The 144,179-nt window shown below is 46.6% G+C and overlaps 1 protein-coding gene across 1 annotated transcript; it reads right to left on the bottom strand.

The window, feature by feature from the left end:
* Positions 1-38,670: 38,670 nt before the first annotated feature.
* SPDYC (speedy/RINGO cell cycle regulator family member C) lies at positions 38,671-109,615 on the bottom strand (the record flags this gene model as incomplete). The annotated part of the gene is made up of 6 exons (XM_082269572.1): positions 38,671-39,092; positions 59,968-60,259; positions 65,039-65,210; positions 99,798-99,883; positions 101,041-101,099; positions 109,411-109,615. 6 exons carry the CDS (start codon positions 109,613-109,615, stop codon positions 39,031-39,033), a joined length of 876 nt encoding a protein of 291 aa, XP_082125698.1. The 3' UTR covers positions 38,671-39,030.
* Positions 109,616-144,179: the final 34,564 nt, after the last annotated feature.

The following is a 144,179-nucleotide window of genomic DNA, read 5'->3' on the forward strand; positions in this document are numbered from 1 at the left end:
AAGCATCAGGAGACAAATCTGAGAAGGTAGTTCTGCCTTCAAATACAGATTACTGTAAGGGTCCTTTCACACGGCCGCTCCGCTGCTTTCCGTGTGTCCGCAAATCATCCTATTTTTTTGCGGATGATTTGCGGACATCAATGTAAGTGAATGGCACTGCGGATGTCAGCGGAATACCATCCGCTGACATCCGATTTTCCTCCTTTCAGTTCTGTTCCGTTTTTTGGAACGGAACAGAACCCCATTTTTCCATCCGTGTAAAAAACGGAAAGGAAGGAAAATCGGATGTCAGCGGTGTCATCCGCAGTGCCATATACTTACATTAGGTCCGCATATCATCCGCAAACGGATGGGATGATATGCGGGCACACGGAGTGGATGACAGAAATGTCATCCGCTCCGTGGAAAAAAAAAGTCCCGCAGCGGACCTTTCACACGGAGCGGCCGTGTGAAAGGAGCCTTAAAAATGTTAGATTCAAAAATACTTTTTTACAAAAGAAAAATAACAAACATGTTAAAAAGTTAATTATTATAAAGAAATGACCTTTAACAACTCTTAATCACTGGCATGTTCGATAAATTACCACATGAAAAAATGCCGTAGTTACTAGGGCTGAAACAACTAATCGATTAATCGATTATAATCGTCAACTAATCGATTATGAAAATAGTTGTCAACTATTTTCGTAATCAATTAATCGTCAGCCGATTAGTTGTCCTTCATACAGAATGCATTATTTGTTTACATATCAGAAAATACAGTGCAACACACATACAGCTCAGTAAACCATCCATACATGTCAGTAGATGACAGAGAACTTGTGAATGTGTGAGGAGCAATGTCTCATGGGAAATGTAGTCCTGGGCAAGAGAAAGAACCAAGTGATTCTAAAGGCAAAGGTTTTTTAACCTTGCTATAGGGACACTCTGTACAGTACTATACTTTGCTGCTTCCTATAGGGGCACTTTGAAGGCAGAAGGGGCTGGAAGTGCCATGGGGGGGGGGGGGGGGCAGAAGAGGAGAATCAGTGCTGCTCTGTGAAAAATCATTACACAGACAGGATAAGTATGACAAGATTGTTGTTAAAAAGAAAAGAATCCAACGTTTACAATCACTGTAAGGGCTCTGTGCTGGGAAGATCAGCATCTGAACCCAGAGAAGGTGGAGGCCGATAGACTAGAGGTGATATAAGGCATTACAATTACATTTAAAGTAAAAGTTTATTAGTATTGTGCATTATATTTAAAATTATTATATCCATGAAAAAAAAAAAGAAAAAAGTCTCAGCTTTTAGTACTACTTTAATATATAAATGTTATTTTCCCCCCTCCACCCTTCATATGCCTTCATGTCTGACTCCCAGTTAAAATATCCTGCATATCCGACTTCTGGGCATATTTTTTTTTATATACATACACATGAAAAAAAAAAAGCATGCTGCTGCTACTAAAGGTCTTCTGCTTCCCATACATGTATTGGATTTTTGGACAAAAATATTTGCATCTATATTTGTTCAAAAATGATTTGTATATTTGTTGAATGGACGAGTGTTGTTTGAAAATTCCACTTGCTTTTAACAATAAATTTTAAAATGAATAAAACTTCTGAGCAAAAACCACATACACTATTTGAAGATTTGTTTGATCGAGAAGTTTTCTATTCTGCTCCTTCAAATTTTCCTGTCACTGTGGTTGACACCGGACACCAATATACACTAATGGTTAGAAAAATCGGATGAATGTTTTTAAAAATGTTCTAAAAAAAATTTAGTTTGTGTATTACCAGCATAAGTGACAGCAGACACAGGGAGCTTGTATCAAACTACCTGCCTATTAATAAGGGATTCTATCATGATTATATACAAATCCGGTCTGAAAATTTGCAAAACAGTGTTTTAGGTCTTTTAAAAATATTGATCTCGGAGTCTGATATGTACCACATTTAAACCTCTAATAATACATATATCTGTCTCAGAGTGGATTAAATATCCAACTATATAGCTGGATAGTTATATTTACCACTACATATAGATATTCAAGAATATTAACTAAATTATACACTTTTTTTTTTTTTAGGTTTTTATCCGATTAGTCGATTAATCGAAGCAATAATCGGCCAACTAATCGATTATGAAAATAATCGTTAGTTGCAGCCCTAGTAGTTACCGAACAATCGAAAAAATACCGCATTCATTATTTAATGTCAATATCTTAGTGAATTGAACTTTTTCAACTGATTTATCGCATTCATTATTTTACCGCATTTTTTTGCCGTTATTTAACTTAGTGAATTAATCCCATGGTCAAAAAAGTCTTGTACACATGATCAGATTTTGGGGACGAGTTTTCCTCTGTTTTTTGTTACATGCTAGTCTCATATTGGAAGTGAAGAGGTTACTTTCATACCAAAATTCTCGTAAGACAGAATTCAACTTCAGAAGTGATGTCATGTGTTGAATTGTTTTGTATGTATTCTTTCGTTTCCGAGCATGCGTAGTCTTCCTCTAATGATTTTTTCGAAGGAAAACTGTACTAACTAAAGGAAAATCGGACGTTTTGTTCACGTACAATAAAAAATCTTATAGCCTGCACATTCTTTTGTAATACTAAAACTTGTAATCAGCTGTCGAAAGCACTATGCTAACAATCCAAAAATCGGCAGATCGTTTGTCGGACGCACAACGCACTTTAAGCCCAAGACACACTAATAGCAGCAGGTTGAACGGAAAAAAAAAAACCTGACCGCTCAGATCGGAGCCACTGTACTAGCAATCTGATGTTAGTACAGCATTTTCCCCTGCTGAGCTATTGTGTTCTGACAGAAGCAGGCTGCTGTACACACGGGCCGAATGACAGCCCGACCTTGACATTAAAGTGGTTAGTACCCTTGATAAAAAATACTTTGTGTACCCACTGCTTACATCACAGGTGTCAAACTGGCGGCCCACCAGCTGTTGCGGAACTAAAAGTCCCATGAGGCATTGCAAGGCTGACAGTTACAACCACGACTGCCACAGGCAGAGGCATGATTAGACTTGTAGTTCTGCAACAGCTGGAGGGCCGCCACCAGTTTGTCACCCCTGGCTTACAAGAATGTAAACTGCACTGTAAGTATATTTTGTAAAAAATAACACTTGCCTCTGCTGTGTTGTCCAGCTTGGAACTGCAGGTCATGCGTTCACTGTCAGCTCCACAGCGATCTCGCTTTCCCAGCCGGCAGAACGCAATGATTGCTGCTAAACAGGGCTGGTGCAAGGATTTTTGTCTACATAGGCGAAAGTGCATTTTAGCGCTCCCCATCCTGGCACCCTAAGGCCGGTGCCTGAGCAGCCTTCTGCTGGCCCTGTACGTATGTGCATATATGTATGTGTATACGTATCTGCATGTGTATGCATGGGTACATGTTTGTGTGAATGTGTGTGTGTATATACTATATACATGTACAGCGAGTGTGTGTGTGTGTGTGTGTAACTTATAAAAAAATAAAATAAGATTGCACACACAAAGCATAGCTGTGCTATTGTAATGATGGTCATAGATTCTTTCATTTTATTATCCAGTTGGTGTGTGATTCATTTAGAATGATCGAATTAGCATACAATTGAACAGACAAAACTTCCCTTCGGATCAATCTAGATCAAATCTGGATAAAACTGAAAAAAAAAAATCTGTAGAACGTATCTAAACATTTCAAAATGATACATGATGGCAATATGAGCTCCTTTTCCATTTGCGGAGCACAGAAAATCAAATGGACAATACATGGAGGCGATATACGCATAAAACTTCTTGAACAGAAAGTATGGTGGATCTATTTCCCTGGGGACACGGATCCCCGAAGGAATGAATGAATGATGGGATGTTAATCTATTTTTGAAGTGACATAACCCATGCTTCATGGTGTATGGGTGGTTTTCTGCATTCCTAGTCTCCAATATTATAATTCTTAGCGGTCTTTGAAAAAATTATTATGATATGACATTCTCTATATTCATCTGTTCTTTTTCTTGTAACATTATTTTATATAGAATGTTCTTTTGATTGATGTACTTTAATGCTACATTTTTTTGTTCTTATCCTCACATGGCATGGTTCCTTATTGCACTGCCTTCTATTACCAGTTCTGATTTACATGTTTTTGATTCGTCTGTAATTTTTGCATCTTTTCTATCTTTATTTTTTCCATGTGGTTGTTTAGTGTACAAAAACGTTATTTTGTATAAAGCATTTAAAATTGTTTTTTTTTTATTCAGTTTCTAATTAGCCTGCCTTTGGTATTTTTGTATAAATTGTTTAATTGAGCAACCACACCAATCAATTATGCTAATTTGCTCTTGGGTGGAGTTTGTATGGCTATAAATGTTTTACCATGTCAGCTTTAAATGTGCTACGACTAAGGCTCTTCCTGAAATGCGTCAGTTTTTTGTTTTATTTTCAATCTTGTGTAGTCAGTAAATACGCATATTGGTTACACTGTTGGTGGCTCTATCTTTCTGCATATGCTGGATCCAACCGAGTTGACCAGCTAGAATGGAAACTTATCAAATGTGTTGTATTGATAGGCAGCACTGAGGTACTTTGTTTGTTAATCCAAGTTTTGATCAATCAGATGATGAGATTGTATGGCTGATACAGAGATGCGATCGATAACTTACATTCATATCCTCCGACTATGGATGGGAATCCTCTTCCCTGTCATCCACCCATACAGATGGAATGGGTCGCTGACTATAGATGGATTATGGATGGATGGAGATTGATCAGAGAAGCCATTGATCATTGATGGAAGTGTGTATGGACACCATTACACAATGCCATGGAGGGGGTGCTGTGCTCACACACTAGATGACAGGAGATGGTCCCCAGCTGTCACACCCTAATCGCTGGACTCCTTGGACTAGAGTTGCCCCCTCATCCCTTTAAAACAGAACACAAATTATTTACCCAGGTTCTGAGGCTAATTTAACGTAGAGAAGGCTCCAAGTGAGTTTAATTACCACCTTAATCAGCCACAGAACCTGTGTAATTAATATGTGTTCTGTTTTAAAGGGATGAGGTGGCAACCCTACCTTGGGCTGCCGTCACCTACCACCAGCACCCTAAGCAGCTTCTGCACTGCTAGGTGAAACCATAACATATGTGGGGACGGGGCTTCCCCTGCCAGTCAACCTGGCAGCCCACAGCTCATTGGTCCATGGACCAAACTGTGAGCTGACTTTCTGCCGATGGCCACGCAAACCTGTTACTGCTCCAGCATGCCTACCTATGGAATGTGCAGAAGTAAGAGCATCTTCCGTGGGCAATTTGTGCGCTAATTTCAGCATAGTCCTCATAGAGGATCTGTGCACAGAGGACGGGCTGACCTTGCTCGCTTCCCTTGTCATCCCTGGCTATAAGGGGCCAGTGAAATTATGTTTCTCTGCACAGGTCAAGGTTTATTTTTTTAATTCAGGTACCCTAAGGTGGCTGCCTGAGCTGCCTTATGGTCGTTATGGCCTCACTGCTGGTGGCTATAGCCTCTGGCAGTAATCGCATGTAAAAAAGATTTTGATCCATTTATGGCCAGCTTTAGACACCACCCCAACAAGCCTGTTGCTAGTTGTACAAGAGCAACTGGTTGAGGGTGTCTGCTGTTATCATAAAAATGAGCAACATTGATCGGTTTGGTCAGTATCAATTATTCTCTGTAATTTGGTACCGTTAGTCATGTTCTTCTGATAGATGTAATTTGGGTAAATATTTATGAGAACACAATTAAGACTTTAAATTGGGCAGCATTTCTATGAAGATACGCAGACAGTAGCTGAATGTACCCTCTTCTGATGTAATAGTCTCCTTTGTTCAAGTTACAGTGCACCTGCTGCAAAGTAATGCACATGACTACTAATGAATACACTAGTGATGACAGATCAGAGGGGGGGGGGGAATTGATTCCAATGTAACCAGAAAATGGTCTAAAATAAGTTCACGCAGTAATGTTCAACTACACCGCAACAAGCAAAATGAAGAAGAAAGGATGCAGTGAGATTGATTTACTAAAAGAATAAAGAAAAATCTATTTTCTTGAATAACGGCAAGTTGTGTTGTTTTTGAACAGGATTCCCTTTAAATACCAATCAAGTGTAGGGCAATTTACAAAATGGATTTTGCCTTACACATGATTTGTTTATTGACCACCAGGGACGTAACTATAGGGGTCACAATTGCGACCCAGCCCCATGCTGCAAGGGGCTCATCCGGCTCCCCTGTCACATTTGTCTACACCTGGATAGGAGGGGCGGCATAAAGAAGAAACAATCCTACTCCTGTAGCCGCTGAAAGCCCTGTAAGAGGAAAATGTAGGAGATTGTTTCTTCTATATGCTGCCCCGCTGGTCCTCCCATCCAGCCTGGTGCTAGCTGTATCCACGCTGATATGACAGGCAAGGAGTCATCTTTACCTAGGACCGCCAGCTCCGCCTCCCAGCTCTTCTTCCTGACTCCTGCACCGGCTTTTTACCTCAAGGCTGTTCCTGCCACCAGGCATGGTTGGAGAAATGCTCCCTGCCCTGAAGCCGCTCCTGGTAAGTCACAAATATATACTCTGCCCCAGCAGATCCTGGAGTGTAAAATACACAGTGCACTGCCTAACGAGTATAGAGTGTCCAGGTGTCCTACTGACTGACTGACACTCTGCCCTTTCCCCCCATACTGCCTCCTCCGGTTACTCTGCCCCCACATACTGCCCTCTGCTGTCACTCTGCCCCCCATACTTCCCCCCAACTGTTCACATTGCCCCCTCCCGTCACACTGCCCCCCACCCATTACACTGCCATCCTCCTGCCACTCTGCACCCCCTCTCATCACACTGTCCCCTTCACATCACACTGTCACCCTCCTGTCACTCTGCACCCAGCCCCATCACACTGCAACCCCTCCCATCACACTGTAACTCCTCCCATCACACTGCCACCCTCCCATCACTATCTGGCCAGTAAGTCTGTTATTTTTCAACAGAACAAGCGGTCCTGCAGATGTAGCAGGTAGATGAATATGACAAACTCTCTCCCACTGTCAGGGGTGCTTACAATGATTAGGCTTTTTTTAACCTTTATCCCAAAAGGAGAAAACAACTGTTTGCTGTACCTCATTATAAGGTGTTAGCTGAAGTTTGGCTTCAGTTTGTTAGTGTATTTAAACCCGCTACTACATTTACCACCCCCCCAGCTGAAGGTGCCCCCTGTGCTCCTTCATCCAGAGTGAGGTGTGTTTCAATGTGTGGGGGGTTTGGAGGGGGGATAGTGGTGGGGAAAGGGAAGCGGCAACATTCACCTTTGCCTGTGTTGACAAAAAATCCATGCACTGGCCCTGTATCCTCTTTTCTGGCTGAGGGAAGAAGGTTCTCGTCCAACATTTTACAATACATGGCCCCATCCATTGGCCTCTCCATGCGCAAAGTCGGCCTGTACCTTTAGCAGAGAAACAGCCCCAAAGCAAAATGTTTCCACTTCTGTGTCAACATTCAGTCAGAATTTTTCTTCCTCCAAACACGACGAGTCTCCCTCCTCAAGAAGGCACATCTACAGTCAAGCCAATAAACATCTAAATGATTCAGAGCAGGATTGAGAGAAAGTGCTGTGGTCAATTGAGACCAAAGATGAGCATTTTGGCATTAACTCGACTTGCTTTTTTTTTTGAGGAAGAAAAATGCATTACTATTACACTAAGAACACCATTCCTACAGTCAAACACGGAGGTAGAAACGTGATGCTCTGGGGCTGTTTCTCTGCTAAAGGTACAAATCTACTTTGCCGCATTGAGGGGCCATGTATTGTAAAATCTTGGATGAGAACCTTCTTACCTCACCCAGAACAATAAAGATGGGTAGTGGATGGGTCTTCCAGCATGACAATGACCCAAAACATACCACCAAGGCAACAAAGGAGTGACTCAAGAAGAAGCAAATTAAAGGTCATGAAGTGGCCTAGTCAGCCTCCAGACCCTAATCCTATAGAACATTCATGGAGGTAGCTGAAACTTCGAGTTGCCAAGAGGCAGCAAAGAAACCTTAAGGATTTAGAGAAGATCTGTAAAGAAGAGTGGACCAAAATCCCCCCTGAGATGTGTGCAAACCTGGTCACCAAATACAAGAAACATCTTACCTCTGTGCTTGCCAACAAGGGTTTCGCCACCAAGTACTAAGTCATGTTTTGCTTGGGGATCAAATGCTTATTCTACTCACTGAACTGCAACTTAGTTTATAGCATTTGTTTTAGGTGTTTTTTCTGGATTTTTGGTTGATATACTATCTCTGTCTTTTAAAGTGGATCTAAACCTATTCTGTAGACTTGTACCTACAGGTAAGCCTATAATAACACTTACATGTGATGTCACCAGCGCATGGGCTCTGAAAGGATGGTATACCCGTGTCATCCCTTCAGAGCTCCGTGCCACGGTCCCTGACTCCCATACGCATGCACAGGAGTGACGTCATTGCAGCGCTGCCAATCAGACGGCCGGAGGACGCAAATCTGTAATGGAAGACTGGGTGAAGATTGAAGCGTCTGTCAGAGCTCACAGGATGACAGTGCAGGGTTTAGTTCTAAGGAAAGTATTTCATACTAGCACAATATGCCTTTACTTTTCAGGGTTTAAAAAAAATAAAATAAAATTGGCGCGGTTTACTTCTGCTTTAAAATATGCCTATGATAAAAATGATACACCCTTAATCTCTTTGTAAGTGGGCAAACTTACAAAATCTGCAGGGGATCAAATAATTATTTTCCCCACTGTAAAACACCAGAGGTCTATTTAGACCCCTGATATCTCAACAAAGCCCTCCAATGGGGCTCCTAAAATATTTTAAAAAATAATACAATTGTAAAGTAAAATAAAATGGTAAAAAAAATAAACAAAATAACAAAAATTAAAAATTACTGACCCCATCCTCTGTCCTACTGACCCCGTTCACTTCCCTACTGACCATGTCCACTGCCCTACTGACCCCATCCTCTGCTTACTGTCTGACACTATTCACAGTCCACACTGACACCACTGGCACAATTACTAGGAGTGCAAAGATCGCACTTACTTATGGCAGGGCCCAAGACTGCAGGAAGGGGGTCCGCTGCAAAACATGTGAATGTCATCTGCTGAGGGACCATAAAGGGTCCTGGAATCAGTGGGAAGGGCTCTGGGCTCAGATGGTAGAGGCCAAACCAGAGATCGGAGGGCCCATTATGGTTTCTTGCACCAAGACCCAGAAAGCTCTAATCATACCACAACCACCAGTTGTCCACAGTTTAATTTATTTGTTGATGTTTTTTTATTTTTATTTTAGTTAATCATTTGTAATGTCTACAGAAGACAACCCCATTGTTCTTTCATTATTTCAATACAGAGTTCCATCAGGCTGGAAATGGAGCATGGTAGATGGCATTGTAGTGAAGCAAACCCCCTTTTATCTTGCACCATCCTAAGGGACCCTAGTTCATACACAAATTTGCTTTACCAAATTTGAAACACATGAATCAAGGAATTAGTCTAGTCCTGGACCCATATGTTTTATAGTCCTGGACCCAAGCTGCACCCCCACCAAGGAATGAGGGCCAGACAGCTCACCCTCCCCTATTAGGAGCAATCGCCTGACTGGAAGCGGGAAAGAGCCACAGAAACTTCATCAGAACTGCCACAGCTAAAGTACACAACTCCTAAAACAAAGGAGCCCCACAGATCTCTAGACTTTCACCACTCCCTACAGGGGGCACTGTCAGCAGATCTTAGTGGATGCTTCCTGGCAAGCTGGAATGGAAGAGCACAGATGCTGAACCCTCACACCTCAGCAGGGAGGGTTACCAGCTGAGATCATATATCTTATATAACTTTAGCTTTATTCCATCTCAAAGCCCAACTCTGATGGGGAGATTGAAGGCCAGCATTAGGTGACAGTCAGGCTTAAAGAGTTAAAATAAAAAACAGTCTGTGATAATGGACAAGACAGCTAGCAAGAAACAAACCTATGCTAATTCCCCAAAAAAATCCAAAACCAAATTAAACACCAAAATAAACCATATATATAATACAAACATGTGAATAGTATCATAAACATAAAAGTCCCAATATTGCATTAAGTTTTTGATATTGTTCACATGATTGTATTATATGTGGTAATATATGGTGAAGCATGGCACTGAATGATAATAATTGATGTTAACACTGATATATAAGAGTGTTTTTACAATGCACATCCTAAAGCCCAACAGAACTTACAGTTTAAATCAGCTTAAAGTGGTTGTTAACCCACTCTGATAAATTCATATATTCCTGTGCGTTTCCTAATGATAGATGCTCCTGTCTCTGTGTTTTCTAAAAAAACAAAATGCCGGCTATACCTGATTTCAGAACGCCACTCAGCGCTCACATGACTGGCCGCCTCTCTCCACTCCCCGTCTGACAGCTGCAGCAGGGAGGGGACGTAAGTCGGGACGAGAGGAGGAGAGCGCCAGTTGGTCACGGCGCTCTGAAATCAGGTATAGCCGGCATTTTATTTATAAAACACAGAGACAGGAGCACCTATCAATAAGAAACACACAGGATTATATAAGATATTAAAAGGAATTTCAGCAGCGGGAGGGGCGGTCACTTGACACAGGACAGACAGCCAGGGAGGGAGGGGGGAGAGGAAGACAGGAGAGCTGTGGATGACGGAGGCACGTAAATTAACCATGGTGTCAGGGCTCAGCAGCTGTGATAAACCGTGGTCAGTTTACAATGGGAGGGCAGAACCAGGCAGGGTCAGCCAAGTTTTTTAGCTGATGCAATTCCACAACACAAGCACTGCGCTGTTATTCATGCTTTAAAAGGAACAGGATCTTTTTTTTTTTTTTTTTTTTAAGGGTAACAGACACTTTAATATATATTTCAGTTGCATCATAACTGGAGGAGATTCAGTCTGGCTTTTTTTTTTTTTTTTTTTGAGAAAGCAGCCACAGTCAGTAGAGAAGGCTGCCCCCTGCCTGCATGCTATAGAGAGGGACTCTTGCTTCCTGTGTCATCTCTGAAATCCGCTAACTGCACATTCTCAGCAACTTGAAGCTCTAGCTCAGAAGGGGGTGTGTAGAACCTCTGCACAGAGCTCTGCTATGGCTGTGGATGCTTCCTGAGGAAAATTAATAGCAAGACTTTACATTCCAGCTGCATGAAACAAAGATGTGCGTTCAGCTGATGTCAGTTAGGTAAGACAGACGTGTTACTGTAAAAACAAAGAATGAAGACAAAGTTAGTCACATAATGGATCAATCCGTTGAAAATAATCACAGCTTTATTGAAATATAGTAAGTTACAATAACAAAAACAATGACGTCCACCTAAATAATATTCAAAAATAGACAATGTGTTTGGGCTAAAAGTTAGCTGATTTGGAGCATATTCCATGTAAAATGTTAGTTTTCCTCCATTGCAGGTTTGAACTGTTAGGATGCTGCTGCGTAGCTATTGATGTTTGCAGGTTAGCATGTTGGTATGCCTCTATAAACTTGCAAGGGGAGCACTACGTGAGTATATATATATATATGCCTTGCGAAAGTATTCGGCCCCCTTGAACTTTGCGACCTTCTGCCACATTTCAGGCTTCAAACAAAGATATAAAACTGTAATTTTTTGTGAAGAACCAACAACAAGTGGGACACAATCATGAAGTGGTACTAAATTTATTGGATATTTCAAACTTTTTTAACAAATAAAAAACTGAAAAATGGGGCGTGCAAAATTATTCAGCCCCCTTAAGTTAATACTTTGTAGCGCCACCTTTTGCTGCGATTACAGCTGTAAGTCGCTTGGGGTATGTCTCTATCAGTTTTGCATATCGAGAGACTGAAATTTTTGCCCATTCCTCCTCGCAAAACAGCTCAAGCTCAGTGAGGTTGGATGGAGAGCGTTTGTGATCAGCAGTTTTCAGTTCTTTCCACAGATTCTCCATTGGATTCAGGTCTGGATTTTGACTTGGCCATTCTAACACCTGGATATGTTTATTTGTGAACCATTCCATTGTAGATTTTGCTTTATGTTTTGGATCATTGTCTTGCTGGAAGACAAATCTCCGTCCCAGTCTCAGGTCTTTTGCAGACTCCCATCAGGTTTTCTTCCAGAATGGTCCTGTATTTGGCTCCATCCATCTTCCCATCAATTTTAACCATCTTCCCTGTCCCTGCTGAAGAAAAGCAGGCCCAAACCATGATGCTGCCACCACCATGTTTGACAGTGGGGATGGTGTGTTCAGGGTGATGAGCTGTGTTGCTTTTACGCCAAACATAACGTTTTGCATTGTTGCCAAAAAGTGTGTCTCCCAGGTGGCTTGTGGCAAACTTTAAACTACACTTTTTATGGATATCTTTAAGAAATGGCTTTCTTCTTGTCACTCTTCCATAAAGGCCAGATTTGTGCAGTATACGACTGATTGTTGTCCTATGGACAGAGTCTCCCACCTCAGCTGTAGATCTCTGCTGTTCATCCAGAGTGATCATGGGCCTCTAGGCTGCATCTCTGATCAGTCTTCTCCTTGTAGGAGCTGAAAGTTTAGAGGGACGGCCAGGTCTTCGTAGATTTTCAGTGGTCTGATACTCCTTCCACTTCAATATTAAATCGCTTGCACAGGGCTCCTTGGGATGTTTAAAGCTTGGGAAATCTTTTTGTATCCAAATCCGGCTTTAAACTTCTCCACAACAGTATCTCGGACCTGCCTGGTGTGTTCCTTGTTCTTCATGATGCTCTCTGCGCTTTAAATGGACCTCTGAGACTATCACAGTGCAGGTGCATTTATACGGAGACTTGATTACACACAGGTGGATTTTATTTATCATCATTAGTCATTTAGGTCAACATTGGATCATTCAGAGATCCTCACTGAACTTCTGGAGAGAGTTTGCTGCACTGAAAGTAAAGGGGCTGAATAATTTTGCACGCCCAATTTTTCAGTTTTTTTATTTGTTAAAGTTTGAAATATCCATTAAATTTCGTTCCACTTCATGATTGTGTCCCACTTGTTGATTCTTCACAAAAAATTACAGTTTTATATCTTTATGTTTGAAGCCTGAAATGTGGCAAAAGGTCGCAAAGTTCAAGGGGGCCGAATACTTTCTCAAGGCACTGTATTAATACTCCCCGGAGAAAACATTTAAAATACATCCCATCTCCATATCACATCCTCAGGTTGGTCATGGTCAGCGAAAAAAGGAGGCAATTGCAGCTAGAATACCATTATCTGGTGGAAAAAGTTTTAGCCAGAAGGCTTTCAAACGCCACGGGGCCCAACGTAAAGCCAACTGTGGTCTCACCGTGAGCCAGACCACCAATGGGGAGTGATCCGAGATTCCTCTCAAATCGTATTCTGCCCTCTCCACCAGAGGGAGGGCTTCCCTCATACACACACAGAGATCAATTTGAGACAAAGAAGAGTGCGTCTTAGAGAAACAAGAGAACTGGACCAGGTCAGGATGTTTCAGGCGCCAGACCTCCGACCAGCCCATCTCCACCAAAAAGCGGGAAAGAGCCGTGCCCCGAGAGGCAACCAGGGAGGGGAGGGGGGGGGGGTCTATCTCTGGCAGGGTCCAGGATCCCATTAAAGTCCCCAATGATAATTAGGGATACCCCTATTTTATCCAGTGTAAAGTGCAATAGTTCACGAAGAACCGCAGAGGAAAACGGAGGAGGAACATACACCACCGCCAGTATACACGTAACCTGAAATAATACACAGTGTAAAAATATAAATCTACCCTCCGAGTCCACCTGCACCCCCAATTCCTTAAAGGCAAGAGACCTGTGGACCAGGACACTGACCCCCCTGGAATATGAGGAATGGGTGGAATGATATCCCCAGCCCACCCAAGAATACCGTAGGCACCCCACAGAGTCCTCCAGGAGGTGGGTCTCCTGTAGACCTATAATGGCAGGGTGGTATTTGTGTAGTTGTTTAGCAATCATGGCCCTCTTCAGTGGACAACCCAGGCCTCGGACATTCCAGGAGACTACCGGTACTCCAGCCATGGTAACCGAGGTGGAATATAGAAAGAGACAGTCAGAGGCCCCGACCTGCAAGTCCCAGGGCGGATGTGTTGCACTTCAGTGGCAAAGGTAGGTCTTGGAACAGCTCTAGAGTGACAATCCGGGGAAACCGGTGTGGCATGAGTCTTCTCAAAAACAAAGGTGGTAACAGAAAAACCATGTCCCAGTAGGGCAAGGCACAACGGTGCCTCGACAAAAACACAGAGATGAACGGACGACCAAGTCCAGTCAAACGTGGCAACAGTCAAACCGTCCAGTATAGGTCGTCCATTCTGGAACGCACAACCGTGCATCAAAACTACAGTGATCCAGATAAAAAGTTGAAAGAAAACCATTGAATCTCCTGGGTCAAAATGCTGTATGGGGCACCGACCGCCTGCATTTGCATAAATAATGCGCTTTCCTCCCCGTTCAATTTGCACAGAGGTACGAAACCGGGGTGTCCGCTGTCTCCCCTCTTGTTTGCCCTGGCAGTGGAGCCCCATGCACCAGCCATTAGAGCAGATCCTGGGATCCGGGGTTTTCGGAGGAGTTCAGGGGAAGACCAGATTGCCTTATATGCGGATGACGCCCTGCTTTTCCTGGTTTGATGGCATTGATTTGTAGGTTCGGATCCTTCTCAGGCTTCCAAATAAGCTGGGATAAATCAATGCTGTTGCCCTTAGATCCCCTAACGCTCCATTGCCCCAAGAGGCTTTGCAGATTAATCACTTTAGCCCCGGAGGATTTGGCTGCTCAATGACCAGGCCCTATTTTGCGATTCGGCACTGCGTGATTTTAATAGACAATTGCGCTGTCATGCGATGTTGTACCCAAACGAAATTGACGTCCTTTTTTTCCCCACAAACAGAGCTTTCTTTTGGTGGCACCTGTGCGATTTTTTTTTGCGCTATAAACAAAAAAAGAGCAACAATTTAAAAAAAAATATTTTTCACATTTTTTTAATATGAAATTCTCAAAAAAAAAAAAAGTAAAAATCTAAATTTAACATTTTGGGCCAATTTGTTTTCTGCTACATATTTCTGGTAAAAAAAAAAAAAAAAAATCGCAATAAGGGTATTTTCATTGGTTTGCGCAAAATGTATTGCTTTTATTAACTACGGGAAAGATTTATGTAATTTTTATAGTTTTTTTTTTACTAGAAATGGCGGCGATCTGCGATTTTTTTTGCGGGACTGCGACAATGCGACGGACAGATCGGACCCCTGACATTTTAGACACTTTTGGGGGGGACCAGTAACATTACTACAGTAATCAGTGCTAAAAATATGCACGGTTACTGTAAAAATGACACTGGCAGGGAAGGGATTAACTGTGCTGCTGATCAAGGGATTAAATGTGTCCCTAGGGGCGTGATTCTTACTGTCAAGGGGCATGGCTAGTGAACTAACCACAGAGACATGCGATCCTATATAGCAGGATCGCATAGCCTCTGTGATCACTTCAGGGAGAATGACAAGACGGCTGTGCTCTGCTGCGGGAGATCGAGAGTGGCCAGCCATCGGAGCTGCTGGTCACATGCACTGGCTCCCCAGGGAACGAGCAGGGGCGGGAGCGCACCGCCAGCAGCGCGCTTGCCCCCTACAGTCTCCTGAGCGAGCGACGTAGGGCTACGTCGCTTTGCCCAGCAGCGGCAGAGTGCCGCAGTAAATGTACAGTGAGCGGGGTTAAAGTGGTTAAGATAGTGGATAAATTCAGATATCTTGGAATAATTATACATCCTAATTTAACCAATTGCGTTAAGCTTAATGTGTCCCCGTTACTGCGTAAATTTAAAGAAAAGATGGCTAGCTGGGTTAAACTGCCCCTGTCTGTCGTAGGAAGATGTAACTTAATCAAGATGATATGGTGTCCTCAGTTGTTGCATGCGCTGCATAATGCCCCTACTTGGATCCCTATCCACGTTTTTAAACAATTGAACACTGCGTTCCGCTCTTTAATTTGGAAATAGACCCCACGCATTAAACTGGAAACACTACAGGAGGCTAAGGACTCTGGGGGTTTGGCGGTTCCAAACCCTTACTATTACTATTTGGCATCTCAGTTGCAACATCTTACGGGTAGGCTTACCAGGGATGACTCGGATCCCATTAGATCCATTATTACCACTTTTCTCTCCAATAGTGAACTCCTGGAATCTTTAGAGGCAGGTGAAATGAGAAGTCTTCTACAATACCCTACGTTGATTTTGCTAGACAAAATTTGGTGCAGATCCAAACAGCATTTTCACTATGGGGGGGTATGCTCAATACTCCCGTATTGCAAATAACTATAATTTCCCTGAACTGGCTACACTAAAGAACTTCGTGGCATGGGACAATTATGGGGTGCGATTTATATCGCAGCTGTACCAGGGCCGTACCCTTAAAGACTTTCAAACGCTCAGAGCAGAGTTTTGACTGCAACACCCTTTTCTTCCAGTACTTGTAGCTGCATGCTCTCACTTCTTAAGCTCAGGAAGCCTCCTGGGGACTGCATGATCTGGTTCTTCTTACTGCCCTGAAATCCCACCAAATTCAGTGATTAAGAAGGGACAGATTTCCTCTATATACACCTCTTTTATGGCCCAGATTTCTAGAGCTATGTCCTTTCCATGTAGAGATAGATGGTCAGGCATAGACTATGTTCACTGCTGGCCTTCTCCAATCTTTTTAGCTTAAATAATACTTTCCGATACAGAAACTGGGGTACTCCCTAGCATTGTAAGACTTCGGAAGCCCACCTGCAAATTTTCCACTCCTGCTTTGTAGATGAGCAAGAGTGTACAAAGGTGGTTCTCTGCTCAAAAGAGAATCAGGCTTACCTCCTTTAGGGCTGCATTATTTTTGCATTGGCATTTTCCAACTGTATTCTTAGGTGCCCACAGAAATTGTAGAGCCTGCTTCAGCCTGCCATGCTGGTAGCAGTCTTCACCACACCCCTCCCAAGGAGCAAACATTTCCCAGAATCTAGGGCGGAGTTTAAAATCCACCATACCAGGGAGATATTTACCTGGCTGGATGTAGTGGGTGCTGCTGAGAGTGGAACTGAATGAAGGAAGCCACTTTGAAGCCCAGAACCCTCCATGGAGAAGAGTCAGGAATGCCTGGTTGATCTGATCCTCTGGGACAGTTGAACCTGTAGAGACGCAATCTTTTCCTGCAGAAAGAAAATCCTGGACAGGGCTGGACTAGAATCACTAGATTCACTCTACTTCTGTGTGCAATAATGCCCCATACACACGTGCAGATTATCTGAAGACTTTTGTCTGCAGACTTACCAAAACCATATAATATGAGGTCAAACCTAAACACTTTCAATTTGTAAGCAATCCGGCAGGCCCTTGCACTACATAGAAAAGGTAAATCTGAAGACAAAAGTCTTCAGATAATCTGCACGTGTGTATGGGGCATAAGTCTCAACGTGGTGTTAAACTCCTATCTCAACATCTTACTACAGGTGAATAAGGTGCTCCTTACTGCCCTCTTTTTTTTAAGCTGATCATCCCTGCGTGGCTCTGTTCTCACCTAAGTAGACTGACTGACTTACAGGCATAATTTATTTGAAAGTTTGAGCATTTTACAGCTTCAGTCATTTTTGTTTATCCAATAGAAAGCACTAGAGGGAGGGAAGAAATTAAGGATGGACAGCTGCTGTCAGCAGAAAGTGTGCCAAAATGCTCAGAAAATGCTGAAGGCACGTGTTTTCAGGCGTTTATCAAATGCAAACAAAATAATAAAAAAGACGCTCATGTACTTATTTTGAGCAACAGGCATTTTGCTTCAGGCGACAGAATGCTCATATGGGAATAGGGGACCATTGAAATAAATGGGATTTGGATTGTTGAGCATTTTAAAACAACAAGCTTCAAGCTGATGATCGCTCAGGTGTGAATGGGAACTAAAAGTTTGAAGGTGCTGAATTGTCCTATGAACACTGGAAGATAAGACGGTGACTAAAGCCTCGTACACACGCAACGAATTTCCGCCGACCGGTCGTCCGTCTCCGGTTGTCCAGAGTGGTGTCTGGTGGTTGGAATGTGCTCTAGACTGCACACGAATTTTCCCGCATGACAGAATTCTACTTCAGAAGTGATGTCATGTGTTGGATTGCTTTGTATGTGTTTTCATCTCTGAGCATGCCTAGTCTTGCTCATAAGATTTTTCCCCGTCGAAATCTGTTAATGAGACGAAAATCGGACGTGTTTTGATGGTCGACAAAAATTTTATAGCCTGCACACCGACTTTTCGGCCGAAAAAATCCTGGAGTCGGTTGTCGGAAGCATCATACTAACAAGCCGAAAATCAGCAGATCGGTCGTCGGACGAAAATTCCCGGCCAAATTTCCACTCGTGTGTACGGGCCTTTAGGAGTCTTTCAACAGCAGGTTGTCTAGGTATCCCATGCCATGGAGCCTTGAGATCTTACCTAGGCCAAAAGCAGAGCAAGCATCTTTGTGAAGATGTGAAAGAGAACCCAGAGGGGTGACACATTGAAATCATTAGGAATTCCACAGCAAAGTGTAAAAAGCCTATACCAGTTTGTTCTGTAGCATTTTAAAGCTACTATAAAATATGTTCAAACTGCATCTTACCACATTCTTCCTATGTGGAAAGCATTTTAGGGTGGAAAATATGGGAAGGTGAAGAGGGCTTTGGTAAAAGGTTAGAGGGTTTTAGGGTGCGAGGCTTGCAAGAAAAAGGATAGACTCACCTTTGACTTGTGAGAAGGTAATAGCCTTAAGTTCTTTGTGTAGGGAATATGTGCTTTCCACCAATACACTTTAAATAATTATACATTTATGAAGTGATTGATAGAACCCCTATTCACCATGGAAAGACATGCATAAAAAAAGAGGTCTTCGGGAAGCAGGCTTAGGAGACCGAGGACCGAGTCTTTATCTTCTTCCCACCCATGCAGTAGTGAAAAGATGACTACAGCCAAGGCTTCTATTTCTAGGAGGGAGTCCATACATATCCTTCCATAATTAAATCTCCGCAGCTCTTTACCATGTGATCAGTTGTATCCAAGCACATGTAAACAATCTTGCACGTTCACTGCAGTACTTTCCTCCCACACTGTCTGAGTGAGGAGAGGAAAGGAAAGCCAGTAACCAACAAAATGGGTCAGCAGTTTGTTTACACTGGTAATCAGGGCACTTATTAGTGCCGACTTATCAACGCACATCAATGAAGCATAAAACTGGATTCTTGGCTTAAATCCTTTTCTCTGAAGGTCATTGACATAAGAAAAAAAATGGAGCTGCGTGACTATTGGGTTATGCTGCCCCCTACAGTAGTAGGACACTAGGCAGGAGAAAAAGATTTTTGTAAGATCTTACCGTAAAATATTTTTCTCTGATGTCGATCAACAGACACAGCCTCATCTTCATGAGCTGAGTGGGTTATGCTGCCGCTTGCAGGAGTAGTCTAGGCTAATGTTAGTACAACGTTTAACTTACACTCGCCCATGGGGCTGTCCCTGCAGGCATAACCCCCCCCCCCCCCCACCACATCAGTTTAGTTGCAAGCAGTGAAGCCAAAAGAACCATCCAATCAGAGGGGCAGGTGCTGCGTCTGTTGATGAACTTTAGAGAAAAAGATTTTACAGTAAGATGTTACAAAAATCTTATTTTATCTATCATCCATCGACAGACACAGCCTCATCTTCATGAGCTGAGTAGGACGTCCCAAAGCAGTACAGACATGAGGGGTGGGGAAAACACAACCCGACAGTAACGTCAACTCCAAGAGGCTAAACCTGCAACATGGACCTCAACCAAACAGGAGCTCACCCGGGAAAAATACCCCTAACAAAAAAAAAAACATTCTTCTGAAACCACAGCCTGCAAAACCTTGTGGCCAAAAAAGAGGCATCTGAAGAAGCCAACAAATCCATCTTGTAAAATTTGGTGAAGGTGTGCACAGACGACCAAGTCGCTGACTTACAAACTTGTATAACAGAGACCTGGTGGCAAAAAGCCCAAGAGACACTCAGCTCTATAGTAGAATGCGCCTTCACAGGGAAAGGAGGAACCTGACCCTTGAGTGAATAAGCCTGATCAACCACCTGCCTGGTCCATCTCAAAATGGTAGCAGCGGATGCAGCCAAACCTTTGCGAGGATCATCCGGAAGAACAAAGAGTCCAACTTCCTGAAGGACTCAGTAACCATCAGGAAAAAACCTTAACACCCGAACCACATTCAGAGAGTGCAAGGCAACTTCTTTGGGATATTTAGGCTGAGGACATAAGGCAGGCAACACAATGCCTTCATTCAGGTGAATATCCAACACCACCTTAGGAAGAAAAAGACAGATTAGGCCAGAGGACCACTTTATCCCTGTGGACGACCAAATAAGGCGAACGACTGGACAGCGCCACCAACTCAGGGACTCTACGAGCAGAAGTGATAGCCACTAGCAACCTGTGACAAAGAAAGCAGGCTTTTGAAGAACAGACCAAACCGAATTAAGATCCCCTGGCAGTAACGGGGATATCCAGAGGAGGCAGATGACACACCCCCTGAATGTAAGTGCAAATCAAACTATTATTAGTAGCCAACAGACGCTGAAGGTAAATAGCCAAGGCCAACTCCTGGCTCTTGATAGTGCCCACTGCCAAGCGCTGCTCAACCCCTTTATTTACAAAAAGCCCAAAACCCTAGCTATAGAGAACAAGGATGCAGTTGCAGCGATTCACACCATGAAATAGGATTTCCACATACAATGACAGATCTTCCTGGATGTTGACTTCCTGGCCTTCAAAAGGGTAGGAATAACCAAAATCAGAGAGACCCTCAACACCTTGCTTAACAGCCAAGCCGTTAAGGCCAGCGTCCGTAAAGCAGGATGGAAGATCTATCCCTGAGGTACGTCTTCCCGCAGAGGAAGACACCATGGAGGATTCACAATCATTTTTACCAGTTCTGCGTACCAAGACCACCAAGGCCAGCCTGCTGCCACCAGAACTACTGGAATGCCTTCCTTCGCCACCCTGCGAAGAAACCTCTGCAGGAGAACGAGCAGAGGAAAAGCCTATATCAGGCGATACAGACTCCAAGGAGCCAATAGAGCATCTGTGGCGTCAGCCAGAGGATACCGAGACCTGGCCAAAAACATCTGAACTTTCCTTTTGAGGCGAGACGCAAACAGGTCTACCTCCAGAGTCCCCCACCGGGCACTCAGAAGATGAAACCCTTCCGGAAGCAGGGACCACTCCCCCTGATCCAACACATGACGACTCGGGTAATCCACCTGCCAATACTCCACACCCAGGGTGTGGACTGCGTATGTCAGAAATTGTGTTCCACCCACACTAGAATCTGACACCTCCTTGGCCGCCAGGGCACTTCTTGTGCCCCCTTGATGATTGATGCAAGCCACGGCCGTAGCATTGTCTGACTGGACCCGAACCGGAGAGCCGCAGACTCATCCAGGGAAGCAGGCATAGCTTGATCGCTCTCAGCTCCAGAATATTGCTCGGCAAAGAAGATCTTCCATCGCCCAAGTCCCCTGGGCACAGAACCCCAGCCTAACAGGCTGGCGTCCGCTGTGACCACCATCCAAAACACCGGCAGGAAGGACTTGCCTTGGCACAGGACAGGTGACTGGAGCCACCAAGGGAGCCGACTTTGTGAGATGGCTCAACCAAATCTTCTGGTCCAGAGACCAAGGATCTCTGTTCCATTTTGACAGAATCTTTTTACAACTAACTCATATAAGCCTGAGCAAACAGGACCGTTTGAAGGTTGAGACCACCAGACCCAGGGCCCTCATGCAAGCCCGCAAGGAGGACTGATCAGCCTCCATCAGCAACCGGACCGCCCTTTGCAACTTCTGAAGTATGTCCAACGGAAGGAAAACTCTCGCCAGAGCAGTCGATCAGCCCCAGATAAGTGACCCGCCTGGATGGTGTCAGTGCAGATTTAGTGACATTGATCGTCCAACCAAATTCTTGAAGGGTCTGACTGGTGATAGAAACATTGTCCAGCAGATCTGAGTGGGGAGACTGCTCGCAACAGGAGATTATCCAGCTATCCCAACAATGGAGATACCCCACCGACGTAACAAGGCCAGCACAGGGGCTAGGACCCTGGTGGAAAATTCTGGGAGTCAAGGCAAGACCAAAGGGTAACACCATGAATTGAAAGTGCCCCTCTGCCAGCGCAAAACAGAGAAATCGCTGATGTCCCTCCAATATGGGAACGTGGATAAACGCATCTTTGAGAGCGATGGAAGCCAGAAAATCCCCCCCGATTCAGAGATGCCACCACCGACTGAATGGACTCCATTCGAAACTTCTGCACCCGCACAAAGTGGCTTAGAGCCTTGAGGTCCAGGGTTAGACGCACTTTGCCCTCCTTTCTGCGCACAGTGAACAGGTTTAACTAGAAACCTTGAGAGCTTTTCTGCAGCGGTACCTTCACAATCACCCCTTGAACCAGGAGGAGATCTCGCACAGCCTCCCTGAGAACCTTCAAAACGCTCTAGAGAAAGGTGAAGATTCAACTGAAAGAACCTGTCCCCTGGACAGGACCAGAATTCGATCTTGTACCCGGAGCAAACCAGTTTGCGAACCCAATCGTCCTGAGTGAAGGAAGTCCAGGGTTCCTGAAGAAGTGCAGACATCCCCCTCACCCCTGAGAAGGGTGAGGGCGCCCCTTTATGTTGAAGAGGACTTGTCTGCAGCACCGGACTGACCGGCCTTGGGCTTGCCCCAGGGCTTCTTCGTTCCTCCAGAAGTTCTAGTACGGGAAGAGTCTAAAGGCCCGTACACACACACACAATACAATAATCAGAAGTAAAATTCTGTCCGACGAACGACCTGCCGAGTTTTGGATTGAAAGTATAGTGCTTTCGACAGCCGATTACAGATTTTTGGACGACAAAACTGGATGTGCAGGCTATAAAAATGTTATCATACGTCAAAACAACGTCCGATTTTTGTTTAATTAATACAGTTTTCGTCCAAAATATAAATCGTAATAGCAAGACTACGCATGCTCAGAAACGAAAGAACAAAACAATTCAACACCTGACATTACTTCTGAAGTTGAATTCTGTTGTACGGGAATTTTCGTATGAAAGTAATCTCTTCGTTTTTTTGTTGCATGCTAGTCTCATAATCAAAAGTGGACGAAAGATCGTTCGATAATCTGTTATCGCGCATACAAGGCTTTGCCCTCAGTGGATTGAGGAAGAAGAGTACTCTTCCCCCGCCAGTCAGGCCGTTGATTAACTCATCCAATGAGTCGCCAAACAACCAGTCCCCCAGAAAGGGAAGATCAGATGGGATTTGCGAGTGCCAAATGACACCTGCGTCTGACGCTGCAGAATCATACGCCATTTTTAGAGTTTCCCACACTGACACTAAGTGCCTCCACCAGCTAACTTTCCCACGTGGCTGCAAATGACGACACCCTCAGGGTGACCTGCATTTGTGGCAGCCATAGCTACCTCAGAATCGGAGGATACAGGAGAGGCAGGTGAGGGCATAGCGCGCTTTTTACTAGTGGTATTTATTTATTTTTTTTAAAAAACAAATCCACTGGCAAACCCCCTGAATTAAAGTGCGACTCACGGCATGCATCGCTAAAGGGCGTTGGAAAAAAACACAGCCAGAGCTGACACTTGACAGCGGTTAGCTTTGGGCATTATCAAGGCAAAACACCTTTTTGAAGAAAAGTCAAAACCCTAGTCTTCGAGAACAAGCGAGGGTGCGCCTTCAATGATTCACACCATGAAATGTACAATTTCCACGTACGATGATAGGGCCAGGAAGTCTACTTCCAGGAAGACCTCAGTTATGTAGGAATCAGAAAGACAGCTATCCTTCAATACCTGGCTTTTAACAGCCACCCTGCTAACGCCAGCAATTGTAAAGCAGGATGGAAGATTGGTCCTTGAGACCGCAGATCTTCCCTGAGAGGAAGTCTCCAAGGTGCATCAGTGACCAACCTAGGAGGTCTGCATACCAAGACCGGCGAGGCCAGTCTGGGGGCCACCAGAATGCCTGGAACCCTTCCACTTCTACCGAGCGAAGAAGCCTTGGCAGACGTTTTAGTGGAGGGAATGCATAAATCAGCCGATACTTACTCCAAGGAGCCACCAGTGCGTCTGTGGCATCGGCCGGATTTCAAGACCTGGCTACAAACCTCTGAACCTTCTTGAGTCAAGAAGCAAACAGGTTGGCGTCAGGTGTCCCCAACCAGACACACAGGAGATGAAACACCTCTGGGGTGTAGGGACCACTCCCCCTGATAACTCAGATAATCCGCCTGTCAGTTCTCCACACGTGGGATGTGCACAGCAGAGGGCTGGAACAAAAACTTTTTTGCCCAATCCAAGATCTCAGCCACCTCCCAGGCCGCCAAGACACACTTGGTGCCCCCTTGATTGATGTAAGCCACAGCCGTGGCATTGTCTGATTGAATCCGGACCAGACAGACAATCTTGCAGACGATTTGTCCAGTGGCTCAGGCAAAGCTTTAGCGGTCTGAGCTCCAAAACATTTATCGGAAGTTTGGACACTTCTACTGTCCATGACCCCTGGGCGCAGAACTTCCCCAGCCTGACAGGCTGGCATCCGTGATTACCACCGTCTAATACAAGGGAAGGAAGGACTTGGCCAGGCGTAGTGCTAACGAGTGAAGCCACCATAGTAGAGCAGTCTGTGTTGTGACTCAACCAAATCAGTGTCCTAGGACTTTGGATCTTTGTTCCATTTGACGTGAATCTCCCTTTGTAAGGGTCTCGTGTGGAACTGAGCAAACGGAACTGCCTCAAAAAGGTTAACACCATCAGACCCAAAAGGCCCTCCTGCAAGTCCGCAGAGGGGACAGATTTTAGCCAACAGCAATCGGATTGCCCCATGCAAGCAGGGAAGATTTTTTTAAATTGATGTTCCAACCAAACTTTTGCAGAGTTTGTACAGTGATCGTCAAGTCGCCCAACAGGGCCGAATAAGAGTCCACTCAATAAGTGATCGCCCAAGTAACCCAGTACCGAAAACCCCATTGGCGCAGTAATGCCAACACCAGAGCCAGCACCTTGGTAAAAACCCTGGGGGCGGAGGCGAGACCAAAGGGTAACACCACAAATGGATAATGCTCCTCCTACAGCGAAGCAAAGAAAACGCTGGTGACTAGCGTAGACAGGGATGTGTAGATATGCATCCTTGATATCTATAGAGGCCAAAAAATCCCTTTGGTGTAGGGACACTACTATTGTTCGAATGGACTCCATTAGAAACTTCTGTACACGCACAAAGCGGTTCAGAGCCTTGAGGTCCAGAATTGGACTTACTTTGCCTTCCTTTCTGGGCACAGTAAACCGGTTTGAATACATTTCCTGAAAACGTTCCTAAGAGAGAACCCTCACAATCACCGCTAGCTTCTGCGTGCCAAAAAATACGGGCCCGTCTATTACGCGGTGCCTTACCCTTAGCGGATTCCAACAAAGACCCAATTAGGCAGTCCCCCCTAAAGGGGAGATCTGTAGAGCCTTTTTAGAAGCCTGATCTGCAGACCAGCGTTTTAGCCACACCATGTGTGGTAAAAATTATTGCATTTAGAGCAATGCCACTGACGTGACAATTTTGTTACAGTAGGCGGGAAAAGGGAGTACCTTCGCCGCCTTTAGGGGATCTGCGGGCTCCGAGGGAACCGGTGCTCCCCCCCATTAAAATTTTCTGTACCGATACAATCAGTGCATCCACCAGCGCCCTTGCATGTGCAGTTAAAAAATGAATCATCCTCACCGCAGCACACCCGAAGTGCATGAACGCAGACCCAATAGAGAGGCTATATGCCAAGCTCACCCTGAGAGCATAACAAGCAGGGGAGGTCATTGACCACAGTCCTGCAAGGAGATGCCGGCTAAAGATCATAAATGACATGAGAACATAGCCCCCCTATAAAGGGGTAGAGGGGGCCAGCTGTGATGCAGACGCACAGGCAGAGTGTCCCCACGGCACCCCCCTGTTCGAGAGGGAGCACGAGGCAGTCCATATGTCTGCCCCCTGGGGGGGGGATGAATAGTGCGGATGCCCATCTGAGCTGCTGCCCGGGATGATAGAGCAGCAAACTGCCTGGTCAGCAGCATAGTCAGCCAGCCTCGAGTAGTCCCCAAAGCCACAGCCTAAAATTGGGGCCCGATCTGGGTCGCAGGTCTGCCGTCAGCTCTATCAGCAGTTCAGACAGCCTGGTCAGGCACTCCGACAGACAGACAGACAGCCAGCCATGAGTTTTCGGCCCAAAAAGGACACTTTTTGAAGTACCGACAGTACCAAATTGATATCCTACAGGAGGTACCAGGGATCGCACTGGAGGAGACAGATTGCGAACTGCACAAAAGGGTGAACCAAGAACGTCGCAACCAACGGCCTTTGGAAAAATATGGCCAAAAGGAGAGATCTGGCCCTTGATGGCGCCCAGAGCCAAAACGTTGATCTACACCTAGTTGTAGAACTCCAACAGGCTAGACACAAAAGGAATAGGGAGAAACCCCCAGGACTCACACCAAGTAATGTACACCTTTCCAAACTCAGTTAAAAGCTAGGAAATCTAAAGTAGGAATCACCCACTCCCAACAGCACCTTTCAATAGCCAGGCCGTTAGTTACTGGCTTGGAGAAAGATCTTCCCCAACGCAGGATGAAAGATTGGCTCTTAAGAGGAAGACCGGCGAGGAGCCACCAGAATGACCAAAAATCCCTTCTACTTCAATTTCAGTTGAAGTAAACTGCAGTTTCGACAGAAGTAGTATTGGAGGAAAGGCATAAATCAGACAATACTGACCCCCAAGGGGCCACCAGTGTGTCTACAGTGTTGGCCAGAGGATCCTGAGAACTAGACGCGAACTCTGCACTTTCCTGCTTAGACGAGAGGCCAACAGGTCCACATTGGGGGTCCCCCAACAAAGGCACAACTGATGAAACCCTGATGAACACCTCCGGATGAAGAGACCATTCTCCCAGATCCAACATCTGCTGACTGAGATAGTCCACTTGCCAATTCTCTACCCCCGGAATTTGCATAGCGGAGAGGGCCGGAACATAGTTCTGCCCACCTCAAGATACAAGCTACTTCCCGGGCCGCTAGGGCACTCCTTGTGCTCCCTTGATGTTTGACATATGCCACAGCCGCCACTGGGCGTCCCTGCAGACAACCCCTCCACTGAGAGACAGTCCAATCACCAGGATGTTGAACTGCAGACTGGACTCCTCTCGAGTCCAAACACCTTTGACTGACTACACTCCCAAAACACCTCCCCACCCAGACAGACTGGCATCCGTGGTGACCACAGTGTAATAGAGGGGGAAGAAAGGATTTTCCCAGGGGAAGCACCGGAGCCACCATAGAAGAGACCCCCTCCTACCCCAACTCAACAGGATCAGATTGTCCAATGACTGCAGATCGTTCCATTTGGCCAGAATCTCTTTTTGCAGACGTCTGGTATGGAACTGAGCAAACTGAACAGTCTCAAATAAAAAGGTGAAAACCATCAGGCCCAGCACTTGCATGCAAGTCCTGAGCCACGCCCGACAGTTGGACAACAGGAGCCGAATCACATCCTGTAGCTTCAGAAGTTTTGCCTGTTGGAAGAAACACCCGGGCCGACTCTGAGGCCAGCGTCCGACCCAAGTAGTCCAGCTTGGTGGACGGAGTCAAAGCAAATTTCTGAAAATTCAGTGTCCATCCGGAATGGCTAAAGAGTTTGCACAGTGATGTCCAAGATATCGCTAGAACCCAAAAAGATCCAGATGGAGGAAAGCTACCAACGTGAGTATAGACTCCTTTGAAATTTCTGAACTCGCACAAAAGCGGTTCAGTGCCTTGAGGTCCAAGATCTGACGAACCTTGCCTTCCGTTCTGGGAACTGTAAAAAGATTTGAATAAAAAAACCTTGAAAATGTTCAGACTCTGGAACAGACATAATGAGTCCTTGTGCGAACAGGTTCTGCACTGCCCCATATAGCCCTATAGCCAACCGTGAGACAGGCGCAAGTTGAAAGGAAAGAACCTGTTGGAGGCATGGATCAAAACTCAATCTTGTAACCGAACCATCTCGTGGACCCATTTGTCCTGAATGAGCAAGGTCCACGGTTCCGGAAAAAGGCGAAGACATCCCCTCACCCCAGATGCGGGTGAGGGCGCCCTTTAGGCTGGGAAAGGCTCGGCTGCAGAACCGGTGGTGCCCGCCTTTGACTTCTCATTGCAGGGTCTCTTAGAGCCTCCCACAAAGTTATGAGTGGATCTTGAACCCCTTTCCTGCGATCCAGACAGACGAAAGGGCCGCTTGTGAGCCGAGGGGGAAAAAAAAAAAAAAAAAAAAAAAGACCACGTTTACGACGAGGTTCTTTACTCCTAGCAACCCGCGTAAGTAATGTACTTACCGTAAGGCCCTTGATCTCTTCCATAGAAGCACCGAACAAATGGTCACCTACAAAAGGTAGATCAGTCAGTACCTTTTTAGAAGCCTGGTCGGCCGATCAGTACTTCAAATCATGCAGCAAATATTCACCGCCTTCACAGATACCCTGCCAGTCAAGGGGGCTGCATAAAAAGGATGCATCACAAATGTACTGCAACCCCTGAATCAACAGCTCAGGAGGGTGTTGACCACCTTCCAGATCCTGGCGTAAAAGTTTTGCCCATCCTGTCAAAGTCTGGGATACCAAGGTGATAGCAAACACCGGCTGCAACACAACCTGCCACATTGAAAAAAGGTACTGAACCAAAGCATCCGCTCTCTTGTCCACAGGATCCTTAAAGGATGGAGAATCCCCCACCGGCAAGAGTGTGGCCTTATTTAACCTGGAAACCTGAGAGTCCAACGATGGAACCATACGTTTCTTCAGGAGACTCTCCTCAAAAAGGACATCTCCTAGCGAAACACTTAGGTATTCCAACCATGTGTTTCAGGGAACCCCCATGGACTAGTGACAATCTCGTCAAAATAGGCAGGAAAGGGAAACCCCTTTGTCACCTTGGAAGATTTGCAGATGCCAAACAGCACCGGCATCGCCAATTCAGCATTAGCGGAGTCCTCCAACTTTAAGGTTTCCCGCACTGACAATTAATGCCTCCACCAGTGCTTTTTCACACGCAGCTGCGAAAGAGGAAGATGGCAACACTGCACAGGACCCCACTAGACACCAGGGAAGAAGGCATCAGCCAGGAGGGGACCCCCCGCTGCCCCAAGGTACAGGCACCCCCAATAGGGGGGCCAATACAGACACCCACCACTCTCCAGCCCAACACCAGAAAAGCCCCCTACCTAAAAATAGCCCCCTTTTGGGAGAGCATGGCTGTAAGAGGGGAGGGACAGGTGAGGGCAAGGAGGACAAAAAGAGGGGGCCTACCAACCCCAGGGAGGGCCCACGTCCACCCCAGCAATCCCAAAAGAAAGGGGGGGGGGGACACTACTCACCACACTATCAGGCAGGTGCTACTCCCAGCAGTCCACCGCACCATCTTGGAATGAGGGTGCTGCGGCCCGATGTACGCTGCGACTGATTGGGACGGCTGTCATGACCAGAGCTATGCGACCTCACGAGGCATTTCCCTCACTGGCCAGCCCCCGTCCAGTAGGGCTATGTCACGGCCAACCTAGTGCAGAGCTAATATTTGCCATCACCTTAAGCATTGTGCTGGGTTCTCTGTCTAGAGACCAAACACTATTTAAGCACAGGAGCTGAGGGGGAAAAAAAAAAAGTGCCCATCCCCACCATTGACAAGTGAGGAGATCCCTTGTATGGGACTCCTGAAATGTAAGTCATATGAGAGTGTATTTGTAGGTCTGGCAAATAAGCTGCTATAAACCATTCGCTGACAGTGAATGTCCTATGTGTCTCAAGGAGTAGCTAGCGCAGCGCAGACATGCGCCTTGCATTCTTGGCCAAAGGCATTGGCAACTACGTCAACCAAGCAGCAATGCGTTTGCGTTTGTAAAGCCCACCAAAATCTAAAAGATTAAATGTTACCTTCCACCAATGTCCGGCATTTAAAAGGAGGATTATACAAGTGAAAAGACAACACATAAAAAAAACAACAGGTCACAACAGCGAGACCCTGGCTTACCTCATCTATGCTTTAGGTTTCTGAAGAAGACCAAACTTCACCCATCACTGTGGGAATATCCCAAAAGCGGTCTTCAAGGTATGGTTACCACAGCCTCAACTTTTATAGCATCCTGAAGCAAATAACTCATTGCACTATGTGCCAAAGTGAGCGCTGAGCACAGAATCCAGTGTCCAATGCAAGTATTACAAGCCAGCTTGGGTGATGTATATTTTAATAACTGTACCCAAAACCTGCATCAAGGCAATCAATCTGGAAACTGCTTGTGGGTCAATGCGATTAGCAGTTTATCTTGATAGGTGGTGTCAGTTAAAGCATATGGGGGGGGGGGGGGGGATGTTTTATACAATGCTTCTCCATTTTCCAGAGAAGAAAACAAATCAACTAAAGCACATTAGTAGAAAACTGGAGTCCCATGGTGGGTAGGTTTATATGAAGGGGCATTCCTAGCAAATCTTGTCCGTGTCCAGCCACCTAAAAAGGTAGCAATAACTTAATAGTAGCACTATACCCTATGTATAGTGTATATCAGTGGCGGCTGGTGCTCAATTTTTTTTTGGGGGGGGGGGGGGGCGCGCAAACAGAAAAATGTAATAGGCCTTGCGGCAAAAAAAAACGCTGTAAAAAAATTGCTTGGCTTTGAGGTCACAAAAGTGTGAAAGGGGCCTTCAGTAATTAAGGTATAGCATGCCCCCTTCAATGCAGAGATGCCAGCGTGCCCCCTTCAATGTAGAGATGCCAGCGTGCCTCCTTTCAATGCAGAGATCATCATACCCCCCTTTCAATGCAGAGATGACAGCGTGCCCTCTTACAATGCAGAGATGCCAGCATGCCCCCTTTCAATGCAGAGTGACCAGCGTAAGCGTGTCCCCCGCACGAGACCAGTGCACTTACCTCAGGCTGTTTTTATCCTATGAATATATTTTTGATGTGTGCAATTGTCAGACATCCCTGGAATCAATAATTCCGGGCTGTGAAGATAGAAGTGTTTGGGGGGGATCTGGTGAGTGACGCAGTGTCTTTATATAGAGCCAGGCTCCTCAGCTGCTGCACACACAGTCCGATCTTCCTGAGGATCTCCAGCAGTCAGCACCGACAGGGCGGATCTGTACACACCGGGAGGGAGAACTCACCGGGGGTTGGGATTGAAGGAGAGCGGCGGCGGCTCGCGGCTTCTCTTCAGTTCCCCGGCATCTCTAGTCCTCCCCCGGCTCCCGCCTCCTCCCTAAGCCAATGGCACGGGGTTTGCCTTTTGGCCAATCAGGAAGCACGTATCAGACCCGCTTCCTGATTGGCCAGGAGGAGGATCCGTGTGACAATAGCGAATTCTCATTCGCTATTGTTACACAATGGGTGAGCACAGGGGACACTGCTCTACGCCCCAGGTCCACCTTTTGCTGCAGCCTATTAGAGCATCTGGCTCCAAATTAGGTGATGCAAAAAAAAAAAAAAAGCCCCATTGGACTCCATGCGTCCCGCACACCGCCTGTAGATTAGGGGGCCGGACGCATGGATAGGAGAGGAGGCGCCCCTGTGGCCCCAGCACACCGGCCGCCACTGGTGTATATATATCAAAAAAGGATGAAAGAAAAGGCCACATTTCCAAACATGAAACAGTGCAGATAATCTCTACAAAGACCAACTTGTAAAATATATTTACCTTCAATTAAAGTGGCTAAAGTAAACAGTCCATATAGAGTGCAAATAGTCCACATGCAAGCCAATAGATCGTGACCAATCTATGACTAATTAAATTGAAGTGGGAACCACAAAATCATTATTTTGGGTCATTTGTGTTCCAGAGTGAACTGGCAATCTCTGCACTTCCAAGTGTATTCCACACTTTACATGTGCCACTTGGACCATTTACTTTTGGGCACATGGAATATCTTTCACAAATGAGCCTGTGTATCAATCTTTATTAAGTTACAAAATTTTGTTTTCTTTCATCTAGGATGTATTTACTATACAATGTTAGGGTATAGAACTACTCTAAATTGACTTAATTTGGCATCAAAAAGTTTTAAGTTTTGGTACCTTTACCCAGTCATTTATTTTGACCCCAGCAGAGATTTTTGTTTAGAATACCCAAAAAAGGTAGCAGCATAAAACCCATGGTCTAACTACAGATCCTGTGACCGGCACTGTACAATTAAGATGTTCTGTTCCTAGCAAATAGGATCCAAACAACAACAAAAAAAAGCTGCATCTTTTACAAAAGTAATTTGTACACCAAAAAAAAAAAAAACACGATTAGGGATTTAATTTCACTCGTGTGAAATTTTTTTGAGTACCAGCACATTTTAACCCTACATTCACAACTATGCGTTTAGTGCATTTTGTAGTCTGCAGGAATGTACTACAGTCCATTTGAGACCGTTTCCTATGGTACACATTCATATCTGCTTTTTCAGCCGATGCAATTTTGCAAAGGGTCAAGGACATCCTCCCAGATTGCATTTTGCGTGTAATAAACGTCAATGGACCCTCCCCAAAAATGCAAGCAGGGCTCTAAATTTTAAGTCCTTAGCTACAAGCCAGGCCTTAACGGCTATGAATTGGGGGGGGGGGGGGGGAGAAAAAAAACCCTCAAAAAAATAAAGTGTACACAATTGCGACAAGTCATTGTAATTGAATGTATTTAAAAATGACATTTGCTTTTTAATCTGCAGCCGCCGTAATTTAAAAAATAAATGAATAAAATGCATTGCAATATGGCTACCTGGAGTTGTTCTGTACACCGAATGTACAGAGTACAGCTCAGAAAGATAATTTACTGCTTGTGTGATTGGCTCACTGGATTGTTCGCAGAAGCCTGCCTAAGGCCCCTTCACACTTGTGCGACCTAGAAGTCCAAAAATTTTGCAGTGATTTTGACTGGACTTGAAGCAATGCCTGTGTAATCTTGAGGTCCAACACCCTGCGCAGAGGTGATAGCCACCAAAAAGACCAACTTCTGAGACAGCACAAGCAGGGGAATCTCCTGAATACCCTCAAAAAAGGAGGCTCCTGGAGGACTGAGCACCAAAACTGAGGTCCCAAGGCAGTAACAGATTGCACTGGAGGAGCCAAGTGCAGAAACCCCTGAGGAAAAATACTCACCAGGGAGGGTGGCCAAGGGCCCTTGAAAGAAGCCTGGTAAGGCCGAGACCTGGCCCTTGGTAGTACTCAAGACCAGTGTCTGCTCAACCCCCTCGTTGAAGGAAGGTCAAAATCCAAGCCACCGAAAGAGCAAGAATGAACCCCAAGAGACTCAACACGCAATGTACGTCTTCCACATACCACAGTAGATCTTTCTAGAAGTAGATTTCCTAGCTTAACAGCATTGGATAGAAGTTTGAGTTGGTGATTCCATCAGCACCTGCCATTCAACAGCCAAGCCAGCACCTGTAAAGCAGGATGGAAGATTGGTCCTTGGGACAGCAGATCCTTCCTAAAGGGGACGTTTCAAGGAACGCCGGTGACCAGCCACACCAGAACGGCACACCAAGCCTGGGGGGGGGGGGGGGGGGGGGCAGTAAAATGACCAGAATCCCTTCTGCCTTAATACTGGCTAGAAGTCTTGGCAGGAGCTTGAGAGAGAGAGGGGGGCATAAATCAGGTAATACTGACACCATGGGGCCACAAGCACATCTGTGGCATGCGTCAGGAGGATCCAGTGACTGAGCCACAAACCTCCGCACCTTTCTGAGCCGGGGCGCCAACAGATCCACCTTGGGTATGCTACACCGGATGCAGAGGCCACTCCCCCTGGTCCAACACCCGCCGACTGAAATAGTCAGCCTGCCAGTTTTCCACCCCGGGAATGTGTACAGGGGAGAGGGCTGGAATGAACAGTTCTGCCCACCTTAGAAAGCCAGCTACCTCCACAGCCACCAGGACACTTCTTGTGACCCCTGGTGATTGACATAAGCCACGGCCATGGCATTATCTGATTGAATGCGCACTGAACATCCCTGAAGTTTATCCGTCCAATGGTCCAGGCACAGTCTGATTGCTTGGAGTTTCAATGCATTAATCTGTAGAGTCCAGTTCCTAAGCAGAATTTTTGCCTCTTTAGCCAGACAGGCTGGCATCTGTTAACCACTGTGCAATACAAGGGTAGGAAGGATTTTCCCAGCTGAAGCCACCATATCATAGACCCTCTCATTCCCTGGATCGGATTGTTCAGAGACTGCGGATTCTTGTCCCATTTGGCAAGAATCTCCCTTTGCAGGGACCTCGTATGGAACTAAGCAAACTGAAGCTCCTCAAAAGGTAGACACCATCAGGCCCAGAACCCGCACGCAAGTCCAGAGGAGACCAATTGCAGCCTGCAGTATCTGGACTCAGAGTGCTCCTTCCCCCTGGAAAAACTCCAGAGTCCGACCCAGATAGTCCAGCTTTGTGGACAGAACCAGAGCAGAGTTCTGAAAATTCAGAATCAAACTTAACTCCCTCAGTACAGTGATTTCAAGGTTTTCCACCAGAGCAGTAGGAGACTTTGCACGCAGGAGGAGGTCGTCCAAGTAGACATATACCATGATCCCCCATTGGCGTAACAAAGCTAGCACCAGGTCTAACACTTGTGAAGACCCGAGGAGCAGAGACGAGACCAAACTAACACCACAAACCAATAATGCACCTCTCCCAGGGCAAAGCGGAGGAAGCACTGGTGATTGGCACATATTGGAATGTGAAGGTAAGCATCCTTGATGTCGATCGGCAAGAAATTCCCCCCTGATGCAGGGATGCCACCACTGTGCAAATTGACTCTATTCTGAACTTCTGCACCCGCACAAAGTGCCTGAGGTCCAGGATTGGACGCACCTTTCTTCCTTCCTGGGAACTGTTAACAGGTTTGAGTAAAAACTCAAAAACAGTCTGATGTCAGAATCAGGACAATCACCCCTTAAAGTAACAGATCTTGTACAACCCCGGGTACAGGCACGAGTTGGAAGGAGAGAACCTCGCGGGGGGTAAGAGCAAAATTCAAATCTTGTAGCTAGACTTCAGGGACCCACTTGTCTTGAACCAGGGAAGTCCACAGGTCCAGATGGGGGAGAGAAGAAAGGTACTCTTTCCTCCACCCCCCCCCCCCGTTAGACTCTTGATGTCATCCAGGGTAGCTCCAAACAGGCGATCTCCTTGAAATGGAAGATCAGTGAAGGCCTTTTTAGAAGTCCAGTTCACAAACCAGCATTTGAGCCAAAAAAGAAAAAAAAAAAACACACAGAAGGACCACTGCTGAAACAGAGCCTAGCGACTAGGGGAGCCCGATCGAAAGAGGCATCACAGACAAGCTGCCGCCCCTGGACCACTTGGTTTGCTTTGTTCAATTTGGAGACTGGAGGGTCCACCACCGATGGAACAGTCCACTTTAAGGACGGACTCTTCATGGGGGTACCACATTGCAAATCGCCTAGGGACCACAAGGGTACGTTTTGGCTGTTTACTCTTTAGCGTCAATTCTGTTAAAAAAAAAAAGGCATCTGGATGGCTTGGGAGTGCTAAAGGGAACTGACAGACATCACAGCTTTAGCTGCGCCCTCCCATTTTTAAGGTCTCACGCAGATACAAAAATCGGTGCTGCCCCCAGCGTCTTTTCTTGCGAGGTTGCAGAAGCGGAGGAATCATCCTCATTAACTTAGAACTCAAGGCACGTGGTCGCAGACCCAGCAGAGTGAGCCACATCCGCAGCAGCCAAATCAGACTGCTAGCCAGTCACCCAAAAACCACTTGCACAAAAAGGACTCCAGGACCATCGATGGATGGTTGGGACCCGGAGGGCCTCACAGACAGGGGATCAGGTGGGAAAATGTGCTTCAAAGACTTCATGAGTAGTTCCCCCAAAAAAAAATAGCGTTAAAAAAAAGCAACCGAATGGCAGCACCACTTGGTTGCCAGTAAAAGCACCTAATCAATTCTCAGCAGAGAGGCAGATGACCCCCACCAGACTCACCAGCCAGCAGAAACAGGCACCAGGATAATCTGCATTGCACATGCGGCAATCAGGAAGGACTCCACTGTCATGGCCACCGCTATTTTCAATGGCAAACCACCGTAAAATGGCCACCAGACTACACAAGCATGGCCACTTTGCATTGAGCACACAGGCTACAGCAAAATGGTGGCCCCGCGTGGCACCACGAGGGATCCCTAGGCCTCAGAAAACAGGACAGGCAGGAAGGGTGGCATCAGTGAAGGCGAGGAGGCAATATGGCCAACCAGACTGATGAGGGGGTGCCTAACGGGAGAGAGGGGAAACCAGGGGTCAGGCCACCCCATGGAGAGCCCCAAAGCCCTCCAGGGAGATGGGGGGGGGGGGGGGGGGGGGGAGTTACTCAACATACCAGGAACCAGGCAGACACTGCTACTTGACACCGCCACCTCTCCATCGAAATTGGGGGCGGTCGGCCAGGAGGAACGCTGCAAATCGGGCCAAGACCTGGCCGCATGCGACCTCACGAGGCGTTTAACTCACAGGCCAGCCCCCATCCAGTAAGGCCATGTCACAGTCGACCTGATGCAGAGATGAGGTCCGCGCACGCTTGCCAGACTGGGGTGACCACCGGATCTAGATTTACCAGCCAGTCGCCCAGTCCAGCAGTTGATTGTAGCTCTCAAGGGGGGAAAAAAAAATTGCAACATTTATTCGTATTGAATGTAAAAATATATACATATAGGGTCAAAATTGTATATGTATCTATATGGGGATAAATTGGTGCTGCTACCATAGGTGGAGATGTGAAAAAATATCAAAAGTGGTAGATGTGACACTCGCACTAGCTGGGGATTGTAGACATCTTTTATACATACATATACACCTTGACCTTTTTGACATGCATATACACATTCAAACATTCATTATTCCCGCATTATGTATACGCCTTACTCAGGCATTGTCCATTAGGGTTGGCTGGCCCTTGGCCGTCTCCCCTGGGAGCTGCATTGCATAGCGAGCACCCTCCCCCCCCTTTCCTCTCTGGCACGGGGGATTGGGTGGGCGGCGCCACGCCAGGCGTCTGCGTGTGACGTCATTCCTTGGCGCCACCATGCCGACGCTCTGTTTTCCAATCCTAGTGTATTTAGGCAGCCGGCCTTACGGTCTGCCTACAGAGTTTACCGTTCTGCGGTAACCTCACCATGCACCAGCGTGACGTTGGGACCACAGTGCGGGACAGGTTCGGCACACACGGGACACATGTGGTCGCTATTTGGGTTTCATTCCGGTATGTTACTTCTGGCTCTCCTTTCTTGACCACCTTCTCTCCATTGCCCCAGCCATCTCTACATTTCTTTCTGCACACTATTATACTCCCCACTTGGGCTCTTCCATATAGTGGAGGATTTCCTTGGTCTCACACTTGATATCTTGGGTATCCATTTATATTTTTTCCACACCCTTGTTTCCGTTCGGTGTCACATCTACCACTTGATATTTTTTCACATCCCCACCTATGGTAACAGCACCAATTTATCCCCATATAGAATTTTGACCCTATATATGTATTTTACAATATATATCTTTGACAGATTCTGGATGCTTTGCTGCCATACAATACAAGCTCCACAACCATGCACTCCAGCCCACATTCGCCCATATGTGTGGTGTGTTTTTGACCTCTCTGCCTGCCCTCAGCTCCCGTGGGAGACTATCCAAGCCATGCCTTACTCCCAACGCCTGCCAATATTCATAAAGCAACGCAAATTCTGGGGATTAGAGGATTATGCCTCCTTTTCCCCATCGCTCCAGTTTCATGAATCCTCATTTGCCATTTTACACATTTCTTTCAAAACAGACTACTCCTGATGAAGTGGTATAGATAATCCATGATACACATCGAGTTCAATGATGTTACAATTACAACTAATACTCCAATACTGTTGATAATTGCAGTTTATTAATGTTTACTATTAGACTGAATTGATGGAATTGTGGAAATCTGCTATTGGTTTTTATGAATACTGGAAAGGGGATTATTTGTTTTCCTACTCTACTGATGCAGTATATCATGCTATGTTTTTATCTGTATGTATTGAATAAATGTGGTATTTCTATTTTCCCTCAAGCCTAGTTGTGTCTTTCATTCAAAGTCCCAAACTCCTTTTTTATGCCTATTGAACCGGGATGGAGACACATGACATATCCCATCGTGTGGTCTCACTCAAAGTCCCAAACTTCCCACCTACATACATGTCAGCAAAAAAAAACTGACAGGTGTTCTCCACTTTCCAAAACTGTCATTTGTTAACTTAAGTCTTACTAAAACTAACCTGCTGCATTGCAGCTAACCACATTCTCAGCTAGGATTGTCAGGCAAGAAATGAGAAAAACAATAAAAAAAAACAGTACAGTGAAACAAGGAGCCATGCAAAAAAATGTTTGGGTTTATATACATTTTTAATTGTACATTTAAAGCCAGATGTATCATTTCAGACCACTATAAACAGCAACAAGATTGAGAATAAGACGTTAAACATTTATTTAAAAGTTGACATACATGAACAGCATACAAACTACTGCAAAACCTCTCCACAACCTCTGTGGCAATCACAGGTTTATGATTGCAGTTACTGCCAATGCAGGAATCTCTAGCATCACATCTATAGACTTCAATTTTTTTTGTACTTAAAGTGCAGGTTGTAAAAAGTGCAATACTTCAGACTTGGGACTCAATAGTGATTATGGAACATTTTGCAATGCCTTTTAGTAACTGATTCAAGAAATAATACACCTGGTGATCATTTGTGACCAACCCACAGAACTTACCACTTTTACAAACTAATGCAGACAGACATTCTAAAGCTTAATAATTTAGATAAATATTCAAAGGCCAAGCCCCAATTAGGGCCCCAGTTCTACACAAGGCAATGAAGGATCCAGGATAAGTGCTTTAAGTTGCTTGCATACTGGCTTTGGAAAAGTATATAATCGGGCGTTCACATAGCACTAGAGGCACCATTCCAGAGTTGTCCCTCCAGGTTCCAGTCCTACTAGTGGTTCTTGAAACACTGCAAAAAGAATATAGTTACCAATAACAAATTTGTTTAGGACAGTAAACACTAAAAAATATTTACGGCCCACAGTGCAAGCCAATGCTAGCTTATTTGCGCTTCTCCCTAATTGTTGACACCATAGAAAGGCTGTACTTTCCCTATACTGCAAAACATCAATGGATGCCTAATACTTCAAGTTTTAGGGTACAGGCAATACCCCCTTGCTCCACTATTAAGGTCTGAGCGATGTCACACAGGGGCCATGAGGATCTCACTAACCTTAAATTCCTTGTGCAGAATTGGGTTTAAGGCAGATAATGGAAGTTCTGTCTTCTTATAGTGCCCCATATGAAGAAAATTGGATTGGTCTTAACGCAAAATCCTTTTCTCTGATGTTCATTGACTGAAAGCTCCAGAATCTTCTTGACCATTGGGTTATGCTGCCCCCTAGAGGAGTAGGACACTAGGCAGGAAAAAGCTTTACCACACCCATGGGGCAGTTTCAGGGGGTATACTCCACTTCCTGCTATAGCCATTCAGTTTTGTTACAAGCAGTGTCAGAAGAAAAATAATCCTCTTGACCATGTCAAACATGAGGGGTGGGCAAAAAAACAGCAGAAAAAAAAAATAAAAAATTCCCAAAGACTAAACCTAGCCAACCAGGTAACATGGAGCTCAACCAGGAACAACTGGTGATCCCCTGAAAACAAAACCTCAAAAGGGGACCAGTTCCTCTCAAGCAGCGGCCTGCAAAACTGCAGCCAAAAGCAGCATCTTCAGATACCAACACATCTTTGTAAAATTGTGAAAGTGTGCACAGATGACCAAGAGGCCACCTTGCAACCCTGCATCACTGACAAAAGCAGAAGGCCCAGGAGGCACTAAGCGCTCGCGTAGAATGCGCCTCAAAAAAAGGGAAAGGAAGAACCTGACCCTTGATTGAATAGGCCTGCACTACCGTCTGATCTGGAAATGGTCGCGGCAGACGCAGCCAATTGCGAGGTTCATCCGTAAAGAAAGCGTGATTTCCTAAACTACTGTTGCTGCCAGGTACACCCCTGATCGCCCAAAACACATCCAGAGAATGCAAGGCAATCTCCTTAGGAGGCTTAGGACACAGGGAAGGCAACAATGTCTTCATTCAGACAGAAACCAGAGACAACCTTAGGAAGAACTGAGAAGGGCAAAGCACCACTCTGAACCACCAATAAGGTGGACAAGACAAAGCTGCCAGCTCAGACACCCTGCGCGCGAAAGTAAATTGCCACCAAGAAGGCTACCTTCTTGGACAATCTAAGCAGAGGAATCTCGTGACTATTTTCAAAAGGCGGTTTCTGAAAAACCGACAGTACCAAATTGAGGTCCCACTGAGGCAACAGACTGCACCGGCGGAGCCAAGTGGCGAACCCCAGAACAAAGGTGCAAACCAAAGGAATGTGCAGCCGAAGGACGTAAAATAAAACAAAAAAAAAAAAAAAATCGCCAAGGCCAAGACCTGGCCCTTGATACCCAAGGCCATGTGCTGTTCCACACCTTTGGAGGAACGCCAAAATTTGAGCCACCGAAAACAGGGAGAAACCCCCAGAGTCACACTACGCAATATCAGACTTCTAGACGCAATGGTAAATCTTTCTACAGGTAGACCTTCTAGCCTTCAATAGCGTGGGAATCACAGAGTCAGACAACCCCCCTAGCCTTCAGCACCTGGCTTTTAACAGCCAAGCCGAATGCCAGGACTAAAGCAGGATGGAAGATCGGCCCTTAGGCCAACAGGTCTTCCTTGAGAGGGAGTTGCCAAGGGACATCGGCAACCAGCCATACTAGGTCGACGTACCAAGACCGGCAAGGCTAGTCTGGGCTACAAGGATGACTGGAATTTCTTCAGCCTCGATTCTTCGCAGACATCTTGGCAGTTTGAGAGAGGGAAAGGCGTATACAAGACGGCACTGCCACAAAGGAGCCACCAGTGTGTCTGACATCAGCTAGAGGATCCCAAAACATTGCCACGAATCTCTGCATCTTCCTTTTGAGACGAGAGGCCAACGGGGGGGGGGGGGGGGGTTCCTCACTGGAGACAGCTGATGAAATACCTCCAGGTGAAGTTACCATTCTCCTTGGTCCAAGGCCTGTTGACTGAGGTAATCCGCCTGCCAATTTTCCACCCCTGGAATATGCACAGCAGAGAGCTGGAACAAAATGTCCCACCCACCTCAGAATGGTCGGCTACTTCCCGAGCTGCTAGGACACTTTGTGCCCCCTTGATTGACATATGCCATGGTTTGATTGAATCCGTACCAGACACCCCTGAAGATGAACTGTCCAATGGGCCAGACAGTCTGATTGCCCAAAGTTCCAGTACGTTGATCGGTAGCCTGTGCCCTAAGTTCCAGTACGTTGATCGGTAGCCAAACCCTGGGCACAGTATGTGTCCAAAACACCTCCCCACCTGCACAGGCTGGCATTCGTGGTGATCACCGTCCAGGGGAAGGAACGATTTTCCCCTGTCGAAAAGATGGAGCGAAGCCACCAAATCAGGGACACCTGGTACCCCAGCTCAACAGGATCAGATTATCCAGAGACTGGAAAGGAGGGTTTTTGGTGCCTCAGATCAAGGTGTGGGACTTTCAAAGGCCAACACATAGAATAATATCTTGATTTATAATAAAATAGGATTTATTTGTATAAACATACAAGGTAGGTGAATATACCTTTGTTGGGTCACAACAGGTATAATGCATAAAGTGTATGGGTTACAGACCCATGGGTAAAGGTGAAGGAGAGTATGAAAGAAGTGACAGTGATAGGGTGACAATATCTCTCTAATGGTCCAAGCTTCTTGTACGGCGTTGGATCTTTTTAGGGAGAATATTCAAGTTTCCTACGCGTTTCGGCAATGAGCCTTTGTCAAGGAAATTATGTCAGCCATCTCTGTGGATATATTTAGCAATATGAGCATTTGTTATGTTGGACCAGTTGGAAACATTTGTTTCAAGATGGTCACATAACCTGGTACGTACTTGAAAGATAGGAATATTTTGTGCCTGGGCCCGCTTCTGTTCCTCAGTTCCCCAAAGGAATCAATTGGACGTTGCTACTGGGATATATAAATGAATATATAATATATATGATATATAATGTTTATACATATACAAGTAATGTTCAGTAAGTACTTACTGGACATATATTGTCTTTAGGCCAGGGGGGAGAAAACGGTATTGTACCGTCTCGTATCTGGTCAGATCTGTGTGTAAAAGAAAAATGCTAAGGTTTAGGTTTGAAATAGTGAGTTTTATTCCACTGGATCCTTGTTTGTGCACTTACTTTTGAAAATATATAGTAATGTACAATTCCAGTATCCTCCACTAGGGGGATCTGGTCCGGCTGGTCCTATAAGTAGTATGCAGTTCCAGAGGCCTCCTCTAGGGGGTGCTGGTCCGGCTGATCCTGTTCATACTGGCAATGGATGGACAGGGAGAGCTTGATTATACTTATCCAAATAAGGGAATACCATCAATGCATGTGTTTGCATTGTGGTATACTCACTGTTTAAATCGATGTCCAAGAGTTGGGAAAAACCGGAAACGATCATCTGTTACGCAACTGCGCTGGTACTGCGCATGCGCAAGGGGTATATAAAGGCCGAGAATCAGAACAGGGCGCCACTTCCCTCAAGCTGAGGGACCGTGAGGATGCCTGGACCTTGGCAACCTGGATTCTATTTTTCCCCAACCCGTCTTGATCTTGAATCAGAAATCCACGGGGAAAAAAAAAAAAAAAAAAACAAAAACACAAAGCTGTCCCCCCACTCCAGATGTGTAAAGGCGCCCCCTCAGGCAGAAGGACTTGTTTGCAGGTTTGGAAGGACCTGCTCTTGGCTTACCAGGCCCTCTTGGAACCTCCTGAGACAATCTGAACAGATTTGGATCCTTTTTCTTGAGGCCCTGAGAAACAAAGAAAAAAACACGACCACTCCTGCGACGATTCCTTGCCCCTAGCAGCCTGTGGGAGGAGAGTACTCTTCCCTCCTGTGACTCCCTTAATGATTTATTCCAGGGAAGACGAAGACCAAAACAGGGAAGACGATCAGAGAGAAAAGGAAGTCCAGGAGTCAGCACTAGGAGGTCCACTGCCACAGTCACTGCCCAGAAGGCTCCAAAAACATGAGCACCGTGGCAAAAAAAATGGCCTTTGAATTTGATATTTCAAAAATCTGATCACCTGGGAAGGAACAAGGTTTGACTTCTGTTTAGGAGCCAGCCCAGACTTTCCAGGTGGCTGTCCTCTTTAGATCCCTCCACAAAAGCTTTTGTGCTGGCAAACAGGAGATCATCCAGATATGGCACGACTGACACACCCTCCAACCCGAGGGGTGCCAAAGCTTCTGCCATAATAGTTTGTGAAGATCCTTGGGGAAGAAGATAGCCCGAACGGCAGGTCTCTGAATTGGTGGTGCGAAATCCCCCCCCCCCCTTTCTCTGATCGCCAACCTCAAAAAACATTTGTGATGTTGGTTCTATGGGGACATGTAGGCAAGCATCCTTCAGGTCTATAGAAGCACTCTGCTGACAGAAGCCTCCTCACTGAAAAAAAAAAAAAAAAATTGTATCCATTCGGAACTTCTTGTACTGAATGGATCTGTTTAAAATCTTTAGATTCAAAAATCAAATAAAATAATTTTCCCTAGATTCAAAATCAAATACAATTTTCCCTAAGGTTTCCTGACTAGGAATGCATGCGAATAGAACCCCAGTCCTAACTGGGGAACAGGAATGAGAACCTCCTGCTGCCAAAGCGAGTGTAGAAGGGCAGTCATTGACAGAGATTTCTCCTGATCTATGGAAACCTGCGTAACATAAAAAGACTTATCAAGATTTCTGAGAATTCCAGTCCGTAGCCTTGTGAGATCACCTGAAGGACAACCCGACTGGACGTCACCGTTTTCCACTGTGGAAAAAAAAAAAGCCTGAAATCTTCCTCCCATGGTTGGAAAACAGTCATTGGGTCGAGTGGATTGTGAGGTTGAAACAAAACCCCGGTTCTACCTCAGACCTCCATGGTGTCTTGTATCCTGCTTCTTTAGCATCCTGGGCCTGGTGAAAAGGACAAAAATTGTTTAACCTGTGGCATTACCTTTAGCAGGAAAGGCCTTTCTCCGCCGTCCTGTCTAAAAAGGGCCTCAAGATCAGGGCCAAATACCAGACCCCCTTCAAAAAGACCACACAGCTTCACCTTGGAGGCTGAATCCCTTAACCAAGTCTTGACCCACAAAGCTCTACGTGCTGAGTTTACACTAAGGCTGAAGATCTTGCGGACAACCTTAGATTCTGCAGATGCATCTGCCATGTATCCAACAGCTTTATGCAGATCTTTAGGAGGGTGGTCACTGCCTCGATACGCCCCTTCAATTGCTCCAGCCAATAGTCCATATTCCTGGCTACCATTGAAGCCATTGCCAGTTTAAGGTTAGAGTAGAGTCCCAGGCTCTTTAGAGGAAGTAAACCCATTTTTTTTCTTCCCCTGCAAAGTAAATGCATAATGCGCTAGTAAGCATCGCATACTAGCACATGCTGCGACACTTACCTGCAAACTAAGCCCGCGTTGTCCCTGCTGCCGGTCGCATCCATCTTCCTTCTGGGTCTGCGGACTCTGGCTGCATTACTAGCCGGAGCCGCGTGACTCCAAATCCGTATTACGAGAAACCTGGGAGAAAGCCGCATCGAGTTTGGGTCGCTTGTTCCAAACCTGGGCACTCTCCTCAAAAGGAAATCTGTTCAGTCGAAAAAAAAAAAAAGGGCCCTCTGGATCCTTCCATTCCCTTTACAGCATCTGAAAGTACCCTGTGAACCGAGAACACAATGCTTAACTTCACCCATACTCCGATCCATCTTATACGATAACTGCGCCTTATCCTCCTTGATGTATAGGGTAGTATAGATGGTTTTCAAAAGGTTGTCCACCTCCAGGGACAGTCCAATGCAAGGAAGACCCACTCTCTCCTCTCCCTCTGATCCCGGGGGAAACACTTCTCTCCCCGCCGGAAAGGACATCGTCTGCCATCCGGAACAAGTGAGAAGCCCAGGACGCAAAACAGCGCCTGCCGCAGCCCATGCCCCCCAGCCCTTGCCAGGCTAGAAGGAGAAGAGACACCGGAACAACTTGGCTGGTCCTAACAAAACAGCATACAGGTATGCCCCTTACTTTTCCCCACCTAGAGAGAGCGTGCGAGAGTGTAGCATACCCCTGCAGCACTTCCACCATGGCGGAGGAAACACTACAAACTAAGGCCATGGTGGAAGGGGCTGGACTTTAAAGTGGTGACTGCAGTGTTACCTGGGAAATTAGGTGGAGCTACGCTCTCCAGGTGCTGTCCTGAAAGACAATTTGGGAAAAATATGTTCCGTTCTGGAGGTGTGTCAGTCAATGAACGAAAGGGAAAACCCATTCTCCAGGTCACACAACAAAAGGAGACAAAAAAGGTTTTGTTCAAGGTGATGCATACAAGCAGCACCTTTTCTATAAAGTGTAGTCACTCCTGCTACCATAACCACTTGTGAACCAAGATCTCTCTAGGTACATCCTGCAAGACAAGTGTCTTGGGAGAACATCTGTGGAAACCATCAATGCGGTGGGATTGTTTGGATGCCACTGTACACCAACCATGGTCTGGGATTTACAATGTCCCTGATCAACAATGCTTGCTTTGGGGGTGGTAAGGGAGCCAATTAAGGGTTTTGTTTTTCCATTACATCTAGCCACTGCACACACTGCAAATCCATCCTACAGGGAACTTCCAACCGGGGACTTCTCTGCATCCTGCCTAGCCTATAGTCAGCCGAGTGGGAGCTCTACCATCCTTAGTGGACGTCATACAAGTCCTCCTAGTTGCATGTGCCCTGGTGGCGGCGCTGTAGTACAATCGGTCACTTGCTGTGTCTACAGCAGATGACAGATCACTGTACTGGGGCCAGTCCTGATGGAAATTACATGGCATTTGTACACAATGAATGGCTTTTATTACCATTTATTGCGTACTAGCTTGGTGATCCAATTGGTCAGTGATCACACACAAACAGGGTGAATCACAGCTCTCACAATAGTACATACTGAACAGGACTCTGATTCCTACTGCAATAACCCCATTCCCACCCTATAGCCGAAAGACTGCCACAGCACTGGTTTACTTTGCCGGGAGGGCGTACATGGCCGTCCTGTGATCGCGCTGCCCACGCTCTGATCACCGAGTTCTTCGGACTCAGCTGATCACAGATCAGGGTAAAGGGCCAATCCGTAGCCCTTTACCACATGATCAGCTGTGATCAATGACCACTATTCACAGATGTAAACACAAGCTGGTAATCTGCTTTTCTTTCCTGACAGCATGAGAGGAAAGAAGATAACCATCTTGTGTTAAAAGGAAAATTGCAGTGCAGTCCCAACAGTGGAGACAAATGACCCGTTTCCAAAAATGTTATACCTTAAAAAGTGTTTTCTTCATTTGTTTAGTAAAAAAATAATGTCCCAGAGGTGATTAAATACCACCAAAAGAAAGTTCCATTTGTGTGTGTGGGGGGAACACAACATTTCATATGCGTGCAGTGTTGCATGCGCAAAAGGGACAGCACAGAAAGCTAAAATTTGGCCTGGGTAGAAAGGGGGTAAAAGTGCATTGCAGGCAAGTGGTTTAACTTTATTGTAATTGTACTGTCTGCCCTTAGGTTTTAAAGCACTGAGTAAACTATTGGCGCTATATAAATCCTGAATGGGTATGACTGGATGCTATTCAATAAATTATGGCTTACAAACGGTGATCACTGGTAAAAGCAAAAAAATAAAGTTTCCGAAATGGCTACAAATATTACAACTTTAAAAAGCCTACTATGCCTCAATACCTTGGACCGTCTTTTTGGATAAAGGGCAATTTGGGGGTATTTGGACAGTGAAAAAAAAAAAAAAAAAAAAAAAAAAAAAAAAAGCTATCCCATCTGAAAAAACGGAGTTTTGTAAAATCTTACCTGTAAAATACCTCTGAATCCTCCGACAGTCGCCGCCTCCTCCAAGTCATCACTGTTGGGTATGGTCTTCCTGGGGTATGGGGGCAGTCCCATCTGGTCAATACCCCCCTGCATCACCACTCCCAACTCAGTTTGGTAGCATAGCAGTAGGTAATAAGAACCCCAAAAGAGGGGCGGGGGCGGCGACTGTCGGAGGACTCAAAGGAATTTTACAGGTAAGATTTTACAAAAATTTGTTTTCTCTTACGTCCTCCGACAGTCACCGCCTCCTCCAAGTCACTGTTGGGATGTCCAAAGCAGTATAGACATGAGGGGTGGGAGACGCAACCGTAGAAAAGGCAACGCAGTACCCACATCAGAGAAAGGAATCTTACATGCAACGTAAGAGAACCAACTGGGCAACAGGAAAAAAAAAAAAAAAAAAAAAAAAAAAAAAAAAACACTGCTCAACAGGAGCAACAGCCCAGGAAAGCAAATGCCAACAGCCAGGGACCCAGAAAAAAAAAATTCAAGGGTCCATCATGGCACTGCCGCACTGAGAACTTTTCGGCCAAAAGAAGCATCAGCTGATGCCAGAATGTCTACTTTGTAGAACTTGGAAAAAGTGTGCACCGACGACCAAGTCGCTGCCTTGCACACCTGAGCCACCGAGGCCCGATGCCAATAGGTCCAGGATGCACTCAAAGACCTGGTAGAGTGCGCCTTAACAGGGAAGGGCGGAACCCGTTCCTTCAAGACGTAAGCCTGCTCAATGGTCTGTCTGATCCATTTGGCAATAGTTGCTGCGGACGCAGCCATACCCTTCCGAGATCCCTCAGGAAGGACAAACAGGGAATCAGTCTTCCGAAAGGATTCCGTAGACAGGTAAACCCTGATCGCCCTGACGACATCCAAGGAATGCAAGGCAATCTCCTTTGGATGCTTAGGCTTCGTACAAAGCGAAGGCAGGACAATGTCCTCATTAAGGTGAAAGTCAGAGATCACCTTGGGAAGGAAGGATGAGGGTGGTCGCAAAACCACCTTGTCCCTGTGAATCATCAAGTAAGGGGAGCGGCAAGACAATGCCGCCAGCTCCGACACTGCGAGCCGAAGTGATGGCCACCAGAAAGGCAAATCTCCCTAAAGTTTTCAAAGGGAGCACGCTGTAACGCGGGCAGAACCAAGTTCAAGTCCCATGGAGGTAAAGGCTCCTTCCTGGGAGGAGCCAAATGTCGCACACCTTGAATGAAGGTGCGCACCAAGGAATGAGACGCCACAGGGCGTTGGAAAAGGACAGCCAGTGCAGACACCCAGGCCCTTTATCGTGGCCAGCGCCAGGCGCTGATCCACTCCAGACTGGAGGAAAGCCAAGATTTGACAGCAAGAACGAGGGGAGAACCCCCTGGACTCACACCAGGCAAAATGGGCTTTCCAGGTACGGTAATAGATCTTACCAGAGGAGGATTTCCTAGCCTTGATTAGGGTAGGGATAACCTCAGGGGATAGACCCTTGTCCTTTAAGACATGGGTCTCAACAGCCAGGCCGTTAAAGCCAGCGACTGTAAAGCAGGATGGAAGATCGGACCTTGAGACAGGAGATCTTCCCGCAGACGCCACTGCCAGGTGAACAACGTCGGCGTACCAGGACCGCCGAGGCCAGTCCGGCGCCACCAGAATCACCATGTCCGGTTCCGAGACCAATCTGCGAAGGAACCGGGACAGTAACTGAATCGGAGGAAAGGCGTACATCAGACGATACTGATGCCAAAGGGCCACCAACGCATCCGAGGCGTCCGCCAACGGATCGCGCGTTCTTGCCACGAACCTTTCCACCTTTCGATTTAGCAGGGATGCGAACAGATCCACGTCTGGGGATCCCCACCTCGCACACAGCATCTGAAAGACTTCCGGGTGTAGGGACCATTCCCCCTGGTCCAGGGTCTGGCGGCTCAGATAGTCGGCCTGCCAATTTTCCACACCCGGAATGTAAACTGCTGAGATCGCCAGGACATGAGTCTCGGCCCAAGACAGAATGTCGGTCAACTCCCGGGCCGCTCGAGCACTCCTGGTGCCCCCCTGGTGGTTGATGTAAGCCACCGCGGTAGCATTGTCCGTCTGTACGCGAAGAGGCAGGCGAAGAGGCAGGCCCCGAAGACGGTCCGACCACTGGAAGAGACAGTTTTATCGCTCGCAATTCCAGCACATTTATCGGAAGGGAGGACTCCTCCTCCGACCAAGTGCCCTGGGCAGACAGGTTGCCCAGGACTCCACCCCAGCCTGACAGGCTGGCGTCCGTGGTAACCACTGTCCACACCAACAGACGGAAGGACTTGCCTTCCACCACCGACGGGGACTGGATCCACCACAGAAGAGCCAATCTGGTCTGGCGACTCAAGGAGACCTCCAGATCCAAAGACTGAGGTAGTCTGTCCCACCTGGCCAGGATCTCCGTCTGGAGAGCCCGCGTGTGGAACTGGGCAAAGGGAATCGCCTCGAAGGCCGACACCATCAACCCCAGGCCCCGCATGCAGGTCCTGAGTGACGAGGACGGATTGTCCCTGAGGGACCCGAGTTCGTCCCGCAAAGTCCGGAGCTTGTCCTCCGGCAAGAACACCTTTGCCTGAGCAGAGTCCAGAACCATCCCCAGATAGGGAAGGCGAAGCGATGGAGACGCCGATTTTTGAACGTTGATGGTCCATCCGAACTCCTGGAGCATCTGTACTGTGATGGACAGATCACGCTCAAGGTCCTGGCTGGCACGTGATCTCAGAAGCAGATCGTCCAGGTATCCCAGGACCGCAATGCCCTGGGCCCGCAGCAGGCCCAGAACCGGCGCCAACACCTTGGTAAACACCCTTGGTGTCGAAGCGAGACCGAAAGGTAACGCCACAAACTGGTAGTGGTCCTCTGCGATAGCAAACCGAAGGTACCGCTGATGACCCTCGAAAATGGGGATGTGCAGGTACGCATCCTTCAGATCTATCGAAGCCAGGAATTCTCCTGGACTCAAGGAGGCCACAACCGAACGGAGAGACTCCATTCAAAACTTCCGAACACGCACTAAGTGGTTCAGCGCTTTCAGGTCCAGAATAGGACGCACTTTGCCCTCCTTCCTGGGCACAGTGAACAGATTCGAATAAAACCCCCGAAACCTGTCCCGATGAGGCACCGGGAAAATCACTCCCTGAGAAAGCAGGTCCTGCACCGCTTGATGCAAGTCCTGCAGACGCCCCGGAAGCAGATGAGATTGGAGGGAAAGAATCTGTCCGCCGGCCGGGAAAGGAATTCGATCTTGTAACCTGATCGAGCGATTTCCTGAACCCACCTGTCCGATATCCAGAGCAGCCAAGGTTGGAGGAAACCGTGCAAACGTCCCCCCACCCCTGAAACGGGTGAGGGCGCCCCTTCAGGCAGAGGCGGATTGTCCCACCGAGCCGGCATTACTGGCCTGCTTACCCGCCCAGGGCTTCTTCTGGTTGCCCTGAGCCTTGAAGGGCTCGCCCTTGGATTGGTTCCGAAAGGACCCCTGATTGGATCTAGGCGCAGAACCCCGCTTGCCTCGGAAAGACTTGTTCTTCGGGTTCTGGGGCAGCATAGTGCTCTTGCCCCCCGTGTCGCCTTTCACCAGGGTGTCCAACGCCTAGCCAAAAAGGCGAGAGCCAGCATAGGGGAAATCAGCAACAGTTTTCCTCGAGGACTGGTTGGCCGACCAGCTCTTCAGCCATATCAGTCGCCGGTTAAGTACCGCGACACTAGAGAGGCGAGCCACCAAGGGGGCCTCATTCAAGGCTGCATCACACAAGTACATGACTCCTTGGTGGCTCTGATCCACCATTTCCAGCCGGGCAGGCAGCACGTCAGACACAAGATTGCTCCTAAGCATCTTAGTCCAATCAGCCACCGCCTGAGCCACCAGAACGGACGTGAAAACTGGTTTGAGCAACGAACCCCCCACCGTATAGGAATGGCGAGCAAGAGACTAACCGCCGGTCCATGGGATCCCGGAAAACCGGGGTATCCTCAGTAGGAACCAAGGTAGCCTTGTTCCAACACGGCCACAGTGTGATCCACCTGTGGAGGCACACACCATCGTGATTCCGTAGCCGGCGCAAAAGGATAAAGCAATTTGAACCGACTAGGTACCAGGAATGGACGTTTCAACATGCGCCACATTTCATTAACAGTGTAATGGAATTCCGCTGGACAGGGAAAAACCTGCGCAGACTTGTGGGTCCTGTGCGTCCCAAATGAGGACACAACACCCGGAGGACAGGAATCATCCTCTAAATGCAAGGTTTCTTTAACAGAAACAATTAACTCATCCATGGTCGCCCGTTCTTCAGGTGACCCTGGGGAGGATGTGTCAACACCCATTTCAGCCTCGGGGGGTCTAAGGATGAGCGGGACCCTGAAAAGGGCACGCTCGCAGCAGCCATATCCCCATCTGAATCAGAAGAGAGACAACCTGGGCCTCTCTCGCAGCCCGTTCAGACATCAGCATTTCCATTTTTGCCACCAAAGTCGCTACTACAGCAGCCAGATCGGGTCGCAGCGGAGCCACAGGAGAACTGGGGCCCCCCACTAAAGCTGGAGGAAACTTGCTTTCCTGAGAATCCATGGCTCAAGTTATCAGAACTACAGTGCAAAAACGGTGTACTGTCCTTTAAGAGCGATGCGGTGTGCGCAGCCCACCGCTACTGCTACAGTGATGAAAGACCCCCAAAGGAGAAAAGAAACTGAGCCAGAAGCGATATACAGAGGGAAATTGAGAATGATAACCTGCAGAGCCCGCAGAGCGTTGCTACCAGTGTCCTTGCCGCTGATGGAAAGGAAGTGCTGCTGGAGAGGGCTGGACTATATGCCAGACCCCGGGAAAATGGCTGCCCCATAGGAATGCATTGGAGGCTACGCCAAAATGGCCGCCGACATGCGGCTGGACCGATCGTTCCACCGCCCACAAAATGGCGGCGGATGGCGCCAAAATGACATGCTTGATCGCCCCAGAGGAGCTATACATGTGTGCCCACAGTAAAGATGGCGGACCGCGCGAAAATGCAGCGCTGCGGTCGCCGCACAAACGTCTGCACCCCCAACATGCACCCAAGGTGACACAGGGACAGGGACCCCCAAGGCAACATACAGATCTGCACAAGCGAACCCCACAGGGATCGCACAGGGAGTCGCACAGGGAGTCACACAGGCACAGACACGGGGAACACACAGCAACCCAGACTGCCACCCCAAACAGAGGCCCCACACAGAAAAGTACTTACCTGTACCAGATGGCGTGGGGAGCCTCCATGCATGGAAAACCTGTCCTCATCTGACGGAGTGCCGTGAGCCAGGGACATGACGCTGCAGCACCGCAGACGAGTCCTGTGAGGTAGCCACCTCACGGCTGCATCCCTGTAGCGAACAGGGATGGGTCGTTCGTAATGCCAGGGCGAACCATAACTGAACGCTCGATGGCGGGCTGGGGGTCCATCTGACCCTTCTGCTCTGGAGAACCAGGGCGGCCAGTCCGAATCCCAGCACCACATGATCCATCTTCATCCGAAGAGAAGATTAACACTAGAAGCTGACAAAATAAACAGCTAGTAAAGTAAAAGAAAAAAAAAAAAAAAAAAGACATTTTCAAAGAAAATCAAATAAAAAATTAGGAAGGCTGAGACTGAACCCCCAGGACAAGGGAAGCCTGACTATTCCTGACGCTAGGCAGATTAAAACTGAGTTGGGAGTGGTGATGTAGGGGGGTATTGACCAGATGGGACAGCCCCCATGGGTGTGTATATGCTAATGCCTTTTGTCTTTGGACTAAGTCTATATGCCTAGCTATTCCTACGGATAGGAAGACAATACCCAACAGTGATGACTTAGAGGAGGTGGCGACTGTCGGAGGACGTAAGAGAAAAACTGATTTCAGTGCATCATTGCATGACTGAGTAACTGTCAAACTATCACAGCACTGAAAACATGACAGCTAGCAGATGTAACATTCAATTCCTAAAGTTAAAGTCTCCTGGTTTCCTAAAAGGTCTCCTAACACCCACAGCACATACTTTGTATATCTCCCCTACTCCCTGCTGTACATTCATTAACTGCAACTGAAGGATAGTTATCCTTATCCCCTTGTTCCCCCCAATGTCTGTTAATATCCCCCCTCTCAGCTAGTTTTCCACCATGCTTACTGTTTTGTGCAACATTCATTTTTTATATTTGTTTTAGCAGAGTTTTATGAATGGAAAGTGGCGTTTTCTAGGTGGATAACTGCCATTCTTTGTATTGGAAAGAACTGGAGTTCTAGAGTGACAAAATTCACACTTGGCATCTGCAGTAAGACTAGTAGCTTTAAAATTGGCACAGGTCTAACATGTGGAAAGTTTACTACCTCTTTAAGTTTCCTTCCATTTAGAAAGGGAAAATAGTGGTATTAAGGTTCGGCAGAAAAAACAAAAACAAAAAACACCACACACAATTCTGGCTAGGAGTCACATTTTTGCTTAAAATAAAGATCAATTTTCGGCATAACATCTTTCACATTATACAAAAAAAAAATATATATATATATAGCGCCAACTTACAGTTTATTATTTTTCTATTCACTGAAGTGTCCGCAGATACCAACTCATCCACTTCATAAAAGCTTAGTGCACACTTTTTACAAAGTTTTTCAGACAGAACAGGTGGCTGCCTTGCAAACCTGTGTGTCACCGATGACAAAGTCCAGGAGGCACTGGGCACCCCAAGAGTGCGCCTAGACAGGTAAAGGAGGAACCTGACCCTTGATGGAATAGGTCAGAACTACCATCTGTCTGATCCATCTGGAGATGGTCGCACAAGACTCTGTAGCTGCCAGGTACACCCCAATTGCCCAGACCACATACAAGCAATTTCCTTCTGATGTTTAGGCCTGGGACACAGGGAAGGCAACACAATCTTCAGTCAAATGAAAGTCAGACCACCTTAGAAAGGAATTACGTACAGGGGCGAAGAACCACCAGTAAGGTGGACAGGATAACGCCGCCAATTCAGACACCCTGCACACAGAGCTGAAAGCCACCAAAAAGGCCACCCTCTGGGACAGCATAAGCAGGGAAATCTTCCTAAGATCGTCAAGGAGGCTTCTGGGAGGACTGCGAGCACCAAATCAAAGTCTCAAGGCGGCAACAGACTGCACTGGAAAGTGCCCAACTCCCCCTAAAGAGTATGCACCAGGGAGTGCTCAAAGGAAGGTAAAGATCCGAGCCACCAAAGAGCGAGGTAAACCCCAAGAGACTCACACCAGGCAATGCAAGTCTTCCACATACTATGGTAGATCTTCCTAGAAGTAGGTTTCCTAGCTTTTAACAGCGTTGGAAACACCGACTCAACTTTAAAGCAGGATGAAAGATTGGTCCTTGGGACAGCAGATCCTCCCTGAGAGGAAGCTTCCAAGGAATGTCGGCAACCAGCCGCACCAGATCAGCGTACAAAGCCCAGCGAGGACATTCCAGGGCCGCGATGACCGGAATCCCTTCTGATCCTGCATGGAAGTCTTGGCAGAAGCTTGAGAAGGTAGGCGTAAATCAGATATTGACCCCATGGGGCCACCAGTGCATCTGATGTCCACCAGAGGATCCCTGTGACCGAGCCTCAAACCTCTGCACCCGTTGAGCCGGGAAGCCAACAAATCCACCACCAGGATGCCCCACTGGAGACAACGGATGAAACCTCCGAATGAAGGGACCACTCCCCTTGGTCCAACACCTGCCAGGTATTCCATCCTGGGAATGTGTACAGCAGAGAGGATTGGAACAAACCGCTGCCCACCTTAGCATGTAGGCTATCTCCAGAGACTGCCTGGACACCTAGTCACTGGGGGGGGCGCATGACATAAGCAATGGCTGTGGCATTGTCTTCAGGGATGTCCAGTACATATTCAATGTTCCAGGCACAGTCTGATCACTCAGTTCCAAGACATTGATCGGTAGTCTGGACTCTTCCAGTGACCAGATCCCCTGAACAGAATATTTGCTGAGGACGCTTTCCCAACCGGACAGGCAGGCATCTGTGGTGACCACTGTCCAATATAAGAGGAGGAAGGCTTTGTCTGGCCGAAGAACAAATTCACCATATCAGGGACTCATGTTCCCTGGCTCAGCCGGGTAGATTGTCCAGGGACTGCCGATTTCTTGCCCCATTTGTCCAGAATCTCCTTTGCAGAGACCTCGTATGGAACTGTGCAAATGGAACCACCTCAAAAAAGTTAAACACCATCAGGCCCAGCACCCGCATTAAAGTCCAGAGGGATGACCATCTGCTGGACGGCATGAGAATTGCAGCCTGTAGTTTCTAGAGTTTGTCCAGAAGAAGGTGCACTCTGGCTAAGGCAGAGTCCGGCCTAGATAGTCCAGCTTGTGAACGGAAACAAAGCAGACTTCTGAAAATTCAGAATTCACCCAAACCCCCTCAAGCTCATATGGCGATTTCCAGGTTTTCCACCAGAGCAGTAGGAGACTCCGCTCACAGAAGAATGACATACAAGTAGCCCAGTACTGCGATCCCCCACTGGCATAATGCTGGCACTGGAATACTTTCATAAAAGACCCGAGGAGCAGAGGCGAGAACAAAAAAAGGTAACACCAGAAACAGATAATGCTCCTCTCCCACGGCAAAGAGGAGGAATCGCTTGAGACCGACACGTTAGAATGAGAAGTAAGCATCCTTGATGTCGATGGAGGTCCTTAATTGGACGCACCTTGCCTTCCTTCCTGGGGACTTAACAGGTTTGAGTAAAACCCCTGAAAACTTTCTGAAGTCAGAACCGGTACCATCACCGGCAAGTAAAAGGTCTTGCACCTCCCCAAAAAGACTAAGCGGACCGAGGACAGTTGCATGTCTGAAGGAAAAACCTTACAGGAGGGTAAGAATGAAACTATCTTGCAGCTGGACTGAATGACCTAGTACTCCGGCTCAACAGGATCAGATTGTCTAGAGACTGAGGTGCCTTGCTCCATTTCACCACAAACTCCTTGTGCAGAGATCTCGTGTGGAACTGTGCAAACGGAACCGCCTGGAAGGTAGACCCCATTAGGCACAGCACCTGCATGCAAGTCCGAAGAGATGACTGTCTGCTGGACAGCAGACACTGAATTGCCTCCTGCAATTTAAGTTTTTCCTGAGGAAGAAACACTATGTAAGATTGGTACCTCTGGTACCCTTATTTTCCATGATGACGTCATCGCCGAGCGCCGCAGAGCGGCTATTTCAACCGCCAGCGTTCTCTCTCACATTGTTCGTTCTAACCGCCTGGTTAGTTTGTTCAAGCCGTCTGGGAAGCAGCCATACTGGATGTCACTTGCTCCTGTATCTCGCTACCTGAACTAATTTCATTACTGATCCCGTATCTCGCTACCGGATCACTCTTGGCTTACTGCTTTCACTCTCTATGCCTGCCTGTGTGTCCACATGCTTACAAGCTTGTCTTGCTGCCGGAACCTCCAGCTACTTTTTTACTTGGAACAGACCGGAACCTCGCTACTGATCCCTGTATCTCGCTACTGGACCCTTCTACTACTAACCTTACTAAGTGATAAGTACCCCACAGGGGAATCCTCCATAACCTTACTTACACCATCTACCTCTGCACATTAAGGACTGTTACTATCTATGCATACTAATTCTATCATCTGCACTGTTACATAGATTGCTAGCTCTTGAGTCTACCACCATCTATCCTTGCACTGGGTTAGTCTATCCTGTATTTGTCATCTGCTGTCCTTACCACCTGTTACCATACTCGATTACTAACCTATCTGCATTCTACCCAATACCATCTAATACTCTCCTGAACATTTCTATCAAGTGCTTACCATCTGTCACTGTTCACACCTGTCCCTTCAGCACATCATCTTCATACTATCATATACATCCTATCACTCCAGGAACATCTTATTGAGTGTGTATATCTGTATGCTGAAGCTGACAGGCCCACAGTGATGAGTATGGAGAGTTGGATCTGGTTATTCAACACATCTCTACATGACTACTGAGTGGAGATTCTGCAACTGCAAATCCCGCCTACTACAAAAACGCAGGAGCGTTACACACTATGGCTGAGGCAGAGTCCAGCGTCAGACCCAGAAAGCCCTGACTTGAGTTCTGAAGATTCAGAATCCAACCGAACTCCTTCAGGGTTTGCAGAGTAATCTCCAAGTTATCCAACAGAGCAGTCAAAGACTCTTGCTCGCAAAAGCAGATAGTCCAGATACCCCAGCACCGCTATCCTCTGCTTGACGCAGCAATGCTAGCACTGGGGCCAATACTTTCACCTCCGCTCCTTGGGTCTTCACAAAAGGGTAATGCCACAAACTGATAATGCTCCTCACTCACAGCAAAGCGGAGGAATCGCTGGTGAGTGGCTTATATTGGGATGTGAAGGTAAGCGTCCTTGATGTCGATTCAGAACTTCTGTACCCACACAAAGCCCCCCCCCCTCCCAGTTTCTATTTACCATCATATAATGTAATGTTTTTATACATCTTTTATAGACCTGGATCATACACCTACAGAAGTGGAAAATTTAGTCCCCGAAATGCAGTTTATGGATGTTTATGATGTCAATACTCTTATTCTCAATATGGTCATGTTCGTTTATCTGAACTTGGTTTGGGGGCGCACAGCCTTACCATCTAATCCTATACCTTTTACTTATGAGGTTTGTAATTATGTCATGTTTTTACTTTTGCATACATCAATATAGCAATTTTGTTCCACCGGTCTTGTAATGTCATGTTTCTCTCATCTAAAGTCCCAACCTCTCTGCAATTTCACACAAAGCAGTTTAGCGCCTTGAGGTGCAGAATGGGATGCAGCTTGCCTTCCTCCCTGGGAACTGTTCACAGGTTTGAGCAAAAACATTGAAATAAGGTTTGGTTCCTACATCGTAACAATCAACCCTTGAAGTAACAAGTCTTACACTGCCCCATAGATATCCCCTAAGTGATACGGGGACAAGTGCGGGTTGGAAGGGAAGAACCTTTAACGAGGGTACGATCAAAACACGATCTTGTAGCCGGAGCAAATTTAGTGGACCCAATTCTCCTGGATCAGGGAGGTCCTCAGATCTGGAAACCAGCCAAGACGTCCACCTGCTACAAGATACATGTGAGGGCGCCCCTTCATGCGGAGGAAGTCTTGTCCGCAGTTCTGGCAGAACCAAGACCTCTTAGAACCCCTGCCTGGTTTCGATCCCTTGTCTTGATACCCTGAGGGACAAAGGCCGTTTGCAAGCCAGAAATGGCCCATCTGCGATGGCCTCCTTATCCTTGGAAGCCTGAGGAAGAAGAGTACTTTTGTCCTGTGAGGCTTTTGATGTCATCCAAGGAAGCTCCAAAAAGGCGATCCCCCCCCACAAATAGATCAAATAAGGCCTTCTTAGAAGCCTGGTCCTCAGACCATCATTTCAGCCAGAATGCGCTGAAGGACCATTGCTGAGACAGACGGTCTAGAAATCAAGGGAGCTAAATCCAAGAGGCATCACAAACTGTAGCCCTTGAACCACCTGATCCTCCAGCTTGGCAAAGGCAGGGCAGATCAGTTTCCTCTCAAGGTTCCGGTGTAGAAGTTTTGCACACTCTGCCATAGCTTGCGACACCAGGGCAATAGTAAAATACCGGTCTCAGAGAGACGAGCCAGCCACAGTGAACATAGGTCAGAGGCTTTGACCTGCCATATCAGCCGGATCTGTGAAGACCGGAGACTCTTCACCCGGGATGACAGCAGCTTTATTCAACTTGGAAACTACTGGAGGAGCCATCTATTTTTGAGCACAAAAAATGGTCCAAACAAGAAGGGAGGCCTTGGCAGGCACCCCCACCAGGCTTATTCCCATGCCGAGGAACAATCGGACGGTCGCTGTGCGCTGCCCCCCCCCCCCCATACCAAAAGGTATATCCATCCGGGGGGGGGGGTTGGTTGGGTGGAGGCCTGCAATAGAGCATTAAATATGGTTTATATATGAATCATGTTTGATGAGACCCACTAACAGGTACGAGTCCATGTTTATGGATTGAAATTAATGAACGATAAGACATGTGCTACAGTTGGGATTCCCTTTGTTCAGTCGTGTCCATTTATGGGCATCTACTCTACAGTTCCTATTGTACTTTTTGAATGTATACATGTTCTGTGATTGGTGGTTTTGGAGCCACTCCCTGTAACCCCCTTTTGTTAAATAAACCTGCTCTGTCTTGGAGGGGCAGTCACTCACCGGAAACCCTCCAGATAGCATCGGATTACAGCAAGCATGTCTGTTCATTTCTTTGCTGTCGAGCGCTTGGATAACCTTATACAAAAGAGCTGTACATTGTACTTTTCAGTGCAAGGGTTTAATGGTGTTTGGTGCGTATTAATCTTGAGCGCACCGAGCGGGTTTCTATGCTCTAAGCCCTATTAATTTCCACGACAGAAACACAGAAAACTTCTATTTAAAATAAAAAAAAATTGCCAGGACCAGAGATCCCAGTGAGGAACTAGGTCCTACTCCTATATAGGCAGGAAAAAAAAAAAAAAAAAAACACACCAAGCACCTATAGCAGAGATGGAGTATACCCCCTTGGACTGCCCATAGGTGTAGCCGAACACTTTCTGCTTAGTGTCTTACTCCTGTAAGCGGCAGTATAACCCAATGGTTGAGAAGATCAGGAGCTGTGTCCATCAATGAACAAAAGAAAAAAAAAAAAAAAAAAAAAAAAAAAAAAAGTGTACAAGCTGGTGTAGCACTCCCATCCTTCCAAAACTTCAACTAACCCCTCTGGGGGTCAGCAAGACACCAGTTGCTGGTGAGCAGCCACATAAGGTTCAGTGCTCCTACATCACAAAAATTGCACAGACTAGGGCAATGTGTTAGAATAACTCACTGTTGATATCGTAGACAGACTCTGGATCCAGAAGCATAGGTGGGGGCAAGATGAGATCTTGAGACCACTCGACATTTGAAAAAGTAAATGAACTTAATTCTGGTGAAGAGTTGCTAGCCATTGTATCAGATTCATCAGTGCTGGACCTCCGGCACAGAGCACAGCTGGTTGGAGTCCCACCAGGACCCCTAGGAAAGAGATCTTCATTTCGAAGGTAACTCCTTAGTGCCCCACTATGGTGTACTGGACGATTGCGGAGCCATACCCAATGAGAGGGATCTTTAGACATCACCTGCAAAAAAAAAAAAAAAAAAAAAAAAAAGTTAGATAAATGGCATTTCTACAAACCTTCCAGGACGGCAACACCTGAGAGATGAGGCTCCACCCTACAGGAAACCCAATCAGTTCAGTTGCTTAAAAGGCCCCACCCTTCCCCTTGTGGATCGGTTGGGAGAACTACTTTACAACTGAGGAACAAGTGATAAAAATTTTTTTAGGTATTCACCTACTGTTTACATGCCTTCCTCCCCCTTAACTGGCAAGGATGTAGGCCTGCCATCCTGGAATGTTCATAGAAACAGTTACCGGTAAGTCTAACCGTTGGTTTTCTCCTCTCACCTTCCAGGATGGCAACACCTGAGGATAATCAAGTAACCACAGGCCTACCTTACCTTATGGTATGATTAACTGCATGATGATATCCCTGCCGAATGCCAGGTTTTGCAGCATGTTTTTACCTCCACTCAATTATAACTGATGAAGGTATCTTAGCTGGATCAAGAGGCTGATCAGCAGGTTTGTGCCACTGTCCCTGCCGTCTCTGCTTCAGATGCAGGATGTGGAGTGGATTCTCCTGTGAATTTAGTAGGTTAGTAAGGTTGATTGTCTCAGCCATCTAGTAATCGTGGCACATCATGCCTGTACCCCTTCTTAGGACCTCTAAAAAGGACCAATCCAAGACTTGCTCTATGCAAACAAGGACACTATCTTGATCAACAAAGTGGATCTGGCTTAAACACTACTGTTCAGAAGGATTTAAAAAGTCTCCCTGACAAACCCTGCAGGTCCCCTTTAATTTATTTTTCATAGTGATGTGTAAAAGGAAGTGGAATTAGGGGAAATCAATTAAGGGAAGGTTATTCCCTGGGCTCAAAGCTGGACAGGTATGTACCCAAAAGTACACCAAACCTATGACTTCCCTCACATCTGAATGTTGGGATGTCAGTTGTGAAAATGCTCTATATACCCAAAACTCCCTATACACCTGCACGTAAATGCAATAAAATAAAGCAGAAAGGAGCTTGGTAAAAGAATGATTTTTAACCATCCCGTAGAGATCAGGCGTCCTACCCATGTCTGACACCACAATCCACTTCAACACCATTGGGTGCCTTTTGGTACTGAGGGATACAGTAAGCAGATCCCTACCTCAGATTAGGGCCATAGCAGAACATTCACATTGGCATGCTACAACCAATTTGGTTAAGAAGGTGATATGAAGGCTACATAAAACTGTAAACCTATTGAGTTGGTTATATGGGTCAAATACGTTCTGATACTACATCTTCAGGCTATAATACTCCTATGAAAAAAAGTCTTCTAAAAAACGAGATTTAACATTCCAGGGTCCTACAACTCTACCTCGTTTCATACAGAGTGAATGCCCCTGGCATGCCTGAATATAAGGAACTGAATTTGACATCTGAAGTTTCTGCAGCCAGAACTCCTGGCTCCTCCCTGAAATGAAAGTGATACTTTTATAACTAATCACAAATGTAGATCATAGACATATACATAAACACACACACCTATATCCATCTCTGAAGGGCAGCTAGATAGAACAGAAAAGATACATGAACTTTGCACTTTTGAAATACACAACATTAATGAGCTATGGCTCTATTATAAATAGGAAAGAAACTGTCTTCGCTATTTAGTATTCTGATGTGCAGCCAAATAAAAAAAAAAAAAAAAAAAAAAATGAGACAAAACGTCAATGTGCAATGTTGAAGTGTAGCAAGATAAGCAATATGATCAATATAAGACAGGACGTGAGCATCAGTGCTGTGTAATGCTGATGCTTGACAAAGTAAAAATCAACAAGTAAGAAACCAAAAAATAAATAAATAAAATTACACTCCCAAGAAGCAAACTCCTAATGAGCAATCGGATACAGTCGTATAACCAAAATTAACAGCAAAGATTCAAAAGTTGTGCATTTGATTAGCAACAAGGTACAGTTCTAACAGAATGACACCAACGTCAATGTTGTGCATATCTGATGACCAACAGGGTATAGTCATTTGAACAGAAAGGTCACTAACAATTTAAACGCTGTGCATTGTGCATTTCTAATGTGCAGAACGTATAATAGCAGCGCAATAGCGTATAAGACAGCTTTGTGATGTGCATTTCTGATGAGCAGCAAAATAACCAGAAAGACAAATAACTTTCATATTGTGTGTTTGATGTGCAGCCAGACAAGGCATTAAGGCAAAATCATGGTGTATTCAACTAATACATACCCAGCAAAGGGCAAAATCTATCGTAGGCATAGCCTGGACTCAAGATACTAAACCTTCATCCAGAGAACTAGGGTAGTTCCAAATAAGGGAAGTCTAAGGAGGGTGCATACACCACAGTAGTAGTCGCCCTTTCCCTACCACTGCATAAGTATTAGTAGGCATAGTTCACCCACACAGGTGGGAGCAAGTCCAAATCTCCCAGCATCTAAGGTCTTACCGAGCACCGATCTTGAGATAAATTAAGCCTCTGGAAGAAGTGGACACAATTTTAGCCTGGAGACACCTATAGGGGTTAACAAGCAAACATTACAGATTAGTGTATGTAGCTTTTGCATAGAGGTTTGCGCCAAGAAACCATCAAGGGTTGCAGGATAAATGATGCTTGTAGTTCATCCAAAAGGGTGGGCTGTAGCCCAAACCACAGGCGGTCCCATTTAACTTACACACCAACAGCTATAACAGTAGTGCAAGGAGAAAATTAGGCTGGAGCTTGTTAAGATTAGCAAGCAAGCTACCCAAGCAAGGAGAAAATGTTCAAGGCTATCCCTCACTGTGCCTCTCCACCATATGGGGGGCGGGGGGGGGGGGATTTAGGAGGCAGGCTTTTAAGAGCAAAAAAAAAACCTCTAAACAGCATTACTCATGGAATCTCCAGGTTTCTGCAGACCACTTCACATCCCTTTCAGTTAACCCTTTAGGAATGTCTAACTTTTTCATTGGTAGAAATAGCCTGTAAGACTTTTTAACAAGTCCCACCCCGTCACTAGATTTACCCTTATTGATGTAAAATTGGGTTTATAGTGAGGCTGGAAACTTAATGTTGCAATAACCACAGCATCTCCTGAGGTAAAAGGAAGCTGTGGACATTGGTCGAGCTCAGTGGTTCTCAACCTTTCCGAATGCAGCGACCTTTAATACAGTTCCTCATGTTGTGGTGACCCCCCAACCATAAAATTATTTCAGTTTCAACTTACGGTAATAACGAATTGTGCAACTGTTCTGAATTGTAATGTAAATATCCGATATGCAGGATGTATTTTCATTGTTACCAATGGATGCAGGGGCCGAGGGCATGGTGTAGGGGGCCACGAACATGGTGAAGGCAGGATCTGTGGGCATGGTATAGGAGATGCAGTGCTGCGGGCATAGTACAGGGGATTCTCCGGGAGAAACTCCTGTACCATGCCTGCATCTCCTCCACTGCATCTCCTGAGGAGATGCAGGGGCTGCAGAGGGGTCTTACAGTTTGGCAAGACACCTTGCATTCAAAAATGGTGCCGCCTGGCGCCAACATGTTACCACACATGGGCCATCTGGCCGAGAATAGCCGATCATGTACAGGCTTTTCCGAGCGGCAGCAGCGCATGCGCAGTGTACCAGTCGGGCGGGCCACAGACTTTCCTGTGCTGGTGCCACACTGCGTTCCCTGCCCAAGACCGTCGGAAATGTGTTTTCCGATGGTCTTAGGTGACCTCTGTGAAAGGGTTGTTCAAACCCCAAAGGTGTCACGACCCACAGGTTGAGAACAGCTAGTCTAGCTGAAGCTTCTGGGTTATTTATTCCCAGGCCTAAGGGAAAGGCTAGCAGCACCCTGTATTGAGGGAGGGAATACCATCTCAAAGCCCAGAAAACACCTGGCTGCTATTAGGGATTCTGCTGCCAAGTTCCTAAGGCAAAGGGAAGTACTCACCACTGTTGTCTTTCCCCTTTACCCCACCCAGAGGGCTTGCTTATCTATCCTCAAGGTCACATGGAGGATAGTGGCCAAAATTACCCCCTTCCAAGTTGCTGTCCCAACTGGGGAGCTGCAAAGTAAGGCTGTGTGCCTCACTGCAGCAGTAACATACACCCCTTCTGGGATCCAAACTTTCAAAGGGGGGGGGGCTGTGGCACTAGCAGACAGCCATTCTCTTCCGCTGTCCCTCTTGGGCATTCTGCCTCTCTGAATTCCCCTCAGAAAAGGCACTTACCTGGCCCTGACTTGCTCTTGCTCGCAGCTACCTTTGCTACCCTTCCTTGCTCCTTCTCCATGAGGTAATTCCAGGCAGACTGGCTCCTTTCAGCCCGCTTGATTCAGCATCACTGAAGTCCTACGCCCTCTTCCCATAGCGACATGGGTTTTGGTGTCTTGTCCAGCGCTTCCCTTCATTCTGGGTTGCTCTGGCCGGAAACTCTGGTTTTAGAGAGGCTTGGACCACTCAGTCCTCCACTCATCACTGCTTATGTTACCTGGCCAGCCCTTCACAGCATGGAGCTTTCTGTATGCAGGGGAGGACAGGAGGAGACACAGGCTGCTGAGTAGAGTACGAAGGCGGGGGGGGTCACTACACACCATGAGGAAACCTGTGAACAGCTTGAGGCATGCAGGTTAGTGCAACCCTCAGCGGAACCCCCCCCCCCCCCCCCAGGGGAAGGGTTTGGGCCTTTTAACCAGCTGTGAACCGTTTCCTGTACGGTGGAGTCTCATCTTAGGTGTTGCTGTCCTTGGACGGTAAGACATTAATCCTAACAAATCAGAAGAACCAATGAGGATGGATTAAACTTGCCTCATCACAGCACTTCCTGCTCACAACTGCTCTGTATTTCATTCTGGCCCACAAGTGGTCTCGAAGTTGTAGAAACTGGGGGTAGCTCTCTCGCCAGGTTTCACCCAAAGCCCATGGAAAGATTTCATATTTGTAATCCTCTTCATCTTCCTCCATGTCATTTGCAAGGTACCTTTAAAAAAAAAAAAACCTACTCAATAAATTTGTATTTGTTTTCAACAAACTGCGGCCTCATCTGATACATTAGAGAATTAGAACATTAGAGAATTAGAATATACTCAAAACTCATTAACCAAGGTTAACTCCCCATGCTTGACAGACCCAGTGCAATAGAAAGTTTTGCTACCTTTTCTATACTCTTTGCTGCTAAAAATGGGAACTTGGAAATGCATGTACTAAGATTCATTTAAGCAGCCCCTAGAGGGGGGGGGGGGCAAAAAAAACACAAATACAGACCAATTGTTCAACACTTGCATAATGTGCTGCAAACAAAACTGAACTTTCAGAATGAAAAGGTTCTAATAGGGGACTATTTTGAAAAACAAAAATTAAATGCACATGAGCTGAAGATAGAACATTTTTTCAGATCTTTCAACATAAGACCCTTTTCTATCGCTGCACAAATTCTGAAACAACGATAGGACTATCGCTAAGAATTGAAAAAAAGTACAAAGATACATGCATCGTATACATAAGATTGTGTATGCCACGCACACTGAAAAACACTTGGTAAACATGGGCAAAATAAAGAAACACCATCAATGACCGAGGTACATCATTGAGGGCCACTAATGGAGCATTTAGAGCAAGTAATGATGGCTCAAAGCTAGGTTGTGTGGCAGCAAATGAAAAAAGGCAGCTTAAAACTAACAGTATTGGAGCCTATCAACTGAAGTGCAAGATCTCAAAATTAGAGAACACATTGAATGGAAATTTTGATTTCCATTTGAGCGATCCGTTTTACACACCACCATGGCTTGTTTTATCTAAAATTTGAACCTCTTCATCTATGTACGAGTCTGCTATGTCCAGAATCTAAAGGGGCTAAACAAGCTCCTAGCTGAAGTAGCAAACAGAGAAAGGGTTAAAATCAAAATATAATGCACAATGTTTAAAAACACCCCATAGCCCTCACCCCCAAGTATGCAACACATTGGGTATTGCTGAACAATGAGAAAAAAAATCCTCATTTATAGTTAATTACACAAAATTAAACTTTTAAAGCGCTTTTTTGGGCGATAGCGTAATTTTTGCCACTTCACATCTTAATTGTGTAAAAAATGGATTATATTCCTGTTCAAAATTACTTTGTCTTCCCTGAAAAAATGGTTGTGCAAAAATGCAAAAAAAAAAAAAATGCAACAGCCATCTTTGTTCTACAGTACATCTTTCTTTCAGTAAGTGTATAATCATTGGGAGTTCGAGCCTTTCTAGGCAAGAATGCAGAAATGTGTGAGAAATGAAAAAATTGCTTCAAGTGTAAAAAGCTAAAACCTACTATGCACAAGAACCTTTTGTACCCAGGCAAACCGGTTATAGCACTTTCATATTCATTGCAATATTCCTTTTAGGATGAAAACCTAAAAAACACATACCTAAAGGGACTTTAGTTACCCAAAATCATTACAAATAATTTTCAAAGGAGAGGTTAACTAAGACCTTCTACATCCAAGATTGTGTGATTCATAAGGCTCTTATCCTGTAACTTCTATTACTTGTGATCACAGCACCAGAGATTACAGCCTCAATTTGCCAATCTCCAGGTTTGGATATCCCGACAAGATGGAAAAATAATTGTAAGGCTCCATACACTAGCTTAAAACGCCCCTAGCAGCAGCATTGTTTCTTGAAGCAAATAGTAATATCCATTTTAGTTTAAAAGCAGAATAAAATAAAAATAAAAAAAAAAAAAAAAAAAAAAAGGTTCAAGCTCCTAACTGCTGCTAAAAGCTGACGGAAAACACTGAGCATTTCTCCTCCAGCGCTTAGTTTATAGTGTACATGGAGCCTTATGCAGTCTCTACACACTACGAAAATCAGCCAAAAATCAGTCTTGGGTCAGTTCGTTCGTTTCAGCCAGTTAATGGCCACAAATCGGTAATCAGTTGTGACGTGAAAAAAAAAAAAACAAAAACCCTCCACGCACAAGTTTGTAAAATTTTCTTCTGAACAATTGAAAGGTTTAGGTGTTCCTCATCCACTGTTTGCACTAGGGTATATGTGAAAATACAAATAACCGATGTCCCTTGAATGATTTATTGTTACATGATTGCACTCGTTTGTCCTCACGGCCAAGTTACTTTTTCGAAGGTGTTTAAACGATTTTTCGTATAGTGTATGGCCAGCCTACAAAACAAGTCATTAGAAAAATGTTAATGTCTGACTGACACTGGAATGTATTACAGTGGGGTGTAAGGCTAGGTTGACACTCGTGCGATGTCAGATATTGCATGTGATGCACAACCGCTGTGCAGATCAAATGATATGTCTGTGTGAAGCAAATTCAACCATACAAACTGTATGTCTGAATTCGCATTGCATCAAAATGGTGCAGGACCCTTTTTTGGTTTGGATAAAATGGGCGTCGACAAACATGCGATCCAATTCCTGTACCACTTGGCAGTTTACACTGTGATCCGATCTGGGGGGGGGGGGGGGGGGCGGGGGGAGTCATTAAGTTTGCATTGACACCCACAGCAGTTTGCATAGGTCAGTGTGAACTGCCTGCCAGAGACCTGAACTGACATCGCACTAGTTCTTACATATCAGTGGATTTTAAGGCTCGATTCACACTATTGCTAAGACGATTTAGGGGACTATTGCATGCGAGATGTGTCTGAAGAAACTACCAAATCAAAAAAAGGGTGGTGAGAAACGCTCTGCAAGACAAATTGCCACAACCAAATGAGGATCAACATGACATGCGAGGACAAGACCAATATCACCATGGGAAACTTTAACTGAGTACAATGAGCCCCTGCCAGTGAAGCTGGAGAACAGACAGGAGGAGGAAAAAAAAAAAAAAAAAAAAAAAAAAAAAAAAAAAAAAAAAAGATACATGCCAAGTTACAAAGGAGATTCTAAAAAGCAGTCATAGGAACAAGGCCTCACTAAGGATTGGTTCGAAAGGGCATAAGGAAGCCCCTAAAGTGGGTAACCAATGTAGTAACTAGGTCTAAGCTACAGTGTGGTACAAGATACCAGAGATTATAAGAAAACGCACAATGTTCTAAAACCTTTGCAGCAAATAGATTGTCACAGCAACTACAAAAAAGTAATGTTGCAGTCTAAATCTGGTCTAGGATGAACCCCAAAAGTGTATAAAAACCACGCATGCCCTGTAAAAAGGTCCTAGTGCTGAACATTAACTGGCTGTACCACTGACCAAAGTGCTGCCATGTGGTACAAGACATTAAAGTGGACCTTGAGTCATTTTTTCATCTTTCCATCTAATAAATCTTCTGCCCTTGTGGCTAGTGAAACATTTTTTCCTGCCAGTAAATACCTTATACACCCCACTTTGTCTGGTCATAAGCCTATGCTAGTGACATGCACAGCCCTATCACTCTTGTGAGTGTTAGCCAGCAAGGGAGCAGGGGTAATAGGAGAGCCAATGAGAGCTTCAGAGCTGGATGAGGACGGAGATAACAGGATACTGAAGAAAAGCTAGAGCTATACATCTGTCTAAATCCAGAAGTGAACAGGCAGCAGCTTCAGCTGCCAAGGTAAAATGGCTGCAGCCAGACTTCCTGCAGCATATTTGGCAAGAACAAAACCACAAACATACAGCAAAGTTTCAGGATGCCAAATTTTTTTTTTTTTTTAAATGTGAGCAGACTGCAGTTTTTTTTAACTAAATGTCTGGCGGTATGATGTCAGGAATTATGTACCAAAAGCAGTACAATTTTTTGCTTAGAAATTTGGCGTTCTGTATTGAAGGCCTACAATTCTTAGTAAATACTTAAAAAAGCTTACCAAAACAAGACTCTTGGAACAGCAAACACCACATCCTGGTAGGCGCTAACTTTCTTGTGGTTGGCGGTACAAAGTCTACAAAATGACGGCCTGTCAGGCGTTCTGGATTGCCAACGTCAACAGTGCATCATCCGGGTCTGTTAGATACTGATGGCGTCGGGTGGTTGACGAAAATCTGCTCAGCCACCTTCCAGATCAAGTCAGAACGAAGAGGTATGGTAGTGTTTGCTTTATAAAGGATATAGGCGTTCCAAAAGGCATTGTTCAAGGAGATGCTTGAAAACCTTTGTAGTACTTTTTCTGTTGCTTCCGCATCGCCGGGTAAAATGTCATTGGCTGATCGGCTCGGTCGACACCTCCCATTGTGTGATTATAGTCAATCACGACGTGCGGCTTCAGCGCATCTGTTCCGCGTTTTGAGCGGACCATGGCAGTGGAGGTGCTGTGCACCGTGCTCATGAGACACGTCATTTTTGTCTCGCCACCGCATCGCCATCATTTTACCCTTTTGAAAGGCAACCATCTCTCCATTTATTTTTTTCCTGCTAAACATTGATGGCATGTCACGCCGGTTTGGCCTAACAGTACCATACCCATCAGTTTTGTTTAGGAGCAAAACCTCAAAGTTCCGGAGAGGTGTAAAAATTGTCCATTGTCACACAATATCCCTGATTCAGCAATGGGTCCAGCAGTGAAAGGACAGATGTGGCCATCCCATAGCCGCTGTACCTGGGATTGAACTTGGTACCTTTCCCGGTGTAAATGATAGCATTCCAGATATATCCAGTGGATGATTTACAGAGCATATAAAAATTTAATGCCAAATAAATTGTATCCAGCTCAGGCGTCCCTTGTAGGCCATCAGACTTTCGTCCACCCTGACATCCCTTTCTGGCACATAGGTCCGCTGGAAGTTGGTGACAATCATTTGGCACACCTCCCAGATTTTTGACCGCTGCTGCAGGGAACGGAACCAGGAAGTCATCATACCGACGGACGAGCGGCGGGGATCCCAGCGACGATCACAGCAATGGGAGATCGCTGGATCGCCAGGAGAAGGTAAGGAACCCCGCTGCACGCTCTGCACATCCACCCCGAGCGTGACTCGGGGATACCGATGGTAGCATGAAAAATCCACCCTGAGTCACGCTCGGGGATACCGCTAAGGGAGTTAAGGTGATCTGCTTGGTTATTCTGTGGGGCATTTACTGCATCCTTTGCACTATATTGGACGCAGTCATGTAACCACCCCTGGTAAAGGCATCCATCCTACATTGGTTAGGTTGAGTAATTCCAATAGTTACTTGCTTTTATAACATTTAAAAAACAGTTTTAGACAATGAGAGCATGCCTTCGCTTCTTTCCATCATTGTGTAAAAAGGAGACCACAAAGATTGGCGATAGTGTTTTCCTCTGATGGTCACTCTTTATACTACAGCACCTGGCTATTTGGAAATCTTAAGTACATTTATTCCACATCCATTTGGTGAGTGGGGATATGAGGAGGAGAGCACATTTGCAAAGTGAATTCAGCACAAGATACTGCACCTGAAATCACATTGGAGATTTGAATGGATTGAAAGACAAATGGGAATTTTTGACTTATCGTAAAATCCGTTTATCTGATGTTCATTGATGGACACAGCTCCTGGATTCTTAGCCATTGGGTTATACTGCCCCCTACAGGAGTAGGGCACTAGGCAGGAAAAAGCTTGACTACGCCTATGGGCAGTCCCAGGGGGTAGTCCCATTTTGTTACAAGCAGTGTCAACTCCACAGAGGGGTGGGTGCTGTGTCAGTCAATGATCAGAGAAAGATTTTACTGCAAGTCAAAAATCCCATTCTCTTTCGTCATTGACTGACAGCTCCTGATTCTTCCTAACCATTGGGATGTCCCAAAGCAGTGCTAGGAAAACATCAGAAAACAATTCCCAAGGCTAACCATAGCTAAACGGGTAACAGTTCTACCATAAACACCTGGAGTTCAACTGAAAAACAATACACCCTCAATAAGGTCCAGGTACTCTAAACAGCAGCCAAAAGCATCTGCAGATGCCAACACAACCACTTTACAAAAAACTATAAAGTGTGCACCGACGACCTGGCAGCTGCCTTGCAAACCTAGGTCACTGACGCTTGAAGACAGAAACCCCAGGAGACCCTAACCACCCTAGTGACTAAAGGGGAAAAACGAGAAACCTGATCCGGGGCAATAGGCCTGAACCACTGTCTGATCCATCTGGAAATGGTCGCAGTAGAAGCGGACAACCCTCTGAGGTCTGTCCATGAGTAAACAAAGTGACTTCCTAAAAAACCCGGTGGCTGCCAGGTACACCCCAATTCAGATGTTTAGGCAATACAATGTCTGCATTTAAATGACAGTTAGCCCACCATAGGAAGGAATGACAGACCGAGGCAAAGCACAACCTTATCCTTGTGAATCATAAGGTGGACGACAGGATAACGCCGTCCGTTCCAACACCCTGCATGCATGAGGTGATAGCCACCTAAGAATGCCACCTTCTGAGGCAGCGAAAGCGGGGAACCTCCTGAATATTTTTAAAGAGAAGCTTTAGTAGGAGTTTAAAGCATTAAGATTCCTGGGCAGCAACAGTGTCCACGCTGAAGGAACCAAAATGTCGGACACCTTGAAGAAAAAGGTATGCACCAGGGAGTATGGCCAAAGGTTGTTGGAAAGACCGCCGATACCTGGTCCTTGATGGTACTCCAAGCCAATTTCTGTTCACTCACCCCCCCCCCCCCCCCATTGAAGAAAGGTTAAGAACCGATCCACGGAGGAGTGAGGATTAACCCCGAGAGACTCACACCACGCAATGCAAGTCTTCCACATACGATGTTAGATCTTCCTAGAGGCAGATTTCCTAGCTTTTAACAGCTTAGAAATCGATTCAAACACCTCCATTCTTCAGCAGCTGGTGTTCAACAGCCAAGCCGTTAAAGCCAGCGACTAAAGCAGGATGGAAGATTGGTCCTTGGGACAGCAGATCCTCCCTGAGGGGGAAGTCAGAAGGAGCACCAGCAACCAGGCGTACCAGAGTGACATGGCAAGGCCAGTCTGGAGCCACTAGAATGACCGGAATCCCTTCTGTCTGAATCCTGCACAGGAGTCGTAGCAGAAGTTTGAGAGGGCTGGAGCTAATCAGTCAGTTCACCTTAGAATGCTGGCTACTTACTGAGCCGTCAGGACACTTCTTGTGCCCCCTTGGTGATTGACAGACCATGACATGTCTGAAAGAAGTCGCACTGGACACCCCAAAAAACGATTGTCCAGTGAGCCAGACAGTCTGATCGCTCGGAGTTCCAGGGCCTGGGGAGTCGGGACTGTAAAGAGGTTTGAGTAAAAACCCCTGAAAATGTTCTGAAGTCTGAACCGGAACAATCACCTCTTAAAGTAACAAGCCTTGCACTGCCCCAAAGAGACCCCCAAAGCGATCTTGGAAGGGGGGGGGGGGGGGGGGGACACCCCTTTCTGGAGTACAAGACCAAACTCCTCGTAGACCCACTTGACTTGCACCAGGGCGGTCCATTGATCCGGAAACCAGCTGCACAATGACAGAGGGAAACTGTTCTCCCTCCAGGTCCCGGCATAAAAGCTTAGCCCACTTAGTCAGTTTGCAACACCAGGGCAGTAGTAATTACTAGCCTATTTGCCAAACCAGCCACAGCACATATGGCAGGCCAGAGCATCCACCCTCTATTAGCTGGACCTAACTGGGATGAAGGTAACCCAATATGACCTGGAAACCAGCGAGACTACAGGTGGGACTCATTCACCTTTTAATGCAGTAAACCCTCATAAAGGATACCGCAAGCAAAAAAACGCCTAGCAACCACTGCCTTTTGGACAACCCCACTGTTTTAAGACAAGTTGTCAGGGTAAGCAGAAAGTGGAACACCCTAGCCGCTTTGGAGGGCATGTGGTAGTCAAAAGGAATGGATGCCTCCGACACGGCATTAGCCACAACCTCCATTTATAAAGTTTCATGCAATGACAAACAGTGCATCCACCAGCGCCTATTTAAGCATGACTAGAGGAGCAGAGGAATCATCCTCACTATCTGAGCACTCAGGGTGCGTGGACACCAGTAGGGTTGCTAGATACTGAGCTCACCCTGAAAACATCAGTGGAGGCAGCTGACTGCGATCCCACAAAGTAAACACCAGCTAAGGGTCCACAAATGGACCACCTATTGACCCCGCAAAAAAACAAAAGGGGGGTCGCCCTCTAAGCCCTCCATAGAGGACATAGCCCCCTTAAAAAGGGGGCCATCTGCCGTGACACGGACGCGCAGGCAGAGTAACCTCACTAACACAAATCAGGTGCCCCACACAATGGCGGCAAGACTCATTAAAAATGAAACGCCCACCATAGCGCCACCCGGTCAATGGGAGGTGCCAAGCTGACCATATGGCCCAGCAGGCCGCAAGCCATGGCCTAAATTTTTATGGGGGCCCAAGCCCAATTGCATGGATCCTCAGCCCCGCAGAAGCCCAAAGGAAGAGTGGGGGATTCAGCTACATGCACTGGGGCTGCCCCCCCCCCCCCCCCAACTGTGGCAGCCGACTGCCACATTTGAGGTCGCCCAGCTGCCAGGACACGATCCCCAGCAGAACCAACTACCCAGGGGTAGCGGAGGGGAAGGCAGATGCCCAAACGGGAGGCAAAACAGGAGGCTAAATTTTCAGCCAGATCCAGACATGTTAGGCCCACGGATGCTAAACTACGCGCTCCCCCAGACCAACAACCGCGGCAGGGAGCCCAGAGGACATTCCTGTCCTAGTCACCAACCCCCAGGAACGCAGGGAACCCCACTCAACCCCCCCCCCCCGTTGCACACCAGGAAAACCTGCTCAGCAGCAACTCCAACAAGCCCCCCTTAAAAGCATGTGGTAAAAGCCAGCTTGTAACCTCACCCAGGAAGGAGGGAGAGCCCCTGAAAAGCCCAAAGTGACTGAAATTTTAGAGAGGCTGGGGGGGGGGGAACCTGGGGGTCCAACCATCCAAGGGAGGGGTCCACCTCAAAACCCTCCACCGGTAGTGGGGGGGGGGGGGGTGAACAGCTACTTACCACACAAGGAACAGGGTGGGCACTGCTCCATTGTAATGTGGGTGCTGTTGGCCAGGAGGAAACACTGCGACTTAGGCCGAAGCCAGATCGTATGCGTTCTCATGAGACATTAAACTCGCAAGGCCAGCCCCCATCGAGTGGGGCTATGTTGCGGCTCACCTAAGCGGGTCTGCACGCGCTCACCGGACTTGGGGACCCTAAGAATCCATTATCTAGTTTGCCCAGTTCGGCACTTGACTGTAGTTCAAGGGAACAAAAAAAAAAAAAAAAAAACTTGCCTATAGCGGAGAGTCGGTGTATACCCCCCTGGGACTGCCCATAGGCGTAATCAAGTTTTCCTTCCTAGTGGCCTACTCCTGTAGGGTGCAGTATAACCTAGTTTCAGGAGCTGTTTCAGTCAATGAACGAAAGAAATATATAAGTATTGGAATAGAATTTTGAACAACATTGAGACTAGGGAGAATAGTCCATGATATTTGGTATTATTTGCACTATTAGTAACTGTATACAGTAGGGAAAAACAGAATTTTTGTAAAATCTTACCTGTAAAATTCCTTTCTCTGAGTCCTCCGACAGTAGCCGCCTCTTCATATTCGTCACATATGGGTATTAGACTTTGCTCCGAAGGAGTAGCTAGGCAACAGAATATGTTAACATTAAAGCTTTTAACATATCCCACCCTCAGGGGGTGGTCCCCTCAGTCAATACCCTCCTACTTCCTGCAACCATATCTCAGTTTCAGTGGAATAGCAGTATACAACCAAACCCCAAAAGAGGGGCGGGGCGGCGACTGTCGGAGGACTCAGGAGAAAGGAATTTTACAGGTAAGATTTTACAAAAATTCAGTTTTCTCTTACGTCCTCCGACAGTCGCCGCCTCTTCATATTCGTCACATATGGGGACGTCCCAAAGCAGTGCAAACATGAGGGGTGGGAAACGCATCCGTGCCGAAAGGCAACGCAGTCTCCGCATCAAAGAAAGGAACCTTACCAAAGGAAGGAAACCAGCTGGGCTACAGGAAAAACAAGTGCTCAACAGGAGCAACAACCCAGGAAAAGACAAATAACCAGGGGATAAAAAAAAAAAAAAAAAAAAACTTATCCCAACAGCCAGAGGACCCCAACAAGGGACCCTAGGGAATTGCCGCACTAAGAACCTTGCAGCCAAAGGAAGCATCCGCCGTTGCCTGAACATCTACTTTGTAGAATTTTGTGAAAGTATGCACGGTCGACCAGGTCACCGCCTTACACACCTGGGCTACAGAAGCCCCATGACGACAGGCCCAAGACGTACTCAAAGATCTAGTAGAGTGCGCCTTCACAGGCACAGGGGGACCCTTCCCCTGCAAAACATAGGCCTGTTCAATGGTCTGCCTGATCCATTTGGCGATGGTAGAGGCCGACGCCGCCATGCCCTTCCGAGGACCCTCTGGAAGAAGAAACAAGGAGTCCGTCTTTCGAAAAGACTCAGTCGATTTAAGGTAAACCCTTATCGCCCGAACAACATCCAAAGAATGCAATCTCACCTTTGGATGTTTAGGCTTCGCGCACAGCGAAGGCAAGACAATATCCTCATTAAGATGGAATTCCGAAACTCGCTTCGGAAGAAAAGGATTAGGTCGCAAGACCACCTTATCCAAATGAACAACCAGATACGGAGACTTGCAGGACAAAGCCGCCAGCTCCGACACTCTGCGAGCCGAAGTGATCGCAACCAAAAAGGCGACCTTTTTGGACAACATAGACAACGAGATCTCCCTGATCTGTTCAAAAGGAGCACGTTGTTACACAGATAGAACGAGATTCAAGTCCCAAGGGGGCAGAGGATCCCTCCTAGGAGGAACCAGATGCCGCACTCCCTGAACAAAAGTGCCAACCAAGGAGTTGGAAGCCACGGGACGTTGAAACAGAACGGCCAGCGCAGACACCTGACCCTTTATCGTAGCCAGCGCCAAACGCTGATCGACACCCGTTTGAAGGAAGGACAGCACTCGGGAAACCGAGTACGTGCGGGGTGAAAACCCCCTGGACTCACACCAGGCAAAATAGGCCTTCCAAGTACGGTAATAAACCTACCCCGAGGAAGACTTCCTCGCGTTGATCAAGGTATGAACGACCTCTGGGGAGAGACCCTTCTCCTTCAAGACCTCGGTCTCAACAGCCAGGCCGTCAAAGCCAGCGACTGTAAAGCAGGATGGTATATCGGTCCTTGAGACAGGAGATCGTCTCGAAGAGGCAGACGCCACGGGGCGTCGACCGCCAGATTCACGAGGTCTGCGTACCAGGACCGGCGAGGCCAGTCCGGTGCCACAAGAATCACCGTGCTGCGTTCCGAGTGTAACCTGCGAAGGAACCTGGACAGCAACTGAATCGGTGGAAACGCGTACATCAGCTTGTACCGATGCCACAGGGCCACTAACGCGTCCGACACGTCTGCCCAAGGGTCGCGCGTCCTTGCCACGAACCTTCTCACCTTGTTGTTGAGACGCGAACAGTTCCACATCTGGAAGACCCCACTTCGCGCACAACATCTGGAAGACAGCCGGGTGGAGAGACCATTCCCCCTGATCCAGGGTCTGGCGACTCAGATAGTCCGCCTGCCAGTTCTCCACCCCTGGAATGTGAACCGCCGTTATCGCTGGGACATGAGTCTCGGCCCAAGACAGAATGTCGGCCACTTCGGGCACTCCTGGTGCCCCCTTGGTGGTTGATGTAGGCCACCGCCGTGGCATTGTCCGTCTGCACCCGAACCGGGCAGCCCTGCAGCCGGTCCGTCCAGCGATGAAGACAGAGATTTATCGCACGCAATTCCAGAATGTTGATCGGAAGGGAGGACTCCCCCTCCGACCAAGTCCCCTGGGCGGACAGAACGCCCAGAACACCACCCCAGCCCGACAGGCTGGCATCCGTGGTGATTACCATCCACGAGATAGGACGAAACGACTTGCCCCCGGACACCATCGGGGACTGGAGCCACCACAGAAGGTCTCTTCTGGTGCGATGACTCAACGAGATTTGAAGATCCAGAGATTGAGGTCGCCCGTCCCACATGGACAGGATCTCCGCTTTGAGACCCCGCGTGTGAAACTGGGCGAAGGGAATCGCCTCGAAGGCCGAGACCATCAATCCCAGACATCTCATGCACGTCCGCAGAGACGAGACGTGAACGTCTGAGGGACCTGACTTCCTCCTGAAGAGTCCTGAGTTTGTCTTCCGGCAGGAAGACCTTCGCCTGCACCGAGTCCAGAATCATTCCCAGGTAGGGAAGACGAACCGACGGACTCAGTGTCGACTTTGGAAAATTTATCGTCCAACCAAACTCCTGCAGAGTTTGCATCGTGACAGACAGGTCCTTCTCCAGACCCTGGCTGGTCGCAGACCGAACCAGAATGTCGTCCAGATACCCCAGGACAGAAAAGCCCTGGGCCCTCAATAATGCCAGAACCGGTGCAAGCACCTTGGTGAAGACCCGCGGAGCCGAGGCGAGACCAAAAGGCAACGCCACGAACTGGTAGTGATCCTCCGCAATGGCAAATCGAAGGTACCTCTGGTGACCCTCGAAAATGGGGGATGTGAAGATACGCATCCTTCAAATCGATGGAGGCCATGAATTCCCCCGGAACCAGGGCAGCCACCACCGACCGCAGGGATTCCATGCGGAACTTGCGAACCCGCACAGAGCGGTTCAGAGCCTTCAAGTCCAGAATTTGACGAACCTTGCCCTCCTTTCTGGGCACGGTGAACAGATTGGAATAAAACCCCCGAAATCAGTCCCGATGAGGCACCGGAACTACCACTCCCTGAGCCCTCAGGTCCTACACCGCCAGGTGCAGGTCCCGTAAACGCTCTGGAGACAGTTGAAGATTTGAGGGAAAAAATCTGCTCTCCGGCCGAGAGATCGTTCGATCTTGTAACCAGATCGAACGATCTCCTGAACCCATCTGTCCCGCACGCGGGCCAACCAGGGCTGAAGAAAACCGAGCAAGCGTCCCCCCACCCCAAAACTGGGTGAGGGCGCCCCTTCAGGCCGCACTGTTATGGGCTGCGGATCCGGATTTACCGGACTTCTGTTTTCCAGACCAGGGCTTCTTCTGAGAGCCTTGACCTTTGCACGGTTTGCCCTTGTAGTGCGACCGAAAGGCACGAAAGGACCCCTGAGGGGGCCGAAAATTAGCATGCTTCTTCCCAGAAGCCCCCTTAGCCTTGGGGAAATGGGGCAAGAGTGCTCTTACCTCCGGTGATCCCCTTAATCAACACATCCAAGGACTCCCCAAAAAGGCGAGACCCATCATAAGGCAGATTGGCTAAGGTCTTACGTGAAGACTGGTCCACCGACCAACATTTCAACCAAACCAGGCGGCGAGAACACCGCCACGCTGTGCACACGTGCAGCCAACGGGACTAGGTCCAAGTCCGCATCACACAGATACATGACACCCTGGTGGATTTGATCCACCATATCCAGGGTCGCCGGCGAGGCCTAATCGGCCACTAGGACGCGCCTAAGCATCTGCGTCCAACTTGCGACCGCCTGGGCCGCCATGAGAGAGGCAAACAGAGCCTTAAGCATAGAACCCGTAACAGAATAAGTATGACGGGCAAGAGACTCCAATCTCCTATCCGTGGCATCACGGAACACAGGGGAATCCTCTGCAGGAATCGCAGTGGATTTGTTTAAAACCGCAATTGTGTGATCCACTGGGGGTGGCACACACCACCTTACATCAGTGGAAGGCGAGAAAGGATAACGCAGCTTGAACCTACTTGGTACAGCAAAAGGTTTGCTCAGATTGCGCCATTGTTCCTTAACAGCGCGCTGAAAATCATCATTGCAGGGAAAAACCTGCGGCGTCCTGCGTTTTCTCTGCGTCCCATAAGCCGCCAAGGCAGCGGGGGGACACACTTCATCCTGCAAACGCAGGGTTTGTTTTATGGAAGCAATCAATTCATCCATGATTGCAAGCTCTTCAGGTGAGCCAGGGGGAAGAATTATCAACCCCTTCAACTTCAGCCTCCACCTCGGACCCCACTAGATCCAGGGAGGAGCGGGACCGCGATAAGGAGGCCCCCGCCATAACAGCCCCATCACCTTCACCCTCAGAATCAGAGGAAGGAGAAACTCTGGGTCTTTTAGTAGATTGGGCAGCCACCAGCATCTGCACCTGAGCAGCAAGGCCAGCCACAATAGTGGCTAAATCCCCCCCTGGGGGGGGGAAACAGCGGTCCCCTGGCTTTCCACCAAGGCGGTAGGAAATTTGCCCTCCTGAGAATCCATTGCCCCTATTACAAATGCCGGATAATAAAGGGTTAACTGCCCCTTTAACAAGCGCAGCCCACCGCACCACACACAAGCACAATGAGACCCCCACAGGGACAAGAAAACTGACACAGGCAATGGATAAGAAGGATATAACCTGAGGAGACCCTCGCCGCTGCTGCTGCCTCGATCAGTGTTCCTGGAGAAGAGGAAGTGATGCTGCCAGGGAGCTCTATGAAAGCCTATGGGAGGCTACAAGAAAATGGCCGCCATGCATGTAGAACATGCGGCCGGAGCGAGTGTAGGCAAAATGGCGCCGAAACCACCGCTCCACAGCACAGTAATGCGCACATGTCATCCATGTATAAAAAAACATGTCAGATCGCCGCAGCGATCGCTGTATAGTGCCCAAACATGCCCCACAGCACACAGCTTCTCACACTGACAAGGCTGACACACAGTCACACAGCTCCCCCCCCCCCTTGCAGCCCACAGCATGCAGCCGAGTGATAGGGAGACAGTGTGAACAGAGGCAGGTTACACAGTCCCAGACTGACACCCTCCCAGACAGACAGGTCCCCACATAGATACACTTACCTCACAATGGCGTGGGGGACCCGCACAGGCGAACAAGCCGCTGCACATGAGGCAGGGAGAGTCGCATACAAGACGCACAGAATGAGGGTTAAGAAACCGCACAGTGTCCAGTGAGGTAGCCACCTCACCAATCATCCCTGCACCGAACAGGGATGGGTCGTTCACTGTGCCAGGAGCGTTACCTGGCTGAACGCTCGATGGCAGGCTGGGAAGCCACTGACCCACGACCTGCGACCAGGGGGATCAGCCCGAGACCCAGCCCGCATGATCCTCTTCATCCGAAGAACTAACTAACGCTGACAAAAATAACAGCTAAGTAAAGGTAGAGAGAAAACTCAAACAAAAAATCAAAAAAGAAGAAAGTCTGGGGCACAAAGCCCCAGCACAGAGAGAGCCAGCCACTCCTGACAAGCTAGACATTGAAACTGAAATATGGTTGCAGGAAGTAGGAGGGTATTGACTGAGGGGACCACCCCCTGAGGGTGGGATATGTTAAAAGCTTTAATGTTAACATATTCTGTTGCCTAGCTACTCCTTCGGAGCAAAGTCTAATACCCATATGTGACGAATATGAAGAGGCGGCGACTGTCGGAGGACGTAAGAGAAATTTGATCGCCTGCAGATCACACAAAGACATGAAGGGTCTACCATTTTTATCATAGGTGTATTTTAAATGAGACCGAACATCAAAGATCCAGAAAACACACGATACTAGTGTTACAAACTGAGTTTCTGTTCAGCAAGAAGAAAAAAAAAAAAAAAAAAGTTTCTAGGAGTCGTCCAGGACAGCAAAGGAGAGAGGCTCCACCTCCGGAGGCTGGAAACACTATCAGGTGAATAAAGAGCGGTTACCACCACACTTCCCCATTCTTCTTACTCAAGAACTCCCAACTGTTTCAGAAATAAGAATAAAAAATCTCGTTCAAGGATACAACAGCATATAGGGAGGGAACCCTGCTGTCCTGGAACAGAGTTACTGGTTAAGTCTAACTGGTTTTTCTCCAGTAGTCTGTCCAGGACAGGAGAGAACTTACCAGATTTTGGGGGGGGGTTCTACTGCCTGGAGAACCCTTCTCCCAAATGCCTGTGCTTGCGCTGAGAAAAGGTACAGTCTACATTCAATGAAGGTCAAGTCGCTAAACCATGTTGCTGGGCGACAAATTTGTTCTGGTGTCACCCCGAGCTCATTCTGCCCAAGAAGCATGAAATGAGCCAACAGTGAAAAAAAAAGGGCATTTGGGATTTTGTAGGCCTCCACAATTGCCTGTTTGATCCACCGAGCAATTGTGTTCTTTGAGGCCCAAAGCCCTAATTTTTTACCAGAATGTAAGATGCAGAGCATTAGATTTTCTAATGTCTTTGGACAATTCTAAATAGCGCAAGACAAGCCTTCACATCCAGAAGGTGGAATTCAGCTTCTTTAGGACTAATTGGAGCTGTACAGAAGGAAGGTAAAACAATCTCTTGGGCTCTGTGGAATCTAGAGGCCACTTTAGGGAAGAATCCCAAATCTGTACTCACCACCAGTCTATCTTCAAAAACTTGCAGAAAAGGTTCCCGAATTTAAAAGCACCTGCTTCAAGGACAGGATTTCCCCCTGCGAATGCTCAATCCAACCCTGTAATATGATTGCCAAATCCCATTTAGGGAGAAATTTCAATTGGACTAGTCTGATTCTGGCCAATCCCTTAAAGAACCTGTACACCAAGGGTTCCAGTGCCAAGGATTGTTCAAGAAACAGCCAAAGCCGCTACTTGGACTTAACGTACTAATGGCCAGCCCTTTTGTCTGCTCCTTCCTGTAAAAAAAGAAGGCTGGGACACCTGCCGTCCATTTTTTTGGTGTTAAAAATTTTTTTTTAAATGGCTTAGGTTACTTTTTTCCTACTAGATAGGATTGCGAGCACCACTTCCATCTGGAAGCCCTTTTGATTGAGAGACTTTCCTCAGACACCAAGCCGATAATTTCAGACTCTGAACTTTTGGCAACTGGACCGGCCCCTGAGCCAGACGGGCAACATAAGGGAAGACTCTGACCCTAGACGCAGCACAGAAAACCAAGGCCTTTTTAGCCAACATGGGACCACCAGGATCAAAGTGGTGCTCTCCTGAGCAAACTTTTAGGACTAGGGGGAACAAGTGAACAGGGGAAAGGCGCAAGACGAAATGTCCACTTCTGAGCCAGGGCGTTTTGCGCCAGTCTTTTTACCTCAAGTAGCACAATACTTGTGCTGGGACCAGGTTTGATTTCTCCTGGTTTATCAACCACCCTAGATCCTCTAGAAAGAACGGCCACCCGCCGTAGGTCCTTTAATTGGGGCAAGGAGTGGGAGAAAAATAAGGTGGTCTAAATATGGGATGATTGAGATCCATTTTAGTCTCAAGGGAGCCAATGCCTCCTCCAGGATCTTTGTAAAGATTCTGGGGGAAGAGGAGAGCCTGAATGGTAGAGCCCTGAACTGAAGATGGCGGACTTCTCTCCCCCACTTTATTGCTACTCAAAAAAGTTTGTGATTCCTTGTGGATCAGAATGTGCAAATAAGCATCACCCTCAAATCGAGGGAAGACTAAGCAGCATGGGGGGGGCGGGACTGCTTTTACCTTAAGGATGGTTTCCATCCGAAACCTCCTGTAGGTTACCCGCTTTGAGAGACTTTTCACAATTAGATAAAATTTGCCCGACGGTTTCTTCACTATGAAAACGTGCGAGTAAAAACCTTGGTTTGTCTCTTGAGGCACCGGCACCAGGACCTGCAATCCATCAGGTCGCCAATTTGAGATAGAAGTGCAGACGCCTTCTGAGGATCTCTGGGAGGGAGAGGTCACTAACCTCCGTGCAGGCAGAGTGCCCTGGAACTGGATCCAATAGCCCTCCCTGATTATCCTCAGAATAAAACCCATTTGGGGTAATTTTTTACCACTGCCCCAACCTTCCTCCCACTGGGACCCCAGTTACTCTACCCCCTTGGGCTGAAAGGAGGGGTACTTCCACTGGCTGTTTGAGGGGTCTCAATGTTTGACAGACTTAACCTTCATCTCCTTTTTCACTCAGGCAATTTAGTCCTTACATGTCCCGATCACATCTTTATAAATGAAATTGTCTATACAGGGCTTTCAGAGTGGTTTGTTCCAGCCCTCCTTATATTGAGTTAGATGTACAGGCTGGACATCTTCCTCCCCACGATCCTCTGTTCAGGCCCTGCCAAAAGAAACAGAGAAGGAAGGAGAAAAACTGTCAGGCACCTTATTAGAAAGAAAAGTAGACAAGAAAAAAAAAACAGATTCCCCACCAATTGGGACTATAACCACCTACACGCAAGGTCGAGAGTAGATATAGAAAAATTTGTAAAAGTATAAATTTCATTAGATAACAGCATAGGTAATTTCAACAAATGGATTACATTTGTTCAAATAACAGGCATAAACATGTCTAATGCATAATGGCACACATGGACTTCCCATAATGGAAAAAAAACGTTACAAGGCAAGCAAACCCAACACGTTCCGGAAAAGTGGATTATTCCTTCAGTGGTAACATGAGTCTTGTAATCACCTTGTTGCTTCTATAGAAAGATAGAGGAATATTGTTTCAAAGCAAATTATATAGACGTTACCAATTGGCAACCATATATACTAACATAAAGGAAGTCATTAGAGACCTGTAGAACAACCAAAAACTTAAAACCAAAAGCAGGATGATTAGCAGCAAAGAGATAAGAGTAGGTGGGAATAACAATCCCAGGATCCCCTACAAGCAACAATTTATCCGACAAGACCAGGCAGGCTCAACACATGGGGATAAATGAGTTGTGGAATAGGTCTGTTAAATAAATGAAGGATGAAGAAAAAGGAGTACAGAGATTAGACTAGAACAAGGCAAAGAGTTAGGTGTATGTAGGAATATACATCTTCGCATATGCATATAGTTATAAACAGTTTCTAAAAAACAGCATGAATACATGCAGTGCATCAGATGAGAATGGTAGCTATGGGCATAGATGACATTTACCCAGAATATTAGACATGTTTTTTCTGCTTCTACAACTTATATTACGGTAGAAGCCTATTGTATGAATGGCTATACAACTCGATAAAATGTAGAAATTGTGCCAGGAGGCTGATAATTCTAAAAACCTATAGAGAAGTATATGGAAGTTTACATCAAGGTATTAAACACCACCTGTATGTAGTTAATTGGTTAAAAAAAAAAAAAAAAGGAAATCCTGGTTGGGTAGTCAGTCACTCTGCAAGAGCATGTAGATCAAACCACCATTATACAATGTTCGTCCATTAAAACGGAGAGGCACTGCCCCCATATGGAGAATGATTGTGGCAAACCCCCACAGCTGCCTCCTCCCGAGCCCGGCAAACAGCCAGCACGCTAAAGGGCGGAGGCATCCAGCTGGCCACTCCAGTTGCCAAGCAGCCAGATACACCAAGCTGAAGTGGAAGTCGCCCTGGTGGTACAAGTGCAGCCATCACAATGTTGGGAAAACCAGATAAACGGATGGCGGCTCACGCGCCAGGCACAAAGGATGGGAGAGAAAATGGGGGGGAAAAAAAAAAGGAAAGTGAGCGGAAATGTAGAAGTAATGAAAAATGAATATCTAAATACCATGATCCCGCTAAGGATTAAATTATATTTGAAGGTAAATTGAAATGCATGTTAAATATATACTGAAAAAGGAATTTACATATACATATAAAAAAGAGGGGGGAGAAGAGAAGGAAAGGAGTGGCTCAGGGCTAGAACAAAAATATTGGAAACCCAAAAACTACTACATTATCTTATCCCACCCTCCCGATATGAAACCCTTCAGAAAGGGCCTATAGTTGGTAGCCTCATTTATACCCAGAGCAGGGATGGCATAACTAATGGCTCCATTTTAATTCACATTGCAAAAGCATTTTATTCCAATCACCCCCTCAGAGGGGGGGGGGGGGGGGAATTCCATCAATGATCAAAAATTGTATTTTGGGGAAATCACCGTTGTGGACAGAGGACCCATGACTACCCCAAAGAAGGTCAGGAGAATAAAGCGAGAAATACTGGCACCTCCCGACTATTGATTTGACTATCAGCCCTTTTGTGCCTGCCAAACCCTCAGTCACCTATAGAAGGGCGAGAGCGATCAGGGATCAATTAGTGCACAGCAAATACAGGGGCAAAGCGCCACATGACCCTTGTAAATACCTGGGTACCTTCCATTGCAGGGGCTGTAACTATTGTCAGTATATGTGTACTGATAAACAAGTACGCCTCCACGATGGCACCCTGTTTAAACATAGTCATTACGCCAACTGCAAAACTGCAGAGGGGGATTTATCTTCTGACCTGCAAGTGCGGTAACGCGTCGGTAAAACAATCCAAGAGTTTTGGATTGGCGCTTACAGACATATCCTAAGCATGCGCACATGCAACCCCGAACTTCCTTGGGGTCGTCATGTGTCCTCTGTCCACAACAGTGATTTCCCCAAAATACAATTTTTGATCATTGATAGAATTACACACATAATTCTGTGTGTGATAGAGACACACAGCTCTTCAGCGGTGCTCAGCCGCCCTTTCTTCTGCACCCTCTTTTTTGAAGACCTACATCTGCCTCATATTGGGAGACTAGGTAAATATTTTACTTTCAGATATTGTAGTTGCCTCATATGCGATACATCACATTCTTTTATTTACAATAGAATCTCCTATACGGTGGTATAATTATCACTATAGTTATTATATACATGTCCATCTGATGCAGAATTCAGTTCTGGTGTCCCAGGCCTTGACTGTTCCCTGTGTCCGCCCAAAGCTAAATTGACCCTGTGTCATCTTAAGGTTGGTTCATTATCTGAACAGATTACACAAATATATACATAGTCTGAATAAAATACAATGCGATTGTATGTTATATCAATATCGTTTACTAATTTTGTAGTTTGTATTAGGAATATCCTTATTTGTCTGTGGTCCTGATGAAGCTTGCTGTGAAACGCATTGACCTTTAATCAGACATTCTTCCAGTCAAGTATTCATGTATCTGTATATGACTGGCCTGTCAGGCACAAGATATTAGGATGCACTGCACGGTGGCAAGCACCAGGCCCGTGGGCCTAATCCGGCCCACCAGGCCTTTTCATGCGGCCCACATAGCGGGCGCTGCCTGCCACCTCTTACTTTCTTGCACACAAATACATTCTCCAGCACCGCCTGTGTGCGCATGCACGGCCGGCCTCCAAGGAGACATCTCACGCTCCCTCTGTCCTAGCAGCTCCGGCTGATTGAGCTGAGCGCATGCCTGGCCGGCCAGTCTCCTCTCCTCAGTCCCTCTAGTGGCGCCAGCTATTAGGGTCAGTGTTTTTTTTTTTTTTTTTTCTGTCAGTGAGCTGCACCCTGAGCGGGCTTTTTGCCCAATACACAGGCAGGGGTTGTACCAGAGCTGGGACAGATAGGAAGGTAAGAGAAAGCCCAGACTGAGGTTTTTTTTTTTGGGGGGGGGGCAGGGTGGGGTAGTGAGGGCTGTGGAGGCAGGTGGGAGGATGGGAGCAGAGCGCACGCAACAGCACACTCCTGAACCCAGCGCACTCCATACAACTGGCCCTTTGAGGGCAACTATATTTCTGATGCGGCCCCCAATGAATTTGAGTTTGACACCCCTGATGTACTGAACCCTTTTGTTCAGATTGAGTTTCATTACCTCCGCTTCTTATAATCGGTTTTAATATGTTCTCAATAAAATATTTTATCTTATCAATGGTTTCGTACGTCTATCCTATGACGTGCCCTTAAGTCCACGATTTTGTCTGACTGGGTCTCCATTAGAAATTTTCTTTGTCTTTGGTCTTGGATTATGGCATGCTCTTGGTAGCTCGCCGTTGTTTTCCGTTATTTAAGTATATATGGTCGCCAATAGATGCCAAGTTGGTTGCTATTAGAATGGCAAATTCTATATAATTGAGTATTTTCTTTATAACAATATTCATCTATCTTTCTATGGAAGCAACAAGGGGATTACAAGACAAGTTACCCCTAAAGGAAAAAAAAAAAAAAAATCAACCATTTCGAAACGCGTTGGTTTGTTTGCCATGTAGCACATTTTTTCCCCATTTATGCGAGTCACCGTCCATGTGAAGTCCATGTATGCAATTATGCATTAGACAGGTTTATGCCTTTGTTATTTGAACCACCATGTTCCATTTGCTGTTGAAATTACCTAGGCTTTGATCATTATCCATTTAATATTTAGACTTTACTACTTTTCTATATCTACTCGACTTTGCATGTAGGTTGTTATAGTCCCAATTAGTGGGGAATCTTTCTCGTCTACAATCATAGGGATGAGACCTACCTTTATTTCCAAACTTAAAAAAATCCCCCCTCCCTCTTCTATATCCTATTAGAAAAAAAAAAAAAGTGCACCACCACCAACACACCAACTGCCAGTGAAAAATATGCCGATTCCATGGCTCTTTAGCCTGGGTCTAGCCCCCACCCCCCCCACGAGGGAAGAGGGAACAATAAAACCAGGAAAAACAGACACCTGAAGGGTTCAACCTCTCCCCCTCACCCAGCCCTATAGGCTAATCCACCCCTGTGACTGCCTAACTGAGCTGGGCCAGCGCCACTGCAACTCAGTATCGCTGGTTTTACTGGTCCGTCTTCCTCCTGCATTTTTGCGCTATAGCCGGACCACCAGCTACCTGTGGCTGGCATTTTTAAATTAATGGCCATGGTCCCAGTGTCCTCACCGTTGCGAGACCCGTAACTGGAAGTGACGCGCTGGAAGCCCTGCCCCCCTCCTGCGTTCCAAATGCCGGAACTCAAGACCTCAATGCGCGCTGCTTGCCCAGCTTTCCCCTTTGGGCTGCAGAGACAGGTTTCCCCTGCCGGGAGAGCCGGGCAGCAGATGTCCAGCCCTCCCCAGGCTGCAAGGAGGCAAAGCACCGTCTGCAGCTACCTTAGCCTTGCCGGGGGCCCCCTCCGCCGATACAAGTACCAACTGAGCTCCACACCTGCTCCTCCTCTCCCGGTGGAGGAAACAAGACTGGGGAAGTGAGATGGTGACCGCCCTTTATTCACCTGATCATTTGTTTCCTTCCTCCAGAGGTGGACACTCTGTGCTGTCCTGGACAGACTGGAGAAAGTAAATACTTGATCCCCAAGCAAAAAAATACTTTGTACTTGGAGAAACCCTTGTTGGCAAACAGGGGGTAAGACGTTTCTTGTAGTTGGTTACCAGGTTTGCACATCTTAGGAGGGAATTTGGTCCACTCTTTACAGATCTTCTCCAAATCCTTCAGGCAGAGTTCCAGATTTTTTTTTTTAAACATCCTCACGATGGTCGCAGCTTAGAGAATACATACAAGCTTATGTTTAAATTAAAATGTAGACTTGTTCATTATATTAAGCAATGTACTCCTGTCACCTCTGTAGAAAGTGGGCATCAAAACGCACTGTAGCTCCTTCTAGAATACAGTGCTGCCGGTTCCCGGCATGCACCTCCCAAACTCAGGCATGCGCAGTGCTTGCAAATACTGCGATACTAGAAGATGAGGCAGCTGTTGGGATGAATGCCACTTATCCCGGGAGCCAACGGGTAGCTTGACACGATGTACCTTACTGAAGTGGACCTGACTAATTGTGCAAAATTAGAAATGTGCTTTGATATTACTGGCAATGATCAGCAACACAGGGAGCTGAAAAATTGGGTGGAACTCTGCTTTAAAAGGTTTCTTGGCTGTCGCTTGGCAGCTTGAATTTTCAGCTCCCTCCATAAAAATTTCCTATAGGATTGAGGTCAGGAGATCGCCTCTTGAGCCACTCCTTTGTTGCCTTGGCGGGAGATTTTGGGTCATTGTCATGCTTGAAGACTCTCTCCAAACCATCTTCAATGTTCTGGCTGAGGGAAGAAGGTTCTAAAGATTTCACAATACATGGCCCTGTTCATTGGCCCCTTAAGGCAGCAAAGTCAGCCTGTACCTTTAACAGAGAAACAGCCCCAAAGCAGAAGGTTTCCACCTCCGTGTTTGACTGTAGGGATGGAGTTTAGGGTTATTCAGCCATTTTCTTCCTTCAAAACACAGGGAGTTGAGTTCATGTCAAAGAGCTCACTTTTGGTCTCATCTGACAACAGCACTCTCTCCCATTCCCCTTAAATAATGTTAATGTTGATTGGCAAACTTCAGACAGGCCTGTACATGTGCCTTCGAGTAGGGGAACCTTGTGGAATCCATGGCAGCATATTGTGTTACCAATGGTTTGTTTGGAGACTGTGGTCCCAACTGCCTTGAGATCATTCGCAATCTCCACCTGTGTAGTTCTGGACTGATCTGTTACTTCTCATGAGGCAAAATCTTGCATGGAGTTCCAGGCCGAAGGAAATTGATGGTTATTCTGTATATCTTCCATTTGCAAATTATTGCTACAACAGTTTCTTCACCAAGCTTCTTGCTCATGGTCTTGCAGCTCATCCCAGCCTTTTAGATCATATAATCTTGTCCCCGACGTCCTTTGCCAGCTTTGGTCTTGCCCATGATGGAGAGGTTTGAATGGAAGAAAGATACTGTGTACAGGTGCCATTTCTACATATAAAAAGTTGTCCTGTTAACAGGAGCACCTTAAAATTGACAGGACTAATCTGTACCACATGAGCACATACTGTAGCCAGTTTGTGGGAGAAAATTGTTAGTTGGTAGGGTTGGCAGGGGAATCAAATATTTTTACACATCCTCAAAATGTATAAAAAAAAAACAAAAAAAAAACCCATTATTTGTATCAGGTTGATATTCTCTGTCTAATTTTATCAGATGTGTATTTTAAATGCTAGACCATTCATTTATAAAAAAAAAAAAAAAAAAAACATTATTTGTATCAGGTTTACTGGATTTGGTTGATATTCTCTGTCTAATTTTATCAGATGTGTATTTTAAATGCTAGACCATTCATTTCTTTATATAAAAAAAAAAAAAAAAAAAAAATTTAGCAAACTTCTAAGATCTGCCGGGAATTAAATAATTTTCCCCACTGTAGACACTGCACAGGAGGAGAATGAACTACTGTGAACCTTTAACGACATCAAATCTAAAATCCCTCTAAAAAGCCAGCAAGAAGAAGAGCCCAACAGCACCCTGCCACAATAAGCCCAAACACCAAGAACAGCAGATGACAAGATTACATGCAAGTTGAAAACCCGGTCCTGTTGGCACCTGTGTCCACAAGAGCTGCAGTCTGTAGCATACAATTTAAAATGCAGTATTCATCCACATGTGGTGTACCAACACCCACTAAATGGGAGAACCACCATAAGGCACTAACCAGCCCATTACCTGTGTTAAGAATGAGGCCCAGGAAGCAGAGGATTAACCACCTGGTGCCATCCATTCAAACAGAAATAGTCTGACCAACCCAACAGAGCTACTGCAGGAGCCCCTTACACAGTGCCCTAAAATCCATGCTCCCAGAGACCCCTTAAATAGGAACCCGCGCTGCCTGTGTTAGTCCCTATAAGGGGGTGTGCCGCTTCCACAAATTCCTTTGCCAAGCACAGAAGCCACAGTAATCAAGCCATCTCCTTCCTCTACTAGGGTCCTGGAGGGCAATCTAGCTAAGAACCATTACAAGCTAGTTAAATTGGCCCAAACCCTATACGCTTAAGCCTAAAGCAGTGAAAGTCCATTGTGAGAAAAGGGCTTGCAAGGTCATGCAACCAATCTTGTAACAAGGCTGCAAACGCCTGGAGAGAGCCCAACCCTGAAGACATCCTTAAGGGAAAGTAGAGTAAGCAAAACCACATCAATGATGCACAGCCCAAGGGTACCTTACAAGCCAACTAATAAATTCCAACACCCTTCCAGAAATAGGAGCAGAAATCCTAGTCCATGGCTAGCGTGTACCAGAATGGTGAAAGACTGCAAACCTGTTAAACCAAAAATCACAACACATGATTCAAAGAATGAGGGCCAGGCAGCTCAGGCTCACCTAGGAGCCATCTCCTGACTGGAAGCAGGAAAGAGCCAGAGGCACTTTGTCAGAAGACTACAGCCACAGATAAAGTACACAACTGCTAAGCCCCATGAGTCTAGACCACGGGTGGCGAATCTGGCCCGCCAGGCCTTTTCATGCGGCCCACGTAGCAGTCGCTGCCTGCCACCTCTATTAGCTTCTCGCACACAAATACATTCGCCAGCGCCCCCCCGTGTGTGCGCATGCGCGGCCAGCCTCCAAGGAGGCATCTCACGGTCCCTCTGTCCTAGCAGGACCAGCTGATTGAGCTGAGCGCATGCCCGGCCGGCCAGCCTCCTGCGCTCTCTCCTCAGTCCCTCTAGCAGCACCGGCTATTAGTGTCAGTGTTTTTTTTCTGTCAGCGAGCTGCACCCACGAGAGCGGGCTTTTTGCCCAATACACAGGCAGGGGTTGTACCAGAGCTGGGACAGATAGGAAGGTAAGAGCAAGCACAGATGTGAGTTTTTTGGGGGGCCAGGGTGGGGTGGTGAGGGCTGTGGAGGCAGGTGGGAGGATGGGAACACAGCGCACTCCCAAACACAGCGCACTCCATACAACGGGCCCTTTGAGGGCAACTATATTGCTGATGCGGCCTCCAATGAATTTGGACACCCCTGCTCTAGACTTTCACAACTCCCCACAGGTGCAGAACCCTCACCTCAGCAGGGAGGGTTACCAGCTGAGATTAGGAAGGCAAGGCCTTTCTGAAAGAACTAGTGTGGTTAACAGAATAGTGTTCTACATGAGAAATCCCAGGCCTTCCAAGGAGAAGATTCTGCAACACTTCGATGGCCAACAGAGGCCTGGCCAGTACACTCAGAAGAAATTTCCCAATGCAGGTGGAAAAGTGTTTTAGGGAACAGTCTTGTGGAGGCACAGCAGACAAACATTCTCAGGGTGACAGCAAACACCTCATTCCTTGCCAGGGACAGCAAAACCGCATTTGGGGCTTCCATATTCTAAAAAGGAACAATTTGTACTCCTTAACCAAGACACCCTCATATCAAAAGGTGGCAGAAGACAACTGAGACCATAGTATAGTGCAATCCCTCAAGTAGGGAGCAATTTCCTTGACAGAATAAATCAGTACTTGGCCCCTCAGGCATCACCGGGTTTTTGGGTTCTGCTAGGGTTCACACATAGCTCTACATGCAGATTGTTCCAGTGAGGAGACAGATGTCCAGAGTGGGTATAAAGGAAGCCCAAGCTTCACCCAATACAGAGCTGCTGGAACATGCAGACAAAGGTTTGAACAAATAGTGGTCTAGATGTTGGAGGTATTCCTTCTTGGGTTTACCAGATCCAACACATCCACTAGGGCACATGTGTCAAACAAGGCCTGGGGGCCAAATTCAGCCCTCCAGGCCTTGTCACATGGCCCTCACCCAGTTTTGCAGCCGAAACTCCATTCAGCCACCTTTGGCTCTCAACCTCTGCTCCCACTGTCTTGTCACTTGTAAATACAGAAGCCTTTTGCGTTTACAAGGGACAGCTTTGCCCTCAGCAGGGATCTAACGGATTCCTGGATGCACTCACAATAGGGCACATCGGGGACAGATCTCAGAACGATCTACCTGCAAATACAGGTAGTACAGTCATCTACACAGGGAGGTACTAGAGCTGGGCCAGTAAGTAAAGATGTGAGAAAGCTTCATGGGGGAGGGTTAGAGTTACAAACTCAGTGCACCCCTAAACCCTGTACAGCACACCCTGAACACTGCACTCTGTATGAAGCGCACTCTTGAACCTTAGTACATAGCATAGTCCTGAACTCTGCACATATTGCACTCCTGAACCCTGCATGCAACACCCTCCTGATCTCTGTAGGTAACGCACCCCTGAACCTTGCAGTCTGTACATAGCACAACCCAGATACAACCAGCCCTTTGAGGGGAAACCCTACCGCAGATGGGGCTCGCGATTAAATTGAGCTGACACTAGAGGGGATTATGGGCTGAGGTGACCCCTGGCAGCAGGGCTGTCCAATACAGCCCAAGATGTGTCCACCCAGAAATAATGCAGCTTACAGACCCAGGCAGCATTTTTTGCTAGAATTTACGTCGAACCCTCAAATTTTTTTTTTTTTTTTTTTTTACTAGACTCTAAAGAATAAAATGGCAATCATTGCAATATTATATGTCACTAGTTGCACAGCAGTCTTTCAAATGCAAATTTTTTGGAAGAAATACTTTTTCTTCCATGAAAAGCAGAGTTAAGACTTACCAGTAATTCTTTTTCTGAGAGTCTTCCAGGACCGCCCATGAGATCTAGGGCTCCTCCTACCAAGACTGGAAACATGTTAACCAATCAGATATAAAGCGGTCCCCCAGTCCTCACACTTGGTTTTCGAGAACCGTAGCATACATACCCGGATTTTCCTACCTGGTGATGACATGCATATAAACCGGGTGGGAAAATCCGGCTGTCCTGGAAGACTCTCAGAAAAGGAGTTTTGGCAAGTCTAACTCAGCTTTTCTCAAGTTGTCTTCCAGGACAGCCCATGAGACGATGAGCCAGAACTTAACCAGTCTAGGGAGGGACTACTGCAAAGGTCAAAAGTTATACCAGGTAGCTGCCCTACAGATTTGTTCTGGTGAGGCACCAGCCCTTTTTCGGCCCAGGACGCTGACAAGGCCCTTGTTGAATGTGCGTTGACAAAAGGTGGAGCAACCTTCTTTGCTTTAATAGGCTTCTGTAATAGCCCGCTTTATCCACCTAGCTATGGTGGCTTTAGAGGGTGGATTACCTGTGTGTACAGAAAAGCACAAATAAGGTTTCACACTTCCTAAAGGTTTTAGTCAACTCTAGGTAAGCCAGAACTCCCGACATCCAAAAAACTAAAATTATTCTTTTTCATTTTTTGGAGACCTACAAAAAATACGTAGCACAATATCCTGTGATCTATGAAAGGAAGTAGCTACCTTGGGTAAAAACCCTGGATCGTTTTTTAACACTACCCTATCAAAAATCATAAGAAAAAGGCTCTCTAATCAAGAGCTTGCAATTCACTGACTCTTCGAGCTGACGTTACTGCAATCAGGAACGCATTCTTCAGTGTGAGTAACTTTACTGGTAAATCCTTCAGAGGCTCAAAAAGAAACAGTCAAGGCCTGAAGGAAGAACTAAAGATAAGTTCCAAGTTGGACATTGGTTTAGATAATGCTAATGCTCTGAAAAACCTCGCTATAATGGAATTTTCCCTAAGGGAGTATTGGAGAAAATGCCAATTGCAGCCGTCTGCACTTTTAAGGTACTACGGGAAAGACCCTTATCGACACCCTACTGAAAAAAAATTCCAAAAGACGGTATATCAGGGGAAAGTCTGATTTTCAGCCAGCAGTTACATTTCTACCAAACTTGGAGTATATTGCTCTCGTGACAGGTTTACAACTGACTAAGGTCTTCACTACTTTGTCTGAGTAAACCCTGGGAGCTTAGTATCTGGTCTTCAGATACCAAGCTGTCAACCAAGGATGCGATTTGAGGATGAGATACCAGACCCTAAGCCAACAGGTCCGGTCTCAATGGAAGTTATTGGAGGCTTTGAGGTTAAAGACTGCAGGCGTGAAAACCACTGCCTCTTGGGCCAAAAAAGGGGGCTATTTGGAGATTTCTCCAAGAAAATACCAACTTGATCCTAAGAACTGCCGAGATTAGCCTGACTGGGAGAAACACATAGCAAAGGCTGAATGACCAGGGATTCGCAAAGGCATTAATCCCTAGAGACTTATCCCTTGGATTCAGGGAACAAATCTGTGTTTTGCCGTTTGCTTGGGCTGCAAAGAGGTCCACCTCTGGTAGACTCCACCTGCCTGCAAGCTCTGCAAAATCTTTTGGGTTGAGGGACCAGATGTCTGGGGTGGTCTGCTAAGCAATTCTGAGTCCCCTTTAGATGAAGCACTGAAATGGAGGCTAGATTCACCTAGGCCCAAGAAAAAAAATCTGGGCTGTGAATTGCAATCTGACTTTGCGTACCCCTGTTTGTTGAGGTATGCTACCGTTGCAATGTTGTCGGATCGAATCTGCAGATGACATTCCTTGATTTCTGCTAGAAAGACCTCAAAAGCTACTGCCATGAGTTTGATTCCATGATGCCCTTGCTTCTAGTGGGGACCACTCTCCCAGTGCTATTTTTTTAGCACAAAAATGTGGGAGAAACCCCCTGCCCTGTTCCGCTTTTGGAACCAGGACCAATGCTTTCTGATCTACCAAGTCTCCGATTTGGAGACTTAAGGCAGCTACTTTCACTCGATCTTTGGGCAGACTGGTAATTAACATTCTCTCCGAAGGCCAGAAATTGAATTCCAGACTGTGACCCTTGGACACCAAGTCCAAAATGAAAGGGCTTGATGCAATTTCCCTCCACTGTGGAGGGAAGGCCCTTAATCTTCCTCCCACCCAGCGAAGGGAGTCATTGCAGCTTGGCAGAGTGCTGAGGAGGTTTAAACAAAATGCTGCCCCTACCTTTGTGGCCAGGCTAGTACTTCTTGGGTCCGGTGTCGTGCCGACCCTGCTGTCTGCCCCTCACTTGAAAAAACCAGGGATATGGGGATTTTCTTTTATCTTGAAACGACTTTGTCAGCAGTACGTTTCAGTGCTTCTGCTAATCCGGGACCAAATACATGGTCACCTGTAGAGGGAAGACCGCACAGGCAAAGTTTGGAGGTACAGTCTCCTGACCATGTCTTAAGCCAGAGACTTCTTCTGGCTGAATTAACCAAGGCCGAGGTTCTTGCCGTCATTCTGATCAGCAAAAGAATCAGCCAGATACCCTACTGCCTGAAATAGAAGAGGGAAATCTTTAATAATCTGATCCCTTGGAGTCCCAGCAGATAAGCGAGACTGGATTTGTGAAAGCCATAACTCAAGATTTCTGGCTAGACAAGTAAAGGCTAAGGCTGGTTTTAGACTCGTGACTGAGGCTTCCAAGGCTCTACGCAGCAAAATATCTCCTCTTGTCCATTGGGTCCTTAAGTGTACCCATATCATCAAAGACCAAATCCGCATTTTTGGAAATCTTTGAAAGGGGGGCATCCAATTTAGGAATCTTGTTCCATGGTTGTGCTGCGTCTTCATCAAAAAGGAAACTTTTTAAATTGTTTTAAAAAATGGTTTCCTTCCAGGATTCTACCATTCTAATTTTATTGTATCTAGAAGGGAACTGTGCACATGAAAAACCATGGCCTTATGCGTTTTATACATAAGGTCATGTTTAGATAATTGAACCTTCTCAATTTCTAAAGTGACAGACTGCTTAAATTCGTCCACATCTTTGAGTGGCAATTTAAACCTGGAGCATCTGATGGATTCCCTATCCTTGCGCTCTTCCCCTGAACCAGATTCTTCAAATGAGAAATGGGGGGGGGCAAACTACCCTGGCTCCTCCCTCATGTTGTCACCACACACACTGTTGGATTGGAACTTTATACAGGAGTCTGCAATTTATCTAAGAGGGTTTTAAAGGAGCTAAAGGTAGAGGTTTAACTCATCCCTAACAAAAGTCAGCATCATCTGGAAGGATATAGCTGGATCATCCTTAACCAAGCTTTCTATGCATGTTTTGCTCCATGTGGAACTTTGCTTTGTTCTGCAAACGGCACATTTTTTTGGGGGGCTGTGTCTGGACCTTTTCCTGAGCCTTGGTCTATAATAAAGAGAAAGCATTTTTCTGATTAAAACCCCCTGTAAAACAGGCCCCAAAATAAACACCCGTGTTAAAGAGTGAAAAAAGTGCCCCCCTTTACCAGCCCCCAGTCTATGGAGGAAAAAGGAAACCCCTACAGGCTTTGCAAGAGGGAAAACTCCCCAGGCTTACCTGAGAGGTGCCGGTGCCAGAGCCAGCTTCCACCGCCTGAGAGTTTACTGTAGAGGGATCCATCCCGCTCTATTGTCCCACAGCCTCTGCTGGGTTTCACCTGAACACTGGCTACCCAGTAATTCTCCTGTTCACGCCTCTGGAAACCGGAACCAGCGTTTCTGGCGCCCACCAATGATTTTACTGCAACCGGAAGTGACCCCGTCACTTCCTTAGGCCAGAGTGTAACCCAGGAGTTCCGCCCCTTCCACCCTGCGTGGCGCCAATTTTAAATCAGCAGCGATCACGGGAACACAGCCTGTGCTGCTCCAAGGACCATGCCACTGAGGTGGAAAGGACTCCTACTGCATTCCTGACATTAGCGATGGTTGTAACCCTCCCTGGGCTTTAAGGACAGGAGAAAAGCGCCCTCCCCCCCCCCCCGACCTGTAAAGCAGAGGTACCACACTTGGGAAAGAATTTACTTCTCCTCGCCCAAGTCTTCAAAGGACAGACCATGAGACCAGAAAAGCAGGTTCCAGGAAACATGTTACCCCCTGTCGGGAGGAAACCCTAATACTTAAGTGTGAGGACTGGGGGACCGCCTTATATATAATTGGTTTTTAACACGTTTCCTGTCATGGTAGGAGGAGCCATAGGTCTCATGGCCTGTCCTGGAAGAAGACTTGAGAAAGTCAGTCAAGTTAGCCCAAGTTTTTTTTAGCACTTTTATTGCTGCCACAAGGAATGTAAACATCCCTTGTGACAGTAATAGGACCCCAAATCCCTCCTTTGCACTTAAAAGCATGCAAACCACCAAGTTTGGCTGTTTTGAATACAATTTTTAAATCTGGCGCCTTTAAGGCTCCAGTAACCATGATATCGCTTCTGGTTTTCCACATTAGAGACCAGATCAAAGCCAAATATGGCTTTGTTTGAGACTCCGGAAAGCTGGTGGACGCGCTTCCTGCCATAACAGAATGCACAAGCCTGGCTGCTGCCCCTAGTTTAAAAAAAAAAAAAAAAAAAAAAAAAAGCAGCTGGGGAGGTAAAAACCACATCTCAACCACTTTGGTACCGTTTACCAGTGCCTTGAGACTGAAAATACTTCAAGGGTGCCGTGACTGGAAAAAGGTTGCAAAACACTGGTCTACAGTAGCCTAGACCAGCCTTTCTCAACCGGTGTGCCCCGGCACACTAGTGTGCCGCCAGAGGTCCTCAGGTGTGCCACGGGATCATGGAAGAGAAGGGCTGTCAGATGAGCCCGATCTCCCGATCCTCTGCTGTACATCGGAACTGTGATGAAGCTCCGTCAGCCTCAGCAAAGTGAAAGTAAAGGGAGGGGGAGTGTGTTGTGCTCTCTGCTTCCCCCTACAGTGCAGTACCCGGCCTCTGAGGAAAGGTATTGTAATAGAACTTTTAAAGTTTGTGTATATGTGTATGTATGTGTTTGCACATGTGTGTACATGTGCATGTATACATGTGTTTGTATTTGTACATGTGTATGTGTGTACATGTGTCCATGTTTCGGTGTGTGTTCATGTATGCATGTGTGAGCATTTTTATGTGTTTGTACATGTGTTTGTGTGTGCGCATGTGTCTGTTCATGTATACATGTGTATGCATTTGTATGTGTGTGCGTACATGTGTCGTGTGTGCGCGCGCGTGTCTGTATGTGTGCATGTATACATGCGTTTGTACATTCTTTTGTATGTGTGTGCATGCGTGTATATGTTACTTTTAATCCTAACCCCCCATTCCTGTACTGTCAGAACTGCTTTTTAGGGCTTGTTTCTGATAGCAGCAAGGGCTGCTGCTCCTTTGAAAATCAATCCTTGTTTAGATCACTTTTCAGAGGCATTTGGCAGGCGGTAAAGAGGCAATATGTATGTAACTAAGTAATATGTTGCTTCTCACCTCCTGTTTTAAGCCCGGAAATGCAGCACCACCACACCGCAACCATGCACACAGTTGCAGGGTAGTTGCAGTGCAGCCCCATTCACCCTGGGTATACCTCCAGCTGCAGCCACCACATGTGTACATCCCCAGATGCTGCCTCTGCAGCTAAAGGGTGAGCAGATGAGGGTAGTAAAGACAGCTCAACCATGTGGTTTTACTGCCCCTCCAACCTGACATGTGAACAAGCCCTGTGTGGATGTGTGATGCGTGTAGGGCTTAAATGGGCTTCCCTACCAGCAGAAATGCACCCAAAGCACCCATGTTTGCCAAAGAGCTGAGCATTTGTCTGTCAGGAACGAGCAAGATTCTGCGCGTGTTCTGCGATACACACCTTGGGCAGGGGTGCCTCAAGACTGAAAATACTTTTCAAGGGTGCTCCGACTGAAAAAAGGTTGAGAAACACTGGCCTAGACAGCTGCATGTTAAAGCCGAACTCCAGAGAAAGGAAAAACGCGCCATTGCAGTGGGGCTGTGGTTCATACACCTGCAAAGTGTCAGAAAAAAAGCTAGGCATTTTTTTTTAAATAAAATTTGTTGCAGTGTACAGAGAGCATCCAGAGAATGTCTCATTACAAAAGTGGAGTTGAGCCCCGTATACTAGGGCTGAATGTCAGGCAGCATCAGCTGGTGCAATAGAAACCAGCTGACATCAGGCCCATGTACTGCAGCTGGGCTGACATCTGTGTAACAGGCATGACTGAAATAGGTCTGCCAAACGGCTACCGTTTAGTGTTCAGTCAGTGACTAGAATGTTCTACAGCAGGGAAGTAGCTGTACTAACCTCAGATTTTCTCAACGGCTCTGACCCAAGGTCAGTTTTTTGTTCAGCCCACTGGGTAAAATAAGGGGGGGGGGAGTGCGTATCAGGCTTTACCCTTTAAATTCAGCAGACATGATTAGCTCACAGAAACTTTTGCAGTTATCAGAAAATGCCTCAGAGGTTTGATCCAAATGTATGGGAAGGCAGGCAAAATAATGGGATTTCTAGGTTTACTTATTGAACTTTTGCAAGGCGGCAATATTAGGCTTTAAAGCGTGGATTCTGTACCATTTATAGATACGTTATCCATTTTCATAAATAGAAAAAGATACTTACAGAGCAACAAAGAAATTAATTGCTGTATATTCTCTGACTCGCAGGCCTGCTCGTTTGAAGTACGCAAGCACCATTGCTATTAGATACTGCATGGAGAACAAAAACAAGCACAATTAAAAGGCAATTTAGCTTTATTCCATCTCAAAGACAGCACAAGTGTAAAACCACTCTTGAAATTGAAAAAAGACACATTTTACTTCAGCCTCCCCATCCTCTGTAGGACAGTCCAACATTACTCACATAAGTGGATGCTGCACTGATCTGATGCTGCATCTGTCCCCCTGCCGGCTCTGCATTGAGAACTGAGCAATCAACCACTGATCGCTCAGTACTCAGCATTCTGTGAGCAAAGAACCCGAGACTGTCAGACTGCTAGCTGCCAGTTCAGGCTTCTGGGCAGATCCCGACCATCCAGTTGGGATCTTTTCAGAGCCTGGTCTGACTGACTGCAGGCTTCATTCCGCCATTGGCAAAAAAAAAAAAAAAAAAAAAAAAAAAAAAAAAAAAAAATAGATCACAGGAGTGCAAAATGTACTGCACTCCTGAGATCTGTATAGATGTATAGCCAAAATAGCTTTAAGACATTAAAACAGCCCATTCATGCATGCTAAATGGGCAGGCAGCACATCCTAAAGCCCAACAGTACTTTGTTTAAATCTGCTTAATATATTTCAGTTGCATCAAAACTGGAGCTGCTTTAGTCTTTAAGAAAGCAGCCAGTCAGTAGAAAAGGCTAGCCCCTGCCTGCATGCTATAGAGATGGACCCTTGCTTCCTGTGTTCTCTGCAATTTGCACACATGCTCTAAAAATTGAAGCGCTAGCTCAGAATGGGGTGTGTAGAACCTCTGTAGAGAGCAATGCTAGGCTGTGGATGCTTCCTGAGACTCCATTCACACCTGAGTATCGTTTTTTGCAGGTGTTTGGAGATGGGCGTTTGTTAGATGTCAATGCCTATCTGCCCAAAAAGCTCCTGTACTTTGTCGCTTGAAGCAAAATTTTTTAAGCTCAAACGGTCATATGTGAACAGGGGCCAATGAAATTAATAGCATTTTGCGACTTGAGATGAGCGTTTTACCAGCTGAAAAACACTCAGGTGTGAAAAGGGCATTAGGAAAATTAATGGCAAGACTTTACATTACAGCTGAATGAAAAGAAAGATGTGCATTCAGTTGTATGACACATTTTACCATAGAAGCCTGACTGGAAATAAAGTTGATCTTTCGGCTACAATACTTAACCAACCTTGTCAGATATCCGAAGGCAAACATCCATTGACAGGAACTGCTGAATGATGTCACAGTCTGCAGGTTAAATACAATGCATCAGCTTAGCACAAAATAAATCTGCATGAAATACATTGGCAGCACAAGCAGATGAAAGAAAATTCCATTTTTCAAAAATTATCAGAACCCCCCATTAAGTATTTATAGTACCTTGAAAAAATTATTCATACCCCCATTTTCCACATTGTCTTTCCACATTGTCAAAAAAACTAGATTTATGTCTTACCATAAAAGAATACCTCTGAGGTTCACTGACGGACACAGCTCCATGTCTTCAAGACCATTGGGCTTATGCTGCCCTCTCCAGGAGTGGGACTAGGCAGAAACAATTTTGGCAACGCCCCTGAGGCAGTCCCACAGGATATACCATCACTTACTGCTATAGGATTTCAGTTTGTATTGTAAACAGAGTATTAGAAGAATACATAACCTCAGAAAGATTATGGTAAAACAAAAATCCAGTTCTCTCATTGACAGACAGCTCCATGTCTTCTAGACCCTTGGAATGTCCCAAAGCAGTATCAACATGAGGGGTGGGAAAAACACAGCAATAAATCCAATTCCCAACAAGGCTAAACATGCCAACCAGGTAAAAAAAGAGCTCAACAAGGAAAAAATTAAACCTTCAAGGAGGCGGGAGCTTCTGCAAGACTTTGTTGCCAAAAGCAGCATCCGAAGATGCAAGTACATCCACCTTATAAAACTGTGGATGTGTGTACAAACGACCATGTAGCCACCTTGCACACCTGAACCACTGATGGAAGGCCCAGGAGGCACTAAGCAGCCTTGTAAAATGCACCTTGACAGGGAAAGGAAGAACCTGACCCTTAATAGAATAGGCCTGCATCACCATCTACCTGATCCATCTGGAAATAGGTTGCAGCAGAAGCGGCCTGCCCCTTACGTGGTCCATCCATAAGAACTGGATTCCTGAATCGACTCAATCACTGCCAGGTACACCCAGATTGCCCTGACTACATCCAAGGAATGTAGAGGAATTTCTTTAGGATTTTTTGGCTTAGGACATGACAGCAACACAATGTTCAAATGAAACCCAGAGACAACCTTAGGAAGGAATGCCTGACAGGGTCGTAACACCACTTTGTCCCTGTGAACCACCAGGTAAGGTGACCGACAGGACAACGCAACCAACTTCAACACCTTACACGCAGAAGTAATAGCAACCAAAAAAGGCCACCTTCTCACAAATGTTTTCAAAGCAGACTTTTGAAGCACCGACAGAACCAAATTGAGATCCCACGGAGGTACCAGGGAATCGCACAGGAGGAGCCAGATTGCGAACTCCCTGCACAAAGATGTGAACCAAGGATTTTGCAACCAACAGCCTTTGAACAAATGGCCAAAGCGGGAATCTGTACCTCGACGGTGCCCAGAGCCAAACGTTGATCTACACCTAGTTGTAGAAACTCCAACATGTGAGACGCAGAAAATGAACAGGGAGAAACCCCCCCCCCCCCCCCCCACGGGACTCACCAAGTAATGTACGCTTTCCAAACGCAATGATAACCTTCCTGGAAGTAGATTTCCTAGCCTTCAACAGCGTAGTAATCACCGACTCCGACAGCAATCTGTCCTTCAAAACCTGGCTTTTGATAGCCCAGCCATTATAAGGGGATGGGTGATCTTGTCCTGGTCTCGGTCTAGCTGACTTCTGATGTGATGCTCAGGGGGGGAATGTATATGTATATTTACATCTATACCTCGCACTTGTGCATGTATTTTTTTTGCTGTGAACCACTGCACTACCAAGCGGGGTGGGTGGGGTTCTGGACAAGTTTGGTTTTCTATGTTGTGTTTGTACTTTAAAATTAAAAAAAAAAAAAAAATAGCCAAGCCAGGAAGTTTCCAAGTAGAGATTGACCGATTGTATGGCAACACCGATATGCATACATCGGGGGCTGATATGCACTTTGCCCGATCGGAATCGGCCCCTGAGGTTACTGATATTTATTTAGGGAAAGTGCATGTACGAGGGTGATGCCTGCAGCTAGAGGCATCACCCTGGTACCGGTGTCCATAGCCGATGGACGGCTTGTAATGACAACCGATGCGGCTAAGCCACTCAGCTGTCATTACAAGGAGCGGGAGGGGGGGGGGGAACGTTTCCACACCTTGCCCACGTCTTCTGTCCCACCGGGAGACCCGGGCATCCTACCTCCACCGCCGAAGACCCAGGCCTCCATGTAAAAAACCCGGAAGTGATGTCATGACATTACTTCCGGGTACTCTGCCCCAAATTCAAAAAACTGACAGCATTCAAAACAGCCAAACTTTTTGAATGCTTTTCAGTGCCGAGGAGGGGTTTGGGGTCTTTTGGATCCTCAGATCTCCACAAGAAAGCAGAAAAAAAAAAAAAAAAGAAAAAAATTTTTAATGTCCGACAATATCGGCCGATACAGATATCCGATGACCAAAATAAGGGTATTAAAAAAACTATATTGGTCGATCGCCATTTCCAAGGGACGTCTGCTACCAGCTTTACCAGGCCTGCGAACCAAGAGCAGCAAGGCCAGTCTGGAGCCACCAGAATGACTTGAACCCCTTCTACCTCGGTTCTGTGTAGCAGTTTAGAGAAGTTGTATTGGAGGAAAGGCGTAAAATCAGATGATACTGACCCCAAGGGGCCACCAGTGCGTCTGTGGTGTCGGCCAGAGGATCCTGAGACCTTGACACTAACCTCTGCACCTTTATGTTGAGAAGCCAGCAGGTCCACATCAGGAGTCCCCACTGTAGAGACAGTTGATGAAACCTCTCCGGATGAAGGGACCATTCTCCCTGATCCAACATCCGCTTGCCAATTCTCTACCCCTATAATGGAGAGAGGGCTGGAACACTTCTGACAACCTTAGAATGCCGGCTACCTCCCAGGCTGCCAGGGCACTCCTTGTGCCTCTTGGTTGACATATGCCACTGCCGTAGCATTGTCCGATTGGATCCTCACCAGGTATCCCTGCAGACGGTCTGATCGCCCGAATCTCCAGATGTTGATTTGCAGACTGGACTCAAGTCCAAATACCTTGAGCTGAGTATATCCTCAAGACAGCCCCCCACCTAGACAGACTGGCATCCGTGGAAATTGTTTAACAGGGGAAGAAAGGACTTTCCCATGCGAAGTGCCGGGGAGCAGAGCCACAATAGCAGAGACCCACTCATACCCTGACTTAACAGGATCAGATTGTCCAGCGACTGCAGACCCTTGTTCCATTTGGCAAGAATCTTTGCAAGAAACTTTGCAGAGGTCTGGTATGAAACTGAGCAAACGGAACTGCCTTTAAAGTGGAGACCATCAGACCAAGCACTTGCATGCAAGTCCTGAGTGACGACCGACGGTTGGCCAACATGAACTGGGACGTATCCTGCACATTCAGAAGTTTCTCCTGAGGAAGAAACACCAGGGCCAACGCCGAGTCCAGCGTCAGACCCAAGTAGTCCAGCTTGGTGGACGGAGTCAAGGCCGATTTTTGTAAATTTAGTGTCCATCAGAACTCCTGAAGAGCTTGCACAGTTATGTCCCAAGTTGAAACAAATACAGCACAAACCAGTGAGATACTGTATGTTCACTATATATTACACACCTTGTGCTCAAAATAAGTGAAAAGCACTCATGCATAGTGTTTCTATAAAACAGATGTTCCCAAAAAAAATAAAAAATAAAAAAAATAAGTGAGAATCAAACAAAAAATAAGCATGTGCCCAGAAATTTTTTGTATAAAATTTTCAATCTACCCATAAAAAAAAAAAAATCTATCGTGCACAGTGCTCTTTAAAGTAAAAAAGGTGCCAATCCTTGACTTCTCATGTCACCATGTGACTAATGGGAAGTCTCAAGAAGTGCCAACACTTACCAGTTTAGGTTTAACAGACCCACATGCAGTATGGTTACGGGGTCCACAGCATCTGTTAAGTGCATTCACATTTGGGTTGTGGATCACAACAGAATGCATGAGAAGTCACAGATTTGCACCTTTTACTTTAAAGAAAACTGCGCACGACACACACACACACTTGTTATTGATACGTTGATGACTTCTCTTTGTGTTGATAAAAAAATTTTGCATGGAATTTTCACTGGGCACATGCTTGCCAATATTTTGGCATTTGTCTGATTCTCACATATTTTTGGGGGGACAGACAGGACCACACAGTATTTCACTGGTTTGCACTGTATTTGTTTTTTTTAAGTTGGTCACAGTGATAAACAGCTGCATCAGTGTGGCAATAATTACATAGCGCAGGGAGGACGTTTGTTCCATTGAAGCACTGGTGCTAAACCCGTACACCCGAGGAGCTGAGGCAAGACCAAAAAGTAACGCCATGGAGTGCTCCTCTCCTACGGCTAAAAGAAAATACTGATATATTGGAATATCAAGGCAAGCATCCTTGAGATCGCTAGAAGCCAGAAGATCCCCTTGATGAAGGAAAGCTACTACTGTGCGGCTGGACTCGATCCAAAATTTCTGAACCTGCACAAAGTGGTTCAGAGCCTTGAGGTACAAGATTGGGCCTTCCTGGGGACTAAGCAGATTTGAATAATTACCTAGAAAACGTTCCAACTCTGGAACCAGCACAATGACACCTTGTGCTAACAGGTCTCCACTGCCCTATAGCCAATTGTGAGACAGCGCAAGTTGGAAGGAAAGAACCTTGCCGGAGGGCAAAGACCGAAAATAGATTTTGTAACCGAACCAACTCATCGACTCATTTGTCCTGAATGAGCAAAGTCCAGGGGTCGGCAAAAAGCGAAGACATCGACAACCTCAGATGCAGGTGAGGGCACCCCTTCAGGCGGGGGGGGGGGGGGGGCTTGTCTGCAGACCTGGTAGTGCTCGCTTTAGACTTACCATTCCAGGGTCTCTTGGAGCCTCCTGCAAAGTTACAGGTGGATCACGAACCCTTTTCTTGCGAACCAGATGGACGAAAGGGCCGCTTGTGAGCTGAGAAAAAAGGACCACATTTACGACAAGGTTCCTTGCCCCTAGCAATCTGCGGAAGTAATGTACCCTTACCTCCCGTAAGGCCCCTAATGAGCTCTTCCATAGAGGCACCGAACAAACAGTCACCTAAAAAAGGTAGATCAGTCAGCACCTTTTTAGAAGCCTTGTCAGCCGACCAGTATTTCAATAAAATCATGCAGCGAAGAATCACCGCCATCACAGATACCCTGCCGGCCAAGTGGGCCATATCCAAAGATGCATCACAAATGTACTGTAGCCCCTGGATCAACTGATCGTCACTCCCGCATGCGCGGGAGTGACGTCTTCGCGGCTCCGGCCAATCATCGCGCCGGAGCCGTCTCTTCCGGCCAATCACCGCGCTGGAGCCGCCGAACCCGGAAGAGACGGCGAGGGATCATGGCAGCGCCCGCAGCGATGTCCGGGGGTCCGTGTCGGGGCTTCGTCTAAGGTAAGTTACACATAATGGGCTAGTATGCGATGCATACTAGCCCATTATGCCTTTGTCTTGCAGGTTTTTTTTTTTTTTTTCTTCTTCTAGGGTTTACAACCGCTTTAAAAGGATGAAGAATCCTCCATCAGCAAAAGTGTGGTCTTATTTAGCCTGGAGACCTGGGAGTCCAACTGTGGAACCGTTTGTTTCTTTAGGAGAGATTCCTCAAAAGGGTTCTCCTAGCGAAGCGCTTAGGTATTCCAACCATGCGTTTCAGGGAACCCCACTGACTAGTGACAAGCTTGTCAAAAAGGCAGGAAAAAAGGAACACCTTTGTCACCTTTGAAGGTTTGCGGGTGCTGAACTACAGCAGCGTCATCAGCAGTCATCCAATTTTAAAGTTTCCTGCACTGACAATCAAAGCCTCCACCAGCGCTTTTTCATACTTGGCTGCAGAGGATTAGTCCTCACTGTTAAAGCACTCATGATACTGAGGTTAAATAAAGACAGCTCACATTTGAAAAAGCATGGCATGAACGTACACTTTACGGAGAGGGATGAAGGGTGCAGTGTCCCCAGGGCCTATGTCTGAAGAAGAAACGCGGTACCGCCCATTCACCGCATCACACTGTCTCAGCTGACGTCTGTTCCTGTATGTGCACCTTTTGCGTTCCACGCTGGCGCCAACTGCTTCCCCTCTAGTCCCAGCTACCTTAGCAATCCCACCACAATATCGATGCCAGCATCCCAGGGACCCCTTTGATCCCAGCATCTACACAAATGTGAGCTGATAATTTTTACTATGCAGACATCCCAACCTGCAGAAACTAATTTCAAGGAGGTGGCACTCCACGCCCCCTGCCACCACCAATTTAACACAACTAGAGGATTATGAAATGCAATGCAATCAGTATACAGAGGTGCACTCCTGAGTGATATTAAAAGGACAGCGATTTGAAGTGGTCATGGTGGTAGGAGTCAAACACTGCACAAGCTGGGATACTTACAATTATGTACTGGGGGCTAGTTGCACCCCTAGCACATGAGACTTACTGCTGGCAAGTACTGCATGCTGGCGGGGAGTGTGAGGAAGGGACCCATTTGTCTTGAATCCAGGAGATCCACAGATCCAGAAAGAAGCAAAGAAGTCCCCCCCCCCCACCCTAGATATGGGTGAGGGTACCCCTTCAGACAGAAGTGGGCTTGTCTGTGGTCCTGGAGGGACCCAACTCTGACTTACCAAGCCAAAGCCCCTTGAAACCCGCTGCAGGGTTATGGGTGGATTTTGATCCCTGGTCCTTAGATCCCGAGGGGCGAAAGGACTGCTTATTTTCCCAAGAAGGACCACTCTTACAACGAGCCTCTTTACTCCTGGCAGTCTGCAGAAGCAGAGTACTCTTACCTCGTGTAAGACCTTTAATGATCTCCATGGAAGCTCCAAACAAGCGGTCTCCTACAAAATGGAGGACAGTCAATACCTTCTTGGAAGCCTGGTCCGCAGGCCAGTATTTTAACCTTATGCAATAAAGAGTCACAGCTGTCGCAGACACCCTGCAGGCTAGGGGGGCTGAATCCAGAGAGGAATCACCGATGTACTGCAACCCTGGACCAACTGGTCCACCAGGTCTGGAGGTTGTCCCCCCTTCAAATCCTGGCGCAGGAGCTTAGCACATTCCATCAAGGTCTGGGAAACCAAGGTTATGGTGAAAACCGGCAGCAGAATGGAACTGGCCATGGTAAACCGGTATCAGACCAAAGATTCAGCTCTCCTGGCAAAAGGATCCTTAATTACGGAGATTCCTCCACCAGAAGGGTGGCTTTATTTAACCTGATAACCTGCTGCAAGTCCACCACAGGTGGTACTGTCAAGTTTCTTTACAGTACCAGCCGGGACTCTGCAAAAGGATACCTTCTAGCAAAACTTTGGGACCCCAATATTGTTTGAGGGAACCCCACTGACTTGTGACAATATTGACGGAAAAAGCAGCAAAGGGGGGGGGTAATACCTTTGCCACCTTGGAGGTTCTGCGGGTACCGAATTGCACCGTCGCAGCTGACTTAGTAGCTGTGTCCTCCAATTTTAGGGTAACTCCACTTGTAGGGAATAAAAGAGCAAAGAAAAACTATTGTACGAGGGCGTGTAGGTCACACTGAACCGATCCCACAAGATCCCTGGATCTGGAGACAACCTGCTTAGTAAGTGGATGACTCCGGAAGCTAAAGACCCATGTCCTGGGTTTTCCACCTTTGCCAGAAGACTGAAATACCCCTGGATGAAGAGACCATTTCCCTGAGCCCAAACGCTGGCAACTGAGAAGTCCACCAGCCAATATGCCACAGAATCTAAAGGTATGCCAAGAATTAATCTGGATGGCCTTATGCTGAAAAGCAAGACATCTAGCCCTTTGACGACTAAATGTATACCATTGCAGTTGCATTCCTAACTGAATTCCAGTCAGATGAACCCGCAAGGGAGAGGTCTTTTGCATCTTGATACTGTAGATTTTTGGTAGACATTTTCCTGGAAAAAAAAAAGTGATGTCCAGAATACTTCCCCAGGCTGTCATCCCAAACAAAAAAAAAAAAAAAAAAAAAAGCTTTCAGACCCTGTGAAATGAAGCCCTTCTCCCCAACTACAGACTGAAATGTTAAGTCCGAGGCCACGTACTAACAATGACACAATGACAAGACTGTACCAACTGCCCCACAAAGGCAGAATGTTTAATCACCTCAAAATTAGGTCACCCAAAAAAAAAAAACGGAACTAATGCAAAAGCAGAGAGTCTAGTAGCTATGGAATGGCAGAGTCCAAATGGGAGTATAATCAAGCATTTGTCTTGAAGGAAAAAAAAAAAAAAAAAAAAAAAAAAAAACGCAACCTGAGATGATTGGTTCCTTTCCTTTACAGAAAACAGTTTCTTACCCAAGAGCTGGTAGAAGGCCTGGCGTTCATGGGGCAGGAGGCTGATTGTCCTTGCCACCTTTGTCCTGGCTGCTGGAACCTCTCTCTCAGGGATTCGCTGCTTGTGCGCTCCAACAACCCTTGAGTGCTGATGTCCCTTGACTATGTTCTTCACCCCGCTGCCAGCAGCAGCTGTGGCCCGAGGAGAAGCGCGTACATGTCTCATGGTGAGATAGGAGGAGACACAGACTTAGGGGTTGATCTGCAAATGAAAGTGACGTTACTAGCAGTTTAAAGTGTAAAAATAACATTATTGGTCTAGCATGAAAAGTGTTCTAGTTCGGTCCATATACATTTGAACACAGGCACAGTTATAGTTTTTCTTCAGTTATTTACCAAAACATATTCAAGCTATAGTTATATAATGTACATTCAAATTGGAGAAAGGGTTCAGGAATTACAGCCGTTAATAGCACCCCCCCCCCCCTTTTATTTTTCCAAAAGTACCAAAAAAATATTTGGAAAAATTGACTCAAGCGGTTTCATGGTGTGAGCTACCCTTTTATTTCTTCATTAATTCAAGAAAAAATAAACTGCATGCAGCAGCCTCCCCAGCACCCCCTAATACTTACCGGAGCCCCACCTGTCCACGAGTCCCTCGGACATCTGGGACTCTTTCCTGATTGGCCAAGACACAGCCGCAGGGCAGTTGGCTTCCACGGCTGTCAAAGTATTTTATACAATCACGAAAGGGGCAGGGCCGACAGCTGCAGATCAGCTACCTCCATAGCAAGCTGCTTGCTGTGGGGGCACATGATAGCAGGGAGGGTCCAGGAACAGTGAAGAGGGACCCAGGAAAAGGACCACTCTACAAAACCAACAGCACAGAGGTGGTAAGTAGAATAGTTTTTTTTTTCCAAAAATGGATGACACGAGAATTTGCAATCACTTTAGGCTGGTAAAAGGTCTGGAGTTGGATTCTAAGTGTCGTATTTGCATTTGGAATCTATTGCTGTGAACCTAGATCATGCGATCAAAGGAGTAGTTCATGCAAGTGAAACAGGCCACTATAAGGCTCGGTTTACACTGGGGTGGCACGACTCCTTACTACTTCGGGGGCGACTTGGGCATTCACATGCACCACGACTTTGGAGCGACTTGCATGGACTTCACATAACGGAAATCTATACAAGTCGCTCCGAGGTCACCCCGAAGTAGTACAGGACCCTTTCTCTAAGTCGGAGCGACTTGTGTCGCTCCTATTAGAACAGGTCCTGTAGCAGTCAATGGACCGCGACTTGTCAGGCTGACAAGTCGCGCTAGTGTGAATCGAGACTAATGCTTTTTAAAAAACGAAGCAAATACAGCAGAGAAGTAGCAGCAACATTAGGTGTGGCCAAATCAACAGTTTGGTACAGAAAAGTAGGGAACACTGGAGAGCTCAACATAAAAAAGGCCTGGATGTCCATGGAAGACAAAAGTGGTGATCACACAAGATGCTCTCCAAGGAAAAAAAATACTTTTTTTTAATGAAATCCATTTCTCTGATGTTCAAAGCTGCTTTTCTTGACCATTGGTTATACTGCCCCCTAGGCAGGAAAAAGCTTGACTACGCCTATGGGGGGGGGGGGGGGGGATGTCAAACATCAGAAATAGATTTTACAGCAAGTCAAAAATCCCATTTTCTCTTTTTCATTAACGGACACAGCTCCTTAACTTCTTGACCATTGGGAGGTCCCAAACATGAGGGGTGGGAACAGCAAGAAAAGAAAAAAAAAATAAATAAAAAAAAAACGCAAGAAACGCAAGATTAGACCGTAGCCAACCAGGTAACTTAGAGCTTAATCATAAACACCCTCAAAGACTAGGTCCTCTAAACAGCAGCCTGCAAAACCTTGCGGCCAAAAGCAGCATCTGAAGATGCAAACACATCCCCCTATAAAACTTTGTGAAAGTGTGCACAGATGACCAGGTGGCCGCCTTGCAAACCTGCATCACTGAAGACTGATGACGGAAGACCCAGGAGGCACCAAGCAACTGAGGAGTGTGCCTTAACCGGGAAAGGAGGAACCTGAATAGTCCTGAATCACTGTCAACATATCTGGAAATGGGTCACAGCCAACCTTTTGCGGTCCATCCGAAAGTACAAATAGTGAGTCTAAAAAAAAAAAAAAAAAAAAAAAAAGATGTTTAGGCCTGAGGCATAGGGAAGGCAACACAATCAAAAGTTCCTCATGCAAATGGAAATCAGACGACCGTTGGAAGGACTGACAGGACGAAGAACAACCTTCTCCTCTGAACCACAAAACGCCACCAGCTCCAACACCCTGCGTGCATAAGTAATAGCCACCAAAAAGGCCACCTTTTGGGATAACAAGCAGGGGAACCTCCCGAAGACTTTCAAAAGGTTTCTGAAGAAATTACAGAACCAAATTGAGGTTCCCACAGCAGCAAAGGAAGCCGCACTGAAGGAGCCATGTGTCGAACTCCCTGGACAAAGGGTACGCAGCAAGGAATGTGTGGTCGATGGACGTTAAACAGCCAAGAAACCTGGCGCTTAATTGTACTCAAGGCCATGCACTGCTCTACCCCCCCGTTGGAGAAAGGCCAATATCTGAGCCACTGAAAAGGAGCTAGGGTGAACCCCAAGAGACTCAACACGACGCAATGTACATCTTCCTAGAGGTAGATTTTCTAGCCTTTAACAGCATGGGAATCTTAAAGCCGCAACTGTAAAGTAGGATAGAAGATTGGCCCTTGGGGACAGAAGATCTTCACTTAGAAGTCTCCAAGGAGCATCAGCGACAAGCCATAATAGATCAGTGTATCAAGGCTGGCGAGGCCAGTCTGGAGCCACCATAATGACCGGAATTCCCTTCCGCCTCGATCCTGCACAGGAGTCTTGGCAGAAGTTTGAGAGAGGGGGCTAAATCAGATGATACTGACTCCAAGGAGCCACTAAGGCGCCTGTGGTGTCGGCTAGAGGCTCCGGAGACCGTACCACAAACCTCTATACCTGTTGAGACAAGAGGCCAACAGGTCCACCTTGGAGTACCCCACCGGAGACAACAAACCTTCGGATGAAGCGACCATTCCCCTGGTCCAACACCTGTCGACTGAGGTACTCCGCATGACAATTTTCCACCCCTGTAATGTGTACAGCAGAAGGCTGGAATGACTGCCCATCTTAAAACACTGGCTACTTCCTGAGCCACCAAGGCACTCGTGCCCCCTCGGTGATTGACAGGCCACGGCCATGGCACTGTCCTGAAGACAAATTGTCCAATAATCCAGACATTCTGATCACTCAAGAGTTCCAGTACATTGAAAGAGTCCAGCCTACCGATCAGAGTCCAGATCCCCTAAACACAAGCTGTGCCAAGCACACCTCCCCACCAGACAGGCTGGCATCCATGATGACAAACGTCAAGTACAGGGGAGAAAGGATTTTTCCTGCCAAAAAGCCACCAGATCAGGGACCCTCTCCTATCCCGGCTCAACAGGATCAGGATTGTCTAGAGACAAGAGGATTGTCCCATTTCACCAGGATCTCTTTTTGCAGATATCACGTGTGGAACTGTGCAAACAAACGCCTCAAAGAGGTAGACCCATCAGGCCCGGCACCCGCATGAAAGTCTGGAGGGATGACCATCTGCTGAACAGAAGATGAATAGCCTCTTGCAATTTCTGGAGTTTTTCCAGGGGAAGAAACACTCTGGCCGAGTCAGACGCAGATAGTCTAGTCTTGTGGGCAGAACCAGAGTAGACCTCTGAAGGTTCAGAATCCAACCAACTCCCTCAGTTCACAGAGTAATCTCCAAATTGTCTAACAGAGCAGTCAGACTCTGCTCACAGAAGATCCTCTAGGTACCCCAGTACCGCGATCCCCCGCTGACGCAACAATGCTAGTACCGGGGCAAACACTTGTGAAGGCCCGAGGATCAGAAGAGAGACCAAAGGTTAACGCCACAAACTGATAATGCTCCTCGTCCAAGCGGAGATAGCGCTGGTTACCAGCGCATATTTAATGTGAAGATAGGCGTCCTTGATGTTGATAGAAGCGAGAAAGTCCCATGTAGGGACACCACTACCGAGCAAATGGACTCCCATTTGGAACTTCTGTACCCGCACAAAGCAGTTTATCGCCTTGAGGTCCAGAATTTGACATACCTTGCCTTCCTTCCTGGGAACTGTAAACAGGTTTGAGTAAAACCCCTGAAAACGTTCTAAAGTCGGAACAGGGACAATCACCCCTTGAAGTAACAAGTCTTCCACTGCCACAAAGACCTCGTAAGCAATCCAGGGACAAGCACAGGTTGGAAGGGAAGAACCTTTATGGAGAATAAGACCAAAACTCGATCTTGTAGCCAGACCAAATGACTGTGGACCCACTTGTCCTGTACCAGGGAGGTCCAGGGATCCAGAAACTTAATGTCATCCAACGAAGATCCAAACAGGGAATCCCCCACAAACGGGAGATCAGATAAGGCCTTCCTTTAGAAGTCTGGTCCGTAGACCAGAATTTCAGCTAGATAATACGCTGAAGGACCACTGCGTTGACAGTCTAGAAAGCAAAAGATCCGCATCCAAAGAGGCATCACAGACAAACTGTAGGTCCTGTAGCCCCTGGACCAACTGACCCGCCAGCTCCGCAAAGGCAGGGGGAAGCTGCTCCCACTCCAGTTCCCGGCAAAAAAGTTTAGCCCACTGTCCGTTTGCACCACCATGGCAATCGTAAATAACGGCCTAAGTGCTGAACCAGCCACAGTTAACATATGGCAGGCCAGAGTCTGACCGATCAACCAGATCTTTAAAGGCAAGGGACTCCTCAACCGGAATTAAGGTGGCTAGATCTAACCTGGAAAGCAGCAAGTTCACTACAGGTGGGACTATCCACTTTAAGCAGGGAATCCTCCGGATACTGCATTGCAAAATGCTTAGGGACTGCAAAAGTGTGTTTTGGACAACCCCACGGTTTTGTTGCTATATTATCAAAGTGGGCCTTGGTGGGCCTGTGGGTGCCAAAAGGGACCGGCACCTCCGATGCAACATTAACCGCATCCTCCATCTTTAAAGTTTCACGCACTGACACAATCAGCACATCCACAAGGGCCTTTTCATGCGCAGCTAGAGGAGCAAAGCCATCATCCTCACTACCTGAGCATGTAGGGTGTATGGACGCAGACCCAGGAGGGTAATGCCTCGTACACACGCAACGATTGTTGGCCGTGAATTTTCAGCCAACGTCCAATCGTCGGCTTGTTAGTATGATGCTTCCGGCAACCGACTGCGACTTTTCGGCCGAACAAAATCTGGTGTGCATGCTATAAAATTTTTGTTGGCCGTCACAACACAATAGCCAATTTTCCGTCAGTCAGTACAGATTTCGGCAGACAAAAATCAGATGAGCAAGACTGGGCATGCTCAGAAGAAAAAACACACGGAAAGTAAACCAGCACATGACATCACTTCTGAAGTTGGTTGTTGGCCGAAAAAGTTTGTGTGCAGTCTAGAGCACATTTCAACCAACACAACAACACTGGACAAAAGACGGCCGATCGGTCGGCCAACAATCGTTGCGTGTACGAGGCATAACTCACAGCTGGATCAGAATCTGGCAAAACAGATGAAGGCAGAGGGGACACCTTTTGATAGTGTCCAAGGTGGATTTGGTCCTGGGAAATTGGGCTAAGGACTCCAGGACCCCTGTCAGTGCAGTCAGACTGTTGGGACCCAGAGGGCCTGGCAGCCTCTATGAGGGGATCGGGTAGGGAAATGTTCTCCAGGCACTCCATTAGTGAAGAGGGGGACCCACAAAAATAAAAAAAAATAAAAAGTATCACACTGCTAGGGACACCCCTCACCGTGCTGGCAGCACCTTAGGGCCCAGCACAGAGAACTTCCGCTGCTATAGCAGAGAAGGAGAGAGGACCCCACAAAAAGGACTCACCACCAATCAGGTACTTACAGCCCCAAGCTAACTGCACACCATGCGGCGATCAGGAAAAGAAAGATCTAGGAGTTAGCACTAGGGGATCAAGAGTAGCTCCCGCTGCCAAAATCACCACCCATTTAGCTTCAAAGAACATAGCTGCTGCTATTTTCAGTGAGAAAACCAAAAGAAAATAGCCGCTGAGGCTTCACAAACATGGACCTCGATCTATAGCACAAAAGATTACAAGAAAATGGCGGCCCTGAACGGCACCGCACTGCTCCCAACAGGAAGGGGGCCCTAGCAGGAGCCCCCACCAGGTTAGGCATCCTCCCAAAAGTCGATTGTGCAGGCGGCACAGGATTAGACTTGCCAAAAAACATCTAAAAAAGCCAGACAATTCTGGAAAAGGATTCTTTGGAAGAATGAAGTCAAGCTTAATCTGTAAAAGAATGACGGAAGAAAAAAAAAAAAAAAAAGTGTGGCGAGGGCTTGGAGCATGATCCAAAGCACACAAGGTCCTCTGTAAAACATGGTGGAGGCGGTGTGATGGCATGGGCATGCAAAGCTTCCAGTGGCACTGGGTTATAGGTGTTTATGGGTAATGTGACAGAAGACAGAAGCAGCCGGATGAATTCTGCAGTGTTGACTGTCAGCCCTGATTCAGCCAAACGCAGAAAAGTGGATTGCACAGCACTTCGCAGTACACATGGACAATGATCCAAAAACACTGCAAAAACAACCCAGGAGCTTTTGAAGGAAAATTTTACAATGGCTGAGTCAATTACCTGATCTTAACCCAATTGGGTTTGCATTTCACTTGAAGACAAAACTAAAGACAGAAAGACCCAAAAACAAAGAACTGAAGACTGCTGCAGTTCGAGCCTGGCAAGGCATCAGAAAGGAGAAAACCCAGTTTCTAAAATTTTTGCTTGATTATTTATGTTCAACCCCGTAAATTAAAAAGTAAACTCTTCCTTTTTTCCCCCTGCAAAGTAAATGCATAATGTGCTAGTATGCGATGTGACACTTACCTGCAACAAAGCATGCGTTGTTCCTGCTGCATCCATCTTCCCCTGTCTTCCTTCCGGGTCTGCGGACTCCGGCTGCATTACTGGCTGGAGCCGCGTGACGTCACTCGCATTAGTGCGGGAGCAGTCAGTCACGACAAAGGGCTCTGTAGAAACGGCATGGGCGGCTGTTTCTTCAGAACGCATGCGCCAATGACATTGGCTGCATGCAATGTAAATATCTCCTAAACGGTGCAAGTTTAGGAGATATTTACAGCACCTATAGGTAAGCCTTATCTATAGGTAAAAGTTTACCTATGGGTTTATAACCACTTTAAAGCTGAAAGTCTCCACTTCAAATTCATTTTGTTTTAATTTTTTTCTGGTACATACGGAGCCAAAAATATGGAAATTGTGCCCGTGTTCAAATATATATATATGGACCCAACTACCTGTGGATCCTGCAAGAAAACGAATAGATTTGTGCTGCATGCTCATTTGGTATTGTTCCAAGCCATCTGTCTACAGCCAAAGTTAGAGAGGAGAGAGGGGGAGGCGTTTTGTAACCTTTCTAGGGTGACAACACTGCTCCTTTATAACAATACAGTAAGTATAGTCACACTAGGACAGAAAGGCTGTTACTGGCAGGATGACCAGGAAAAACAACACCCACACAATTCAGGCTGCAATAGGTTACATTATTGGTCTTGGGGTTAGATACATTTAACCCTTGATTCACACAATGATGGATTTTTGGTGCACTTTTGCAGTGCAACTTTAACACATTTACATGCATTTCACAAGCATTTTATTGCATTTCTTTTGAAGCCTATGGGGCAGAAAAAGTGCTGCAACTGCACTAAAGAAGCGCCTGCACTTTTTTCAAAAACACCACAGCTGTGCTGCATTAAAGGATTTGTTAAGTCAGGAGGTTTGATCGTAATGCAATCTATGCATTAAGATAAAAAGGCCTGTGTGCAGCAGCCTCCCCAGCACCCCCTAATACTTACCCGAGCCCCATCTGTCCAACGATGTCCATCGGCTGTTCAGGACTCACTTCCGATTGGTTGAGATACAGCGACACACCATTGGCTCCCGTGGCTGTCAAAGTCAGTTACCCAATCATAGCAGGCAAGTATAACTTTTTTTTTTAATAAGCACATAAGACTTTACAAACACTTTAATGTGCAGGCACTACATTGAATAAGGCAATTTCCGTTGCAGTGTAGTGCAGGAAAAACAGTGTTAAATGGGGCCTTAAAGAACATAAGGACTCACTCAACCTTCCCTTGTTAGGGGCCCTAGAACAATATAGTCAGGTACTGCTTGCCATTGACGAACAGCTGAGCCACCGAGGCTAGGAGGAGAGAGCCCTGTAAACATCATCGGGGGATATTTATTTCCATGCATGACTTCCTATTTTTATGGCTTCTATTAACTTCAAATAAATGGTGTTACACTAGGGCGGTGTGCGCTCTGTTCCTTTATTTTTTGTACAGCTGCTTTGCCTCATATCCCATGGAGGGTTAGGAGAGCTGCCACGCTTCATTCATGTGTTTCACCACAGGCCATATTACAAGATTCCCCAGCTTGAGAATCAATCTCCAGGATCTGCGCAGGGACTGGTAATGTGTGTTTTCTCTGTACTGCTTGCCATTGCTTCACAAAGAATCTGGTAAACCACAAAACAGTGTTCCAAGGCAACTAAATTCGGACAAAAGGCAAGGCAAAATTTAGTTTTGGATAGAGTGGAAATGGTTTAGAACCCACCAGTTTTTATTGCCGTCTGTGTCCTCGTTAAGAGATTCACCCTCTTTGTCCTTTTTACCATTATTAATAAAAGTCAAAGAAAAGCCCAAACTTTGGGTTGTCTCCAGAAAAGTAATAGAGGGGAAATCTTCCAATGGGGACATTAGTCAACTGGTAACCTGGGGGTCCACAATGAATTCCCCCAATTTGCAGGGATTTCCTCTTCCTGTTTGGCTATGGGACAGGAAGTGAGGAAAATCTGTCCAATGGGAGAAAGATAGAAAAAACCTTACAGGGGTTATAACCTTCCCTTTTCAAAAAAAAGTTTTGCCTATAGTTCTACTTTAAGGCTTCATGTAACCTAGCAGAGCCTAAACTTGAGTTTAAGAGCTTTTGGCTTTTTTGCCAAACCTAAACTCAACTCCATAAAAGCCTATGTGTTGATGTGCACAGGCTTTTACCAAAGTTAAGGAGCTGCCGCTGTTAGGGGAGCTTCAACCTCCCTCAACTGAGCACGGAAGAATGGCGTTAAGAATCGGAACGTTTCAGTGCCGGTTCACACTGGCGAGTTGCAGAACCCTGAAAATCCACTGCGGATTCCTGCATTGCATCGGACTCGCAGGCAGTTCACACTGCCATATACAAACGGCTGGGAGTGTCAATACAAAGTTAATGACACCCCCAGATTAGTTTGCATATCGCAGTGCAAACTGTCAGTCGGACATGAATCGGATTGCATAGGTGACACATGCGATACGATTCTGGTGCAGACCAAAAAGGGTCCTGCACGACTTGTTCCAAATACAGTCATAGAATCTGTATGGCTGAATTCGCATCGCACAGACATTGCATGCGATTTGCAGAGCAGTGCGAATCACATGCGATGTCTGACATCGCTATAGTGTGAACTGCCACTTATCCGTCGCTGTGGGAAATGCAAACCACATTGCGAATTGGATGAGTTTTCTGTAGCCAGCGGTCAAAGTTGGTAGTATGTACATGAAGCCTAATGCCTCGTACACGCAACAATTACCGGCCGAACGATCGTCCGACTTTTGTCCAGAGTTGTGTTTTGTTGGTTGGAATGTGCCTAGACTGCACACAAATTTTCTTGGCCAACAAAAAACAACATCAGAAGTGATGTCATGTTCTGGTTTACTTTCTGTGTGTTTTTTCTTCTCTGAGCATGCCCAGTCTTGCTCATCAGATTTTTTTTTTGCCGAAATCTGTACTGACTCAGAAAATCGGCCGTTCTGTTGATGGCCAAGAAAAATTTTATAGCCTGCACAACAGTTTTTTTTCAGCCAAAAAGTCGGAGTCGGTTGTCGGAAGCATCATACTAACAAGCCGAAAATCGGCCGATCAGACGTTGGCTGAAAATTCACGGCCAACTATCGACGCGTGTGTACGAGGCTTTAGACCACACAGCTTCCTGGACAAACCAGCTCACCTTCTGTTGAAAAAGGAGCGTTCGCTTTTCTAGATTCGTGTTAGAACTGTCACCATTTTCAACCAGCATTTGTTCTAAAGATAAATAAACCCTACCAACTGGACTTTAGCCTTCCAATTCCATCCTAGGCTTCATTACTATTCATATTGTATAAAGCAGTTACAACCCCTAGTCACTGTAAAGGAACTGAAATATGGAAGCTACCACTGATGACCTTTACAAGGTTTATGGCTCGGAGTAGATTGTCCACACCCTTTACTACCCGTTACCTCCCTGACCAGATATGCCCATTGCTGTTCAAGTCAGGACCCTTAACCTGGCCATAGATGATTCGAATTGCAGCCAGTTCAGCAGGGATCGGCCAAGATTCTAAACAATGGGCAGGCTGGTTGTAACCAAGTTAATACAGCCATCGACTTTGGTATAACCATCCTGACTGATTTTTGTATGCAATTACCGCCAGTGGCTATAGCCACTAGCAATAAACACTGCTATTCCAGCAGGAACAGCTCCAGCAAGGAAAGAGTTGCATCATCTATGACCTGCCCTAGGGTGGCCATGCACGCTACAATCTAGATTGTACAATATTTAATAAATTTCCCAAAACTATGCAATATGACAAACCCATACAAGCCAATTTCTAGCCAATCGCAAAGGCCTTTAGCAGTTGGTAAAATTGACCTAAAGGAGACCATCAGATCATATAGTGTATGATAGAGCTTTGTTTGTGTCATCAACAGAAGATACCTTAGGATAAGAATTCAGCCTGAAACCGTGACCTCCATGGTGCAGACACCTGATGCAAGTCACCAATTGCAGCTTGTACATTTTAGTTTGACAGATTTCATTTACAGCTACTCTGCCTGGGTGAAAAAAATTCCAAATTAAAATGGATGCAAACCCTCATATACCCAGTGAAGTGCACAGCCTCAGATGAAACCCAGATGAGAAATCTCCCTACATAAATTTTACAGTATATCTGCGATCTTCAGCTTTCTACACTGTTTAGATGAAAGTGAACATATGTCAGAATTTTTTTTTCCTGTTCCAGCACTGGAGTGAAGTCTTGGCATACACCGACAGCTGATTGGAGAAAGGCACACACCCCCGAATTGGCATTGGCACAGGAGGGAAGAACCAAGCAGAGCTGTGCTGTGAATAGTCCAGCTCTCTGCTAATCCATCTATGCACCCACCGCAACACAAATTTCCAGCTGCTTTAATTTCCGTTCAGAGAACTTGTCAGAAGATATGCTGAAAGCAGAGGAACGGAGCAAAAGACAGGATTTAGGGCTTTGAAAAGAGATAAGTAAACACTACGGATGTGTGTCCAGGTCAAATTTCACAAATGGGGTTTACATCCACTTTAAAGGTGCCTTAAAGAGTTCTTATACTCCCTTTCCAGCATCCTGTGTCACCCATCCAGCACTTCAGCCTCAGTCCGTGCTTAGTACCCAACACTACTAGAAGTAAAGCCCACATCCCACACTGGGCACAATGGTTCTATCACACTGCTGCGTCCTCTAAGCCTCAGGTGGCACAGGCACCCAACACTTAAGGGTCACATTCTAAAGAGACCATTTGAAGCTGCAATGCAGGAACAGAAGGCAGGTAGGACACGCCCCTGGAGAGGTGACTAACTCCGGTATATACTTTGTTTTTTCCTCCCCTTTAACCCTGTAGGTTCAACAACTGCTGTACTAACCATGCGAGGTTAGTTCATCGATCGCCCCACACTGAGCAGTAGTGTTTTCACAGGGGGACGCCCCCCCAAAACACTACAATCAGCGCTCTCTGCCATTGGCAGAGAACACTGATCGGGAGTCAGTCAGTTGCTGTTTTTCGAGCATGCATGTTAGACAAAAGCCGGCAGTATATACACAAGGGCCGAATGTTGGCCGTTTTTTTGAACCAGCAAACGTCACAACAGTCGGCCCGTGTGTACAGGGCTTAAAAGCCCTTTTAGACCCCTTCCACACAGGGCAGGCTCCGGTTTGATCAGCAGGGGATCTGTCCACTGATCAGAACAAGAGATGACATGTGTCCACCCAGTTTATGCAGAGCAAACACAACAGAGCTCACTTTGCTCTATGGGTGGCCGGGTGTAAATGAGCTCTGCTGTTCATTTACACCCATTTTAGCAGACCAGATCGGAGTTGGAGGGTGTAAACTGACAGAAGTCCGATTACACCCATAGGGGTGAATGGACAGTCCAATCAGGGTCCTCCTGAAAACCTGAGGCAGATCTGATAAGAATCATGTGAAAGGGAACCTTTGTTTTCTACCATGATAGCTCAGCTATAACCAATTTCCAAAAATCGAATTGTATTAAAAGTGTTACTAAGCCCAGGACCCTGCATTCCCTATATCTGGTCTCCCACAGTACACAGAATTATTTTTTTTTTTTTTAGTAAATATACCCAAATATCTTTTCTCATCAGCAGTATAGCAGGCTTAATACTTCCACCAGTGTCTGGCCAAGCACTGGTTAACCACTTCCCGCCCGCCCTATAGGCAATTGACGGCGGGAATGTGGTTGTATTATCCTGACCGGACGTCATGACGGCGGCAGGATAATACAGCTCTGCGCACCCCCCGATGACACCCTGCATCTCCGATCTCGGTAAAGAGACTACTGACGTAACCCTTTACCATGTGATCAGCCGTGTCCAATCACGGCTGGTCACATAGTAAACAGGAACAGCCGTTGATCGGCTTTCCTTAGTTCGTGCCTGACAGGCACGAGTAAAGGAACGCCGATCGGCGGCTCCCCTGACGGGGGGGGGGGTTTCGGCACTGGTAATCAGATCATTGATTACCAGTGCAGACCCTCAGGAGGGGGGTGCCACTAGAACCACCAGGGATGCATGCTATGGCCACCAGGGATGGCAATCAGGGCTCAGGGAGCCCCCCATTGCCCTCCCTATCAGTGCTGCCCACAAGTGCCCATCATTGCCATCTTTCAGTGTCGCCCACCAGTGGCCATTATTGCCCACCAGTGCCGCCTATCAGTGCCGATCAGTGCCCACCAATGCTGCATATCAGTGCCACCCCATCAGGCAGGAAAAAAACGTATTTACAAAAAATTGTATAACAAAAAAAACCTTTTTTTTTTTTCCAAACTTTTCGGTCTTTTTTTATTTGTTTAGCAAAAAGGAAAAAACCCAGAGGTGATCAAATACCACCAAAAGAAAGCTCCATTTGTGGGGGGAAAATGTCATAAATTTGGTGTAGGTACAGTGTTGCATGACCGCGCAATTGTCATTCAAAATGCAACAGCGCTAAAATGGGAAAATTGGCCTGGGCAGGAAGGGAGGAAAGTGCCCTGTATTGAAGTGGTTAAAGTTTGTAGGAGTTTATTCGCCTCTGACTGTCCTTTGAGGCTGCAGAACCCCTGACCCTCTGTCTGGACAGTACTGATTGGCCCTGTGCAGATCACATGCACCCTCGCAAAAAAAAAAAAAACCTCTAACAATACACAAACTGAACATGTACAGAGTGCTTACAGGGCTCTGTATCAGTAGATGGATTGTGGATGGAGGGTTAGAGAAGAAAGGATCAAACAGCCACAAAACAATGTGGAGGATTAACCCCTAGGTTCCATGGGGAGTATAACAAGAATGCTTTACTGCATATACAGACTGATTGTACTGTTGCGGTTCAAGAATACATACATATCAGTCCAGTCCTATGATGGCTGCAGTACTTTTCTATCCCCCCCCCCCCCCCCCCCGTAAGCCTACAACCACTTCACTCCTAAATGGCTGAGACGTCAGCGCAGCACCACTGGCTCCCGCTGCTGTGAAATTCAGTGAGCCAATCAGGAGAGAGAGGGAGGGGCCAGCCAAGCTGCTTGCTGTGGGTGCACAACAGGAGGGAAGGACTAAGAGCACCAAAGAGGGACCCGAGAAAAGGATCTGGGCTGCTCTGTGCAAAGTCACTGCACAGAGCAAGTAAAATATGTTTTTTGGTAACAGCGACTTTACAATCACTTTGCCATAATGTGCTAGTATGTACAGCATACTAGCACATGGCAGATGTGTGTCAAACGGAGCCCTCAGTGCTGCGCTGGCAGCACTCCCATCTTTGCCTGGTCATCCTTCTGGGTTTATGCTCTCAAGCCTGATGTGCGGACATCACTCCCATGCATGTCACTGCAGCACGGTCCTCTGCAATCAGCCATAGGCTGCCAACACCGATCGGCTGCTGGCTTTCCAGCATGCTCAGTCAACAGAAGCCAGCCGTGTGATCAGCTTCTGTCAAACAAGGACCTATACACAGGACAAATGTCAGCCAATATCTACTATACCAGCTAGTTTTGGCCCATGTGTATGGGGCTTTACAATATACTTACCTGTAGGCACAAATGGTAAAGAGGAGCTCCAGTCTGAAAAAATAAATGTAAAAAAGTCAGCAGCTACAAATAGTGTAGCTTTTGACTTAATATAAGAACACTTACCTGTCCAGGGATCCTGCGATCTTCCGGGTTCAGAAGCTGGCATCTGTAGTAAGAGAACAAGGAAGCGAAGTCTTGCGGCTTCACTGCCAGTTTTCTGCTGCTCGAGTCATTCTGCATTTTCTAATTGGTCCCATTGACTTCTAGGACCTGTGTGTCCCAGAAAGCAGCAGTGGGAAAGGAGGAGGGGGCCAGAAATTATAGATGGCTGATTTAGCCTGGACATGGGAGCGGGTACCTGTCACTCTTACCCCCCCCCCTAAAAAAAAAAAGGGGGGGGGGTGACGACCAGCAGAGCTATCCCTTTACATCCAAGTTTACCGTCGCAGCTGGAAAACAAAGGATCAGCTGTAGCATGTGTACTATACTGTCTGGCTGCAGTGTTAGCATTTAGTCATGGGGAGGCACAGACCAGCCACCTGCTTTTACTGCCCCCCATATGAAGTGGTCCTAGGGGGATCGCCTCCACTGGCAGCAAACAGGGCAGGTTTGGGTGGTTTTTCTGCCCATAAAACACCCAAAACCACCTTACTGCCAGAACAAGGCAGGTAATAGGCACAGTACACAGAGGCGGTGGGGTCAGAAAACAATCAGTTTTGAAGGGGGTGACTTTCCACCATCCCCACTGCAAGGAGCGTCCTCTAGAGGTCAAAATCCATAAAGTGATATAGAACACTGGTGACAACAAGCCCCAACTACACAGGACAGCTTTTATGTGAATATACTTTATAAATTCTGTCACTTTATTCAGGAATAGTCCAACAAATACAGAACCCTCATTACTACTCATACCAAAACCCAACACTAATCAAGGGCCGATCACAACAGTACACATGGTAAAACCCAAGCAACAGCCATTCACATATCCACCAGGACAGGAGTCACCCGGTACCGGGGGAGACACACGAGTCATCAGTGACCGGCAGCTCCACTCCCCGCCATACCTCCTACAGACAGGACGCCGCATACCTAATCCCGCCACAAGGCCCGGCTGTAGGCGGAGCCAGCGTCAGGCGTGCACTATATAGGATTCTTCTATACACTCCACACTGACCTGAGCAGAGGACTAACCAGCCAGGGCGGACACAGATACAAGGAATCCCGCCCACCCGCCATGCTGCTGCTTAAATAGAGCCGCCATGCCGCCGACCAATCACTTAGCAGGCAGCTGGAACGTGGGGGTGGGCTATGTTTAGCACACATCAGTGATTGGTTAGATTGTCTTCCAGAGCGTACAGTGAGAGCATTTTATGGTGTTAAAGATAAAACAGTACATCTGGGATGGGTGTTCAGTAATGGGGAATCCATTGTACAGCCAGCACTGATTAGGATTGCCACCTCATCCCTTTAATCCAGGACACATATTAATTACACAGGTTCTGAGGCTGATATAATGCAGATAAGGCTCCAAGTGAGTTTAATTACCACATTAATCAGCCACAGAACCTGTGTAATTAATATGTCCTGGTTTAAAGGGATGAAATGGCAACCCTAGCACTGATAGAGGAATGAAGTCTGGAAGATGTGTATAAAAAGCCAATAAGAGGGTGCAGGTCATTTCCTCATTACTGACTGACCATGCCTGTCCATGTGGAGGCTAGGGGTTGGCACCTCATCCCTTTAAACCCCAACACATTTGAATTACACATATTCTGAGGCTAATTTAATGCAGATAAGGCACCAAGTGAGTTTAATTGCCACCTTAAAGCGGAGTTCCGGTGTAACGTTAAAAAACCATACCCCGTGAAGAAACCATACCCTCGTCACTTCCTGTGAGAAACAGCTGAGCAGCGAAGGAGTGCGCATGCTCAGAGAGCCGGAAACATCATGGAAGGGCAGAGAAGATGACAAGTGCGCATGCTCAGAAGGTATGAAATAATTACGGTAGTGAAAGTAATGTTAAACTTGCGGCGGTTACATAAAACAGCGCGGCTGCACTATGAGACATGTCCGCTCCTATCCTTGTAACTTTCCTGATGTGGGCTAATAAATATGAAAGCGGCAGCGGGTGTATGAGATGTAAATGTCGGCTCCGTGATCCGCTTTTATATTTATTACCCCAGATCAGGGAAGTGTCAGGGAGAGGAGCGGAGTTCACTCATAGTGCAGAGGAAATGTTTTAATGTAATGCAAGTATAACGTTAAACACACTGCCGTGAGAAATCCATACCCTCCGGAAGTGACGAGGGTATGGTTTTCTCACGGGTATGGTTTTTTCACGGAACACCGGTGTTCTAAAATTTAGTCGGACCCGTGAAAATTCCGGACCCTCGTCACTTCCGGTGATACTACGTCACCACCAGCTCCTTGCGAGCCCCGGTGCGTATGCGCACAAGACATTTTCCAGGTCCGATGAGATTTTAAGACTTTGCTAACAGCTGACTGAGAGGAGGAGGAGGGGCTGAGGTAGGACGACAACACTGCCGCGGGAAAAGTTTACAACACCGCCGCATCATCGAGCAAGGAACATGTTGAAGAGCTGACTTAGAGGGGACTGTCCGTCCCGAGGAGGCGGGAAGGAAGTGAATATATATAATTTTAGAACAGGTCCCTAGACTTTCGCCCTCACATAGAGCCACTTCCGCCTGTTCTCCCGATACTTCCGCCCTTACTGACACATACCTCCGCCTAAAGTCCATAGACTTCCGCCCTCACATAGAAGTGAATTCCGCATTCTGTATGGAAACTAATAGAGAACTCCTCTAAGTCAGCTCTGCAACAAGTTCCTTGCTCGATGATGCGGTGGTGTTGTAAAATTTTCCTGCGGCGGTGTTGTCATCCTACCTCAGCCCCTCCTCCTCCTCTCAGTCAGCTGTTAGCAAAGTCTTAAAATCTCATCGGACCTGGAAAATGTCTTGTGCGCATGCGCACCGGGGCTCGCAACAGCTGCTGGTGGTGACGTAGTATCACCGGAAGTGACGAGGATCCGGAATTTTCACGGGTCCGACTAAATTTTAGAACACCGGCCACAAAATCATGCCTGTAGATTTTATGGCATCCACTTCCTTATCCTTACCTGAGCAATAATTGGATATTCCCGGCTTTTTTTTTTTTGCTTACTTACCTTATTAGAGAGGATAATATACTCACCTTACCATCCACTTCCTCCTTCCTCGGCCGCGGCCCGCGCCGTCACTTCCGCTTTGCAATGATTCCTGGGAGCTGAACGTCATCGCTCCCAGGAATCAATGCGCCTGCACCGGCCCCAACGTCAGTTCCGGTTTAGGCGCATCATACCTTGCTAAACAGCTTCTGGGCATGCCCAGAAGCTGTGCAGGGATGACTCTGCAGACCCGGAAGTGATGGCGGGGTCAGCACAGTGCATCGTGGGACTGAAGAGGATGCAGAAGAGGATCGCGCTTCAAGCTGCCCACACCTGAGATGGCAGCGCTGGAGAAGAAATTTTAAAAGTAAGTATTTCTTCTAAAAGGTAAGTGTGAACGGGGACAGATCAGAGTCGATACATTGTGGAATGTACTAGCCCTGACTGTCCCGGGGGTATGTTCATTGAAATTTTTTTTCTGTGGCCGGAACTCCTCTTTAATCAGCCACAGAATCTGTGTAATTCATATGTGTTCAAGTTTAAAGGGATGAGGTGACAACCTTAGTGGAGGCAGCCATCTTGGTAGAGTTAGGGCTTTGCTTTCTCATGTCAGATCCTCCAGAAAGGTGAACAGTGCTCGGGACACTGGAGCGATGTCACTAAGGTCCCTTTCACACATACGGTCCGATCAGATCCGCCTGTCATTTTTTCAGGCGGCCATGATCGGATGCCCCATGCATCTCTATGTCAGCGGAGACATGTCCGTCTGTCCATGGATGGAAACCCTATTTTACATCTGTCCAGCGGATCGGATGAGAACGGACAGGTGGTCCGTTCTCATCTGATTCTCCCATAGGGGACAGTGAGGATCTGACAGCTCTGTCTACGCACACAGAGCGGAGACGGAGCTGTCATCCGCCTGCTCAGTGGGGATTGGCAGATAGATCCCCCGCTGAGCAGAACGGCTCCGTTGACGGAACAGAGCCGTGTGAAAGGGGCCTAAAGCCTCGTACACACGCAACGAATTTCCGCCGACCGGTCGAATGAGACGAAAATCGGACGTGTTTTGATGGTCGACAAAAATTTTATAGCCTGCACACCAGGATTTTTCCGGCCGAAAAGTCGGAGTCGGTTGTCGGAAGCATCATACTGACAAGCCGAAAATCGGCAGATCGGTCGTCGGAAGAAAATTCCAGGCTGAATTTCCACTCGTGTGTACGGGCCTTTAGTCTCACTTCCAATCTCCTGACTTTAGCAGTCTCAGTCAGCAGTGTCTTCAAGTGGAATTCCTGCCTAACACTAATTACTCTGAAAGCTGACTTCCATACAAAGGGGAAGCTCCACTTATCTGCTTCAACCCTCCAGTGCCCAGGGCCGGCCCTACAATGGGTCCCAGTGGGTCCATTGGACCCAGGCGGCAGATGAGCAGGGGCGGCCCCTGTAGAAGAAAAGAAAATCATTGCCACAGACAGTAAATGTTGCGGTGCGGGCGTGCGGCTGGCGGCCGCAGCTGGGACTCGTCTCGGAGACTAGTATTCAAATTGACTGGTCTGGCCGCCGTCTCTGTCTCGGCTCCTGTCTGAGTGTCACGGTCACTCACCACCTCCTATGCTGCAGTGCTGACTGGCCGAGCCGGGGCGAGCCGTGAGCGGCAATGCGGCTGCCGGTTGGTTGTGCAGTGTAGGTGGGCAGGCTTGTGGGGCGGAGCCAGTGCAAGAGAGCGGTGGACTCGGCGGAGCAGCTTTCCAGGCACCAGGCAGCAACAGAACCACTTGACTTAAGGCAAGAGGCCCAGCCCAGATCATCCTCGAATTGCAGTGTGCAGGAAGAGGTAAGGTAGAAGTAGGAAACTGCAATACAGCCGGGGTGTTTTTTTTATTTTACAAATCCTTTGTTACAAAGGATTTGTAAAATAAAAAAAACACCCGAGCTGTATTGCATTTTCCTACTTCTATCTTGCAGTTTTCCTTGAAATAGTTATGTGTGTTCCAGGCTATAACTATATAACTGAGAGCTTATGTGGATGATGCTATGGATGTAGCCTTGGGACAAGGAGCCCCCAGTGGAGTCTACAAAGGCTTTGGATGGGCTTCTTGTCCCTAGGCTACATCCATAGCATCATCCACATAAGCTCTCAGTTATATAGTTATAGCCTGGAACACACATAACTATTTCAAGGAAAACTGCAAGATAGAAGTAGAAAAATGCAATACAGCTGGGGTGTTTTTTTTTTATTTTACAAATTCTTTGTAGATTCCACTGGGGGCTCCTTGTCCCTATGCTCCATAGCCAGGGCTGGCGCTCCCGCTAGGAAAACTAGGCAGCCGCCTAGGGCGCACTGCCGCCTAGGGGTGCACTGTTGCCTAGGGTAGGATGACCCGACATTTCAGAGGACAGTCTCCGGACTGAGGGCACTGTCCCCGGCCCAAATCTGTCCCTGGTTTTTTCCCCGCTTTGCAGGGCCAATCCTGGGTGGGTGCACTGTGAGCTGGGGCAGAGGGGGCGCACAGGGCCCGCCCTGTCATAGGTTCCACTGAGCCTATTGGGCTGCCTCCGAAAGGGGGGGGGGGGCGAGGGCGAGCGCCACCTGATTAAACAGAGCAGGGTTCTCATGCTTACCCAGAGCGGCCGCTGTAATGTGAAGTCCCACCTCCTGGACCGCCACCAACCTATGATAGACAGCACACTGGTGACGTCTATCATAGGAGCCGGTCCAGGAAGTTGGACTTCACATTACAGCGACCACGCCGGGTAAGCAGAAGAACTCTGCTCTGTGTAATCAGACGGTGCTCTAATCCCCATACACTGGTCACTCTGCATTGGATGGGGGCACTGGACACTCTGCATTGGATGGGGGCACTGGACACTCTGCATTGGATGGGGGCACTGGACACTCTGCATTGGATGGAGGCACTGGTCACTCTGTATTGGATGGGGGCACTGGTCACTCTGCATTGGATGGAGGCACTGGTCACTCTGCATTGGATGGAGGCACTGGTCACTCTGCATTGGATGGGGTCACTGGTCACTCTGCATTGGATGGAGTCACTGGTCACTCTGCATTGGATGGAGGCACTGGTCACTCTGCATTGGATGGGGGCACTAGTCACTCTGCATTGGATGGGGGCACTGGTCACTCTGCATTGGATGGGGTCACTGGTCACTCTGCATTGGATGGAGGCACTGGTCACTCTGCATTGGATGGAGGCACTGGTCACTCTGCATTGGATGGGGGCACTGGTCAGGCCGGTAAACTGGTAAATATAATATATACAAAAGCAGCAGTCTTGTGTGATCCCCAATATTGATATTACTGATATTTAATATTGGGGATCAGATAACACAAGACTGCTGCTTTTGTATATATTCTATTTACTGCTGATATATAATATTGGGAAATGGCCTGGGCTGGGGATCACACAGGACTGCTGCTTATATTACAATTTACTGCTGATATATAATATTGGGGATCACGCAAGCCTGCTGATTTTGTATATATAGTATATTTACTGCTGATATATAATATTGGGGATCACGCAAGCCTGCTGATTTTGTATATATAGTATATTTACTGCTGATATATAATATTGGGGATCAGATAACACAAAACTGCTGCTTTTGTATATATTATATTTACTGCTAATATAATGTCAGCAGTAAATATAATTTATACAAAAGCAGCAGGCTTGTGCGATCCCCAATATTATATATCAGCAGTAAATTGTAATATAAGCAGCAGTCTTGTGTGATCCCCAGCCCAGGCCATTTCCCAACATTATATATCATCTGTAAATATAGTATACTGTATATACAATAGCAGCAGTCTTGTGTGACAGTAAGAGAATTATTTTCTTGGGGGGCGCAAGTAAATGGTGTTGCCTAGGGCGCAAAATATTCTATCACCGGCCCTGTCCATAGCATTCACATAAGCTCTCACAGTTATATAGACGCCAGTGTGTTTTGATGTGTGCACAAATGTGTGTGTGCGCAGATATATAATCTATCCTGCTCCCTGCATGAGATTACTGCCGTCTTAAATATAGGTTTATATAATACTCCTAATTGCTAATTATTAACAATTCCAAGATTTGGTGTCATAATGGGTTCATAGAACATTTAATGGTGGGGCATTGGGCAGGGGTGAGGGGGGGCATTGGGTGGAGCTTGGGCGGTACTTACGTTTAAATGTGGGAGGAGCTTGGGCGGGACTTACTTTAAAATGTGGGAGGGAGTTATCAAATTTACCTTCGGGCTGAAGCCTGTAGTCTTTTTCCCACCTAGCAACGCCCCTGCCCGCAGCCCTGCAGGGCACTGTGGCACTATAGACAGTAGAAAGCATGGTGCGCTCATCTGCCCAGTGTCTACTGCTCTGTCCTGGTCCTGCTGTCACTCCGTACACACTCACACCCCTCTGACTGCTTTCATAGTCCTATAGAATGTGGGGGTCTCTTGGAGGACGTGAATTTTTTTTTTTTTTGGTGGGGGGGGGGGGGCAGCATTTCATTCTCGGACCCAGGCAGCACAATGTCTTGGGCCAGCCCTGCCGGTGCCACATTCGGCACCTTTCCGGGGGGAGGGTGGAATGGGTTCCTGTTTTTGACAAGTATCCTTCTTCACTTCGGGGAGACCTTGTAGCGGCAAGGTCCCCTGGAAGTTCAGCCCCTTTCCTCCACCACTGAGCCATCCACAAGGCGCAGCTGGTTTCTCTGTTACAGACAAAGGCAGCGGCAGCGGCAGCACCTGTAAGCCGATGGAAACATCAGCCTGGGTGCCGACATCACTGAAATCCAGGACAGGTAAGCGTCCTAATGTTATATGTCAGCAGCTACAATATTTGTGGCTGCCGCCTTTTACATTTTTTCGTGGGGAGCTTGGACCTCTTCTTTAAAGTGGAGGAGAAGTCCTTCAAGGTAGCTGTGGGCCCTGGCAGAGCCCGTCGACACATCTGCACACGCGCAAGTGATTTATTGCGCATCTTACTTGTTTGTAGTTTTTGCAGTACACAGATGTCTGGGGTAAGGTTGCCACCTGTCCGGGATTCACCCTGACAGACCGGATAATGAATCCTGTGTCCAGGTTTCAGTCTGCCTGAAACCCAGACACAATATTCAGACAGGAACGTGGCTTGGGACAGGGCCTGACAGGAGGGTGAGGGGGCACTATGTGCGCCACATTAATATTCTCTTTGGAGTGCCCAAATGTGTCCCAGGTCTGTTACAATGCTATAGTGTATACAAAAAAAATAAATAATAATAATAATAATTTTTTTACTGTGTGCCGCTAAAGTGTTCAGGTTTGGTTTGAAGAAAAAGTGGCAACCCTAGTCTGGGGGCCTGGCATATGCATAGATGGTATCCGGGCCCTGCAACACATGCAGGGACAGAATTCTAGAAGTGCTGCTTTGCAGCACAAATAAAGCTTTTTTTTAAATATATATATATACAGTATATTCTATCTGTGAGGGAGGGGAGGCAGGATTTCCCAATATGCCCTAAAGGGTGAAGATCCGCTTTAATCTTTTCACTGCCAGAGCCATTTTTTGCACACATGTTTAAAAAATCATTTTAGGCCTGAAGAACACACAAAACCCCCAAACATTAAATATTTTCTAAAAGTAGACATCCTAGAGCAGGCATGTCCAAAGTCCAGCCTGCGGGCCAATTGCGGCCCCCGGGCTGCTTTAATACGGCCCCACAGGAAATTTGGAAAAATACATTGGCATCATTCATGACTTTTTTTGTCGCCATCATTAATCATCATCGGTGGGTTCATATAACGCTTATATGTGGTTAACCCTTGTGTGATTGATTAGGGAACACGCCTGCTCCGGATTGAGATGAATACATTGTAAAATCTCACTTAATGTCAGTTGGTCTAAATCAGTTATCAATATATTTGGACACAACATGTATACTTAAGGCCCGTACACACGTACCGATCGTCGGCATACAAACGTCGGTGGACGAAGGATCTGCCGATTGTACGCGTGTTAGTATGGTGCCTCCGACAGATGTCTGCGCACAATCCGCGGACAAAAGTCTTTCGTGCAAACATGAAAATATTTGTATGCCGACACCAGAACGGACGATTGTTCGCCTGTCAGTACACAATTCGGCCGACAGACCGCAGATTTGCAAGACTGGGCATGCTCAGAAAATAGAAAACACAGGGAAAGTTAACCATTACATGACATCACTTCTGCAGTCGGCGGACAAAATTCTTGTGCTGTCCTTGTGCTGTCTTTGCACTTTTCAGCAGACACCGACATCCCGGGGAGAAAAGAGGAACATTTGTAAGCCGACCATCGGTACGTGTGTACGGGGCTTCAGTGTTATGTTCCTGTTCATTATTTTTTTAACTTAAAAGTTGACAGACAACCTTTATTACCAATAATATGTAATGTACTTTACAATGTTTCTGACATATATTTCAGCTTCCTGGATATTTTTTTTCATCTGGCCTTCAGATATGAAAGGCAGAGTAGTGATTTGCCACCTGTTTAGATTTGTCATCCATGTGACAAAATGAAAAGTATGCCGTTTGCAATAAACTTTGCATAAAATAGTTAATTTGCATTTAATTTTAATAATGGTCCAAAGAATGTCAGGCAAAATAGTCGGCCCTCACGCATGTTCAATTCATCAAATCTGGCCCTCTTTGAAAAAAGTTTGTACACCCCTGCCCTAGAGAATAAAATTGTGGTAGCTCCAATTTTTTATGTCACACGATAATACCACAAAGATCTAGGAAACGCAACATTTCAGTGAAAAACACACTAAAGTGAATTTTAGGGCAAACAAAAGCAATAAACTACCCACATTTTTGATATATGTTGATTTTGAGGCGCTGTTGTGATGAAACGTAAATAATGCATGATCTCCCGTAGAGGTAAATAATAATCCAAAAATCACGGCTGTTGTCACTTTAGTTATTCTTAATTTTTTTGCTCGGAGGCGCCATTATAATTTAATTTGTTTATTACCCACATTTTTGGTAGAATATAAAAGATGAGGTTGTGCTGAGTAAATAGATACCGAACATGTCAAACCTTAAATGTGTGTGAGCCTATGAAATGGCAACAAATTTCGACAAACTTAAAGAGGAAGTAAACCCTCCTCTGCAACTTTTACCTATAGGTAAGCCTATAATAAGGCTTACCTATAGGTACTGTAAATATCTCCTAAACATGTACCGTTTAGGAGATATTTACCTTACATGCAGCCAGTGACGTCACTGGCGCATGCGCTCTGAAGGAACGGCCGCTGGTGCAGTTCCTTCAGAGCCCCGTGCCGTGACCACCGGCTCCCGCGCGCGTGCACGGGAGTGACGTCACCGCGGCTCCGGCCAATCAGATGGCCGGATGCCGCAATCCCGGAAGAGGGCGACTGGACATCTCACCCATCATACAGGTAAGCGGACGGCACGGCGGGGGCTCGTTCTAAGGTAAGTATTTCATAATGAGCTAGTATGCGATGCATACTAGCTGATTATGTGTTTCTCTTTCAGGTCGAAAAAAAAAAAATGTTTGTATGGGTTTACAACCTATTTAAGTACCCTATATTTTCTATAGGCAACTCTTCAAAAGCCCCCTAAAGGTCATAAGCTTAGTGTTAAGAGAGGAGTTTTCTGCTACAATTATTGCTCTCACTCCGGCGTGCGCAGCGATATTTAACATGTGTATTGCAAATTAAAGCGGAGTTCCACCCTGGGAATACTTTTTTTAATAAAAATACCCCCGGGACAGTCAGGGCTAGTACATTCCACAATGGCTATCCTCTGATCTGTCCCAGGTTGCACTTACCTTTTAGGAGAAATACTTACCTTGAAAAAGTATTCTCCAGCGCTGCCATCTCAGGTGTGGGCAGCTTGAAGCCAGCGCGATCCTCTTCTGTGTCCTCTTCCGTCTTCTTCGGTCCCACGATGCACTGCACTGGCCCCGCCGTCACTTCCGGTGCGTGCGCATCATCCCTCCACAGCTTTTGGGTATGCCCAGAAGCTGTTTAGAAGGGAATGACGCGCGCGCACCGGAACTGACGGCGGGGCCGGTGCAGGCGCATTGATTCCTGGGAGCGATGACGTTCAGCTCCCAGGAATCATTGCAAAGCAAGGAAGTGACGAATGGCCGTTGCCGCCGAGGGGAGGAAGAAGGAAGTAAGGTAAGTATATTTTATTCTATACGAGGTAAGTAAAAAAAAAAAAAAAATTGCGATTATCCATTTGTTTTTCAGGTGACCCGGAGCGAGAAGATGGAGGTAAGTATAAATTTAGGGTGGAACTCCACCTTAAGTTTTCACGCATAGGCCCCCCTGACTTATGCGTTTACATTCGTACATGCTTATATGTGGGGGTTCTCAAAAATTTTTGGGAGGGGATTTTATGTGCATGGGTGTAAATGTATTTTTTTGCAAAAAAAAATAGAAATTATAATTTTTTTTAATTTAACTTTTTTTTTTTAATATCTCATAGGGGACAAAAAAGACCCCTATGTGATGATTTTTAGCTGACAGGTTCTCTTCAATGAGACATGCAGGGTCTAAAGGACCCTCGGCTGCACTGCACAATTAGGCTACATTCACACCTGAGCGTAGCGTTTTTTACCGCGATTTTACCGCGATTTTTGCAGCGTTTTTTACCGCGATTTTACCGCGATTTTTACCGCGATTTTTGTGCAGGCGTTTTTAGATTGAATAGAGATCAATGGAAAACGCCTGTAATCTGCCCAAAAAGAAGCTCATGTACTTTTTTGAGCGTTGGGCGTTTTGTATACAGCGTCAAAACGCTCAGATGTGAACAGGGGCCATTGAAATGAATAAGATTTGTCTTGTTGGGCGTTTTGAGAGCTGATCCTAGAGCAGAAAAACGCCCCAAAAACGCCCCAAAACGCCTAGATGTGAACGGAGCCTTAATGTTTTGCAATGCAGACCACATTGCAAAACATTGCTGCCTGGCTATGCTAGCCGGGACACTGAGAGGCTGACCCAGAAGTGATGTCATGCTTTCCGGGTCACAGTAAGAGGGAAGGAGAGCAGATGTGTGTCTGCTCTTCTCCCTCCCCTCCACCCAACGGCACCCACCATGTTAGTCCTAGGCTTGCAGATGGGTAAGTGGAGCCAGGAATATATGGCGGGGGGCGCGCTTGTATGGGGGGGGACTCATAAGGACTCTATAGGTGGCCAGATGTAAACAGACTTATGTCTTGGCTACCTCCAATCTGTCACTTTTAGGTCCAGAAAAATGGAAAAGAGTGCAGTCCTTTTCCATTTTTTTTTTTTAGATCCTGAAAGACTCAGGGGTAGGCACATAGGGAGGTGCAGTTTGCTTCCTCCTCCGTAGGTGGCTCCCAACCAGAGTGACATCACAGCCTGGAGAGGAAATTAGGTAAACCTCAGTTCCTCTATGATTTCCTGGTTCTGGAAAACAGTGTTCCTGTTGGCTGCTCTGCATCCAGGTGGCCATTTTGGGTCAGTATAGTCTTTTTAAGTCCCTGCTCCCTGTTTTGTGAGTGGGTAGTGCAAGGACAAGTACCCTGTCTGTCAGGGACAGTACTAGTGGCAGGGAAAAGTTCCAGATGAGGAGGGAAAGTGTAGGGTTTGCATTTCTCTGTACTCCTTCCTGCTTGGGCAAGAGACAGTCAGGTGCATTCTGCCTCTCCTAACAAGCACTGTTAGTTCAGCTGAAACCTGCATCTCTACACGCTGTTGGAATTAGTGAGGATCCCTGGTTGGGCTGTCTTACCACTGGGTTTGTTGTTAATTACCTTGCTTTATTCAATACAAGTTCTTTCTGGACTGTGTTTGTTATTGCCGACGCACTGCACTGCACCCGCCTACATTTGGCGGCAGCCTGTAGGATATGTCCCTTGCAGCGGGTGCGGAAGAAGGATTGGGCTCCAGCACGCCCCTCCTAGAATCGGCCTTAGCCCTAATACCAAAGTTTAATGACTAACAATCCCCTGGCAGAGTTGGAGAAGAGACTGGAAAGTTGCTCACACCTGTACCAGGTTTCGGCCTGGCTGGTGGCGGAGTTGGCCATTAATGCCTTAGAGTAAGGCGCCCACCACTCTGTGATGGTGCTGCCAGAAGAGAAGCGAGCTACCTTAGAACAGATTGTGTCACACTTCTAGAGGGCCTGTCTGGGTAGAAGATACCGCTTCCAGGCCAAAGGTTCTTCCATAGGAAACAGCAGGACAACGAGAAGCTCACCCATTATGCAGTGGCCATAAAGAACCTCTAGAGATGCCTGGAAAAGAGGGATGCGCGGACCTAATCATGTGACCAGACGAGAGCGGCTTCAGAATAGGTAAGTATACACATCTTTTCTTTCACACGGTAGATAGAATAGCCTTAGAATGGGGGTGGGAGTGGGTTTAGCCTTAGATTTTGACTAAACTTCCACTTTAAAGTCACAGATGTAAATGGGATATCCAAGTGCTAGCAAAATCAAAATGTGAAAAACCACTGAGAGGCAGGATATTTTTTACAGAACACAGCCTAGTGGTCTCTTCTGAAATAAATGTCCCCCCTGCCTGTCAGTAGTAATGTGATCTAAGCCATGCATGCACGGCTCAGATCACATTTACGGCTCACTCTGTGTGCTGCTACAGTGTGATTTCCATGGACATGTGTGGGAGTGACGTCACCACACCTTGGTCATTCAAACATCCGAAGATGCAAAACCTTCGAAGGAAGACTGGGCAAACATGGAAGCGCCTGGGGCCAAGGGTAGCTGTGACAATGCAGCACTGGAAGGCTCCATTTGCAGATAAGTCTGTCATAATGTGATAGTATATGGTGCACACAAGGTGGTATCAAAAAGTTTAGAGACTAGTTTTGTAACATGCCAACAGATGGCAGCACAAGACTGCACACACAGTCACAGGCATCACCAACCTTCATAAGTCACTGTGCCAAAAGACATTATCCTGTGTACATCGGGAGCTAAGCAAATGGTGCTATTCTGATCACGTGTGTTACCATGTCTACTCTTTCATTCTATCACCCTTGTCCTAAGCAGGGTTGCTAATAAATTTAGCTGTGCTAGGTGGTGGCTGTGCAAAGTAAAGAGCAACACCGCTCAATCAGCTGTGCTCTGCAATCCAGCTGGGTGCTCACCTCGGCTCACCACCGTGAAAGTATTTGTAGAAAAAGAAATATGTCACACTCCGTCATGGAATGAAGTTGCTTGAATTTATTGAAGTATCGTCATGCCAAACATCCAAACAGACAGGAACTGTTAACGTTTCACACGGGTCTCCGTGCTTGTTCACAACAAACCTGTGCGGCAGGACACAGACTCTTAAAGGATGCACTCAATATCGGGCCACACCTCACAGAACCTGTGTCCCATCGCCACTGATTAGCAAATGTCTGTCAGGGTCCGGACTGGCGGCAGGTGACGGCACTGGAGGTGGATCCTCTGTGTCAGTGAGGGATTGGCGTGGACCGTACCAGGGGACCGGTTCTAAGTTACTACCGGTTTTCACCAGAGCCCGCCGCAAGGCGGGATGGACTTGCTGCGGCGATAGCAACCAGGTCGTATCCACCGGTAACGGCTCAACCTCAAAGACAGCTGATTCAGACGCGGTACAGAAGGACAAGGCAAAGGCAAGGTCAGACGGAGCAAAAGGTCAAGGCAGGCGGCAAGGTTCGTAGTCAGGGGCAACAGCAGAAGGTCGGATACACAGGCAGGGAACGATACACCAAAAGCTTTCTCAAGGTACCAAAGGCAATAAGATCCAGCAAGGACAGGAAGGGGAAGTGGTTTTTTATAGCATTTGGAGTGATTGGACCAGGCACCAATTAGTGGTGCACTGGCCCTTTAAATTTCAGACCAGCGGCGCGCGCGCGCCCTAGAGAGCGGGGCCGCGCGCGCCGGGAGGAAACCGAACGGGAGGTGAGTGGAGTCCGTGGGTGGGAACGTCCCGCCGCGCGGACCGACTGAGTGAGGAGTGCGGGGGAGCGGTGCTCACGGTCGGGGAAGGTGACCGGAGCGCTGCTACCCGCAGCATGCCTCGAGTGCTCCGGGGACGCTGCAGGACCCGGAGCGCTCGGCATGACAATGTCGTTAAATGCCGGTTCACACTAACGCGGCACGACTTCGGGGGCGACCTGTAAAGTCGCATGCACCGCGACTTCGGCGCAACTTGCACGGACTTCATATAATGAATGTCAATGCAAGTTGCTCCGATGTCACCCCGAAGTAGTACAGGAACTACTTTCTAAGTCGGAGCGACTTGAGTCGCTCCTATTAGAACGGTTCCCGTAGCAGTGCATGGACTGCAACTTGTCAGGCTGACCAGTCGACTGACAAGTCGCGGTAGTGTGAATGGGCACTAAAACACATTTTACGAAACAACATTTGGTTACACAAAATTAGTACATATCAAATTTCCTACACATTTATGATGACAATGTTGTGGTACTGTAGAAAATTTGATACAAAGCTAAGCTACAGAAATAATGCCTGTAAGAAGTCGGTTGGACTCAGCGGTGATGGCATTAGTGAAGAAACAGAAGATGTGACAATCTGATTGCACCTGAATAATGTAATTCTCTTGTGTGGCTATTTTTACAAAGAAATGTTTACTGTAAAAAGCTCTTTGCTGATGCAAATCTTATGTGGAAAGTGAAATGTGTGCAATCATTTCCTGTTTTACCTGTAAGATACTAACTGCTGCAGTTACCTTTTTCAGAAGAAGAGCAAACATGTAAATCAGGGAATACAGTGTAATCAGGCCCCTCTCACACCTATATGGGTACATTTTTGAAGCTTTGCTTCAATGTTCTATTGATATGCATGAGATTCTTGCTATGGCGCTATTTTAGTTTGCCTCCAAGCAGGGGCAGGCTGGCAACTTTCGGCCCAGGGGGCAAGTAAAAACCAATGGCCCATGGTGCAGCGTCTCAACCCCCCCCCCCACTTTCCCTCACCCCCCCACTATCCCAATCATCCTCCTGACTCCCATTATAGGCTGAAACCCTGCTCCAGATACTCTCTACTTACCAGCTGAACCGGAGTTCCCGACCTGGCCAGCAGGGGGAGGCTGGGGGGAGCTAGGACAGTTCGGCTGGGGCTGTCTGGAGCAGAAGAGTCTCCAACAGGGCATGGAACTGGCCTGTGCTCAGACACATTTTACACCATCCATGCTGGGGGGGGGGGTTCCTGCGCTTTGTCCTTGTCTTCAACCCACACTCATTGGGTCAGCGGCAGGGACTTTTTTCTTTTCTTCACCAGGAATCCTTTAGGCATGTCTGTGAAAAGAGTGGTGCAGCCTTTTTATGGGGCATCAGAGTGGCCCAAGGGGCAATTGCCCCCCTGCCCCCTGGCCCAGTCCTCCCCTGCCTCCAAGTCTGCTTTGGCGGACCCATGCCGTATGGCTGGTTTACTGCTTTGAGTGCGGTCACCTACTGCTTTGCGTTCTGTTATGCTCCCCAATCAACTATCCTTATTACAATTATTTATTTATGCTATGCTCAGAATTGACCAGGGGAGATAGCAACAGAGCGCTACCCTGTGGTGACAGATTTCTTCTTATAGTCATTTTTTAAGTCTGGGGTCCATGTTTTTTTTTCACTGACAGCTTTGTAAAGTTTTTTTGGGGGTGGAGATTTAATTCATTTTGTGATATTTTGTGTAGTTTTTACTTCTTTATTATTTTTATTATTAATATTATTAGTAATTTCAATAAAGATTGTTAAACACTTTGTATCTGGGCCATCTCTGACACTTCGCTTCTACATGTAAAAAATCGACTTTGTTTCACTAGAAAATAACTCCCAAACATTAAATATATATATATATATATATATATATATATATATATACAGTATATGTAGCAAGATTTCTAGGCCTATGGCCTGATGTGGGTCTGTCATTAGTACCGGAATCCTCTCCAGCCCATGTGAGCTGAGTCCCCAGGTGTGACAATTGAAACAGTGACAACTCCGGCATCTTTGTTTGTAGTTTTTATTATAATTTAAGGGGATGGGAGAAGGGAATGAGTGGGATACTCCTTTAGGCTTGAACTAATTACAATTGGGACCTTGATCCTGGAAAAATGCCCGTTGGCGCTTCCTTGACGCTAGCCAGCGCCAGCCAACGCTCACTGACTCTGAGAACGCTCTGTACAACAGAGGAAGTGTTGAATCCCCGACCTATAGTCCAGTAGATCCAAGACTGAGAACTGTAGAACTCCTGACACTGCTTCACTGTGGAAGTCTTTGAATACTTCCCCCGCCTGGCACAGCTTGAGGTAGTATTTTGTAGAACTCCAAATAGCTAACACTGTAACTGGCACACGCAATACAATTCAGGGCCCAGACTGTAGGTGCCCCCAGTGGCGTACTAACGGGGGGGGGGGGGGCGGGGGGGTGGCCCGCCCCGGGTGCTACGCGCTGGGGGGGTGTCAGCCTGGCCAGCATATCAGTGTGAAGGAGCTGCAGCGGCAGCTCCTTCAATCCGCGCTGCTCGCGGGGGCGGCGGCCGGTGGGAAGAAGGTGAGCACTGAGCAGCCTCCTCCTGTGTGTCTGCGTGACTGGCTGGATAGGAGAGGAGATGGGATGGACAGGACAGCTGCATATAGAGGAATTCATCTTTTCTCTTTAGAAGAGGCTTCCTTCTGGGACGACAGCCATGCAGACTAATTTGATGCAGTGTGCGGTGTATGGTCTGAGAACTGACAGGCTGCACCCCCACCCCTTCAATCTCTGCAGCATGCAGCAATGCTGGCAGCACTCAAGCGTCTATTTCCCAAAGACAACCTCTGGATATGACGCTGAGCATGTGCACTAAACTTCTTTGGTCGACCATTCCGAGGCCTGTTCTGAGTGGAGCCTGTCCTTTTAAACCGCTGTATGGTCTTGGCCACTGTGCTGCAACTCAGTTTCAGGGTCTTGGCAATCTTCTTATAGCCTAGGCCATCTTTATGTAGAGCATCAATTCTTTTTTTCAGATCCTCAGAAAGTTCTTTGCAGTGAGATGCCACGTTGAACTTGGGACATTTTCACTTAGGGGTGTACTCGATTTTGTTGCCAGCGGTTTAGACATTAATGGCTGTGTGTTGAGTTATTTTCGAAAGGACCGCAAATGTACACTGTTATCCAAGCTGTACACTCACTACTTTACATTGTAGCAAACTGTCATTTCTTTAGTGTTGTCACATGAAAAGATATAATAAAATATTTACAAAAATGTGAGGGGTGTACTCACTTTTGTGAGATACTGTATACTCTGTTTTGTATATCGTGATGTAAATTATATACTTCACTCTCTACACCAATCGCTGTCAACTTAATAGGTTTAAGGGACCCCCAAATGCAGCCTTTAAATCTCCAAAGAGCTTCACATAATGTTCAGCATATTTAGTGATGGAGAAGACTGTAAGGACTACTAGAGAAAATGATGACTGTGCTTCATGTGTGGTTGGAGAGTGAAGATATGCTGTAGAAGCGAGTGCAAGACTGGGGACATGCTAAATGAGGCTAATAGAGATCACTGCTATTACTTCTTTACAGATCAATGTTCCCACTTCCCACTACTGACTGCTGGGGTCTGGGGGCCGCATAACAAGTGCCAAAAGGGTTGCAGGTTGGGCAACAAGACTCTACACTGTGCTGCACAATATCTATTCTACACTTCTCCTCTAAATACTGCACATGATATAACTCAAACCACTTCACATCGTGTACTGTGCTCTATAGTATTTTGTACATTACTCCGCTCTGTACATATCCTGACCTGTACATTATACCGCTCCACTTTGTATGATGTTGCTGCACACCCCTCCACTCTTTACCATGATATATTGCAAAGCACTCCACTCTGTACATCGTGCTGTAGATTATACTACTCCACTCTGTATGAGGATGCCTGTACTGTGCATGATATGCTCAAAAGTTCTCCACTGTACTGTAAATTATGCTGCCCACCACTCTATTATGTACATTATGCTGTGCATAATATATTCTACTCTGTAAACTATGCTGCAAATGATATACTCCACACCATAGATGTGCGCACAGGGTGTGCCAGGTGTGCCTGGGCACACCCTAAATACCCTGTGTGGCACAGATTTCCCCTGTTTAAACCTCTGATATTTCACCAAAGCCCCCTAACGGGGCTCCTAAACAATTTATGTAAAATAATTAAAAAAATGAAATTGTAAAAGTATCAAAAAAAGCAAAATAATAAAGATAAAAACTACTGGCACCATCCACCGCCTTACTGACACCAAACTCTGCCCTACTGACATCGTCCACAGCTCTACTGACAATGTCAGTATATAAACACATGGACACACACATATGTGTTTGAGCTTTGAGGTGCAAACCCTAATGCAATAGGCTGTGCACACCTATGCTCCACACCACTCCACCTTTCTGTACATTTTATAGTCCATTCTGTACACTATGCTGTACATTATATACTCCACACCACTCCACCTTTACTGTACATTATATAATCCATTCTGTACACTATGCTGTACATTATATACTCCACACCACTTCACCTTTACTGTACATTATATAGTCCATTCTGTACACTATGCTGTACATTATATACTCCACACCACTCCACCTTTACTGTACATTATATAGTCCATTCTGTACACTATGTTGTACATTATATACTCCACATCACTCCACCTTTACTGTACATTATATAATCCATTCTGTACACTATGCTGTACATTATATACTCCACACCACTTCACCTTTACTGTACATTATATAGTCCATTCTGTACACTATGCTGTACATTATATACTCCACACCACTCCACCTTTACTGTACATTATATAGTCCATTCTGTACACTATGTTGTACATTATATACTCCACATCACTCCACCTTTACTGTACAATATATAGTCCATTCTGTACACTATGCTGTACATTATATACTCCACACCACTCCAACTTTACTGTACATTACATAGTCCATTCTGTACACTATGCTGTACATTATATACTCCACACCACTCCACCTTTACTGTACATTATACATTCCATTCTGTACACTATGCTGTACATTATATACTCCACACCACTCCACCTTTACTGTACATTATATAGTCCATTCTGTACACTGTGCTGTACATTATATACTCCACGCCACTCCACCTTTACTGTACATTACATAGTCCATTCTGTAC

The sequence above is a fragment of the Pelophylax lessonae genome (assembly GCF_965119305.1).
Source record: "Pelophylax lessonae genome assembly, chromosome: 10".
In the NCBI taxonomy this organism is placed as follows: Eukaryota; Metazoa; Chordata; class Amphibia; order Anura; family Ranidae; genus Pelophylax; species Pelophylax lessonae.